Source organism: Pezoporus flaviventris, unplaced genomic scaffold (genome assembly GCF_033815535.1).
Source record: "Pezoporus flaviventris isolate CSIRO_AGI_PZ_B2104156 unplaced genomic scaffold, CSIRO_AGI_Pfla_v1 ptg000050l, whole genome shotgun sequence".
NCBI lineage: Eukaryota > Metazoa > Chordata > Aves > Psittaciformes > Psittacidae > Pezoporus > Pezoporus flaviventris.
In genome coordinates, this window is record NW_026892598.1 from 5,816,966 (window position 1) to 5,961,144 (window position 144,179).

Consider the following 144,179-nt stretch of genomic DNA (forward strand, 5'->3'; position numbering starts at 1 on the left):
TGGTTCCTCATATGTTTCCTTATAAGCAGCTGGAAATGCTGGTGCAAAGTGAGGATGAAGTGCTTTCAGCTCAGGACTTTGACAGACAGGGCCATGCTGAGTGTTGAGCAAGTGGGATATCAGGTCTCAAGGAGTTAATGAGAACACTGAGACAGTATTTAATGAAATGGAGAGGGGAAGGAAATATTGCTTTAGCAATGAACAGGTTTTGTACCCCTTGAAGTACCTGACAGTTTACAAACATAGCATCCTTATTTTCAGCTACCTTAAAACCTTGAGTACCTAATCTATTGTGTCTCCTGTATCATGTTAATGAGTAATTGGACTTGAGTTTCCAGTACTTGAGCTTGAGAAAGAACAGAAGCAACAAGTCTGAGAACAACTATCTGTAAGTAAAAGGAGGTAGCTTAAGACATTTGGTAAATCCATTTGTGTTCAGTGCCATATTATTAGTAGAAAAAAACAATACTGATTTTACAAATACAGTTTTTGTATAACCAGAGTTACAGGCATTAAAGCTAGTTTTGCAGACTGGAAAGCTGATTCATAAGTGAAGGAATGAAATCATGGATTTGACTGCCATGTAAGGTCTGGTTAGGAGGTATATTTAAGTGACAAGCTGTGAAAAATGTTTTCTAATCAACTTGCCAGGTGGCAGGAGAAGGTAAAACGAGTGTATTCTTTCTGTGTTAACTATTGTGTGGCATTTACTATAAGGTTAAATCACGTTATAGAGAGGTAGTTGACACGCAGCAATTAACTGACAATTCCTAATATGAATTAAGAACAGACTTGCGGTGCTGAGTGTGAGATAAAAACATTGTAGCTGGTAACTCCAAAATGTATTCTGGTGTGGCTTGAAATGTGAATTTGAGCATGTGGCATTTTTTTTTCAGTTGTTTTGTTTTGCTTTGCTGTTTTCTTCTTTTCTTTTTTTTTTTTGTTTGTTTTTTTTTTTTTGTTTTTTTTTTTAAAAAGCATTAATTAAAACTTGGGAATTTTAATATAAAGTAAGTTGCTCTAATTCACTTTTTATGTTTCTCAGTGTGATAAAGTTGTATCAAGCTAATGCTTTTCATTATATTACTGTTCTGGAGATGCTTAAGAAAGAGGGGTGATTGGGAAAGTCTATTTTGACAACTTCAGTGGCAATGTCACCCTGATAAAATATAGAAAGGCGTCCACAGAAATGCTCTTTATACCTTCATTAATTTTCTTCTACACACACACTGCATCTCATGCCTGTACACTGGAACAAAATGGGTTTGTGAGTTTTCCTCTGGAGTTGGAATTAAAAATGAGGTGCCTATATGAACAGAATCCAGAATTGCTGACTCTTGAGAACTTGCTTAAGTAGTGCTTTAGACTGGAATAACCATTCTGCATGTGTTTGGTTGTAATTTGTCTGCATGACAATCATAGAATCCTATGAATTATAGAATGGCTTAGTTTGGAATGGACCTTGAAGATCATCTAGTTCCAAACCCCTAGACCAAGCTGTTCAAGACCCATCCAAACTGGTGTTGAATACTTCCAGAAATGGATATCCAGTTTCCCAGGCCAGCTGTTTCAGTGACTCACCACCTTCATAGTGAAGATTTTTTTTTTCTAATATCTAATCTAAATCTCTCCTCTTTCAGTTAAAAGCTATTCCCCCTTGTTTTACCACTATATGCCCTTGTAAAACGTCCCTCTCCAGATTTCTTGTAGGCCTTCATAATTGAAAGATTGCTCTAAGGTTGCCCTAGAGCTTGAACAAGCCCAACTCTCTCAGCCTGTCTTCATAGGAGAGGTGCTCCAGATCATTCCTTGTTTTTTTAGAATAGTATCTTTCCAGCCTCACATTGTTGTGTAACTTCAGTGCTTTAAAATCCTATTCTATTGTGGGTTTTGTGGGGAACCTGCAATTTCAGTTCCTCTCCAATTCTGCAAAGGAAAGTAGTAGGCAAAGAATATATAACCATTTTGTTTCATTCCATCTGGTGTGAAGGTAAGCTAGAGTCAACTACAGGTGTTGACTTTGACAGTGTTAATTTCTTCAAGAAGAAAGAAATAAGAAACCTTGCTCATTCAAATAGCTACACAGTCTGTTGTCACAAAATTGTATTCTCCATTGTAAACATGTGGTCCTGGGATGGATGGAAGTGTAGCTTTATCAGTGTTGGGAAGGATAATAAACAAACAAACCAAAAGCAAACCTTACCATTATGTACTTCCTGTTGTCTCTTGAGTGCAGACTGAACATTGACAGTTCCTGGACAGTGTGAATAAGGAATAAATCCACCAGTTTCTGACATTTTGCATAGTGCAAGTGCTAGCAAACATACCTTTTCTTCTCAGTCAGTTTAGTATGGTCTTTAACAAGCTGTAGGTGAAGTTTTGATTTTGTTAAAGGATTGGTTTCTACTCTTCCTGGGACAGCATTTCTGTTCAGTGTAACCTTTCAGACTGAACACTTTTAAATGGCTGTGTCCTATGAAGTATTCAGTATGCTTCTTGGTTTTGGATTTTGGACTTTGTTCTGACAGATATTGTAGTTTACAGAAGTGAAACAATGTTCAGTGTCAAGACAGGAAAAAGTGTGCACCTTTATGGTTGAAGCTTTCAAGGGCTACATCTGGGAGTGTTTCTGTTTCATGCTGCTCCTTGACAGCAAAATTGTTTCTTGGTGTTGTTGGTTCTGCCTCCAATCTCTAATTTCGTTTTTCATATACAGGTCTATTACTGTAATTGTTCAGCTTTGAGTCGTTGATATCACCAAACACCAGGTCATTGCCTTTTGCGTCACTCATGACAAAACTGAAATACTTTTGTTTTGGAAGTAGAGACAGTTCCGAGAAAGCAGATGAGAAGTATTCATTCGGATAACTAAAAATGTGTCCTTGGATTCCTCCTGTTGTCTTTCTTCTTTCCATTTAACCAGTAACAGGACATAGTGATAGCAGATTCCTCCTTGTCACAATGTGTTATTGACAGTGCTACATTTATATGAAGAACACAGATGAAGAGGTGAGATACTTCTAGATGTTTTCCAGGAAGGTGACAGCACATTCTTGAATTAGAGGGGGGCAGTTGGTTAGCCTGAATTCAGTTCACTTCATCTAAATGCTTAAATATTTTTCAGATTCCCATTAGCCGGAGTATTGTAAAAGAGCCCTTTCAGTTTCATGACAGAAGAATTTTGGGCATCCTAGAAAACCACCCTCTATGCAGCTGGAGAGAGGAGTGAGAATATGTGAGAGAAAGAGCTCCACAGACACCAGGCTCAGTACAGAAGGAGGGCTGGAGGTGTTCCAGGTGCTGGAGCAGGGGTTCCCTGCAGCCCATGATGCAGCCCATGGTGGGACAGCTGTGCCCCTACAGCCCATGGAGGTCCGTGGGGGAGCAGATATCCACTTGTAGCTTGGTGAGGATCCCATGCTAAAGCAGGGGAATGTCTAAAGGAAGCTGTGACCCTGTGGGAAGCCTGCGCTGGAGCAGGTTTGCTGCAGGACTTGTGACCCCACAGTTCCCCAAACCAGAGCAGTCTGTTCCTAAACGATGCACCCCATGGAAGGAACCCATGCTGGAGAAGTTTGTGAAGAGCTGTATTCTGTGGGAAAGGCTCACACTGGAGTTCATGGAGGACTCTGTCCTGTTGGAGGGATCCCACACTGAAGAGGGGAAGGAGTGTGAGGAGTCCTGCTCTGAGGAGGAAGGAGCAGCAGAGACGAGCAGCAGAGACAAAGTGTGATAGACTGACCACAACCCTCATTCCTCATCCTCCTGCACTGCTGGGGGAGGAGGGAGAGATTTCAGGAAGAAAGGAGGGTGGGGGAAGATGTTTTAAGATTTAGTTTTATTTCTCATTACCCTACTTTGATTTACTTGGCAATAAATTAAATTAATTTCCCAAGTCAAACGTTTTGCCAATGGTGGTAATTGGTGACTGATCTCTCCCTGTCCTGATATCAACCATATGTCCCTATTATGTTTATATCCTGCCTTTTGTTACTTTTTCTCTGACCTGTTTAACTGAGTAAGGGTGTGATAGAGTGGTTTGGTGGGCAGCTGGCTTCCAGCCAAAGTCAACCCACCACACTTTCCCATACTGTCTCTGATGAGGGAAGATGAAATTTATCTTATCCATATATTAGCTTATTAAAAAAATAAGGGGTGGGGGAGGAATTAGGAACTGTCAAAGTTGTGCAGTGATTTGAAGTAACTGATTTCCTAGTTTCATAAATGAAACAGTAATTTTTCTTCTGCTATAAGACTGACATAACTGATATATTTGCGTGTATCGAACACTGCAACTGCAGTCTTTGCCAGTTCTGATGTGTCCTGGGTATTATCTAATGAAAAGAAAATCCATTTCTTTCTCCTGTCTTTCATGCTCTTTTCAAGGCATCACTCTAACCCTTTAATAAATATATAAATACAAACATCTGGATTCTCTTAGAGATGTAGCCAGAGTGATTAGTTTTGAAGTTGCACTCTTCTTCAAGTAGCAATGTGGGAACTTCCTCCAGAGATCTATCTAGCTCAGCTACTGAAGCACCATAATGCTATTTTTTGGCCCAGTGGTGATCAACAGATGCAGAAACCCAGGATGTATGCAGAGTGAACTTTCTTGGACCTTGACCCTTTCTCTGAGTTTGAGTTAAAGCTGCTGGAATGTCAGTAGAATCTGATGACTTAGAAGGGTTGCTTTCTGGTTCTTTTCATACATGAAGGTTGCAGCAGCACTTGATCACCACTCATGAATTTCTCCTGGCTGTTCACCCCACTGTTGTGCTCTAATAACACGGGGCTTGCTAGAATGAGCCCATGGGGAAGCAGTTTCAGTTTTTCCCTAATGGCAGGGAAGCAAAAACTTTGTACTTTATGCTTACCTCTTATCTTAACTACAACTGGGTGAGATCAACAGCAGCAGCAGCAAGGAAAAATACAATAAAAAAAAAAAGAGAAATCCTCATCTAATAGGGCTTAGCTCTGCTTTTGGAGAAGGCATCTCCGGATGGCAACTGAACATTGCTCCAGGGGAGCTGTTATCTGAATTTCATTGAGAGTAGGTCTAGAAGGGAGACGCACAAATGAATGATTGCTTCCATTTCAGGAGTTGACAGCAATCTTTTGAATGACTTCTGTGGAGCCTTAAATTCTCCTTAATCCTACAGAATATTAGACAGCAGAACATTCTTCAAATTTCACCTTTTTCCATAGCGGCCTTTTTATTTATATAACTCTTTCTATTGTACTGCCAGATTCCTCTTTGTACCCTCCATTTTAGATTCACTCATCCATTTTGTCGATTCTCAGGATCATATGAGTACTGATGTATTTAACAAACAAGCTAAAAAGGAACCCTTTTCAATGTGTGGTGTTGTTTTTCCAAAGCGAACTCTCTGTAAGGCATCTCCTTGTTGTTAATATTTCTTTTTTTTTTTCTCCTGCTGATTATTTTTATTGGATTTTCTAGAATACAACAGTGCTTACAATAAAGGTGATAAATACTGGTATGTGAAACTGACACGGATATGATGAAGCAGCATGAGCATCTGGATATTCAGCAAGTTATAGCTTTGTGCTATTAGATAGCTAACATCTGTCACAGAAATGGAAAACAGGAGGTATTTTCTGGGAGGGATAAAAAAAGGAAGGAAACTAAAGAACCACCTTCAAAAGCCTGTGCATATAGAAATATTTTCACAGGAATTTAGAGATAATCCTATGTTATCAATGTGGATACTTGTTAAGATTTTTTTTTTTTTTTAAAAGGAAGAGTATTAAAAATAAAGAAACTGAGGGCGAGTAGGACCAGAACTCAACACTTTAGCTTCTAATACGTAGTTGTGAAAATATTAAAGTCTAGAAACTGAATACTGAAACCAGTGAATGACTGCTATGCTATATTTCTTTCATTTTACGGCATCATGTCTGCAGGCATGAAGAGGGCACCTGCCAGTCGATAATAACGTGCAGAAACTGGACTTTGTAGGTCTGTGATATAAATTAGAGCCCAAACACCCAGCTAGCTTGTAACTCTTGGGATGAAGGAAACGTACCTGAAATCCACCTTTAATTTCAGTTCTTTCTCAGTCTGCAACTCCTGAATAAGCAGCCTTCTATGAGGACAGGTGATTCTGCGGTCTTTTGTGGAAAACTGCACTCTTTTTTTTTACAGACTAGCAGAAGACAGTAGTACTGATTTTCAACTGGTTCTGTAATAGCTTAGGAGTTGGCCCACTCGCTCACAGAGTGAAAAATGTGGGCTCAATGCCTCATCAGTTTAAGGGCCTATGAGGCTGTGTATATCATACACAAGGAGAATCCTTAACTACAAACATGCAGACTCATTTAGGGGGAGGCAATTTCCATTTATCTGTTGGGAGAATGTACCCCATGCAACAAAGAAATTCAACTTCACAATGACAGCAAAAGAGGAAGAAAAGAACCTTCACTGTCATCTACTTCTTAAGGTATATATCGAGCAAACAAGCACTTTTTATTCTGTTCCCACTTACTGAGATAAATCTGTATTTTTACTTCACATAAAATACCGTAAAAACTTCATTGTGGGTATAATGGTGTATTTCATCTGCGCTTTCAGCTTTAAACTGAATCAAGAATTTGGCCACATGATGAATAAATTATCATATACTTCTCTCATAATTTTCCTGTTTCACCAGAGGTGGAAAAATCAGACTGCTTCTATAGTTCTCTGAATTAACCTTTTATATATCACATCTCATTACATTGAGCAAAACATTTTTACCTGCTTTGGACTCATTTCTATAATAACAGCAAGTATAAACTGTTTTTCTTACTGCTTTGGTAACTCTTCAGTGTATATCTAGAAGGTTTGGACCTCATTAAATAAAACTCTTCATAATCAAAGGACAGGAGACAAACCTTTCAATAGACTATTTCTGTGCTAGCAAGTGCTAGATGCGCAGGGGTGATTAAAGAACATTACAACTTGATTTACAAATTGATGCACAATGAAATCTATAAAATATTGATTTCCAAACACAGACAACTCAGATAAAAGGTGTGACTAAGGAATGGGCCTATTAAGTACAAAAGCATTCCTATCTAGATTTACAGCATACTGGACAATGGATTTTGGCAGCATCATCTTTCTTTCGTAGGCTTTCAGAAATAGTTTGTCTTGGGAAAGGAGTGGTAAGACATAGCTAAATTGGTTTAGGAAAAGTTTGAGGCCAAATAACACACAGAATCTCACTGCTGTTTTACACCTATTTCTTAAAAAAAAACAAGAAAAAAACATTATGCATGGTATCAAATTATTTTACAGTAACTATTTTTATTATGAAAAATAGCTTTCACAGAATAATTTCAGATGATTAAATATGGTTTCTACATAATACACATAGATACATGTTTCCATCTTTGCAATATGTATGAAGAAATATGATCCACAATTTCTACAGGCATGATAAAAAATTTCCAACAATACCTATGGACCTTGGATAAACAAATATCTGTATTTATTTACTTCTGGTTTATTAATAAAATGTATATTTCTAGTTACAACTATGAAAACTTTTAAAAAATTTGTACATAATTTCTAATACATGTCACTGGGAAGGCTGCCAAAACCTTTTCTTCCTAAATAAAACACAAACAGCTATAGTCAAAAAGGATGCAAGGTGGTAAGCATACGAGGATAATGTTACTGTACTGTGAGGATAATGTTCATATCTTATGATTAAAATGAGATTAAATTGTTCCATAAATACCAGAGCTCATGAAGCCCAGTCTTCTACTGATCTTAATTCTTCCTGCACTAGATCCACTAAGTACACCTGTTCACCTCTTCTGCAACATTTCTGCTGCTGAATTAATCCTGTGCTTCCTTTCTGACCCCAAATTAGCACGACTTTTCTTATGAAGGCTCTAAGTAGTTTCTTATATCCCCCTAAATTTCTTCTTCCCTCTTTTTTTGTTGGCTGTCTAAGAAAGGGGATGAGTGGCATAGGGTAACCAAGCTGATTGGACAACAAATGTTAAGCAAAAATCATAGCAACTAAAATCATATTGCTTTTTCTTAAAGATACAAATTAGGGCATTCTCTAACACAGCTGAATATGTGGAAATTTCATACCTTAGTGCTTATAGGAGGAAAGCTGAAAATCTGCAATGTACTGTATGAAAACAGTCTGTGTAAGAAGAGAGTTTTCTTTATGTTTTATAGCTGTATTCCAGAATAATTGATGGACCTGTTGTTTTGTCTGTTTGTGTGATCTAGTCAAATTCTGAATTAATTAATCAGGATTTATCTGAGTTTGTTGACTGGGCTTTACATTTACCATAATTTTCTTGCAACTAAAAAAAGTCATAGTTTATTCTAGCTTCATGAAATTCCTGTGTGTCAATCACAAATGTGTTACTCAAATAGTGACTTTCTGACTATTAATTTTAGTAATGTTTGGCCATTACTTACTTTCTAGAAAGTTATTAGCATATATTCCTATTTAACTCTGGTGGCCTGAGTGCAAATCAGTATTCTTACTGATCTTATTTATGAATTTACAGTTCATAATTCAGCAAGATACAAGTAATGTGCCTCAAATATTAATCCAGCTGTAAGATTCCTAAAAAAATTTAATGTCTATTCTTTAACACAAAACCCAGTGCAGAACTCAGCAGGTATGAAACTACAGAAGACAAAACCAAGGCCTGAAATAGCTGCATTAAAATCTACCAATCAAACCCACAGAATGCATTGCTCTATAAAAAAGATCATGCAGTGTCAGATGTCCTTTCAGACTTGCAGGAATCTGATCACTCCCTAATTCTTTACCTTTGCAGGAATCCTTGTAATTGAGATAATGAGAAAATATCTAATCTTCTTGTGTCTAGAAGGCTTTTGTTAAAAAAAAATGACATTTTTTCAGCAATTTTTACTTTGTTGAGCATCTACTCAAATTACAGATAATTATAAAAATAGTAACTTAGAGTTGAATTTGTCTTGTTCAAGTTTACAATAGTTTACATAAATACTTAATATTTTGTTTGCCATTTACATTGTTTTCATCACACAGCTTTCATCCCACCACATAAAGAATAATAAATTGATCAGTTATTCCTTTAGGAATCATAAAAGGTTTTATAACTTTAACCTGGTTTTGTTGTCTGAAGTGAAAAGCAGAATATGAAAAAATGTTTTGTTTAATCAGCATGAAGAAACAGCGCGGGTGATGGGCACAAATTAGTGATAATTAGAAAATGTGGTTTTGTGGTTTCAAGTTCCTTTAGAAATCACAATGTGCACTGAAATACTTTAATTTGAAGTCTATATCACCTGTGAGACTAGAGTTCACGAATCTCCCAGTTTCTGCTATAAAGCAGATGACAGAATTCATTGTGTATCTAACTAAATGAACCAGGGTCCCTTCCAGGTTGTCTTTTCCTTTTTTTTTTTTTCCCCAATTTTTCTTTTTTCTTTTTTTTTTTCCCTTGGCCAGTCTCATTCTAAGTAATTGATCTGCATTTCAGAAAAGAAGTCAGTTCCTCTGAAACATTTCCATTCAGCAAGTTCAGTGATCAGTGAAGTGAAAGTAACTGGCCTCTATGCTGAATTGAATAAGATCACAATTTGGGAAAGAGTCCATGAGGGTTTATATGATGATGTTGTATTTCAACTGCATATTTTTGTCTGTATCTACCACCTAGTGAATCAAATCATTCAAGCTTGTGCAACTCATTAGCAGGCTTAGTAGGCTTTTGACTGCAGACTTATACTGGTGATAACTAGTACTGGCAATCTGAGTATTAACATGTCTGGTTTTCCATGACAAGACAAATCACTGTAAGGCACACTTAGGAGATAACCGATAAAACTGGTAAAGTGAATCCTGTTGAAGAATTTCTCTGGGTTGTTTAAGGCTGTATCTGGAATACATGCTGGTATATAATTAAACTTTCTTTCTGCAGCAATTCAGTGCCAACAAAACATGGCATGTGACAACTAAGAGAAAGCATCCTTTCTTCATTCCTACCAGTGACTGCACGTCAAGATAACAATGCATACATGTGTTTAGCAAACAGAATAAGCATTATTGGCAAGCAGTTACAAATGTGTAATGTTAGTGGTTCTGCTATGAAATCTTTAATGCATTACCTTTGCCATGCCATTTTTCTGGGTGTGCTTGAAAGATTTCAGCTCATGGTGCATTACAGATGCTGTGCAAAGGTGTATCTATCAAAATGCTAGTAACTACTGAAGGTGGAGGAAGTGCAAAGAAGGCTAGTTTAGTTTGTGACTGACACCAAGCCAAAAACTTTAGCCATTAAGAATTTTCATGAACTCTGTGGTCAGTCATATTGCTGTTCATGATCCTTATGCAATTCTCCAATTTCAGGGATTTAAATTTTCACTTAATCTTCATGTTACGTGAGGGACTGTACTGAGAGTGTCCTTGTGCCATACAAGTGTATGAGTCATAGTGGTGACTTCTGTAGCTCAGAAAATAAAAGAAAAAAGTGCCACTATGAAGTTAATTGATCTCAGAGTAGGACAGGATTTGGAAGATAAGATGCAGCTGTGTAGTAACACTTCATTGGACGTCAGGGGGCATAGGGTGGCACCGCTGGCATCACAGAGTTGCACTGCTCCACAGGAGCTCAACAGACCTCTCCCTGCCTGCGAGTTCTGCATGCAGTGCTTTGATACACCATATAGACCTGGCCCAAGTTGCTGCTCATCCTGACAAGCCACTCTGGCAACCAGAGTAGATTGGCTGCAGCCCAATTTTGGTAAAGCACTGGTCATTTCATAAGAGCACAATAATACTGATGTCTTGCAGCACAAAGTGATACTGCATACTTTTTCATTTAGCTGTTTTCCTCACAGGCACCTATGCTAGAGGGAAAAGGATGCATTTACGTAAGTTGAATAAGTGAGTCTTCTAATAAGAATAAAACGGTAAGAATTATCAGCACTCATTGTTCAAAGTATACACTAAATGCCAATGGGGATTAAATGAAAAATCCCTCAATTTTTATAACATACATGCAATGTCTATAAATTTGATTACTTAAGAGTATTACTTTTTAAGTATGGGACTTCAGAATTCTCAGCTTTATGGAGGGCAATGACTTTTAAATTGTTTTTATTTTCTCATTTTTTCTAGTGGCAAGAGGCTATTTCTGAAGGTTCATAATGGGTAGGGAATACTCCCCAGGGAGCACCTGTCTTGAATATCCATTTTTTTAAAATCCAGCTATGTCAAAGCAGTTCTCTGGAGGAATATAGCTCAGTGAAGAAGATTCTTGAAGAGTGCACTTCCCAGCAGTGTGAGAATCATTGATTCAGTACAATTTTGCAGGGTTTTGAAGAAATCTCGTCTCACAAGGGATCTGATATAGTGTTGTAGCTTGAGTAATTGTATTTTCTGTCTGAAATCACTGTTCCTCAGTAGCAATATGGTCTTTGCTTTCTTGATCTAACTCCATTCTCTCTTGCAGGAAACCATTAACTGTATCCATGTATCTCCAGCTGAGCTAGAACAATTGGAAACCAGGACAGATTTCATTTCACAAAGCGTTTATATTAATTCTGTGTTAAAAAGAAAAATTCTAAAAAATGACACATGGTAAATTACAAGATAGAGGTCCCACAAAAAACCTATATCCCGTCCTACAATGGTCAATAACCTGTTGATCAAAATGGTCTCTAATGTGACGCAGTGATCCAAATTCCTGTCATAGCCAGCACCAAACTGTTGTCTGTCTGAAGGCTGTTTTTCTCTCCTGTCTGCCTCTTTGATGTTACAAAGGTTTAAGAAGTTGTTCTTTCTGTATTTACTAGAAGGAATCCACTTGATTTTAAAAAAGAAGGAAACAAAATTTCTGGCTGATTACAGTACAGAATTTCTTGAAAAGCCAATTAAGTAATATGTTATTTTCTCACCAGGTCTTTATTTTTCAATCTTCCTCTTCCTCAGATACCTAAGGAGTCACACTTCAGTGAAAACATATTTGCAAATCAATGGTAAACTCCACCTTATAGCACGGATTTTTTCAAAGGCACACGTTGCCTCTGCAAGGCAAGTATTTATGCATCTCAGATTAAAGACGGATTTTGGTTTCAGTATTTGTTTTGCAGAACTCTAGAAGGCTAGACAGTTTGTCTACTGCTTCTAACGTACTGCAGAAAGTCTGTCTCATCTGCCTTTGGATAATCACATGTGGCAGGTGATCACCACTTGGTGGGTTTTGAGCAGCTAGCTGAAGCTTGTTCTTGAAGATCAGGGATTTAAACAACTTCAGTTCTGTTCCAAGTTGTGTTCCAAGAACATTTGGACATACAAATGGAAGGCAAATCCTAGGCCATACCACTTTTTATTTCCAGTTTTTGACAATTTGTTCTCCCTGTTCCCTTTGAACCAGAAAAGGTTAGTTACCTAGCTTACTGAAGTGTAATGACGAGGAAGAAAATAATTTACTTATTATTCATATGCAAACCTTGTAATAGGAGCAATTACTTTTGTCCATTAATGAATCCAGATCACAAGGGTAGCTGCTTTTATGTGAGGAAAGAGATATTTCCTATAAAATGTGAGGAGTTTTCCCATGTAGAGACAGAAGTGCAGCAAGGACTGGGGTTGTGGGGACACCTATTACTCCCAGCTGGAGACTAAGGCAAATGCATGTGCACCGTAAGATTAGGATGTCCTCTTTATAAGCTCCTTCTAGTATTCTGGTACATCTACTGTCTTTCTACTTTGGTTTCTACCACCCTTCATTACAGCTGAGTTCTTATAAGGCAAATGATATACATTGATATAAATCTATTTATTCCAGTAGAGCTGGATGAATTTGTAGTCTTTGGAGGGTTGGTCTTTTATACATGGATACATCACAGCTTGCACAATTTTATCATTGACATTTTGGCTCCTATAACAAATGAGCATCTTGGAGTTGACCTTTTTCATGAAGCAAACCTTGAAGTATCACCATCTGGATATCTCAGTGTCTTCCGGAAAGAAAATATAGTCCAATTAAACAAAAATGCAGGTGATTAAATGTTGGAGAAAAAAAAAATAAATAAAAGAGAAAAAGACATTTCTTATGACAAAATTCTGTTTATATTTAAACAAAAGTTTATAATAATTTTCTATGGGCATCGAGGTTTCTTCATTTAGAGCATCTACTCCTTTACTTTTGGTTCCTTGGAAAAGCATAGTGCATTTTCTATATTTCTGCACACTTGTACTATATGTTTACAAACTCTCCCGTTTTTCACTGTGCCTTATTTTTTTCCAGCAGTTTTCACTGTTTTCTTACCTTCTTCATACTCATATTTGTCACAAAATTAATTCCTCTGTGTGTTACGTATTGTTCATCCAAAGAAAGTATATTTGTAAAGATTTTCAGGTAAGATCCACATAGTTATCATAAATGGGATCAGGACATCATTGAAAGAGCCAAATGCACAGGTATCTCCTGATAAGCAGCATTTATGCTTCTAGTTCCCACTCCTATGTTAAGTGAATCTGGTCACAAAACTTATGTCAGTAAGATCATTTACTTCACTGAGTTGTTGGGAACAGAACAAAATGCATATGTCTTTTTGCAAGTCAGTAACAGTTGTCACTTGATTCAGCAATGAGATCTAGCTCTCAGCAACTCATTCCCAGTTATGACACTTTGAATACAGAACTGTGTTTTCAGCCATCATTCAAACATATGACTTTGCCATCTTCAATGCAGAACTACTAATTTGTTTTTTTACAAAGGAGAAGGTAAAACACCTTGAACAAGTCACTTGGTGCCTTTCTTACACACTCCTTCTGTCAAGGCATGAGCTTTGGCTTGTCAGTATCTCCTGTACTACAAAGGTATACTCATCGTCACTGCCTCTCTCTGACTGACTTCTAAAGGAGATATGACAAAAATGTAAATGATTAAAACAATCCATGTGATTTGCTGGGACATACAGCAGTTCTGTGAAAGATGACATAATCTGTGTCTGATCATGTACATAATAAAAATGTTGGTATATTTATGGGACAATATGAAATATCTGATTCCACTAATTTAAATGGCTTTATTGTATTAGTTAAGGTGGAAAATACATGTATTGTGTTGTCTTAAAATATGGAAGGTTAACATCCAAAATGTTGAGATAAGACATCTCTATGCATTAGTATCCAGTTAAAGCAGGCAATCCAAAAACAAGCCATGGATGATGGAATGGGATTATGAATCAATGAGACAGACTTCATTTAACGATTCTGTTGTTTATGAAAATGATAAAAACCTCCTGCACAGGAAAAGACACCTATTACCCACCCTCCTATCATCTATTTAACAACCTTTACTCTAAGACTTGAGTACTCCACAATATATTTGGAAGTTGTAATGTGGAAAAAATAAAATCCATAGCTCTTAAAGCTTTAACAACTTCTTGCAATTTGGAATAATCCATATATTTTTGCATTTAATTTTATAGATACATATTTTTAAGCCAAGCAATCACCTGCCAACATGTCTGTTCAAATAAATAAGAATGTAGCCCTTTTCTTCTGTTTATGGATAGCAGCTTTATAATGCATTGTGCTGCACAGAGCAAAGTTGATAAAATAACTGCTTCAGTTGGGCAGATGTGAAGTGACTGGCTGGGAACTGAGAGAAGCTTTCCCCATGTACCCAGGGCTGCCTGGTGCTACCACTAAGCCTGTGCAAAAAGGAAAGTTACTGGGCTTTTTGTCTAATTTGCACAGCTTGTATGTTTTGGGACAAAGATGACAAAGCAAAATCCGTACAAAATTTACTTCATATTTTGTCTGTGAGGGTATTTTTCATGCTGTTACAGTTTGATTGTGTGTTAAGTGAAAGGCATGAAAGTCAGTTCAATGAGCACTACACCAGCCCCAGATATAAATCAGTGATCATACTATCAGATCCAGGTATGAGCGAGGGACAAGTCATGAAAGATAGTAGAGACAGCTAACTTACACTTGGGTCAAGAAGGTTTCATGGCTGTTTATAATCTCTGTTTTGATGCCTTACTGGTTTTGCTGAGTATCACAGGGATGCTAATGACATAGAAGCAAAAGTAGTATAATCCTGTCTTTTCTTCATTTTGCCTCTGACAGCGCCTACTCCTTTGGAGGCAGACAAAAGAATGCAGAGGTGGGATAAGCTGCCCCCAGATAAGTTTTATGTTTCTGAAATCTGGTGGTTGCATTGGTGCAGAAAGCATTATATATGATAAGGTGACACTGCCTGTATTCTTCTAAGAGTTTTGTGATCATATTCCTTCTTTAGAATGAAACCTCATTTTTAATCCATCTTTATTACATGACCACCTCACTCATTTGCTGATGTTTAGTTCTCCTTCTCTATCATGTCTTTACTCAGAAATTAAAAACATGCCTGCTGATTGGCTTAATGGATATCCTTATCCAAAAAAGACATACTTAATTCTGATGAAATTTCATGGCTAACACTTCTTCTGCGGAGTCAATAGTATGCTCTGCTGAACTGAGCTTATTAATGCCTGATTCTATGTGAATGCCAGCTTAGCTCTGCCAGTTTCCTAAGCTGTTTAATCACTAGGAGAGCATCTCTACCTCCTCTGGTCACTCAGAGTTTTGTGCACTTTTCCTTAATATTTACAGGACATTTCGGTCTAAGAATTACAATGGCCATAAGTAGCAGAATCAGACTCTGGGGTTTATTTATATTCCTGTTTTGCAGAGGCTGTGATTAAATCAGTGGTAAGGGTTCTGTTGATAGTTGTGTTAGATCTTTTTCTAATAGCAAGATGTAATGCCTCATTTTCTGAGTTTACATATCCCTCTCTTGAAGATGCATTAATGCAAGCTTCTTCCTAAGCAAATAGACTGTAAAGTATTGTGGTTTCAGAACTGATTAAAAAAAAATCTAAACCTAATGAAAAATAGCTGTTGTAAGTGCAGGATTTTAGGTCCTTTCAGCATTACTGATTTCTAACTGCTGGGAAACTTTACGGTTTTCGGTAATTTTGCAGGTAGCAGTTATTAACTGGGGTCTTAACATCTGTTTTATTGAAGCAAAACATGCTTAATGCTTCCTTGTAAAAAGATTTTTTAAATTTCAATCTTCAAAAACTTGGAACACAGAAAAGGGTAGGGTTGGAACAAGATGATCTTAAGGTCCTTTCCAACCCAAACCATTCTATGATTCTATGTATAAGTAATCTGCTTTTTCCATACTCTTTTACTTACTATCAAAAAACATTGAACATGGGGATCTTCAACGCATATGAGTGACTGCTGCTGAGAAACCAGTATAGGGGCTGAATATAAAGGTGATGATAGCTTTAAGGAGGAGAAAAAAAGCATCATACTTCCTTTTGACAATATCCTGGTAATTATTCAGCTACAAATAGTATTAAGGTGGCAACTATGTTATTTAAAATAAAGGTCAAATGAAATGAAAACAAAAGCCAAAAGCCAAAAGCCAGTGACAGTAAGTAGTTTTGGTTGTTTTTTTTTTTGTGTAAGGGATTGGTGTTCTTTCTATATCTAAGATTCCTCTCTTCATTTCTGCAGATAACTCCAAAACAAAATGTAAAGCAAGAAATAAACAAACAAATAGATAAATGAAAGTTTAAAAAGAAAGTATGTTAATTGGGTTAACTGTTAGCAAATCAATAGAAGCAGTTCCATTTTGTTTTCCCATTTATTCATCAATTTCATTTAATTGTTCACACCAGGATAGAGTAGGTGAGGGAACCATGTCCAGTCTTACAGAAAAAAAAAAATGGAAGGGAAAGGAAAAGAAAGAGGATGGGAAAAAGGAAAGTAAAAAGGAAGGGTGAAGAGAAAGAAAAAGGAGAAAGTGAAGCTGAAGGCAAAGAGGAACAGAAAAAGATGTGACAAGAGGGAAAACAGACTGACTCAAATGCCAACTTCATGAAAATCTTGCCTCTCTTGTAACTCACATGAAGTTAGCTTTGTAACCTGACACAAAGAAACGCTTTCTTATTTCTCTTTCAAAATGAGAGACATTCAAAGAAAAAGATTCTCCTTGTGAAATGTTTGCTTCTAGCTCTTTTTTTTTCTCTTGTATCAAGGAATATCAAATTTAAATGCCACCACATTTGGCAGCTATGCAGTTGGAGGTCAAACTTCTGTCAGGTAAGAAGACATTTAGAGTGACATGGATCAGGTCACACCCAACAGGTTAATTTCCATCTGTCAGTGATAGACAGCTTTGCTCTGAATTAACTTTCTTGTCTGACTTCCTGCCTTTCCTGTTAGGTGGTACACTGGGATGCTGCAACCTGGGATTTGTTTCCTTGAGTGTCTGAGAACATCACAACTACTCCCACGGTGTGCTGTCTTTGAGTGAAGGTCTTGTGAAATTAATATCACTTTATTTATCCATTTTTCTGTGTCTCGCAATGTTTTTTCCAGTGGTGAGCTCAAGCAGTTTCTGTCTTGATACTTATAGAAGCAAAAAGAGAAGTGGCGTTGGGGTTTAGTGTTTGTTTTTTGGTTTTTTTTTTTTGTTTTGCTTTGTTTTCTTTGTGGTGAAATGTTCATTTTGCTAAGACTGCTGTTGCATAGTGGTTTTGGTGTCTTAAACTTTGTAATGCTATTGGACTTACCTTTTCAACTCTGGAGCCTACCTTTTTACTTTGTAATCTTTCATCTACACAGCAAAGGATTCCTGCCAGTGCTTTTAACCTAGTGTTCTAGCTGCTCCCTTACCCTTGGCATTGCTCCCCTGAACCTTTGCTGAGTCTTTTCTCTTGTGGATAGTGGTTGCCACTGATGTTTAAATCATCCTGCTCTTTCCCTGCTTTTATATTTTTTCTTTTTAGTTTCTAGTTTGTACCTGTACTCTAAAATACCTTTACCCTTTGCCTCATAGCTTTTGGTCTATAACTTCATGAGAAAAAATACAGACCCTACGAGATGGGAAGTGGGTAATGGTCATATCACTTTCCAGTAAAAATTATGTAATAATTACATACCTAACTGCTTACTAAAAAAGTTAGGTAATATTTAATAATATGAATAGCAGCAGTAATACTGTCAAAAGCAGAAACTACCAATTGGGGCATTATATTAGTCTCAATGAAAAATCATCATCTCTGTACTAGAGAGAAGGATGATTGTCACAGGATCCCACTGCTCACTATTGGTAGAAATCTTTCTCCACCCTCTTTTCTGCTCAGTGTTTGTTGAGTTTGTTTTTTTTTTACCCCTGAAGTAACTTTGAAGTTGATGTATGCACCCTTTGAATCTAGCAACAGCATCCTTTATTAGATTATGCATCCCTGTGCAACAGCTAGTAAGTCTATGTGTGGATAGTGGAAGTTTTTCCTCACAAGTTAATGCTTATTTAGTCAGAGTTCTCTATTCTTACAAAATCATCATATCAAGCTATAGAAAGAAGCATTTCTAATGTTTTCCACTTGAAAATTCATTAAAATGATGATTTGCTAATATTAAATTAACTCTTTTCACTCTCTTCTTGGCTGCAGAATGTCTGAGACAAACTTTTGTGAATTGTCTTTGGGCAGGTTTCTGCTGTGAGTTAAAAGCAAGAGAACAAAGCACCCTGCATTATTTTTGATTTCTTTCATCCTTCAAATGAAAAAGAACAACCCCCTTCATTCCCATTTTTAAGCTTGAAGTCTTTGCAAATCATTGGTTTTCTTTATTTGGCAAAGAAGACTGACAACAACCAGCTTTTTCTAAAACGTATTTTGCACATGAGCGATTTTGGACAGGTACACATCAAAAAAGCAGTGTTCAAAACAGCTGTAAAAGATGAGATACATTTAAGTTTGTTTTTCATTTTGCCCTTGAAAGAGGCTGAAGTGAGATTAGGTGAGGCCTGTAGCAGGAAGGTGATGTCAGTTTCGACAGTAGCATTTGAGCATGTGGTCACCCTCATCAGCCATGTGGGGAGAATGACGAATGTCATCCATAGCTGCTGGTGTTAGCCCACACTGCCAACAATTTTTGTCTGAATTAACAGAGGGGTGTTATGAACTGAGACGGGAAAAGGCAGAGCCCCATAGGGACTTGCCTTTGTAGGATGCTGCTGCAGCTGAAGCCATCAGGAATAACAAAGGTTGTGACAGACGGGCACTGGATTTAGAGCTCCATCAGTTCTGCAACCTGAATTTGCTCTTCCACTATTTCCCCTGTAAAGGTGATGTTAAAATTTCACCTAGTTTTTCAGTCACTAAGAAGAAAGTATCCTGGCAGATCTAAGGGAAGGTGTTATTTCATGTTTGCTGTGGGTGGCTGTTAGTTGGCTTCATGTTACATTAAATTTGGTTTTTGCTTTCCTATGAAGAATATGAAGGTATCTTATTGCCAATAAGAGATTGCATTTGTTGATGTAAGGAGAAGCCTATGCTGGATATAATTTTTATTTTTATTTTGTTTACCTTAAAATAGCTGTTTAGGTAAAATTGTCAACTATTAAAAGAATACAATAATACAAGAACAGAGAATGTTTCCTCTGTTACAGTAATAGCTATTACTGTTTCAAATTTATAGGTCTGGAATACAATACAGCCACAATAGATTGCTTAAATATGTCGCCTAAAGAACTGTTAATACATTAATATATGAATATTTTATGCATGTGATTAACCTTGATAATTTACCTTAGAATAACTTTGGAATGGCTTGATTTTGGTTAGTTTCTAATGGAGCTTGAGTCATCTAGATGTTAATCTTCCCTGTGGGGCTGGAAGGTTGTTGATGTACTATGAGACTGATAATTATTCTGCTGTCATCACCTTTGTGCACTTCAATGTAGAACTACCTTTATATATTTAGTAATGGAATCAAGGAATACTAGAGCTATAGGGGAACTCCAGAAGCATATCTGTTTGTTACAATAGCTTGAGACATGACCAAAAGAAGGACTAAATGTGCCTGTGCTGCTTTTTTTCACATGACAAGTCTGTGATGTTCCCATGCAGCATACCTTGGAGCTTGCATATCTTGAGTTGTGGGGAAGTTTTCCAAATATCTAACATTTCTGCTGTGGTATTAAATTGAATTATTTTTATGCTCTGCAAAGTGAATGAAGAAAACATTGTTCTCTTTTTTAATTTTCCCCTTTAGATTTTTTATTTGAATACTGCAATTAAACTATATTTTCTTTCCTTCCTGTCTTCTGCTCTTTAGTTTGAAATTGTTTCTCTCATAGGGCAGCCTTTCTCGCATAGGAGAGAAACAATTTCAAACTAAAGAGCAGAAGACAGGAAGGAAAGAAAATCCATAGAAGCTAGTCCAGTCCTACAACATGGTCTTTTATGTTTCGGGAGTTAAGGAAGAGAGGACAGAGACAATAGAATTAGCAGATACTGGCAGAAAGGAAAATACATTGGATGGGAAATTTGCAGTGCTGAATAGAAACTTACTGTCTCCTGGATATTGAGGATATGCTGTGGGTTGTTTGATTTCTATATTGTTTGTTTTGTTCTGTTTTGTTTTGTTTTCTATAGTAGGAATGTATAAGTTAAAAGAATAATTTATCAACTGCCATTTCCTAGCAAGCAGACTGTGGAAAATTCAGAGCTATGAAGGAAGTTTTAAACACAGGGGGACAGTTAGAGATTTTAGTAGCAAGGACAACCCTAGTTTAAGAGATGGAAAAAAGAAAGAGAAAGCTGGAGAAACCCAGGATGGAGACACTGCCAAAATGAGGGCTGATTGATGAGACAACACCAGTCAGCACAGACAATCTTGTGCCTGAGCCCAGCCAGTCTGTGGGGAATGTTTTGTGACACCTCTCTCTGACTGTGTTTCATTTTACAGGACTGAAACATCTGCAGTACCAAATTAGGTATGCGATACAAAAGAATGCTGTATATTTGTTTAGAAAGGGGAGTAATAAATATAGACTATCAGAAGGCATAGAAATAGAAAAGGATATGAAGCGCTTGGCTAGCAAGAGCCTCACATACCTCTTCATGAGATGGAAGATTATTAGAATAAGAACAATATCTTCAGAAAGAGGTAGGTATTTTGTTTTATTCTGGATGTTCCTAAATCCCTGACTGTTTATGCAGCATGTCATGTCATCTAGAAGAATAAGGATAAATCCATTTTTTCTACCAAGATTTCCTCTCACAGCAGAAAAAAGAGAGGTAAAATAGGTTTTTAAAGTCTGGTTTGTTTAAGATTGCACACATAGGCTGTTCTGGAACTGAAAATTTCAGTCCAGGGATTTTGGATCCCGAAACAATGACATAGTTAGACCTAACTTTTAGCCTTCAAGAACATTTTGTCTTTCAGTATTATCTCATTGTCAAAGGGTTAAGTAAAAGCTACATTTTATCAGAAAAGTTCCCCAAAAGCAAGCTGTGTAGGCTGCATTTCACAGTATTCATTTCTTTTAAATTGGTTCAGCTTAGGAAGCTATTCTTAGCGCATGTCTTGTATTTTCCTCCTACATGTTTGTTCAAGCCTCTCTTTCACCCCCAGCATTGTCCTTACAGGACTCCACGTTATGGATTCCCTTTCTTCCACCATTTTTACTCCACGTTCAGTGAAGAACAGTGTACCTAGCAGACACTAGGTGGTATTGGAGTTCTTTTATTCTTACGAGCGATTTGAAAGGTATTTCTATCAACACATTTAATTCATGGACACATTCCTGTGTAACATTATCTAGGTGTTCCTGTTCCGGCAGGGGGATTGGACTAGATGATCTTTCGAGGTCCCTTCCAATCTCTAGCATACTGTGATACTGTGACACTGTGATGTATATCCCTTTCAAGAATCACCATCTGACCTAGAATTATTTATCATCTTTCTTTGAAGAAGACAGTTTACTCAATCTAACATAGTTTGCAGACTCTTTCACCACTCAGCAGCCTTGAACTCTCAACAAACAGATTTATGACCCTGACAGTCATTTTAGCCATATGAGCATTGTTAGGAAAACAATGAAGACAGAGAAGGAAGGGATGGAAGATTACAGGGAAAGATTGCACCAATTGAAGATGGCTGTACTTTTAGGTTAATAAAGAGGGAGAGCTACTGAAACATAAAAGAATAGTTCAAAAATTGTTCCTGTTAGGCGTACTTTCTCTTTGTTGTCTACAGGTGGCTTCAGAATATTTCCCCTGGCTATTGTCCAAGACATAAAATGCCCAATCAGACAGGACAATCATAGGCTAAACATTCAGAGAGCTGCCTTCATTTGTTCTTGGTTTTGTTTTTTCAAATGCATGGTAAAATGACAATTTTTGCAAGTGTATTTGGCTCCAATAAAGAAGCAGGTGATCACATTAAGATTACATTCAGAATTGAACAATGTGGGCTAGTTCAGTAGGCTATCACGGCAAAATGTCAACATGACTGACATTCTCATTGTGCTTGAGAGTGGGAGGTGGGTGGCATCCTGAAACAATTGTTCTTTGTGCTGCTAAAATTCTGTTTTCTAATTGATATATCACTTCTTTCTCCTAGAAGCAATCTAACAAATAAATACATTAATAAAACCTTGTTCAGAAGTAACTGCTGTTTTACAAAACTTTCATTTCCTGCAGATAGTTGCATCAAAATAAGATATTCCATATTTAGAGCTCTTCATTATTCAAGCATTTAAAATCTTAAAAAAAAACAGAAGAAAAAAATAGTGTAAGAAGGGATTTTGAGTCACAGGTTCTGTTTCATGTTTATAAAAATGCAAGAGACAATGAAAAGAATAAAAAGATGTTTTATATTTCTGAACAGCTTTCATAAAGCTTGAGACATTCCCCATTACTATCTCAGTGATTAGGCTTTCTTTCTTTGAACTTGCTTTCACTTATTTGTAGCACAGAACATTAATTTACAGGGCAGACTATGATGATGAAAATAAGAAAGTAGGACTTTAGCTTTAGTATAAGAGAGCAGTGAAAGGATGTCTGAAATTTAGTTAATGTCCATAGATAGCTAAGTCACCCCGTTTGATTGTCACACTGTTTTTCCAGTGACGATATATGTTTCCTGGACATAAATTTTCATGCTTGTCATAGTCAGACAACTTTTATAGATATAAATCTATCATGCTTGGAAAGCTACTTAAAGAATATTTTCTTGTTTTTGTCTTTTTAACTTTTTCCAGTCTAAGATGAGGGACTATTTAAGTACATCTCTTTCCTCCTCTATCCCATCATGAATGAAAGAGACACTTTGTTTGCTAATGTTTTCTGCCAAAACTTAACAAAATGTCTTGGTCATCAAACATTTTGTAGAAAAATTATTATTGCTAAGAAAATTAGCAGGAAACCAAAGTGACCATGGACATATGAGTGTATGTGCACAGCTGAAGGAAAAACACATATTGTCTCCATAGCACCCCATAGATATTTATATATCTACTCCTCTCATAGTTTAGGGCTTTCTTTCTTCTTTTTTTTTCAATCCAGATTTACCCAGACCTGCCTGCTCTCCGGTATGCGTTCCCTTTCAGTTCCCTTCAGTTCGCTTTTACACTCTCTCTGTCTTTTTTTGTGCAGTCCCTGTTGTCACTTAGAAAACCTTTAGTTTCTCCCTGGGAAGACCTTTGTGTATAACTATTTCTTTCTGGTTCTGGTGACATTAATTATTTGGTGAGGAAAATCAAATTGGTCTACTTCTTGGCTTTTGACCTGAGAGTTTCTTGAAATAAGGATTTTCCTTTCTTGCGTGTCCAAAAAAATGTTTATGTCTTCCATCAGTAAAAGAAATATAAAACAATAATGATAAATTAGAATTCTGCTTTTGTGAAACTGCACTTGATTTATAGACTCAAACTTGCCTTTTTTACACTGAAAATGTTTGAGCTAGTCCTATTATAGCACTTGATGCCTTCATGTAGCCATTATTCAAAGCTGCTTTCAAAAACTCAGTTATTATGTCTCCAAAACATGAAATTGGTATCTGTATTTTGGGGAGACTGTGACTTGTACAGCAGCGGACTAAAGGTCTGAAGAAGTCTACAGCTTGTTCTGAACTTTAGGTCTGGATCCTTTCTAGGGAACTGTAAAAGCAAAGCACACTGCCAATTAATTTTGTGGAAACCCTAGACACTTTTTATAATGGGCCATAAAGAAGTGGTTTGAGAAAAGAGAAGGTTTTGAGGGGTAGAGGAGGTGTCAGAATTCAGGTACATCCTTATGTTTCCAAACAGCTATTTCTGCACTCTTTTTGTAAAAGGTAAACAAATTTAAATATAAGCAAAGAGTGAAAAGGCATTGGAAGCAAATGACCATAAATGAATCAGATTAAATAACAGATTTAATGAGTTTTGCAAGATATATGAGGGATTATATGAATTCTCCTCAAGCCTCTTCTAAATTAACCTTCCTTTAATGTGAAAGCCTTTTAAGATGACCAAAATATTTTCCAGCTATGTGACTTTATCTTCTGTTTCATTCAGTATTCTGTTGCTATAAAAGCTTTTTCTCAAAGAAATTGTCTAGTCCGTGACACTTGTTTTTATTTTCTGATTTTGTTCTTAGAATAGAATTTTTGAACAAAGAGAAAAGAGCCTAAAAAATACATATTTTGCACATTCTTCTCTGCAAAGATGAAAAAATCAATAATCCAGTTGGTAACATTCAGTGAAAATTAAAATATCTTCTCATCACAAATTCTGCTTTTTAATATATATAAAAAGTGGAAGCAAAGCATGAATGACTGCTCTTTTATTTGCAGCCTTATGTAAGGGTTTTGTTTTTTTTCCCCTTCAGATGAAAATCATAAAACATGCTTTAGTCCTAGCACAATAGTTATTCATAGTCCAAATTCATTGCAAAGTGTTTTCTTCATTCCAAGAGGGTGAAACAAGGAAATGGAAATACAGGTTGCAAGGAAAAGTAAAGAAAGCTTAAACTCAAACATGGCTGTAAGACATTTTATGGAGCAAATGTCTACAAATGCCTTTACTGAGATAAAGAGGGATTCTGGTATTGATTTGTGTGATTTCCATGGAACCTCACTACCCAGTTACTTTCCTGTCTTACATATTTATGATGTTAGAAGACCACTGTGATCAAGCAATTTAAAAATTATGACGTCTGCCCAGCAGTGACCTTTTAGATACATACCACTATGAAGTTTCCTTTATTATACGCTTTCACTTTTTAATTTGTTATGCATGAGGGGCTTTATTTTACATAACCAGCAAGATTTATTCTTTAATTCACTAAAATTAGTCTCTGATGCTGTGATCAAGCAAAGCATTTACAAAGGAAAAATCCTGGTATTTAGGCAAAACAGAAGTTTTCCTCCTGGCAGACCTCAGAATCTGAGCATACAGCTGCAAACACGCCTTCAGAAAAGCCCTGAGCACAAGTTATTTTTCAGCCTGAATGAGGAAGGCAGAATTTGGATCCCTACAGTTTGATACTTAAACAGTGGTGTTTCTTTATCTTCAATAATAGATGAATAATCACTTTGAATAGAGCTATCTTTCTATGTGTATTACTGGTTGCCTATATAACTTACTAAGAAAGGGTTTTTCTTTTTGTCTGTGGATCACATACTGTCTTTTCCCTTTCTAGTGGTCGTGTCATTCTATCACATACCAATACATATTTCTCTAGGTTACAATTTTCTCTTCCATAAGACATCTGTGCTATGTCTTATTGTACATTTATAATCCTGCTAAGTTTCAGTAGTACTTAGCAAAAAAATTATAATTCAAAATTTTCATGGATACTGCCAAGATTCTGGCTGTTACTACCAGAATATAAAATAGTACAGCATTTTCTCCTTAAATTATTTTGTTTCCAGAAAGAAGCAATGTCAGAAATGTAAATTTGGAATTTTAAATAAACATTAGAAGATAAAGTTTATTTCTGTGTTTTTTCTCTGGTGGTTAAGTTCTTATAAAGGTTGAGACATTTATTTCATGGAAACATCTTAAGCATTTAATTCCTATTCTGTATATGCTCTTTGTCTTTACTGCTGTGCTTTGAATGAATGAGAAATGTGTGTGCTTTGAATGTTGTTATTATAATCTAAAACTATATGACAGTAAGTTTTTTAAAGAACAATGCAGTTTTTTAACTTTTTTTTTTGTGTGTGTGGTTGCTGTTGTTCTCCCTGTTAGTTTGTAAATAGGAGTAAAATTTTGCAGCTTTAGACCTTTTTCACTTTTGTGTATTTTAACTTCAGACTCCATCAAATGCAGTACGAATATACCATTTTTCTCTCTGCGGCCTGCAAGCACATGTGTTCTGAAGAATGTGAAGCCAAACACAGGAAACACTGCTTGTGGGTAGCACTTTCCAATGAGCATTTTCCCGAGCTTGAAAAATCCATCATAGGATTTTGATTTGCCATTAACTCACTTTGCCAGAAATTTACAATTTATACGTACATGTAGGTATCTGTGGACACCATATCTTTCTGGGTCTAAAATAGTCTGAAAACTTTTGTGCATTTTCACTTTTAGTGATTCGGTTTTAGGTAAGATCTTCATTCACTGGAAATCATATATTTGCAGTAAGAAAAGCATGACATTGGCACCTGTAGATAATTTTATGCTATTTATTATAGTGCTTTGAAATGGGTTCTGGGAACCCCTCTGTTTGATTTCCTTTTCTACACAGAAACCAAAATGCTCTTTTCGTTTCTGGCTCAATCTACATGTTCAAAATGCAGAAGCATAGAGAATGATCAGAATCCTAATGGCTGGTTCTGTCTTTTACTAGTTGAAATATCCAGGATATGCCACTTCTGTTTAGTCCAGGTGTTATCAAAATTTACAGCCTGTCCTGGCTGCAGCTAGAAAACAGCTCAATCTTGCTGGAGAATTCAGAAGTTCAGTTCCAGACATTCCCCTGCTCCTCCCTCTCCCATTTACCTGTTGCCTGTCCAGGCTCAGTTTTAAACTACTTTAGGGACATTACAGCCCTTGCTTTTTCATTTAGACATGGGGCTTTGTAATGATATAATCACTTGATTAATAAACTACTGGTATCACTCAGATGTGAACATAGTGTGTTAAGACTGGATTGTTAAGTTTGGCCCAGATGGAAGAATGAAGTGGTATTTTGGCATCTATTTTTTTGGTTAATACTTGAGATATGAATCTTGTAGTCTGATTTATTATTTCTTAATTTATTAACTATTTGCTGTAATGTAGTACATGGTACTTCAGGTCTATAAGCTTAGTGGATGTACTGCATAAGCTCAACAGCTGTATGTGGAGTTTTTGTCTAGATAATGCTTTTGGTTGAGCTTTAATCTATCATTCTTCATTCCTTGGATTGTGTTGTACCTGACATATATAATGAGAAGAATGGAGTGAATATGATACCAGTTCAGCAGCATACCAAATCCCATCTGAGTGCAGCAGTTGCAGACAGCCATCTTCCAACTCATTCACAGCAACTGGATGAGGCTGTGTGGTAACCATACAGGAGCACACGTATGCAAGTGGGTGTATTCCCACATGTAGCTGCCCTTTCAGAACACTTTTTTTTTCAGATGTGTAGTGAGTTTATTTCTGGACAAAATTTGACTATTTTTACCCTTGGTCACTGGTAATCCTTCAGTGACGTCTTATGTACTTGTTCATGTGTTGTCTCTTGTACAAATCCCTTATTTGAATTGGCAACGTAGTGAGGAAGGCAACAGACAGACTGAAGGCTTTTTGATTAAAAGCTGATCTTATAGCCTGGTGTGTGCAGGTTGGTTGGGAAATCTCTGCGAGCATTGTGCCAACATCCTTTGTAAGTACAGGTAGTTTGATTCTCACAAATACATATACACACGTGCATACATGAAGTACATAGATAAGTATTTGAAGGACTGGAACTGGATACTCAGTTCTCTGTTACTCACTGGAGACAAAAGTGACTGAAGATTGTTATTTGCTCTCTTTGTTCCCCAAGCTGGACCATTTCCATTTGCAGGAGCTCCCACTACACTCAATGACAGTCTTTCCATTTCTCCTACTGTCAGTTTGCTTTCTTCTCTGTAGTAAACATACAGACTTTATACTTTAGTTTACATCAGTAGTTGTTATATTTATATGCAGATAATTTTCATCTCTTTCTTTTGCTTTAAAATATATATGGTAAAATATTACATAGGATAGTCCATTATGTAAGGTAAACTTTCAGAAGCACTAGAATACAACAGTTAAGCTTAGTTATCAGGCAGGCATGAGTATCCTTTGATACTTATCTTTGCTTTATTTTTGTAGTGTATTCATACAGTTGCATAATTAAGAAGGAATACTAAATTATCCTTTACCTTATTGAAAATAACTTACCTCTAAGCAATGCCATTAATTTATGTGCAGCTACACAAAGAGGATGTTGTATATATGCAGTGTGTATTCAGACATATACTTTAGAGTTAGTTGCATCTCATGCATTGATACATACAATGTACAGTCTTCAGCTGAAAAACCGGAGTCATGCTTAGCACAGAAGATGACTCAAGTCAACTGTCTGCCTGTCTTATTTTTATGCAAGAAATGGATTTTCTCATTTCCCAAGGCTGTGCTAATGCCGGTAATCTTACATGAAAACGTTAAATGATCTTGGAAAAAGAGCACGTAATTTCCAAGTAAAACCAAAAGTAATACTCAGAAAGGGTATATGGTTTTTTCCTGTGAACGAGTAAGAAAGAAAATGAAAATATCTGTCAGTCAAATCTCAACATGTACCTAACTGGAACATATTTGTAGAATGTATACATAGAATATTCTACATATAAAAGTTTATAAAAAGTTTGTGTTGAGTTTATAAAAATTCTGTGTTGTTACTTGAGTGGTAAATTAAATGCCTTGTTGCTAAAATGATGTTACAGCAATCAGAATTTATAAATACCCCATTAAGAGAACAGAAAACCCTGGAATAATTGACCATTTCTGACCATATTGTTTTAAAATCATACTAGACAACAAGTGTTAGGCATGAAAACAAGCAAGTAAGTTTAGCACATTTTAAAGTTTGCTTTTATAAAAAAAAAATCAAAGAAACTATTCCATTTTAAAATTTAAAAGGAAAATGCTGTTCAACTTGTCTACATAATGCAAGAATATAATCCTGAAAATGAACCCTTAAAAGGATTTATTTTAAAATGCATGGATATTCACACAGGGAAGAATAGCAATAATTACAGATCACAAAAAAAACAAGGCTGAAAGAACATAAGAAGGTTGTAATCCCACAGTCACCTCTAAATTCAGGGTCATTTATGTTTGCATTATTCCTCACAGAGCTCCAGAAAAGTCCTCTTAATAAATTCCCTATTCTATCCTTTTACATGAAGCCATTGGTAATTTTTTCTCTGATACATCTAGGCAGCCTTGCTCCCCCGTTAAAACAAATAAGTTTTGTTCTAATCTGTATTTGTCTGAAGCCACATTTTTTCCTGACTTGCCTCTGAAAATGTCATAAGAAATTGTGTCAAGGCCACACATCAGTCTTGCAGGGAGTGAGACAGCTCCCTTCTCATGCACAAAAAGGTTGAATGGTTTCTTCTAGACTCTGCTAATGATTCCTTCTACCTCATTACCTTTGAGGCAAGTATGAGTGATTTGCTTCCTTAACATTTCTGGACTTTCCAGCAATCAAATATAAGCAGCCTGACCTATCGCTGTTCATTTCCTTAACTTCCTTCCTCTCCCAGCATGAGCATCATTAGTTTTATCAGATCAACAGATGGGTCTTTTTTTAAGTACTTTCTAGTTAACTTTTCTGTTTTGGTTTGGTTTGGTTTCGTTTTTATGGTTCTATAGTCATTTGACCATGGCTATCAGTTTTAGTGGCCACCAATCATTCTGTAACTGTACCTTAAAAAAAAAAACTTGCTGAAGGAAAGCACTAACTTTTGCTTTTGACATTCTCTGTTAAAAGCTTTCTGTGTAGATCATTTACCATGTATTCTTCCTGTGACAAGGATCATATAGAACCATTTTTCACTCCTTTCAATGTGTTTCATTATTTCCATTAGCACTTAGTTATTTTCTAAACACTTCACATTGCTTTAATCAAGATTACTGTACAAAACCTTCATGCATTAGCATGTAGCCAGCTGAATGTTGACGGAAAGATGGAAAGAAGTAAGATCATCTCTGACAAGAATTACACAGTTATTCTGTTCATGATCTTTTAAGTGGATGATATTAGTGATCAAAAATGGGCATAGAGTGATACTGGTACTAGCTGAAGTTCTGATGTCCGTATATTATCTTTCAGTAATCATCACCCAAACACGGAAAAAAAAAAAAAATCTTAGCTTGCATATTTTCTTCTGGTTTAATCATGATATTTAGTTAAGCTTGCTTTTCAGGATATGGGCAACTCAGAGTTGCTGCTGATCATAGGTATCTTTATGGTATGATATGGTATCCATATGCATGTAGAGGTAATGTTTTCTGCATCAGTGTAGGTTGTATAATGTATAGGACATCTCTGCCATTGTACTCTGTTTTGTTTCTTTTTTTTCCATATCATCTGTATGTTCTGCGATTCTCTCTTAAAGCTCTGGGGGATTCAACTTAACTGCGAATGCTTTTAGACTCAGAGTGATTTATAGTGTTCTTGGAAGATATATAATCTACCTGACATTGTTAAGGTCTGAAGAGAAATGGATAGCAATATATTTCTTGCAAGAAATTTATTACTGTAGTGGTTGTATTGCACTAACTTTCTAAGCTATGCTCTTTTTGTATATCCTGTGAATTTTCTGGGGAAGTCTGGGAACTTTCACTGAGTGCCTATATTTAATAATATCATTTCAAGAATGTTTATGCAGATATGTTGTGTTTTCTTGCATGCTGAGAAAAGAAACCAAAATGGTTGACTGGATCATGGAACCAAGTGTTCTTAGGTCAGACTTGAGAAATACCTGGACTGAAAGTGCAGAATCAATTTGATATTGAGATGTATTTACTAATGGTGCAACAGCAAACCATGGGAACTGTGAGTGAGTCTTGTGCTCAGCCTTATATTGTATGGGAGTGGTTTCTACTCAAATGACAGCCTTAATGATGCATGATCAGAGAGAACATGAAAAGAGAAAAGATGCATCATGAACATCAGATAAGGAGTCTAGAGGAATAAGCAGATAAATGACAACACTATGGCAGCTGTATTGGATTAAGATTTTTAACATCAAAATATTGCCAAATATATTATAATGTGGAAAATTTGTTCAAGGGTTTTTTAAAAAAAACCTCTAAGAAAATATTCAGAGCATTATAAGAAGGGTCGTGAGGCTTTATTTTTTTTTTTTTTTGAATTACAGAAAATACTCTATCATATAACAAGTAATAAATTTAGTGGGTTTTTTTTGTCTTAGAAAAAACATACAGAAATATTTTCCCATAAGAGGATCACCTGTACCAGTTTAAGTAGTGAGTATCACTGCTTGTAAACTCTTCTGCAGCTTTTGTATATGCAGAGCATGTTAATATCCAACAACTAGAAAGCAAGAAAACTCCAAACCTGTAACTCTCTCATGGAAAAGCCATATATTTCCTACGATTGCCATCACAATTTCTAAACATATAATTTTTGCCACACTGAGATTAGTTGAGGTTTCCTGTGTAAATCCAAGAAATGAACTTTCAGTGAAGACTCGTGGTTTGACACTCTGGATCCTGCTGAGATACCCTTGGAGCATATGGTAGACATGAAAATAAATCAGCTACCTATATTTCAGCTGGAAGGAATAGCTTCAAGGGAGAGAAAGCATGCTGAAGTCTGAGTGGAATTTTCTATGGAAGTAATGGACCTAGACAGGTTTATGATGGTCAAAACTAATGTTTTGCAAAACAATTGAGTTCTGATTTGTGAAATGTTCACTGTAAAACCATATTTTTATAATCATTTAGGGATATAAATATATTTTTTTTTCCTGAACTCTCTTAGCCTTGGGCAGGGTTCCACTATAAAGGAACAGAGTACAGTTTTCAATGGATTTATTGAGGGAAAACTTAGCATGAATATTTATTCAACTGTACAAACTGTCCATGCCTGGTACAGCATGTCATGTTTAAGGGGGTGATTTCATGTAATAAACAGTGTAGATGAAGTTCTAATTCATAATTTAATGTAAGAAAGTATGTAAATCAATGAGATTTTGTAGTTCTAAGACAGTTCAAAGTTAAGCTGGTGTTATGAATTGCGGGCTAACTCCAAATTTGAGAAAAAAAAATACTGCCCTTAGCTTCTATAACTATCTTCCTCCTTCCCTGCCTCCCTCCCTCCCTCATTTCTTCCCTCCTTCCTTCCCTCCTTTCTTCCCTCCCTCCCTCCCTTCCTGCTTTCCTTCCTTACTCCCTTACTCCCTTCCTTCCATTTTCTTTTCTTTCACAAATAACAGAATTCAGTTTTCTGTGCTGCGCCAAGCTATGATGAAAGAAGTTGAATAAGAGGTAACATCTCTGGCCTGTCATAGTTATAGAACCTAGTAGGATAAAAACTGCTGTAGTCCCATATCATCTGCTCAAAACATCTGCATTTTTTAGTCTCATTGTGAGAAACACCAACATAATATAGCATGGAGATAGCGTAGCAAGAAAGAAAAAAAAACCAACAGCCTGAGAACCTTTCAAATTGCCAGGATGTTACCAGCAAAATAAATTTAAACACATCAACTTATTCAGGGACAATAATCCTGTTCCAAATATTGATTAGCATAGGTCTGTCTTCCTATACAATGATGATGAGTCCAGCGTCTAACCATCCATACGGAAGATACCCAATTTCCAATGTGGTATAAATAATTTTCCTGTCACAAGAAACAATGAGTAGTTATCAGTTTTCATCTCATTCTTTTAACTTGGAAAGAGTTGCTAATCTCAGATGTCAGAAAATTAGGCTGTTTTTGTCATGTTTAGATATCTTACAGTTATGAACTCTATGCCACACTTTAAAATGTCAAACATTTTTTTTTAAATTCATCTACTAAGTTAGTTGTTTAAGCCAAGGAGGGAGCAGGAGAAAGATTTCTAATCTAACAAGGTGTATTAGAAATTCTAGAGACTACACTGAAAGTCACCCGTGCATAGTCTAAACATATTTTTTGGGCACTCCCTGGGAATACTTCAGACTCTGCTTTGTGTGCAGAAGAGGTATTTATGAAGTAAAGTATTTCTGAAGTAGCTTAAAGGCCCCAATTTTCCCTTTGGTAAAGAATTCTCTGCTTCCTTTCTGAAATTAATTTTCATATTTATTTTCCTGCCAACACATTAGTGATGGATCTCACTTTTTTTCAGAATGTGTGTCCTCCTTCTCAGTTGACTAAAAAGTTTTTCATCTTTCAGTTTCCTTACAGAGTCACAGTGACAAGTCTCAATAGCATAATTTAGGGGACTGAAATTCTTAGCCAATTAGGCTTATTATTGGGCAGATGAATTGGACATCATGACTTATCTTCTGTTTCAGACACTAATTTAGTCTGTTAGCTGTCCCTCAATTGCATGTCATGTTCTCCTTTGTGAAACAGCAATCATATTTGCTCATCTTCAGGAGTCATGATGAGATCAGTGAATCATTTTTTTGTCCCCCAAATTAAATTCAAGCAGTTTGATTCCTTCTCATTTTTTTTCAAAGAAACCAACAAACAACAACAAAATAACCCTACCCAAACTGTAGTCCAGTAAACAGAATCTGTGGTGATTGTTGCCATCATAAAACCCTAGAATAACACTGAGCATTGTTGTTATTGCTCAGTACTAAAAGAAACGGAATATACTAAATCATACGTTGAAAATGGGAGAGGTCAAGATAGAACAATAATGGATACCAAAAAGCCATTTTGAGTTGAAGAATATTTTTATTAAGGGAAAACAAAGTGTAATACATAATCTTGCTATGAAACTGTTGTAAATTCTGGAGCAAACATTCCACTTTCATCCTTTTCATATAGGAACATTCATCTTGATTATCTGATATTATTCAACTGATGATACATAAAGAAGGCAGTATATTTGTTCTTAGAATAATATATAATATTTTCTTTTGGAGGAATAAGTAATGTTTATTAAATATATTTAATATAGCTTTAACAAACCCATTCAGCACAGAACAGTGGTTTAGAGGTTTTTATTTATGTTTCAGGAAAAATTTCAAGAAGGACACAGGCTTTGTAGTTTTCACTGTTTAGCTCGTAAGATTTACATGATTAGGAACTCAGTATCCATAACTGAAAAACTCAGTCTGTTCATGTGTTCAATACTTTGCTATCCTCATACAGCACAGAGGGCTGGGAAAATTACTACCTTGTTCCCATTAAGCTTTTTACAGCATATTGGCTTTTCTGCATAGACTCTAAACTACATTCTGTTGAGGGCAGTCTGCGTGTTGCATTATAGATGTTTTGGTTGCAAAAGACTATTCTGGGGGACAGCTCTCTGGGATTCATCTAGGCACTATCAGCCAGAGTAGAAGACAAGTGGGTGATAACCATGTGCTCCTGGCTAATTCCCTGCTCCTGGCAGGGTGCTGTAGAGGCTGGGGGCTCCTGGGGGCTAGGAGTGGGTCAGTCACTGTGCCACACAGGACATCAGGCACCTCTCCGGGACAGAGTCAGTAAGGTCTCTGGTGCTCTCAAATCTGTGAGAGTTGCCATTTGTATGCTACTTTGGTCTTTTCTTTTTCAAATTCACCCTGTTCAGTGAGTAAATACATCAGCATTAATAGGAAGAAGCAAGTTTGAAGATGTCAGTGACCAAAGATACTCAGTTACTGAATGATCTGTAGTTGCAGTTTCTGACACTGACATCTATCCAGCTGCTGAGAGTGGGAAACTTCTGCATAAACACACCTGAGGGCTGAGGGGCAAACTCTGTTGTGGTTAAACATTTGTTGTGGAACTCTGCTTTGTATCTCAGTTCGGTATGTTACTATTAATGAAGTTCTGGAGGCTTGTTCTTAATCTTCTAAAAAAACCCCAAAACAAACAAACAAAAAACCCACAAAAAAGCCCAAACAACTTTTGGATCTCTTCTAAGGTTTTTTTTGTTGCTTTTTGTTTATTTATTTATTTATTTGTTCTTTATTCTTACCTTATTCTTGATGTGTAAACTCCTTGGTACCCTCCTCCATATGTTCATCACAGTTGTGCAGTGTAATATGAAAAAGTTCTTGCAGGGCAAATTATTGCAAGAGAGTAGCTGCAATAGTTCTCAAATCTGGAAGATGTTCTATGCTTGCCTGCCCACACAGAACACTCATTTCATTTCACTGGGACATGATTTGTTTGATTTATTCTGGCTTCCTTTAGGCTCAAACTTGTGTTCTTTGAGACACTGCTCTTAAAAACTGAGAAGCTGTGACACATCTGACTCATTGCTTGTAGCAGCATGGAAATCCTCAAGGGTTAAAATTTCATGGTCATGGTTCTTAAGGAGCTGTCTAAAAGAAATCCAAGAGCTTTCTTTTAGAGGCATCTCTTAAGTTACATTGGAAAGACAGATCACTGGTCAGTTTTCTTTATCTGCCCCATGAAAAGTAAGTGCAAGTTAATACTTATCTAAAGTTTGTAAATAAAGCTAATTACCTTGTAAACCCACATCTCAATTTTCTCTGCAAAATAAAACTTGATTGTACTTGTGGGTGTTTTAAACAAATTTGTTACTATACTACTTCTCAAAAGTACTAAGTTAAGTACTTTTCATCAAGTGAAAAGCAATTAAAGAGATGTATAAATAGTCCGTAAAGAATCATTGAGAGGTTTGCTACATTGAATTAGTGTCTTGTTTAAATACTTCTTGATGCAGACAACTATAAAAGGCATTCCACTGTCTCTAAGCACTTACTCCTGGTAGAAACAAAAGTTATATTGATTTACTGCAATTCATTTTCTCCCTCGATTCTGGTCTTGACACTGTGAGAAGATTAATTGGAATTAATGACATTTGCACAGCTAATTAAAGTCACTCTTCCTCCAGTCAAATCAATTCCTTTAATCAGAGAAGTAACAAACTCTTTCTCAGTTCCTGCAGTCTGCATATAAATGTTCTTTGCTTGAATAAGCATTAGTGCAGTCAGTAGTTGAATACAGACGCTACTAATAGTACCTGGTAATTTCTTCGAGACTTGAAAAGCACACAAAGAGTATACATAGTCATTCTTATAGATAATGCAACAGAATAATTTTTTTTTAATTTGAAGTTAATTAAAGACAGGGTTAGTTCTTTCTCAGGATCCATACTTCAAGAAGGATTCTGGATATGGCAATGATGGTATCAGAGAGTGTGCTCTCAGTTTTTCATGTACTGCCCTAACACAAATAAATGGTACAGCTCAAGGAAAACAATTCTTCTGTGTAAGCTAATGGTGCAGTCTCTTTTCTTAAGCAACACGCAAAATACAGTATTAACAAATTAATATGTAAAAAGCTCTTTCATGAGAAACACAAATAGGACAGAAAGCAGAACAAATTCAACATGCTGCTAATCAGTGTTTCAGTTTAAAACATAAGAGGCATAACTTCTACTGAGGCAGGAGGCTTTAGAAAAGTATTGTTCTTAAACAAATACATTCTGCTAAATTAACGCTTGAGCTGCCATAGACTGTTGGTAAACATGCAGAACATCACTGACTATAGTGGCCTTTTGAATTGCTATTTCAGTCTGAATGCTCAACAAGCAAAGTTCAACAAGGTTTTCAGTCCATATGGCAGTGAATTTATATGGATTTTGATTTTTGATGGTAACGACGTGACATGAAACCAAGGACATATTAAAGATATTGTTTGGTTATGGATTTATTACAATAGATCCCTGTTTACTGAATGTGAACCATCTTTTAATGTACATGAAATATTAATTCATGTTATTGAAACAGAAAATCTTTGACAATCAAGTCAGATCATCATTTAACATATGACTGTGATTACAAGTTGTTTCCTAAGATACAGATCTAATTTTCAGACTAAGAATATATTTATCTTTGCTTTCGTACTAGATCTGTTCTGAAAAAGGTAATGAATAACATAACAAAAAAAAATTGCAAATTAATCTCTGTACAAAAGGTGTGAATGGTATTACTCATGCAGTCTCTTGTGAATGTTGAAGTAAAAGGGTTTTTTACATGAAAATCTACAAGCAGAGAAGAACTATATGATGACCTGCAGGAGTAATTGCAATAAGAATTATGATCTTGGAAGGTGTTAGCTCCTATGATTCAAGTAGGAAGACAAATTACAATTTGTATGATGTTGCATCCGTCATATGATGGATCAGCCAGCAAGTTCCAAGTAGGAAATAATGGAAAATTAGGAGTACAGGAAGAGGAAAAGCAATTCTAAAGTCGCTAAAAAATTTTTATTAAAACCAAATGAATAGTAAATAAATTAATTGAATTCATAGTTGCTTCTCAGCTACTAAAAGCAGTTTATTAAATTAATTGGAAAAGTTTCTTCACATCAAATAAGTTTTCCAGGATCACTTAAAACCAGTTTTTAGGATTAAGTTGTACCATGGTTTAAATCCAGTCAGTAACTCAGAACCACGTAGTTGCTTGCTTACTCTTGCCCTCCCTCCCCCCCTGCTCCTGGAAGGATGGGGAGGAGAATCAAAAGAATGTAACTCCCACGGCTGAGATAAGAACAGTCCAGTAACTAAGGTATAATACAAACCACTGCTGCTACCACCAATAATAATAATGATAAGGGAAATAACAAGGAAAGAGAATACAGCCTCTCACCACCCACTCACTGACACCCAGCCATACCCAAGCAGTGATCTAGCCCTTCTGGGTAAACTGCCCCCAGTTTATATAGTGGGCATGACGTGCTGTGACCTCTTTGGTCAGTTTGGGTCAGATGTCCTGTCTCTGCTTCCTCCCAGCTTCCCCTCCTCCCAGGCAGAGCATGAGACTCACAAAGTCCTTGGTCAGACTAAATATTGCCAAGCAGCAACTAAAAACATAGGTGTTATCAGTGCTGTTTCCAGGCTGAATGTCAAAAACGCAGCACTGCACCATCTATTAAGACGGAGAAAAATGGCTGCTACTGTTGAACCCAGGAGAAGTTGTGGTAGTCACATTTCTTGGATGTTAAACCAGTGAAGTAGAGCATACACTTCAGTCTTGAACAGATGTGCAGAAGAAAGATTAAGTTTTATAGCAGGAGCATAAGGGAATACATAATATCTGCAGAGACAGCTACAGGACCTATTCAACAGTTAACTCTATTTTAAGGGAATAATTTCTGTTTCAGATAACATTGGTCTCTGCATTGAGACTGTTGTGCATGAATGAAATCTTTATATCAAATCACAGGGACTGTGACAGGAATTGCTTCTCATTTTTAGAAACATAGAATCATAGAATCGTTAGGGTTGGAAAGGGCTGTTAGATCATCTAGTTCCAACGCCCCCTGCCATGGGCAGGGACACCTCACACTAAACCATCTCACCCAAGGCTTCGTCCAACCTGGTCTTGAACACAGCCAGGGACGGAGCATTCACAACCTCCCTTGGCAACCTATTCCAGTGCCTCACCACCTTAACAGGAAAGAATTTCCTCCTTATATGCAATCTAAACTTCCCCTGTTTAAGTTTTAACCCGTTACACCTTGTCTTGTCACTACTGTCCCTAATGAACAGTCCATCCCCAGCATCCCTATAGGCCCCCTTCAGATACTGGAAGGCTGCTATGAGGTCTCCACACAGCCTTCTCTTCTCCAGCCTGAACAGCACCAGCTTTCTCAGCCTCTCCTTCATAGGGGAGGTGCTCCAGTCCCGTGATTGTCTTCTTGGCCCTTCTCTGGACTTGTTCCAACAGTTCCATGTCCTTTTTATGTTGAGGACACCAGAACTGCACACAATTCTCCAGGTGAGGTCTCACAAGAGCAGAGTAGAGGGCAGGACCAGCTCCTTTGACCTGCTGGTCACACTCCTTTTGATACAGCCCAGGATACGCTTGGCTTTCTGGGCTGTGAGGCACACTGAAGCCGGCTCATGTTCATTTTCTTATTGATCAGCACCCCCAAGTCCTTCTCCACAGGCTTGCTCTGAATCTCTTCTCTGCCCAACCTGTAGCTGTGCCTGGGATTGCTCCAACCCAGGGGTAGGACCTTGCACTTCTCATGGTTGAACTTCATGAGGTTGGCATCCACCCACTTCTCAAGCCTGTCAAAGTCCCTCTGGATGGCATTCCTTCCCTCCAGCGTATCAACTGAACCACACAGCTTGGTTTCATTGGCAAACTTGCTGAGGGCACACTCAATCCCACTGTCCATGTCACCAGCAAAGATGTTGAACAAGACCAGTCCCAACACCAATCCCTGAGGGACGCCACTCGTTACTGGTCTCCAGCCGGACATTGAGACATTGACTGCAACTCAGTGTGTGTGGCCATACAGCCAGTTCTTTATCCACTGAGTGGTCCATCCATCAAGCTGATGTCTCTCCAATTTAGAGACAAGGATGTCGTGTGGGACAGTGTCAAACGCTTTACACAAATCCAGGTAGATGACATCAACTGCTCTACCCCTGTCCCTCAGTTCCGTAGCCCCATCATAGAAGGCCACCAAATTGGTCAGGCAGGATTTCCCCTTAGTGAAGCCATGCTGGCTGTCACCAAGCACCTTGTTGATTTTCATGCGCCTTAGCATGCCTTCCAGGAGAATCTGCTCCAAGATTTTGCCAGGCACAGAGGTGAGACTGGTGACTGGTCTGTAATTCCCCGGGTCATCCATTTTCCCCTTCTTGAAAATGGGGGTTATATTTCCATTTTTCCAATCATTGGGGACTTCACCTAACTTCCATGATTTTTCAACTATGATGGACAGTGGCTTAACAACTTCATTTGCCAGCTCCTTCAGGACCCATGGATGGATTTCCTCAGATCCCATGAACTTGTGCATGTTCAGATTTTTAAGATGATCTCAAACCAGTTTCTCTCCTACAGTGGTCCCAAGGTCTTCATTCTCACAGTCCCTGCGTCTGCCATCCAAGATTTGAGTGGTGTGGTCAGAGCCTTTGCCAGTGGAGACTGAGGCAAAGAAGTCATTCAGAACCTCAGTCTTCTCCAAATCCTGTGTAGCCAGGTCTCCTGAGAGCTTCCTGAGGGGGGCGACGTTGTCCCTAATCTGTTTTTTTACTTGGTATGTACCTGTAGAATCCCTTCCTGTTATCCTTGACATCGCTAGCTAAGTTTAATTCTAACTGGGCCTTAGCTTTCCTAACCTGGTCCCTAGCTTCCTGGACAACATCCCTGTACTCTTCCCAGGCCACCTGTCCTTGCTTCCACCTTTTATAAGCCTCTTTTTTTCAATTGAATTTTCCTCAGTAGATCCTTATCCATTCAAGGAGTTCTCCTGGCCCTCCTGCTGCACTTCCTTCTAGTTGGGATGCAACACTCTTGAGCTTGTAGCAGGTGATCCTTGAATACAAAGGCTGCTATGAGGTCCTTAGACTAAAATAATCCCAGATAAAGTAGTGTTATCTCTACTACAAAGTAATTTGTGGAGCTAATCTTCACACTTTGAGAATTTTGCTGATGTACTGTTCTTCCTGGATGATGGTGGGAATTAGGATATTCAAACAAAAGTTACAGGAAAGGCTAAACCCAAAATTTCTGTGCCTGGGAAAGGTCAGCCTTTATACTGTCAGGAACAAATTCATATAAAACAGTAGTCTTGAAAAGCTAGTGATCTGCTTCTGAGCTATATATACTACAGCAGAGGAGGACTGGTGAAGCTCTACTTCCAATATTTACCTATGCAGTGTCTGAGTCAGTTTACCCTCAAGTAGGATTATAAATACATTTTGATGTGTTGTTCCTTTCCAAAAATGCAAGTTGGCACTGTTTAGTGCAGTATTTAGTCTGTTCAGAAAATCACCATATTCGTAAGGGATCAAAAAAATTTATACATTTTTGTCCTGAATTAAGCAGTAACAGTCATTTTTCTCTTAGTAGCTGGTGCAGCTCTGTGGTTTTGACTTTTGACCTGGGAACAGAACTGATAACACTCATGTTTTCAGTTGCTGTTCAGTAATGTTTAGTCTGACCAAGGACTTTGTGAGTCTCATGCTCTGCCAGGGAGGAGGGGAAGCCGGGAGGAAGCAGAGACAGGACACCTGACCCAAAGTGACCAAAGAGGTATTCCATACTGCAGCACGTCATACCTACTATATAAGCTGGGGGCAGTTACCTGGAAGGGCTAGATCACTTCTTGGGTCGGGCTTGGTATTGGTTGGTGCATGGTGAGTGGTTATATTCTCTTCCCTTGTTATTTCCCTTATCATTATTATTATTGATGAATCTCGAGCGACCGTTGATGCAACAGCACAACATCAAGCGTCTAGGCGGGATACTGATTTAGAGGCTCTCAGTCATAAGCCCGCAGGTGGTAGCCTCACGCCAGTGGCTCCTCAGCCAAGCACACGCACCAGGGGTCTGAACCTGCGGTTTCTGTCATACTGAGCAGGATTACTATTGCAACAACACATCATTAGTAAGAGATGACAGTCTTGCTCAGAGTATGTGGGTTAAAGCCCTTCCTGAATATTCGTTAGCAAAGACAGGCCTTCTTCATAGGAGAAGGAAAACTCCTATTTTCACACCTGGGCAGATGGAGCTCATCTAGCCTTATAAAGTCTTCCATCTAAGAGAAGGACACTCTTACAAAACCTGTGACCTGTGGACTTTGCTGTCACTGTCCTAGCTAGCTAGGCTGTGGCAGTTAAACCTCAGGTGTAAAGGGTGGGGCCAGTTCTGTGCACGCTGTGCCTCACCTAAAAAATCCACCGTGCAGGCTGGAAGGGTTTACTGTCACTTGTCTGTATGGACAGGTGAGGGTCGAAACGGTAGGTGACAAGGGGCATGGGAAGTGGCAGATCCAACCTTGCGTGCGGGTGGACCAGCGCATGGGTCATTCAAGATTGCTCAGGAGATGACAGTCCTGGTTGGACACTTCCTGATTGCCTAAGCAGCCTTTTTTCCAGCCAGATTTGCATATCCTACATGCCCTTGGTCATCATGCTTGTAGTAAGCGTGGTTAAAGCCCTTCCTAAATCTTTGCTCGTGAAGCCAAGCCATCAATTATTCCTGGTGGTAGAAGTAGTGGTTTGTGTTATACCTTAGTTACTGGACTGTTCTTACTTCAACTCATGAGAGTTGCAGTCTTTCGATTTTCCTCCCCACCCCTCCAGGAGCAGGGGTAGGGAGGAGGACGGAGTGAGCAAGTGGCTGCGTGTCTCTGGGTTGCCAGCTGGACTTAAACCATGACAATATGGTTTAGACAATTTGATGCTTCCAAAATTATTGTAAAGCCTGGTTTCCAAGCCATATGAAAGACAGACTTCCAGTACAGAGGTAGTTTGGCAAGCTATTATACTCTAGGATGAATGACTTATTGAAAGCCTGACAACAATTTGGTAGTTGCAAGCTGAGAAGGTATTTCTCATCCTTCATTTCATCACTGAAAATTTTCTAAACTAATACAGCTGAAATAGCAAATATCTTTCAGATGCCATTGGCTCCATAGAATCATAGAATAGTTAGGGCTGGAAAGGACCTTAATATCATCTAGTTCCAACACCCTGCCATGGGTAGGGACACCTTACACTAAACCATGCCACCCAAGGCTTCATCCAACCTGGTCTTGAACACAGCCAGGGATGGAACATTCACAACCTCCCAGGGCAACCCATTCCAGTGTCTCACCACCTTAACAGTAAATAATATTACCCTTTTTCCAGTCATTGGGAACTTCACCTGACTGCCATGATTTCTCAAATATGATAGCCAGTGGCTTAGCAATTTCATTTGCCAGCTCCTTCATGACCCGCAGATGGATTTCATCAGATCCCATGGACTTGTGCGTGTTCAGGTTTTAAGATGGTCTCGAACCAGACCCTCTCCTAGAGATTTTTATTTTAACTCAGAAAATCCTCAGAGATTTTTATTCAGTCCTTTGAAAATGTCACCTTTGAGTTATTTGAATTTGTAGTGAAAAGAGAAGTTTGTCAACCAAAACACTATTTCAGCTGTATTTTGTCATGGTTTAACCCTGTTAGCCTCTAAACACCACACGGGCACTCACTCACTCGCCTTTCCACAGACTGGTGGAGAGACTTGGAAGAGAGTGAGAAAACAAGCATGTGGGTTGAGATAAAACCAGCTTATAATTGAAATAAAATAGAATACTAATATTAATAATAATTTACAATTAAAAGGAAAATAAACATAGATAATTATAATGCACAAAAGTGATGTAAATGAATAATTGCTCAACACCAACCAAGTGATGCCCAGCCAGACCCTGAGCAGTGAACTCTCTGCCAACTTCCACCCTTGTTTTATTGCAGAGCATGATGCCATATGGCGTGGGATATCCCCCAGATCAGTTGGGGTCAGCTGTTGCAGCTGTGTCTCCTCCCAGCTTCTTGTGACCCCCCCCTCATTTGCTAGTGTGGAGAGGGTGTGAAGCAGAAACAGCCTTGGCTCTGGGTAAGAAGGGATCAACAGTAATTGAACCATCCCTGAATTATCAACGCTGTTTCCAGCACAAATCTAAAACACAGCCCCTTACTAACTACTATGAAGAAAAATAACTCTTAACCAGCCATATCTAGCACAGGTGTTTTATTTGGAAATTTTGCTTTTGTCTAGATTAGTAGGAAGATCAGTATATTTAAGCAGCAGAATTTCCTGTTGATAGCATTTAAGACTATTTCAAATTAGCAGCAGATTCAGGTCTTCAAACATTTTGATAAACAACTGCAGGGTTTGCTGCACCAGTCTTCTTATTGTAGCACTTTTTAGGAAAATATCTTTTTTGCTGTTCAAAGCAAGAGTTTAGAAATGTTTTCCTTCGAGTTAAATATAATCAGGACTCTGCAAATACTATTCAGTTTGTAAAGAATTAAACCTTTTGACTTTACTTAGTCAGCTAGGGCCAAATTTTTATTGTTGTGTCTTCTTGTAGCAACATCAATTTCAGCACTTTATAGAAGGAAATCTGTACAGGTAATTTTTTATTAGAGGTACAGACCAAATATTTTTTTACTTGAATTAAGTAAATTCCCTCTTTCCAATCCATTTTACAACTCACATATGTTGTAGAGGGCTTTTTAATCCTGATTGAAAAACTTCAAAACTTCTAAGTAGCTTTTTCTCTTCTTAATTGCATAACAACTTCCTACATAAATACCTTCAAATTAAATTTAATACAAAATAATAAATACAATAAAAAAAACTAACATGACACAACATAATACAAGAGCATAGCAGAATAGAATATTAGAATATAAAAATTATATACAGTAAATACAATACAATATGATATTTACATTTTACTTTTGAATAATTAAAATGTAATATAATTTTGACAGACCATGTGATGAAAATAACCCAATATTGAGAAGTTAAGCTTCTCATGGGCTCCAGAGCTGTTGCTGACTACCTTTGTCATGCATTTTCTGTTTTACAGATGAATTCAAGTACTTTTATAGCAACGTGCATTGAAGTGCAGCTGTTCCTCTATGCGTTCTTTGCCTTAAAGCATTCTCTCTGCTTCTTGAAGAGCTCAGCTGCTTTGTATTGTTAACTCTCTCTGCTGAGCACCTGCCTCCCTGGAAGCTTGCTCTCTCTCACCCTGGAAAAGCTGACAGCTTGAATCTTCGTGAGGTTCATTGCTGAAGGCAGGCGGTGGAAAAAATAAGCCAGGTCTAACTAGCAAGCACATTGCTATCTGGGATGAGTATCTGAGAGAAACTTGGCAGGAGAGCTGGTTGGAAAGTACAGCTAAGGTTCAAGTCCAATACAGGTGACCCTAAAACTCAGGAGGCAACTGTAACTGGGTGAGCTGAAAGTTCGTCATTTTTCAAATGGAATCTGAGCACAATTTTCTAGACACAGAACTCCTGCCTAGCATTAAGTAACAAAATCACACAAGGTAGAGGCTAAATTGTAAGTTAGTACAGGAAAGAAGTTTCAGTCAGGGAAAATCAAAAAGGTGCAAAAATATGTTTGAGATGCAGTGGCATACACAGATAATGAGCGCTGGAGATCACTCAGAAGCAATGTTTGAGTTGTTAATAGTGGTAAAGTTGCATAATTTCTCTTTTCACAAAAGATCATGATTTTGACTGTTAAGAAAAGCCATGTTCTTCAACATAAATTAGGAATGTTAGTGGGTGCAAATAACTGAGTCAATCAGAAGAAACAGTCTTCATCTTGTTTTGAAGAGTTTTGCAGACAGGAAAATATTAAGCTGGCTAGAACTGTGGTGAAACTCAGGCATAGAACCAATCTTCATAGAAAAGAAAGGCTGCAAACCTGACTTGTGCGAGAAACCTATTGTGAGAGACTGATCTGAAATCAGTCTCCACTGTCCATTGTCTCAAAGATTGGTCTGAGAAACTGAGATGGAATTCCACCCGTTTTGTCTCAGAGATGGGCGGGAGGAGTTGAGATAAGTCTCCAATATCCATTGCCTGGGAGAAGGGTGTGAGGAGCTGAACTAGGACTCCACTATCCATTGCCTGAGGGATGAGTGAGAAAGAGCTGAAATAAGATTCTGTCCATGACCTTGAAGATTGGTGTGAGAAACTGGGGCTTTCTCCAGTCAGACCCTGACACCTATCTGGAAAGCTATGGCTGTTGTTAAATTCAGCAGTACTTCAGTAGCTTTCCTCCTGGCAAACACTGTTTTGACATTTGACCGCCTTTGTGATGGTCAACATGACATGCAACGCTACAGACTTGGGGAAGAGTGGATGGAGCTGCTTGAGGCAAAATGATCCGGTGGTGCTGATTGATGGAGCTGAACATGAGCCAGCTTGTGCCCAGGCAGCCAAGAAGGCCAGCAGCATCCTGGCCTGTATCAACAATAGTGTGGCTAGCAGGGCCAGGGCAGTGGTCATCCCCATGTACTCAGCACTGGTGAGGCTGCGCTTCTAATCCTGCTTTCAGTTTTGGGCCTCTCACTACAAAAGAGATATGGAGGTGCTGGAGTGGGTCCAGAGAAGGGCAACAAAGCTGGTGAAGGGTCTGGAGCACAAGTCTGATGAGGAACAGCTGAGGGAACTAAGGATGTTTAGTCTGGAGAAAATGAGGCTCAGGGGGTACCTTTTTACTCTCTACAACTACCAGAAAGGAAGACAGAGGGAGGTGAGGGCTGGTCTCCTCTCCCAGGTAACGAGCGATAGGACAAAGCCTCAAGTTGCACCAGGGGATGTTTAGTTTTGATATTAAGGACAGTTTCTTCCCAGAAAGGGTGATCAGGCATTGGAACAGGCTGCCATGGAAGTAGTGGAGTCACCATCCCTGGAGGTGTTTAAAAACTGTGTAGATGAGGCCATTAGTGATGTGGTGGTCTTGGAAGTCCTGGGGTCGTGGTTGTACTTGTTCATCTTAAAGGTCTTTTCCAATGTAGATTCTATGATATAAGTGGCCTGTTTATGGATAAGTAAGTTTCTTTGCCACAGAACTTGAGCAGAAATCAACAGCTATTGCCACTTCCATTCACTTCCCGGACAACCAACTGTTTGATGTAGATATTAAAGAAGACAATCAATTGAGCACAAAAACTGCTGAGTTTGGAAAACTTCTATATGAAACATGGAAGGAAAATATACATGGTAACCTGTGCTTCTGCAGGTGCATGGAGCACTTCAAATATCAGACGTGGAGGCTGCCAGTCAGGGGAGGAATTGTCAGTGCCTGGAGATGCATTGGGAAATTGCAGGATGAATACCTCCATGTTGGAAAATAAACACAGATAATAATTCAAAACCAGCAAAGACTATTTATTCCTTCATCAATTATCCTGGTTTTAGGACAAGAAAATATAAAAACTATAAAATATATAAAACTATAAAAATTCAGGTACATTCCAAATAATTGTAAAATTAAGAAAGTGAGTGACAGGAAAATACTTTCCAAAGTGAAAATTTTATTTCTTTAGAAGTTGAAAAACCTTACTGTACTCTGTAGACATCATAATTCTTTCTGTGGGGAAGGATCCAAAGCTGGTTTAAGTTTATAGAAATACTACTGAATCCAAAAGTCACCAAATAATATTCAGTGCATGCAGATACCATGGACAGTGGGAAGTTGATTCCTGCTGTCAGTGCTACCAAAGCAAGAATAATGGAAAAAGAAGAGAAAAGAAATTTTATGGATGTGGTTTAGGCCCAGTTGGCAACCCAGAAAAAAACCATGCAGGCTGCTTTCTCACCCTAACCCCCCTTTCCTCCCTCTGTTCCTGGAGGGAGGGGGAGGAGAATCAAAAGAATGTAACTCCCACGGGCTGAGATAAGAACAAGGTATAACACAAACCACTACTGCTAACACCAATAACAATAATGCTAAGGGAAATAACAAGGGAAGAGAATAAATACAACTGCTCACCACCATTTGACCAATACCCAGCCTGACCCAAGCAGTGATCTAGCCCTTTTGGGTAACTGCCCCCAGTTTATATAGTGGGCATGATGTGCTGTGGTATGGAATACTTCTTTGGTCAGTTTTGGTCAGGTGTCCTGTCTCTGCTTCCTCCCGGCCTCCCCTTCTCCCTGGCAGAGCATGAGCCTCACAAAGTCCTTGGTCAGACTAAACATTTGAGCAGCAACTAAAAGCATTGGTGTTATCAGTGCTGTTCCCAGGCTGAAAGTCAAAACCACAGAGCTGCACCATCTACTAAGAAAGAGAAAAACGACTGGTACTGCTGAATCCAGGACAATAGAGAAGCAGGAAATCAGAAAACTCTATGGCTGAACATATCATGAAAGCACAGTACTCCTTGTGAAATCTGGGAAAGATTGTTACTGACTTCAGTAAGGCTATCAATTCTTTCCTCCTTCTCAATTTTTCTTTATTTATTCCTAAACCTTGACAAAAAGTGAATTCAATATTATTTTGTTACAGTTTCTTCAGTTAGGTTTAGATTCAGTGTTCATTTTTAATGATTTTCCAGCAATATCTCATTTTATAAATGCCAACTTCTCCTTTTTTCTTTCTTTTCTTTTTAAGAAGAAAAGACAGAGTACAACACTCGCTGTTCAGGCCCAAAAGCCATTAGAATCACAATAATTTAAGGTCAAATATATCAAGAAAATAGGTGTAAGAACCAGAAGTATGTAGTTTCATTTTTTTAGACAACTGATAGATTTTCATATGTATTTGGTGACATTCACTTTACTCTTTACTGAGGATCATTAAAGAGAACCCTTGTTATTTACCTGTAATGTCAGGGATTATATCAGGCATAACATTTTAACAAGAGGCCTATATCCAAGCAACAGTAACTTCCAGATGCTGTTTTAAGGAAATAGTCAGTAGCTTTATTTAGCTTTTACACATGTATTGGAAAGATGAAAATTAATACAGATTAGTGTTGGATAGTCTGGTTTAGCAGATAGACATTTTAATTCACTAAAATTTTTATCTGTACTTAAAAAAAAAAATCATTATATATGACATAATTTTTTTTTAATTGCCTCAATTTGGATGAAGCCTGGAATTGGAGAGTTTTTAAAAGCAGGGTAGAAAATGGTATTATTCTCTTGAAGAGCTTTACACTGTGTTAAACTCAGAAACTACTGTTAGTCACACCACATTATTTTTTTTTTAATACTGTTTACGTTTATCTTCACAAAGGGACAAAATTTAATTAGCTTCCACAAAACAAGCCACTAAAAGGGGAGTATCAAAACAGTTGTAAGAATGACCTCCACAAAAGCACATTGTTATGAGGAAATTGGTCAGATGACTGGTGTGGTGCAGAGTCTGCTGGGTTTGTGTTGAGAACAGGGCTGATGTAAGTAATAAGTCTTCTAGAGATGTTTGATACAGAGGCAAATTTCATTTCAGACTGCACAGAAGTATGATTTCATACACCAACACTGACCAAACTTCTGTTTGGTCAAGCAAGTTTTAAAGCTTTCCTGTACTCATCCAGCATGTTTACTGAGGGACAGATTGATAGAATGTGTCTACTACTTAATGGCAAAGCCAAAATCACAGCACTGGACACAACATCTACACTGGAAGGGAATTCTGGAAGTCTCTACACCAATGCCCTGCCCAGAGCAGGCTTAGCTGTGGAGTCATACCAGGTTGCATAGGGCATTGTTTCATGGGGGCTGGAAACGTTCCAAGGAAGGGACAGCACCACACTGTTGAGCCCATCCCCACTGATGGATGCTCAGCCATCCTGTGGAACAAAAGCTTTCCCTTATCTCCAGCCTTTCTGGCCCTTCTTAGTTTACTGCCCACCAAGGCCCAAGACCTGCCCAGAACTGCTCATAACCCCCACTGGCATTGCTGCCAGGGCTCTGCCTCCCTAGACCAGAGTCATACAGCAATCTGCTCTATTTCCAGAGCTGTATCCGAATCTGGTAATTTGAATATTGTTGTTCTGGGCCACATGGATGGTGTGAATACACTCTCCTGGTTTCTCTTTCACTATACAAGACGCTATCAGCCTGTCTAAGAAGTCCTCTACAAGTTTTTGCAGTGCTGTGGTGGTTTTGGTAGGGCCAAAGTATGGGGAATGGTGGCATCTTCTGCATAACTGGAATAGGACTGTTGTCTTCAGAGCTCAGATGGCAGTGCTATTCTTCATTATCCTAATGGCTTTCAGGATCTCTTGGATTTCAAATGATTGATAAGGACAACATTTTATTTTCTAAATTAATATTATTTGGCATTGGTGCTCAGAACTGTATAAAACAACTTGATCACATTAAATTTTCTTATTCTTTTCTGATTAGAAAAAAGAGATATTTAATATATGACTACTTTCTGTCCATATATATATATTTTTCAAACAGGATTTCTTTTAATCTTTCTTCTATTCCAATGCTTATATTAAATTAAAACCAGGAATAAGATGCTTAAACCTACCCTTTAGTTTCTGAGAACTGATCCAATTTTTAAACTAAATGTGTTTATGCTGTATTTGCATTTACTTTCTTGGGATCTTATTCTACTTATTGTAAAAAAATTCAGCCTAAACTAAATCAGGAAATCGATGTAATTTCACAACTAATAATTACGAGTTAATTTGCTAATTGAAACACATACAGTGGAGAGAAAGAGCTGTATTATGTGGCCAGTTAAACCCATCCAGATCTTACTATTTAATATTCTGATCAAATAGTCCACAAAAGAGTGATAAGCAAAGAATTTTCTCCAAAATTATTTGATTAATAGTTTTGAATTACTGATATATTTAGAGATAACTGCAGTAAGAAAATGAAACCAACCTGACCAAGTGTATTACCCCTTACAATTTATTAACCTACCTCCAATTAAAAACAATAAAACCTGCTTCATGAATATTTCATCTCAACAAAAACTCTATCAGTTCAATTGTAGTTGTTTGGAAACATTTCTGTCAAGAAATCATGTGATCTAGTAGTTTTGATATTTTATTATTAAAAAGCATGTATATTTTAGAACATCCTAGGCTGTTCTTGACATCTGTGAGAGACTGATCTGAAATCATGCTCCACTGTCTACTGTCTTAAAGATTAGTATGATAAACTGAGATGGGATTAAACCAGTTCATTGTCTCAGAGTTTAGTCTGAGAAGCTGAGATGGAATTCCACTTATCTTTTGTCTCAGAAATAGGTGGGAGGAGTTGAGATAAGACTGTTCATTGATTGAGGGATGAGTGAGAAAGAGCTAAAACCTCCAGGATTGGCATGAGTAATTGCTACCAGTTACCCCAAGAATTGCTGCAGACACTTGCAGTTGAAGAGCTAGCTGCAAGACCAGGGAAACTGGTCCACCAGGAACATGTAATACCTGACATGAAGAGCAGAGTTATTCCCCCCAGCTCATTATGAAAGGAGGAAAAGGTAATCACAAAGAGGCACATTGTCAGGGAACCACTGCCATGGGGATAACTCCAGAAGGAAACTGCCATGAGAACACTCTCCACCCATGACTACTATGGACCCTGAGGGACATCTTCCGTGAGACATCGCCATGAGGGCAACTCACATCAGGACACCTCCAAGGGCACCTTCAAAGGGACAGCTCCAGAAGGACACCTCCAAAAGGACACCCACCTCCAGTGACTATTATGGACTCCTGGAGGACCCTGTGCTCTGATACCCACTATGAACCCAGAAAAACTCCCATCACTGACAGTGATGACAACAGATCCCCGGGGCACCATTGGATCCATGGTGGTGAGTAGCTCTCTGTCTCTCTGCACACTGAACCCTTGCTTCATTTTCTACCTTTTTTCCAATCTCCTTTATTACAATAATTCCCCTTTTTTTATAATAACTGTCTTTTTATGCTAAACTTACTAATTGATTACAGTACTTGACCTCATTTGCGTCTTAATTTCACTCTTGGGATCACGAACTGAAACTCTGGGATTTTCTCCAATCAGACCCTACATTAAATTGGCATCATGGACAGGATCCCTTACAGTGAAAAGTACATTAATGTCACATAAAGTGTGAGGTATGATATGTGTACCTCTTAGGGATGTAAGGGTTACATTAAACAGACCTGCTACTTCCCGGTGATGGCTACCCCAACCTTTTGCTGCATTTCACTTACTTTACCTATCAGGGATATAAAAGTGGATTTTGTTGAAGCAAAATGTGCTACCTTCCTGAGATGACTATCCCGACCTATTGCAGCTTTGTATTATGTGTGTGCATCTCAGGGACTTAAGGGATGGGTTTTTGTTGAAGCAAAATGCGCTGCTTCCCTGAGGCTATTGTCCCAGTCAGTAATAAATAGCAATGAAGCTGCATTTCAAGGCAGAGATGTGTTGTAGGGTTTTTTAGGCAACATAAATCTCACCTCTCTCTGCCAGGGGTAGAATGGGCCAAGAAAAATTGGCATAATATGCAAAACGTAACAGACCATGTAAGCGCGCTGCAAAAGGACGCAAAACTCTAGCCCGGAAAGGGTAAATTGATTGTGTTATACTGGGTGCAAGCTCGGCTGCTGCATTAGAGGCTAGAGAACAATAACAAACAGCTTAATCTCAGTTCATGCAAACTTTACATGGTTTGATGCCTGGAGGACCAGGTAGTCAATTTAAAAGAACAGATAGACAAAAAGAAAAATCAGGCTAAGTACTTGCGATTAGCCCTGAAAGAGCAACTCCTGGCAGAGAAAAGTGCCTCTGTATGGTCTGAAGAACAACTGAATATCCCCACATTGACCTGGAAGATGCAAGGCTAAGGTTAGAAAACTTGAATGTTCCTGCTGCTTCTCTCTGATCCTTGAGAAAAATTGAACATGCTCGCTAAGATGAAGACAAATTCCCACACATTCCCACCAAAGTGATTCCATATACTGCTACGGAATTAGCTACACTTAAAAAGGAATTTGGTTTTACTCCAGAAGAATCAGAAACAGAATATGTTTGGAGAGTACCTCTTTCTGGGGGAGATCAAATTTTACAAAGTGAGAAGGAAGCTGAAGGATATTGGGGGCCAGGAGTATTTTTAACCACCAGCAACCACTGAGCACCTTAGTCCTTAACTCAAAGAGCTACTTATTGGGTGGAAGACTTAAACCTTTGGAAAGAGGAAATACCCTCACCATCGCAGGGACAGTCGACTAGTTGGTAGAAAATATATAGAAAGTGGCATGTCTGCAAATGATGCATGATCAGGGACTTAGACTTAAACAGGAGTCCCCGATGATGATGCCTGTTGATCCTGAATGTATGATTCCCCTCATTCAGGGTCTTCTTGACTCTCTGAAAGCCTTAATGATCCACTTGCAGGGAAAGATACAAGCAACATCCCAAAGAAAAGGGACGTTACTGCCCTTGAAGGACTGCTATCACATGATGGAAAGAGAGAGAAGAAAGTATGGACATGGGAGGAATTAATCAATTATGGAAGAAAGTTCAGTCCTACCAATAGCTCTAATAAAATCGATACAAAGTGACTGAGGTGAACAGAGGCAAAAAACCCTCCTCCCTGACTAATGGGAAACACCAGACACCCCCTACTTGCCCAGGAAGTAGAAATATTCCTAATAAAAGGCAAGGGTTGTGGATGTTGTGGTGGTGAAAGGGTGTTCCTAAAGATTTAATGGATTGATTGCCCACTGATAAATTGAAAAATCTGGTGTTACAGTAGACTAAAATAAACCCCATGGGCCCTAAAGAAAAGGAAAAATGTGGAAAGCCCTGGTGCCCCCACCACTAATTAGCTCCACCCCCTAATTTTGAGCAGAGGGGTGGAGGATGGATATATATTTGACTGCTCACTGAAAATAATTAAGGTGAAATAATTGTTTTGTGGGACCTGATCTGGTGACACATTTTTCACTTGCTTTGTATGTTTTGTACGACCTCATAGAGCACTCAACTCATAATCGGTTGCCAAGCATCCCACAGGATTTCACAATTTTGTTAGATAGTTTCTCCCTTGGTTAGGAGTGAGTGAATTAGAAAAGACCATCTAGTCTTGACAACAAATTGTTGAAATGCAGTAATTTCTTTAACAATGGTGGTATTGCAAGGGGATATGAAACAACATAGGTATAGATGTTTTTATTCCTAGTATGAGAGCTAGCAGAGTACAGATTTTATAACAAGCCCAGGAACACTGTAGGAACGCTGTATTAAGGTTATCTTTGTAAGTGCATTTTAGATAATGCCAAACTCTAATCAAACCTTATGTATCATTACAGTTAGAAAGTTGCTGAGCTAAGGAATTATTGTTTATATTCTTGGCATTCTCGGCATTCTCAAGGAAGATAAACAGCTCTATGTTGGGCTTTCCTGCTTCCAGCACATTTCTAATATTTTGCAGTGCTTCTTGTATTGCTGACTAAACAGAAGTCAGTCTCTTCCATGAAACTTAATGTTTCTATGTACTTTCCTATTCCAGAATTTAAAAAAAAAAAAAGAAAATTGCTTGTAAAAAACCTGTTGATCTGTTGTTTATAGATGAACGTATCACACATTGTAACAAGGGTTAATTTAGCATAGCTTGCCAGACTAAATGATATTCACTTGATTTTGACTATGCTTTTCATCAATGAAATCAAACATTGGGCATAATAAGGATGCTTATAAACAAGATCAGGGAGAAAGCTGTTAAACTTTTATTAGAAGTACTAATGGGAAGGTTGTCTTACATCTACATCAACATTGACATATTTCATATAGCTTCGTCTTTCTTTCTTTATGAAATGGACAAAAAAAAAAAAAAAAAGGATTGCAAGCTCATTGCATTATGTTATTTGTTACATGTGTTACTGCTCTGTAGACAAGACACCAAAATAGGAAGTTCTTGAATTTTGTGGTGCTGAATACACGTTGCTATTTACTTTCAATCTGAATTTACATAATTGTATTGAAAGCATAAACTGTGGAGTTTTTTCAGCCACCAAATACTTGGCATTGATATAAATGGTATTCTGCATGTTCTGAGTGATGAATAGATTGAGAGCAGCCCTGTGGAAATGGAGCTGAGTATACAGATGGGTGAAAATTGGACATGACCCAGCAATATGCACTTGCAACCAAGAAAGCCAGTCACATCCTGGGCTGCATCAAAAGTAGTGTGACCAGCAGGTCAGGAGATGTGATTCTGCCCCTCTACTCTGCTCTTGTGAGACCCCATTTACAGTGCCACATTTAGTTCTGGGGTCTCCAGTACAAGAAAGAGGCTAGAGGAGGGCATGAAAATAGTAGGAAACTTATTCCTGTAAAAAAAAGGCTAAGGGAGTTGCGGTTCTTCACCCTTGGAAAAGAGAAGGCTTGGGATCTTATTGTAGCCTTTGAGTAAGCAGAAAGACAAGAGATTTTTTTTACCAAGGCCAGTAGTAACAGGACAAGGGCAACTGTAAAAGGATAGCTTTAAATTGGACATGAGGGAGAATTTTTTTACAATGAAAGTGGTAAGACACTGGAACAGGTTGCCCTGGATGCCTCAGTGTTGGAAGTGTTCAAGGTCAGGTGCAATGAGGCTTTGAGCAACCTGATCTAGTGAAAGATTTTCCTGCCTGTGGCAGGGGGGTTGAGCTAGTTGATTTTTGAAGGTCTCTTCCAACCCAAAGCATTTTACGATTTTCTAATTCTATGATCCTCTTGCCAAAACAATCTCTCAGTGCTCATTAAAATTTATACTTATTGTTGGAATACGTATTCTTTTTTTAATTTTTTTTTTTTTTACTTCTATTTGGTTTAAAAGTTGAGCATATGAATATACAAAAAAAACCTTAAAATTTTCCTGGTTTTTGTTTCCGGTTTTGCATGTGCTCTGTAGTTTGTCTAACATCAGTAATTCTGTTCATATTCATGTCTATAACAAACATAAACAACAAAACATTCTTTTTAAAAGAATTTCTGGAAAATGTGCCCAAGGGATATTATTATGTATGTATGATCTATGTATGTGACTATTTTATATTCTATATATAAACCAAGTGCTGACTCTCCAAATTATTTTTGGCAGTATCTAATCCTTAATTGTTTACGTTGTTGAACTTCATCTTTAACCTAAAAAAAGAGGGTGCATTTTCAGTATTTGGTACCCCTGAAAACAGCACCATGTGCAGTTTTTCAAGACAAAAAGAATACTTTCCAGGCTGTGGCAGCATAAAAAATCTGCAAACTCTAGATTTGCTGCCATAGTTTGTGTTAAGTGGGAACTATTGAGCCTAATACTGAGCCCAGTCCATGTATTAGCCCTAATTTCATCATCATCCGCAAATGCTGAGTTAATTTGTGAATTTATTTAATATTAATAAATATTGGTTTATCAATTTAAGATGGGGATCTTCTATAGTTCCTAAAGAGTTTGATTTCCCAAAGGTGCCATGTTTTTGAGAACTCCATTAACTAATGTAAAAAAACATTTTTACTGCGTAAAACTTAATCTGTACCTTCACACAGTTTTAGATGAATTTTTGAATACAGATAAAATGTTCTGAAATACTGAAGAAATCACTGAGAGGTTGAAATAGTTCCCTGTGTTTTTCCTGTACAATTTCTGAGTGGTAATTTAGAGGGGAAATTTTCTTGCCTTTTGATCCTTCAGTGTAGCAAAGGTAGATCTCAAAGACGTGGAGGTGCAGGGGAAAACACCCCTGACACAAAATGAAGCCTCACAGTCTTGTCCAATTCCAAGAAAATGAATGAAATTATCCATGGATAGTCTGGATCTGAGCCTCCATGATGAGATGAGAAACTGTAATATTGGTGAAGTTGAAGAAAAACTAAAACCCAATGATAAGTCACTTGGGAAGATATGATTTCTGGTTCTGATGTGGTGATACAAAGTGCTAAAGAAGAACAGGCCAAAACTATGCAACAGACTCACAGGAAAAGGCTCTGTGCACAATGTATGTACTTCAGAGTGTCCTGAATGCCATGTGCTGTCCCAGAAGTGTCTCATTAGTAGCCACTCAAGAGAAAAATCTTGCTTGCTGCAGGAAAGGTGTTTAATGGCACTGAAATTGTTCACTTAATTAAAAACTCACCAAGAAGGCAGATGTTCTTCTTAATGTTCCTTGTAACACAGAAAATTATTGACTTGTTCACATTTAAAAATGAAGATCTCCTTTGCAGCTGGAAAAGTGTAAATGACATCTTAATAGGAATCCTTTGTACAATGGTCTATGCTCTTATCCAAGTTTAAGGTAAATCTGCACTAGTTTCATCACATTAACGGTTGTTTTTTTTTTCTATAGTTACACAAAAGTAATTGATGTAACCTTGTCAGGGAAAAGGACAGAGGCCAATTGTACTGATACTCACATAGTTGCTCTGGCTACAACAAAATTATATAGTTGATGGTTTCCAAGAAAGGTGATTAAGATTTGCCCTCTGGCAAGAGAGGAAGTAAATTTATCCATATCCTATTTTCCAGTTCTGATGTAAATATAATGATGTTTTGTTAAATGTTCTCCAGTTTGAAATAAATAAGCACAAAATTTCCATAAATAAATAAGAACAAGATTTCTATACTGAAAGTTAATGTGTTCTTCTACCTTCCTTCAAACCCCACCCATTCATCTCCTTCCCTTTTCTTATCCAGAACTCTGCACTGTTATGCCACCTTGCTGCTTGCTCCTATAGGAAGTACTTTTGCCAGCAGTATACACAGGTCTGTCTACCAGGCCTGGTGATGCAAGACATTTTCAGGAGTGTTGAAAAGTTTTGAATTGGACAAAGGATTGGAGCAAAGCTAAAATTTTAGAGTTACATACTCCCTAGGTCATTTTTAAAATGGGCCACCATCAATTTAGGGTAGCCCTTCAGCGCTGGGGAAGAGACTGATTCTTGTTCTGAATTCTGTAGATTTGATGTAACACATGGCTGAATAGCATTTTGTCAGTAAAGGGAAAATCCTCAAAGTTCCCAACTGTTTTGCTTATCTATAAGCTTGGAACTGGTTTTCTGCACTTTGTTGGTCTTAGATTGATGAGATTTTCAGATGTCCTATAAAGAGCTTGCTGAAACTGACAATCAAAACTTTGGGAAAACTTGGCTTCTCTTGACAATGCGTGATAAAACTGCTTACTGATCTTCAGATTGCTAAAGACATGCCTCAATACAAAGAAAAAGCAGAAAAATATTAAAACTCAAGTAATGATTCTATTTGTCATTCCAGGAAGAGTGTTGTAAACGTTTTAAAAATAAAGAATACCTGTCATGTTCCATACTGGCTGACATGCTTAAAGGCTAGAACTTGTTATGATCTATTCCTTTTTTTGATTTAATATTAAGGTCATATTTTCATATTCTGCTAGTTGTTTTGAGGCTTTCTTGGTGTAAAATTATGCCTGGGTTTACCTATTGTCTATTTTTATTTTTCACATAGATAAGGATTTAAATTTTGAATATGCAGAGAAATTATTTGTATTTTATTATCAAATGGAGAAAGCTGACATCTTTTATGGAATTCTGAATCCAAAGATAATGAAAGGACTTCACTAAAAGAAAATTCTATCTCCTTTTCCATTCTTTCAAATAGTCTAGCATATATATCCTACATACAAGCCAGTCTGTGCACGAAGGAAAACTGTAAAAAAAAGAGATGTGGGCATGCTTTCATAGTGACTTTTTTGTTTTGTTTAAGTTGGCAAAATTGCTGGAATACCCATGGTTAAATAAACCATGTTTTTTCCATATATAATATTTCTTATGACACAGAACAAAAATGATTCATATAAGGCAAATAAAACATCTTCTTCATCATCATTATTATTGTGTCATCTCTATATGGTACTTTCTGCTTCTGGCTACGAAATAATTTTCTGTTAGAAGGTTAGATAGAATCATAGAATCATAGAATCGTTAGGGTTGGAAAGGACCTTAAGATCATCTAGTTCCAACCCCTCTGCCATTGGCAGGGACACCTTATGCTAAATTATATCAGCCAAGGCCTCGTCCAACCTGGTCTTGAACACTGCCAGGGATGGAGCATTCACAACCTCCCTTGGCAACCTATTCCAGTGCCTCACCACCCTAACAGGAAAGAATTTCCTTCTTATATCCAGCCTAAACTTCCCCTGTTTAAGTTTGACCCCATTACCCCTTGTCCTGGCACTACAGTCCCTAATGAAGAGTCCCTCTCCAGCATCCTTATAGGCCCCCTTCAGATACTGGAAGGCTGCTATGAGGTCTCCACACAGCCTTCTCTTCTCCAGGCTGAACAGCCCCAACTTTCTCAGCCTACCTTCATACGGGAGGTGCTCCAGTCCCCTGATCATCCTCATGGCCCTCCTCTGGACTTGTTCCAACAGCTCCATGTCCTTTTTATGTTGAGGACACCAGAACTGCACGCAATACTCCAGGTGAGGTCTCACAAGAGCAGAGTAGAGGGACAGGATCACGTCCTTTGACCTGCTGGTCACACTCCTTTTGATGCAGCCCAGGATACGCTTGGCTTTCTGGGCTGTGAGGCACAGTGAAGCCAGCTCATGTTCATTTTCTCATCGACCAACACCCCCAAGTCCTTCTCTGCAGGCCTGCTCTGAATCTCTTCTCTGCCCAACCTGTAGCTGTGCCTGGGATTGCTCCAACCCAGGGGTAGGACCTTGCCCTTGGCGTGGTTAAACTTCATGAGGTTGGCATCAGCCCACCTCACAAGTGTGTCGAGGTCCCTCTGGATGGCATTCCTTCCCTCCAGTGTATCAACCGAATGACACAGCTTGGTGTCATTAGCAAAGTTGCTGAGGGCGCACTCAATCCCACTGTCCATGTCAGCGACAAAGATGTTGAACAAGACTGGTCCCAACACCAATCCCTGAGGGACACCACTCGTTACTGGTCTCCAGCTGGACATTGAGCCATTGACCACAACTCTCTGTGTGCAGCCATCCAGCCAGTTCTTTATCCACCAAGTGGTCCATCCATCAAACTGATGTCTCTCCAATTTAGAGACAAGGATGTCGTGTGGGACAGTGTCAAACGCTTTACACAAGTCCAGGTAGATGACATCAACTGCTCTACCCCTGTCCAATTTGTCTACACAATCAAGGAACCTCCTGGGTTGCTTGTGCCGGGCCGTACTGTCCTTCCAACAGATGTCAGAGTGGTTGAAGTCACCCATGAGAACAAGGGCCTGTGAGCGTGAGGCTTTTGCTATCTGTCTATGGAGTGCTTCATCCGCAGGTTCTCCTTGATCAGGCGGTCTGTAACAGATCCCCACAGTAATGTCTCCCATAGCTATGTTCCCTCTAACCCTGACCCACAAACTCTCTGTGGATTGCTCACCTGTCCCCAGACAGAGTTCCATACTCTCCAGCCTATCCCTAACATAAAGAGCAACTCCCCCTCCCCGCCTGCCAGGCCTGTCTTTTCTAAAGAGCCTGTAACCTTCCACTCCAACACTCCAGTCATAGGAGCCATCTCACCATGTTTCTGTGATGCCTATTATATCATACCCCCCTAGACCTGCACACATCTCTAATTCCTCTTGTTTGTTCCCCATGCTACGGGCATTTGTATAGAGGCATCTGAGCTGGAATATTAAAGCAAAAGTTTTCATAATAACATATAGAACCTGTCATGCTTGCCCTAAGGAGGGTAAATTTTATGTTTTTCAGGCCCACTCTGTGTAATGATATCAAGCCTGTTTATCACCTTTTGCAAATCTCTCAGAAAAGTGTTTCATACATGAAAAATCATGCATGTAAATGGTGGCTTTTTTCCCGATACTCAGAAAGTCACCCAATTTTAACTGGAGTAAATCAGTTTATTTACAGTGAGGGCAGTATTCAATACTTTCATGATATCTTCAAATGAGATATACATTAACATTATAATTTACACCAATATGTGATCACATTTAATTTCTATGGTTTAAATAACAACACAGCAAAACAAAAGGTATTGTGGTATAGTAAGGAACTAACCATCTTTCCCCTCCCAAGCAGATTTAAATCAAACTTTTGAAATATGTATTTTTTCTAATATGCATAATTAGTGTAATTAATATTGCAATTGATTTAAGTTCTCTGTTATGCTTTGTGCTTAATGACATGATTATAATAGATAATGTTCATCTAACTAGTAAGGTCTGAGCAAAACGTTGTCTTTATCTTGCTTTTCCTCTGACATCAGTGTGCAATGCTCTTTGACTTACTCCTCTTTTTCTTTTTTTTCCTCTGAGGGTATTACAGAATAAAATTAAGTTTTGTGTTCTGATGCATGAAATATGTTCTTGTACTTTTTTTGGCTGAGCTGCTTGCTCACTCCTTGTCATTGGAATGGGGGGTTGAATCAGAAGGATAGAAGTACAAGAACTCCTGGGTTGAGATAAAGTCAGTTTGATAGGTAAAGCAAAGCAAAATGAGAAATTCATTCACTACTTCCCATAGGTAAGCAGGTGTTCATAGCACCATGCAAGCTACTATTGAAGAATTTTAACTCTACCCTAATGAAAACAAGCATGGCTCCTTCTGATACTGTTTTGACAGGGGCCACCTCTGGCTCTGGTTGGCCCCGTCCTACCCCTGGCACCAGGAGTCCTGTGTCACCCAATCCTGCTCCAGTGATGCCCCCACCCCAGGTTCAAGTGTCCCAGCCCTGGTGTGTCTGAGGCCTGGACCTCATGTGCCTGGGGGCACCTGCTGCTGGGGAGGGGGAGAAACCCCTTGGTCCTTCCTTCTCCTTTGGGGCTGATGGTTTCTGCCCCAAAATGTCCAAGTCCTCTCGCTCATTGTCTTCTTCAGCTACAAAGTTATCCCCAGAGCCATCTGTGCTCCTACTGCTCCATTGCTGCAAGGTGGAACTGCTTCACACCAGATTTCTGGGGTCTGGAAAGCAAAGGCAGGCAGAACATTGCTTAGAAAGACCTGTGTCCATCCATACCATGGCTTGTTTTTGAAAAGAAAGTAAAAAACTCTGTGAGAACTGGCAAGGAAACATTAGTAACACACCGTCATGAAAGTGTCCACCATGTGTGCAAAAGAAATACCCAGATGTTTCCAGCCTGGTTTTGCAAGACCATATCCACAAAGGATATAATTTATTTCTGCAGCCTTTTTTTTCAGAACAATAGTTCATGCTAATAAAGGTACTTCTACCTCTTCCAGAGATGCTTTGCTTCATTTCTTAGACAGTCCTGACAGACACTACACCACTAACTTGTGCTAGGAATGTCTCAAAGCCTTCACACTTGCAGAATGCTAATTTGGATCTCAGTTCTGCTCCTGGACTACAGGGTATTATGAGCCAATCACTTTGTACATCTGGCAAAGTACAATGCTAAAGCTTCATTTTCCTAGTTTTCTCAGTGATTGATAGATTTTTGAAGAGTGGACATTTTTGAAGAGTGAGGAGGGGGCTGCTCTTCTAACAAATAATATTTCAATAATGACTGTAATGTTATCGGGAGAGACTTGGGAAAAAACTATAAAAGCAGAAGCACAAGAATGAATGCAAGGAAGATTTTTTTTTCTCTTTTGTAATAAAGGATGCTTTTATGTTGCAGTTGATACTTAGAGTATCTTGTCCTAGTTCCAGCTGGAAGAGAGTTATTTTTTTTTCCTAGTAGCTGGTGCAGTGCTGTGCTTCAGCTTTAGCATGAGAACAGTGCTGATAACACACTGATGCTTTAGTTGTTGTTAAGTAATGCTTATCACAATCAAGGACATCTCAGTTTCCCATGCTCTGCTAGTGAGGATGGGCACAAGAACCTGGGAGGGAGCAGGGACAGGACACCTCACAAACTAGGAGCAAGTAAGGTCAGGACCTCCTCAGTCCAAGTATGTACTTGAGAATATACAGAAAATATATAGAAATTATTCTAACTCTTTCTTGGTTTTCTTATGAATTAAAACTTGCTACAGTCTCTCTGTGGGCTTCACAGGGACCTTTTGTTTATGCTTTTGTTTATGCCTACATTTGTCACAGTGCAGCTATCTGAGATATCAGCGGCATCAAAAGCAGTTTGTTTAAGTTTAAAACACACTGTAGTAGAGAGACAAATAAATATTTAGGCAGCTGTGTTGTGCTGAGACCCTGTTGTGGTTTAAACCCTGTTGGCAAGTCAGCCACGCAGTCTACACCTCCCCCTCCCCCCCACCTCCTTTCTTCCCTCCACACCCCCGCTCCTGGAGGGAAGGGGGAGGAGAATCGAAAAGAATGTAACTCCCACGGATTGAGATAAGAATGGTCCAGTAACTAAGGTATAACACAAACCACTACTGCTACCACCAATAACAATAATGATAAGGGAAATAACAAGGGAAGAGAATACAATATCACCCACCGACCGAACTTGAATGAGCAGTGAGTGCCCTTCCGGGTGACCCCCAGTTACACCCCGGCCATGACGTGCTGTGGTATGGAATACCTCTTTGGCTAGCATGGGTCAGGCGCCCTGTCTCTGCTTCCTCACGGCTTCCCCTCCTCCCTGGCAGAGCATGAGACTCACAAAGTCCTTGGTCAGACTTAACATCAGTGTTATCAGCTCTGTTTCCAGGCCAAAAGTCAAAACCACAGCACTGCACCAGCTACTAAAAAGGAGAGAAAATGACCTCTACTGCTAAACCCAGGACAGTATCTACCCCTTATTCCATACCATTAACGTCATACTCACATCCCATGTTTTCAATATACCATCGCTCTTACATATATACATCCACGTATATACACAGACCAAGAGAAAGAGATCATTCCTTAGTGCATGGACCAATCCCTATAAAGCTGCTGAGTCCATTTGGTCCATGATGTCAGGTTCCATCTCTTGTAACAGTCTTTTGTGGCAGGAGAGGCTTTGTGCAGTGTTGGATTGTTGCCTGCTGATGCTGATCTTTCCTTTACTGCGGAACTCATCCGGTTCTATCAAAGTTCATTCTCTGTTGGGATGATGGTTGGAGGGAAGTCAGGGCCAGTCGCCGGTCACCTGAGGACATCTAGTTGGTGGACTATAAAAGTATTACACAGCAGGCAACAGCATACAATTAAGTTCATTGGCTCTTTTCCTCTAAAATCAAATCCCCTTGAGGTATACATCGGACTTCCCCATCTTCCCGCATTACCCACCAAGTATATCCAGGTCCCTGAGCAAAAGCAATCCCACGAGAGGGTTTGCCTTTACCTGAAGCAGACGGTCTTCCCCAGCAAATTCTTCATGTGCACCACGGGAACTTTGTCCCCCTCTACAATATGTAAAAGTTCTGACTGGGCTGGGCCAGCCCTGTTGGCAGATCCTCTGGTGTTGACCAACCAGGTGGCCTTTGGTAAGTGTGTATCCCAGTGCTTGAAAGCTCCCCCACCCATTGCTCTCAATGTAGCTTTTAACAGCCCATTGCACCATTCGATTTTCTCAGAGGCTGGTGCATGGTAGGGGATGTGATATACCCACTCAATCCCATGTTGTTTCGCCCAAATGTCTATAAGGTTATTCCAGAAATGAGTCCCATTGTCTGACTCAATTCTCTCTGGGGTGCCGTGTCGCCACAAAATCTGTTTCTCAAGGCCCAGGACAGTGTTCCGGGCAGTGGCATGGGGCACAGCGTATGTTTCCAGCCACCCGGTGGTTGCTTCCACCATGGTAAACACATGGTGCTTGCCTTGGCGGGTTGTCAGCAGTGTGATATAGTCGACCTGCCAGGCCTCCCCATATTTATACTTCAGCCATCGTCCTCCATACCAAAGAGGCTTTAACCATTTAGCTTGCTAAATTGCCGCGCGTATTTCACACTCATAAATAACCTGGGCAATAGTGTCCATTTAAGTCCACCCCTTGATCACGGGCCCATCTATATGTTGCATCTCTGCCCTGATGGCCTGAAGTGTCATGGGCCTACCAGGCCAAAAATAATTCACCTTTATGTTGCCAATCTAAGTCCATCTGAGCCACTTCAATCTTAGCCGCTTTATCCACTTGCTGGTTGTTCTCGTGTTCCTCAGTGGCCTGACTCTTGGGTACATGGGCATCTACATGACGTACCTTCACCACCAGGTTCTGCACCCGGGCAGCAATATCTTTCCACAGTGCAGCAGCCCAGATGGGTTTACCTCTGCATTGCCAGTTGCTCTGCTTCCATTGCTTCAACCACCCCCACAGGGCATTTGCCACCATCCATGAGTCAGTATAGAGGTAAAGTACTGGCCACTTTTCTCGTTCAGCAATGTCCAGGGCCAGCTGGATGGTTTTCACCTCAGCAAACTGACTCGATTCACCCTTTTCTTCAGCAGTTTCTGCAACTTGTCGTCCAGGACTCCATACAGCTGCCTTCCATCTCCAATGCTTTCCCACAATAAGACAGGACCCATCAGTGAACAAGGCATACTGTTTTTCACTTTCTGACAGTTTATTATATGGTGGGGCCTCTTCAGCAAACATCACCTCCTCCTCTGGTGACATTCCAAAATCTTTGCCCTCTGGCCAGTCTATGATGACTTCCAGAATGCCTGGACGACTGAGATTTCCTATTTGAGCTAGTTGTGTAATTAGTACAGCCCATTTACTCCATGTAGCATCAATTGCATGATGTGTAGAGTAGACCCTGCCTTTGAACATTAGAGTTTACAGGTCATGGAAGGAGGGGCTGGCCACTTGGGAGGAATATAAGGCCGCTGCTAGAGGATGTAGGAAGGCAGCTAGGAGGACTAAGGCCTCCTTAGAATTAAACCTGGCAAGAAGGGTCAAGGACAGCAAAAAGAGTTTTTTCAAATACATGGCAGACAAAACTAACACCAGAGGCAATGTAGGCCCACTGATGAACGGGATGGGTGCCCTGGTGACAGAAGATAAAGAGATGGCAGAGTTACTGAATGCCTTCTTTGTCTCTGTCTACTCTGCTGCGGGCAGTCCTGAAGAGCCCTGTAGCCCTGAGACCTTAGATGAAGTCAGGTCAACGGAGCGGTTTGCCTTAGTCGATGAGGAATGGGTTAGAGACCAGTTGAGCAATCTGAACATCCATAAATCCATGGGTCCAGATGGGATGCACCCACGGGTGCTGAGGGAACTGGCGGAAGTCATTGCTAGACCACTCTCCATCATCTTTACCAAGTCTTGGGAAACGGGAGAGGTGCCTGAGGACTGGAGGAAAGCAAATGTCACTCCAGTCTTCAAAAAGGGCAAGAAGGAGGACCCGGGTAACTATAGACTGGTCAGCCTCACCTCCATCCCTGGGAAAGTGATGGAACACCTTATCCTTGGTACCATCTTAAGGCATATCAAGGATAAGAAGGTTATGAGGGGCAGTCAACATGGCTTCACCAGGGGGAAATCATGTTTGACCAATCTCTTAGCCTTTTATGAGGAAATAACATGGTGGATGGATGATGGCAGAGCAGTGGATGTTGTCTACCTTGACCTCAGCAAAGCATTTGACACAGTCTCCCACAGCATCCTCACAGCTAAAATGAGGAAGTGTGGACTGGATGATCAGGTAGTGAGGTGGACTGCGAACTGGCTGAAGGAGAGAAGCCAGAGAGTTGTAGTCTATGGGGCGGAGTCTAGTTGGAGGCCTGTAACTAGTGGAGTGCCTCAAGGGTCAGTACTGGGACCGGTATTATTTAATATATTCATCAATGATTTAGATGAGGGAATTGAGTGTACTATCAGCAAGTTTGCTGATGACACTAAGCTGGGAGGAGTGGCTGACACGCCAGAAGGCTGTGCTGCCATCCAGCGAGACCTGGACAGGCTGGAGAGTTGGGCAGGGAGTAACTTGATGAAATATAACAAGGGAAAGTGTAGAGTCCTGCATATGGGCAGGAACAACCCTAGGTTCCAGTATAGGTTGGGGAACGACCTGTTAGAGAGCAGTGTAGGGGAGAGGGACCTGGGGGTCCTAGTGGAGGACAGGATGACCATGAGCCAACACTGTGCCCTTGTGGCTAAGAAGGCCAATGGCATCCTGGGGTGTATTAGAAGGGCGGTGGTTAGTAGGTCGAGAGAGGTCCTCCTTCCCCTCTACTCTGCCCTGGTGAGACCGCATCTGGAATATTGTGTCCAGTTCTGGGCCCCTCAGTTCAAGAAGGACAGGGAGCTGCTGGAGAGAGTCCAGCGCAGGGCAACGAAGATGATTAGGGGAGTGGAACATCTCCCTTATGAGGAAAGACTGAGGGAGCTGGGTCTCTATAGTTTGGAGAAGAGGAGACTGAGGGGTGACCTTATCAGTGTCTATAAATATATAAAGGGGGAGTGTCACGAGGATGGAGCCAGGCTCTACTCAGTGGCAAACAATGAAATGACAAGGGGTAATGGTTACAAACTGGAACACAAGAGGTTCCACTTAAACTTGAGAAGAAACTTCTTCTCAGTGAGGGTGACGGAACACTGGAACAGGCTGCCCAGGGAGGTTGTGGAGTCTCCTTCCCTGGAGACATTCAAAACTCGCCTGGACACATTCCTGTGTAACATTATCTAGGTGTTCCTGCTCCGGCAGGGGGATTGGACTAGATGATCTTTTGAGGTCCCTTCCAATCTCTAACATACTGTGATACTGTGTGATACTGTGATCCAGCCCAGCATGGGCAACTGGGGTGCCAGGAGTGCACTGTGCTTCAGTGCCAATCACTTCCGAAGCAGCTAGAACCCCTTCATAGGCTGCCAATATCTCTTTCTCAGTTGGGGTATAGCTGGCCTCAGATCCTTTGTATCCCCGATTCCAAAAGCCAAGGGGTCAACCTCGAGTCTCCCCCTGGAGCTTTCTGCTGGAGGCTCCAGGTAGGACCATTCTCCCCAGCTTCAGTATACAGTACAATTTTTACATTTGGCCCGATCCGGACTGGTCCGAGGGCTACTGCGTGAACTATCTCGGGTTTAATTTGCTCAAAGGCTTGTTGCTGCTCAGGGCCCCATTTAAAATCATTCTTCTTCCGGGTCACATGATACAGAGGGCTTACAATTGAACTGTAATTTGGGATGTGCATTCTCCAGAATCCCACTGCACCCAAGAAAGCTTGCGTTTCTTTCTTATTAGTTGGTGGAGACATTGCTGTTATTTTGTTGATCACATCTGTGGAGATCTGTCTATGTCCATCTTGCCCTTTTATTCCCCCAAATTGAATCTCCTGTGCAGGTCCCTTGACCTTACTCCGTTTTATGGCAAAACCAGCTTTCAGCAGGATTTGGATTATTTTCCTCCCTTTCTCAAAGACTTCTTCTGCTGTATTGCCCCACACTTGATAAACACTAACACAGCAAATACTGGCTATAAGGAAGGTACAATATGCTGAAACTGTGAGATCAAGAGAAACAGCCTTGAGAGCCAATAAATCAACATTGTGATGAGTGACTATTAATCCAAAACAATGAATGCTTATCACAAATATGATTAGACACACTCTGGTCAGATCTGTCATTATCTCAACCCCTTGAGCCCCACTTTGGGAGCCAAAAAGAACTGTCCAGTAACTAAGGTATAGCAAAAATCACTACTGCTACCACCAATAATAATAATGATAAGGGAAGTAACAAGGGAAGAGAATACGATACCACCCGCCAACCAAACCTGCCTGAGCAGTGAGTGCCTTCCCGGGTAACTCCCAGTTATATCCTGGGCATGACATGCTGCGGTATGGAATACCTCTTTGGCCAGTTTGGGTCAGGTGTCCTGTCTCTGCTTCCTCACGGCTTCCCCTCCTCCCTGGCAGAGCATGAGACTCACAAAGTCCTTGGACAGACTAAACATTTGGGCAGTAACTAAAAACACCAGTCTTATCAGTGCTGTTCCCAGGCTGAAAGTCAAAAACATAGCACAGCACTAGCTACTAAGAAGGAGGAAAATGACTGCTACTGCTGAACCCAGGACAGACCCCATGGCTGCAGTCAGACCCTGAGCTAGTAGTGCAAAATGTGGATCATTCTCTTGGTGCTAACTCTGAAAACTACCAACACAATCCCATTAAAATATTACCCTTCAACTGAGGATTGCAAACATTTATATTAGACTGTATTACCAACTGCTTTTAGAAAGAGTAAAACTTAGCTAAAGAAAATTAAAACCTATACAATGCTAAGCCATCTGTTATATAATAGTTACATTGTATTTGCTTAGAAATCAGAAACGAAGGAACAGCAGTCTAAAACTGTGATGCACATCTGAGATTTAATCCCCCCCCCCCCCCCCCCCCTTTTCTGATAGATGGTGTGGTAAGTCTTAGGTTTTCGCTTCATGGCACAGTTTATTCTGTCTTGACATATATATATGTTTATGGCACATATGCTTATGGACAACACATAAAGCAGGCTGCTAAAATGAAAAATGAACTGCATACCTTATGGAAGCCTAAAGCCATCCAGGAGTTAGTGTGTAGTGAAAGTGGAATTCTGATTTTCATTGTGTCTTGGATTTTATACAAGATTTCTCTCAGATTTATCTCACTGATTTGTGCTACATGTCACAGCTTTATTGATAACCTCCACTTGTCAGCTTCCAGGTATGAGTATTGCACATGCATTTTCTAAGTGAAGTGCCTTTTGTGAAGCATTATTGTGAGTGTTTTCATAGATCTCAGTAGTCTATCCAATTTTCTTCTCTTTCATGATATGACAGAATCACTGTTATCTTTTATTTTAAAGCCTAGATCTCTAAAATACTTCATCCTGATAGAGGAAGCATTTTAAGTACATTCTTATGGGATCATCATTACTTGCTTCTCCCTTCTTAAAAATCTGTGATATCATCTGCATTGTACAAGTTATTTATCGTGGAAATTGTGACATTTCCTTCTCTTTCTCCTTTACATGAACATCCTTTGTCTTTTTTATCTTCCAAGAATATGTCCCAGCCTGATGGTTGTGTTGTGCTTTTAATGGAACAACTACTTTTTACTGATCTAAACTTCTGTTAAGGTTTAATGGTCTCTTCTGTGTTGATCTTTCCTTTAATTCTCATTATCGATGCCAACATGGGTATTTGGGGATATGCCGTATCCTAGCCTTTTTATATTTCTATTTTAATTATTAGCAACATCTGAAAGCTCTCCTATTACACCAGCAACAGAAGGGGTCTGTCTTAGATGATCAAAAACCCACCTGGGTGGGAACATTCATTTACAAGTTCTGCCAGAGTATGTGTAGCACAGTAATCACTCTAGCATCAAGGCTGAGAATTGAGAGAAACAATGAAATAAAGGAACAGAAGCAAATTTTAGTATGAAACTCTAAAGAGGCATCTTTCTTCATCATCTTTAGATGGCTCTTTAAGCTATGTCTGTGCACAGCTTATGCCTTCTGTAAGACTTTGTTATACTTCTGTATATGTCTCTTCTAAATCTTTGAAGATGTGCATTGAAGTGTATAGAAGTTTGAGTGGATTGTGGAGGTAAAGAATTTGATTTGTTCTTCTTAGAAGAAATTTTAAATGCTAAGTTATTGTTTGCAAAATGCTTAATTGAATGTGTGGGTATTATTCTGGCTTAGAGCTGGTGTAAAGAGGTTCACACATATTTTGTATTGATTTTTTCTCGGTCTCATGTACCAGATAGAACCATAAATTCTAGGTCCTTGAATTCTTCCCATGAATTTCCCGTGAGCAAAGCCATGGATACACTAGTATCCAGTTCCAGTTCCAAAGGGCAAAAGATAAGACTTAATACTAGTTCTTCAGGTTTACCTTATTTCTGGAAATGGCTTTCACACACAGTACACAGTACACAGTATGCTAGATATTGGAAGGGACCTCAAAAGATCATCTAGTCCAATCCCCCTGCTGGAGCAAGAACACCTAGACAATGTTACACAGGAATGTGTCCAGGCGAGTTTTGGATGTCTCCAGGGAAGGAGACTCCACAACCTCCCTGGGCAGCCTGTTCCAGTGTTCTGTCACCCTCACTGAGAAGAAGTTTCTTCCCAAGTTTAAGTGGAACCTCTTGTGTTCCAGTTTGTAACCATTACCCCTTGTCTTAGCGTTGTTTGCTACTGAGTAGAGCCTGGCTCCATCCTCGTGACACTCCCCCTTTATATATTTATATACACTAATAAGGTCACCCCTCAGTCTCCTCCTCTCTAAATGAGCTCCCTCAGTCTTTCCTCATAAGGGAGATGCTCCCAGGGTTGCAATTCTACTTGCTATTCCACTGGTCCTACCACACAAGATCCTGAATTCCACCATCTCGTGGTCGCTGCAACCAAGGCAGCCCTCAACCCTTACTGCTTCGACCAGACCCTCCTTGTTAGTGAGGATGAGATCCAGCAGCGCTCCTCTCCTGGTTGGCTCATCCACCATTTGCAGGAGGAAGTTATCATCCATACACTGGAGGAACCTCCTGGACTGCGGCTGGGTTGCTGAGTGGTCCTTCCAGCAAACATCAGGGAAGTTAAAATCCCCCACGACGACCACGGCCTGTGACTGTGAGACCGCTCTCAGCTGCCTGTAGAAGGCCTCGTCAACTTCCTCACCCTGATCTGGTGGTCTGTAACATACACCCACAACAGCATCGCCCTTGCCAGCCTGCCCCTTAATTCTCACCCACAGACTCTCAACTCGCTCGTCATCTGTCCCTGGACAGAACTCAGTGCACTGTAGTTGCTCCTGCACATAAAGAGCAACCCCACCACCCCTCCTGGCTGGCCTGTCTTTCCTGAAAAGGACATAGCCCTCCATGACTATATTCCAGTCATGTGAGCTGTCCCACCACGTCTCTGTAATTGCCACCAGATCATAGTCTCCTGACTTAACACAGGTTTCCAACTCCTCCTGCTTATTTCCCATGCTGCGCGCATTGGTGTACAGACATTGCAGGGAGCGAGTTGAGCACACTGATTTCACCCTAGGATTATAGAAGGCCTCCCAGTCTTCATCATTTCTGGAGTGCTGCTCCAGAATTCTGGGGCAAGCCCAGCTACAACCCCATCCCCCTTCGAATCTAGTTTAAAGCTCTCCAAATGAGCCCTGCTAATTCGTGCCCCAGCATCCTTTTGCCTCTGTGAGATAAACCTTTCCCACTTGTCATTGTCCAGACTGGTGCCCTATAAAACCAGCTGGTATGAAAGAATCCAAAGCCCTGCCTGTAGCACCAGTCTCAAAGCCAATCGTTTATGGACTGAATCTTCCGATTCCATCCCACATCATCAGTGGAAGATGGAAGGAGTGAGGAGAAGATCACTTGAGCCTCAGCTCTTTCACCATTGTCGTGGTTTAAACCCAGTCAGGTAACTTGTTCACTCACTCCCAGTGAGTGGTGCTGAGCTGACAACAATCGAGGTCCGTGTCCCCCCCCCACCGGGGCTCTCCGCTTCCCCGCTCCCGGAGGAATGGGGAGGAGAATCGAAAGAGCGCAACTCCCACGGGTTGAGACAAAAACAGTCCAGCAACCAATGTACACAAATCACCACCGCTACTATCAACTACAACAATGATAAGGGAAAATAACAAGGGAAGAGAATACGATACCACTGGCCAAGAAAACGAGTTCCACCCGGAAGCCCGTGTCCTTCTGGGTAAACTCCCAGTTATCCCCCACCCCGGGCATGACGTGCTGTGGTATGGAATACCTCCCTGGCTAGCCTGGGTCAGGCGCCCCATCTCTGCTTCCTCATAGCTTCCCCTCCTCCCTGGCAGAGCATGAGCCTCACAAAGTCCTTGGTCAGGGTAAACATCACTTAGCAACAACCGAAAACATCGGCTTCACCAACACTGTTCTCAGGCTGGAAGTCAAAACACAGCACTGCACCAGCTACCACAAAGGAAAAACATGACTGCTACTGCTGAATCCAGGACAACCATCCGCCCCAAGGCCCTGTAGTCTTTCTTCATCCCCCTCAGACTGTGGGAAGCAGCTTCCCCCTTGCCTGTCTGGAAGACCAGCAGCAGGTAGTAGTCTGTCGGGTGCACCAGGTTGGGGAACGCCCTCGTGATATCCCTGATCCGGGCTCCAGGCAGACTACATACTTCCCTATGATGAGGGTCAACTCTGCATATCGGGCCCTCCGTTCCTCTCAGAAGGGAATCGCCTACTACAATGATCCTTCTTTCTTTCTTATCAGAGGCAGTCTTGAGGTGCAAAGTCGACCGCCTTTTCCTATGTGGCCTTGTGGGCTGGTCTTGCCCCACATCCTCACCTACCTCTCCTTCAAGATCCAGGGCCTCAAACCTATTATGGAGGGACACCTGGGGAAGCAGGGCAGGAAGGGGGGAGGGTTTCCCACGACGCCGAACTGGAACTCGCTTCCAACCCTCGTCGTCTTTTTGGTCCCCTACCTCTGCGCAACAGCTACAGGGCAGGGGCTGTCTCGGGCCATCCCCCTCTGTCTGAGAGGGCAGGGGGTCCTTCCCCTTTTGGGGGGTATCTCCCTGGAACCATTCCGAATGGCCCGCCAGGGAGTTACTCCACCAGTCGATCTCCCTTTCACACTCCCTCATGGTCCTCAGCGTCTCAACCTCCTCCTTAAGTCTTGCTACCAGGCTAAGCAGATCTTCTACCTGCTCACACCTCACGCAGGTGGAATGCTGTCCTCCCTCCCCCGGCAGCAGCAGGCTCTGACACTCCCTGCATCCAGAGACCTGAACAGCCACGGTCTGGGACGGGGTCTCTGTCTGAGTTGCTGCAGTCTTCTTACTGCAAGCTTTCTTTCTGGAGGAGACCATATTGGTCAGCAGTCGGACACCAGCAACAGGGTCAGCAACACGACCTGCTTGCTCCTCCCTGCGCCTCTGGTGGGCACCTCTGGTTTTACAAGGGGGACCTTAGCTTGTTTTATGTTTGAATTAGACTTGCAAATAATAGTTTTTTAAAAAGAAAAGTGTATTTACATCAATGATTTTGAATTTTGTCTTTATCTAATAAAACTTTCCTTATCCAAATGGGGAGGGAGGTGGAATAATATAATCTAAATAATAATATAATCTAAAAGTAAAATAAAATTTAAAAAAACACTCCACTTTTAACAATAACAAAAACCCCTGGAAATACTGGGGATAGAATGAAATGAAACTGTGTTTGCTAGTGATTTTCCAACCCAAGATCTCTGCTTTTTCTTTTGCGTTTGTATATAATAGCAAACCCCCTTTTTTTTCCTTAAGGAGTAGCTAGTCTAATGCAACATTTTCACAGGTTATGGGAAGGTTTTTGTCAAATCCAGGGGTCAAGGGTGAAGAGGAAACAAACACGTAATCACCTCCTTTTTGCCACTTGTGTGATATTTTTATTTCTCATGTAGCTTTTTTGTTTCTTTGTTTGTTTTTTTTAATTCTCTTAATCTATTGGTACCATTAGCAGAACTAACCACACTGCGGGTAGTGTAACTCCAAATACATCAAATTGCTCTTATCTTCATAGAGACCTGTACTCTCTTTTCCACTGGTAAGGAGTACAAGTTTTCATTTATATCTGATGCCAGTCGCAAAACTGTTTCTTAATTCCTTCTCAGAATTATTTTGTCTGGCTTCTTTATGGAACATTGGTCACTGAAGCACTGCTAGTCTGATCTGATGAGTCTATTACAGTGCTCATTGCATGTCTCAAATTTCAAGTAGATTGCTTTCTATTCACCAGAAAGCATGACTTTTAATCATGTACAATTGAGAACAGCCATATTTGAAAATGTTATATTTTATATTCTATTCATGACTGGAAAAAGGGTAATATAACCGCCATTTTCAAGAAGGGGAAAATGGATGACCTGGGGAATTACAGACCAGTCAGCCTCACCTCTGTGCCTGGCAAAATCTTGGAGCAGATTCTCCTGGAAGGCGTGCTAAGGCACATGAAAAACAACAAAGTGCTTGGTGACAGCCAGCATGGCTTCACTAAGGGGGAATCCTGCCTGACCAATTTGATGGCCTTCTATGATGGGGCTACAGAACCGATGGAAAGGGGTAGAGCAGTTGATGTCACCTACCTGGACTTGTGCAAAATATTTGACACTGTCCCACACAACATCCTTGTCTCTAAATTGGAGATACATCGATTTGATGGATGGACCACTCGGTGGATAAAGAGCTGTCTGGATGGTCGCACACAATGAGTTGTGGTCAATGGCTCAATGTCTGGTCGGAGACCAGCAGCAAGTGATGTCCCTCAGGGACTGGTGTTGGGACTGGTCTTGTTCATTTGACAGTGGCCTGGTCAGTGGGATTGAGTGCGCCCTCAGCAAGTTTGCCAATGACACTAAGCTGTGTGGTTCGGTTGATATGCTGGAGGGAAGGAATGCCATCCAGAGGGCCCTTGACACACTTGTGAGGTGGGCTGATGCCAACCTTATGAAGTTTAGGCATGACAATTTCAAGGTCCTACACCTGGGTCAGAGCAATCCCAGGCACAGCTACAGGTTGGGCAGAGAAGAGATTCAGAGCAACCCTGTAGAAAAGGACTTGGGGGTGTTGGTCGATGAGAAAATGAGCGTGAGCCAGCTTCAGTGTGTGCTCACAGCCCAGAAAGCCAACCATATCCTGGGTTGCATCAAAAGGACCATGACCAGCAGGTCAAAGGAGATGATCTTGCCCCTCTACTCTGCTCTCGTGAGACCTCACCTGGAGTACCATGTACAGTTCTGGTGTCCTCAACATAAAAAGGACATGGAACTGTTGGAACAAGTCCAGAGGAGGACCATGAAGAGGATCAGGGGGCTGGAGCACCTCCTGTATGAGGATAGGCTGATAAAGTCGGGGCTGTTCAGCCTGGAGAAGAGAAGGCTGCGTGGAGACCCCATGACAGCCTTCCACTGTCCAAAGGGGGGCGTATAGGGATGCTGGAAAGGGACTCTTCATTAGGGACTGTAGTAACAGGACAGGGGATAATGGGCTCAAGCTTAAACAGGGGAAGTTTAGATTGGAAATAAGAAGGAAGTTCTTTTCTCTAAGGGTGGTGAGGCACTGGAATGGGTTGCCCAGGGAAGGTGTGAATGCTCCATCCCTGGTGGTGTTCAAGGCCAGGCCGGACAGAGCCTTGGGTGACATGGTTTACTGTGAGGTGTCCCTGCTCATGGCAGAGGAGCTGGAACTTGATGATCTTAATGTCCTTTCCAACCCTAACTGTTCTATGATTCTATGATTCAATATGATTCTATGAAAGGAGGTTGGAGGGGACAACCATGATAAGGAGTATAAGTAAGTATTTTACCAAAGTACTACTCAAAATGGCAATACTATTTAAAATGACAAGTTCAAATGACCAAAACAAAAATGAAGATTTCTTTTACAAATATTACATTTTGTGAATCTTTCCTATATTATAAGTCAGACGTTTTGAATCCACCAGAACTGTGTTTATTACTTTAAAAAGTGCATTTGCAATATGTTCCTTGTTAAGTGAGCACTTCGGTCTTCATTTAACAAACGGTACATTCAAAATTACTTTAGAAAACATTGCTTGCTTCTATTAAAAAATATATTTAAGCAATTAATCCCAGCAAATTACAAAGTAGAAAAACTAATGTGTGTAGACAGAGAAAGCTTTTGTTAGATATTTTTATGAGTTAAGTTTCTTCCTAATGTTTCTGTAGTCAAGCTATAGAGCCAAATCATCTCTATTATAATCTGTGCAAAGTTAATGGAGAAGTTTTATGGCTAAATTTTGGTGAATGAAGTGTGCCCATTCACAGCTACTATGTAAAATAGAATATTTTACATAGCTACTATGTAAAATAGAATTAAAAATAGAATTAAAAATAGAATTAATTAATTAATTAATTTTACACAGCTACTATGTAAAATAGAATTAAAATTTATGATCTGCTTTGTATATCTCCAGTTTTTTATGCTGCACCTATTTCCTTCACATTCAATATCTTTATTTTGTCCTGGTCCACATTTTGTGGAGTATGGCAGAGTTTATGTCTTGAAGTAAGAGATAAACTGGTGGAAAATGAAGAATTACTGCATAAAATATGTGAATTTGAGAATAAAGTTATTTGTTGATTGGCTAGATAAAACATGAAAAGACTTAACACCACGAAGGGATGCTGTGAATACTGTCTTCTTCTCTAAAAGTAGGTCAGTGTCTTTCATGGTAGAGTTTTATACAGAAGGTTATATAACGCAGTGATGTAATCCTCCCTCTCCTTGTTCCTCTCTCCCCCTAGCTCTGTCTTCCTCTCTCCCTCCCCTACTTCCGTCTTGATTATCTTGGTCTTATTTCTCCATTTCTTGTGTTAGCATGGAAATGACAAAATTGTAATTCAGGGTGTCCTGGGTTCAGCAGTAGCAGTTATTTTTTCTCCTTCTCAGTAGCTGGTGCAGTGCTGTGTTTTTGACCTTTGGCCTGGGAACAGAGCTGATAACACTGATGTTTTAGTCTGACCAAAGACTGTGAGTCTCATGCTCTGCCAGGGAGGAGAGGAAGCCAGGAGGAAGCAGAGACAGGACACCTGATCCAAACTGGCAAAGGAAGTATTCCATACCGCAGCACGTCATGCCCAGGATGTAACTGGGAGTTACCTGGAAGGGCTTGGTTCACTGCTCAGTTGGCCTGGGTATCAACAGGTGGTATTGTATTCTCTTCCCTTGTTATTTCCCTTATTATTATTATTGGTGGTAGCAGTAGTGGTTTGTGTTATACCTTACTTACTGGACTGTTCTTATCTCAACCCATGAGAGTTGCATTCTTTTGACTCTCTTCCCCGTCCCTCCAGGAGCAGGGGCTGGGGGTGGGGAAGAAAGAGGAGGAGTGAGCGAGAGGGCTGCGTGGCTGACTTATGGCCTGGGCTTAAACCACGACACTAACTAGTATTTGGTGTCTGTTAACTTCTCCAGAAAGATATATGTTCTAGTTAAGACTACTAGAGACTGTATGTTGAGTCAGAAATTGCATCACTGCATGCTCCTTTTCTATCTTTGTTGTATTGCAGCAAAATGTGTGTTGCTGCCCTCCTTCTTTAGCGTCTTAGCTGCATATGGCTATGCCTCAGGACTGCCATAACTGTTATCATAATAAAACCAGTTTCCAGTTTGCTTCTGACTTTTCCAGACACCAGTATGGTGGTCAGCTTCCAAAACTGGAAGACCTTTTTCCATCTGTCTCATTCCCTCAGTTGCCATGACTTAAGTAATGGTATGATGGGACAGTCTTGTCACAAGGTGTTAAGGATAAGAGAATTGCATCCCTAGGATGAAACCATCTCAGATGAGTTCTGATAAAATGGGAGATAATTCAGTATACCTCTGTGTAAAATGTGATTACTTAGGGGTTGGGAAAGGCTTTAAAAATCTAAGGTCTTCACCTTCTTTATTGCACTGACAGTTGTATGTGGTAAATGAATGTATTCTCATTTATTTGCTTTTCACTCTTATTAGATCTATTTAACAAGTTCTTTAGAGCGCATAAGACAATGCAGTCATAGGTTAAACGAAAACTTACATTAACTTGTTTTCTTAATGCCTTACAATAATTGCACCACCTTTTAGTGTTTTGAAACAAGTCTTGGGACATTATGGTAAACTGAGAAACTTTTCCATAAGCTTACTTTTATTCAACATTAATGTTTGTATTGTTTAGGTGTAGACACTATGTTGTTGTTTTTTTTACGTATACGAAAACCTATCAGGGAATGCAAACAGACTCCTGTTCACTGCAGGCTTCAGGCAGGTATAAATTGAGGAAAGAGGATCAGGGTGAAAAAACTCCACAAAACAAACAAAACCTCCCAAGATTCCTATATTACTTTTTCAGGAGGAAGTTAATGCTTGTCAAAGATTTGGATGCTGGAATAAACTTTGCAAGAGACAACTTAGACACCAGATGACTGGCAAGAAGATTAAAAAGATATATTCCGTTAATAAATCATATCTCTGAGCTCCTAAGCATAACACCTCCACATGTGTGTAATTTGTATGTATATTAAATGAATGTACCTATAAAGCAGACACACACCCCATCCCACTGTATATTCAGTCTATCAACATTTCCAAAACACTTGGCACAGTTCTGGCTAAGCTTTGTATGGAATTAAAACACCACCATAAACATTTCAAATTAGTAATTATTTGTCCTGCTTATCTCAGGTAAAATGATAAGCTGCTGCTTCTGGAGAAAAATTGTGGTTGCGTTCCTGCTCTCATTTTAGTGAAAGACTGTTGTTTTATAATCCTATTTTATTACTTTCACTCTGGTGCTTCCGGAAAGTTTGAGTGATGGATCAGGTCTTGCAAAATAATGTAAAGGTTGTAAGGTGATGGCATTTCTTAGATTTAATTTTGGAAGATATTTTAGAGTCTTGGACTTACACTTAGCTGTTAAGTGTAGTACTCTTGTTATCAGAGCAGTAACAGCCACACCCGAAAGCCTTGACTCTATGCAGAACAATGCACTGCATCAACTAGAGACCTTCAGTCTGGGTGAAATAAAGCAAAATCCACATTTATGGAAAACCCTACATAAGTCCCCTGAATGGTTCCTTTCCCATTGTGCAAGTAGCTTACTTATGAAAGCTTGTTTCTTTCACAGCTTTTAAGAAATCATCACTATCATCCAAAGATATGTGAAATTCTTCTCAACACATTTTCTTAAATTATCAGAACTATTCATCTGAAGAAGTATTATTTTTCTTTCCAATCCCAAACATAAATACAGTCCATCCTGTTTTATTTCTTCATTCATTCTTGGTTTGGATGGGATTTTGCTACAGTCTGCAACCAAATTCTTCACTTGGTTTTCTTTACTGTGGAGGCTTCAGCAGCAGACTCTTCTATACATAGAGAAATGCCTGTTTTCCTCCTCTACCTCAGTATTTTCAGTTTCACACCCTCTTAATGAACTAGATATATTTACCTAATCAAGTAATTCTTCAGAGAAATATCAGTGGTGCTAAATTAAGGTGGATGGGGCAGAATGATACCATGGAATAATAAGTCTAAGCTGCTGGCTTCCATTATAAGTGCAACTCAGTTTGCCAGGTTCTTACCAAATATCTCTTGCTTTTTGGACTCTGCAGTTTATCACATTGTGAAACCTCTACATCCTGGTTCTAGACTGTGTTTTGGTCCATGGGCTCTTATTGGCCATCATGAGGTCATTCAGATTACAGAAAAACATGCCCATATGCTCCATACCCTCAAAGGACCAACTGGTATATACTTTCTAATACACACAGGTAGTTAATGTCAACAAACGGGAGAGCGTGAAACACTCTTTTCCTATTACACATTTGGAAACATGGCAGCATTGAAAGTCATTTGAAGATCAGGTGCACTGCAGTAAAAAGGGAGGCTTACAAGAGCTAACTGACTCTCAGTTCCTGAGAACTGCTTTATCTATTGCTTATTTCTCAAGGACAAAACCAGATATATTCCTCTTTTGTTGATACTCTCCACAAATTATAAAAGCTTTTTCATGCAGATGTAGGCATATGGATGCACACACATACTTAAAAGCTATCTGCTTTCTGCTAACTCCCAACAGCTCTAGCAGATTCTAATTAGTAATTGCTCATTCCAAATTACATTCTCAAAGGGAACAAGGAAAACACAAACTCTTTTTTTTTTTTTTAAGAAGTCCATGAGAAGACATTCTGTTCTGAGGAAGTAATACAAGAGTGGAATTTGGAAGAGGAACTTATAAATAAATGTGTCAATCAAAAGCAGCTTCAGCAGTTTTGGTTTGTAAAGCAGGAACCCTGAATCCAAACTGCTCCATTAGAGATATAAAACAGCAGGGAAGGCTGAAAAATCTTTTGCCACTCTTAAGGAACTCACTAAAGAAAGGAGTACTTCCATTTCATAGCTCTGGGTAACTCTGGGTTTGGTCACCTCCCAGTCATAGAACCGCATGTGTGTGCATCAACTCTACCACTTGCACACTCCAGATGGTGTTAAGAAAACGACATCCAGTTCCTAAGCTTGGGTAAAGAAGAGCACACTCCTGAAATGTTCAGTTTGTGTTTACCTGTTCCCTATTAATTATAGGCTATGCATGACAAAAATTTTGTTGAATTAACTTGTGGGAATAATTATTGTCCATTTCATTTGCACTTGTGATTTCTACAGCCTTATCTTGCTAATTGATATCAATAAACCAAAAAATAGAACAGATGCAAAAAACAAGCATCTTGTTTGCCCATAGTACTCCTGAAGCTCTGAAAGCTGCCAATCTTGCCAGCACTTCACAGATACTTCCAGAAGCTAATAAACTTTTTTCTTTTTTTGCTCATACTGACAAGATGCTGCAGCTAATGTCAGGGAGATGATAAGCATAAGAAGCCCAGGTACAATTAAAAATTACTTGCAGCCTTACTGGACAATGTTTGGAAACCTCCATTGCAGCTTGTTTGGTTGGCTAAAGTTTAATTTCTAATGTTTATCTGTTCTTTGACTCTTCGCAGTAGCTCAGCCCACATAGCACTTGCAGAAGGAATCCATTTGAACTCCTCAAGAGCCATGACTGATGAATGTCTTTACACAGAAGACCCAAGTGCAAGGCAACCATGATATCTGTTTGGGTATTTTTTCCCCATAAACCAGGGGTTTTGCTTAAAGAGTGAAAAACCCGGTACAAAACATCAAAGAAGCACTGTAATATTTTTGCCTCGTAACAGTCCCAGTGAACTGAGGCAAAATGTTGGCTTTTGTAGTAATTTTAGATTGCTTTGCTACTGTGGAAGAATAATGGACTCAAAATCATCAGGGATTTCTCTTTACATATTATTATTACTTTGTCAAGTCTGTTCTTTTACTAACTTTTTAATGCTATCTTCCTCAGGCAATAAATATTAATGATGTTTTAAACCATGATAAGAAAATCAATCTATGAGGTTTTTTTTTTCTAGTGTTGTCTCCCAGGACCTATTCAGGAAGTTAAAAGCTTTTGCTAGGACTTTTCTTTCTGGTATGATAGGCTAGAAAAGTTAACGATTAAACAGATCATTCAAGGCAAAACTCTGCAATTGATGTCTTATTTATATGTGTCCAGAAATATTTGATACATTTGACGACAAGCATGTTAAATTACAGAATCATGAAAGATTTACTTCCAAACGTTTACAATTAAATAATATCACTTGTTACTTACAGTTGTTTTCTTTCCTGAAAGGCTTACTTAATTTTACAGTGGGGAGAATGATCTTTCAGAAGAAAATAAAGTCTGTAATAATCCTAAAATATATAAAGAATTTAGAGGTAAAATATTTTATTGTGACATTTACATGAAGAATTGCAATAAAGGAGCTAGTAGGTAGGTGCTAATTCCCCTTTGTAGGGAACATGCTCCTTATGGAAATGTTGATATAACCAGGTTGTTGTAGATGAGCAAATTCGCTGTACTCTGTTACACAGTTCTGTCTTCTTCTTGTTGAAGTATACTTCAGAGAGCAGAATATAACACAACATGAAAATGTAATTTCTTCTCTATCATTCTGAGATAAAAAAAATTAATGTATTTGAAATGCAGGAATTTGTGTTCTTTATCTGAGTATCACAGTGCTGGTGGGTTGGAACTAGCCTGGGTGGTATGACTCTTTATTAATCAACCATGTGATTCCTGTCTTGTTTAATCAAGAACTTCATGTACAATTTTTGAGCTCTACTACCTTTCCACATCTTGAATCAATCAAATGCTGACTGGCTCTTATGTTGAACAAATTAAATTCCAGATTCTCATAGCTTTTGCTAGATTATTTTGCTGTGGAAAAAAAAAAAAATCATTTACTGAACTTGATTGGAAAAAAATAGTAATGTAACTTTCCTAGATAAACCTCACGTGGTGCATAAATCCAGTTAATGTTCTATAAATTAAAATGGCACATCTTATACAGCATCTTATAGAGATCTTTCAACAGTTTAGAGGTTAGTTTTTTTTACTATTATTCAAAAGTAGAATCTAAAATCTGCTCTGCACATTTTAGCTACTGTTACATGGCAGTTGATATGGACAAGTGAGGGATTTGGCCTTTATTTTTACCACTTAATTTAACTGTGCTTATTCTTTCTTCTTTTTGGCCTGCAGACAAAAAAAATCTGTAGCGTTATGACCTGAATTTATTTAGGATTTTTTTCAGTATATGTCATGAGATCCTTTCAAATATATTTTCACTCTTATCTACAATTCAAACTGTGATTGTTTGCATGCAGGTTTTTTAGCACCACTGCTACTGTTGTGGTAGCTATAGTAAGAACCATGAGACAGTGTTTTTAGAAACAAAATGTACTTTACAGCTCTTGGTAGCTTGGGAAATATTTTTCTGAGAAAAAAAAATCTTGAAATGTGAAAATGTGGACTCAACTACCCTTTTTTTTTGGGCACAAGAAGTATTAGACTAAGAACAGCTAAGAAAGAGGTATAGAAATAAAAGTGGAGTTGGGTATTATTTTTGTGATTGCAAATGGCTCTGAAAATCTTACCAGGATGAGTAATAGGAAAAAACATGCACATATGGTTTAAGTCTTCACTCCATATACTCTTCACTGAGGATTAGTGGAAAGATGTTATTAATGCACCCATAATTTTTCTATTCTACCAAATGGCTCCCATACTTAAGAAACTCCTGAATAAAACTGTCCTTTAAGGTTGATTTGTACCCACAATAGTGTGTCTTGAGCCTTTGTGAAGCCAAAGGGATTACTATATACATAAGGACATTATTATCTTGCTGATTTAATTTAAATATATTATTTATGTAGCATAAATTTAATTAAGTTACTGGCTTTGAATCAACATATGTTTCAACTGCTGACTCGCTCCCTAGAGACCTGTGAAAAGAGAGAATTTGGATTTACAATGACAGATAAAAAGGGGACCAGGGAGAGGGGTGGTTCACTGGGTATTTTTGTTGCTGTTGTTTTTTCTGTGCTCCTAAATCTAGAAGGAAGTTGAATTAGATTGTGTAAGTATTTAATGTTTAAGAGAGGTAAGCAAGATAAACAAACTTCTTCATTCTTCTGTTCCATTTTAATGGTCTTTCTTAGCTCTCTGAAGTGGAATAACTGATATATGAAGGGGTTTTATTTTTTTCTTTTGCACATGGATCAACAGAATATACTGAAAAATATCCATTAGTAAGCCAACTCTAATTTCCTACATTAGCTATGTCCTGTTCTAACTCTAGCTTTTGTTTTTATAGAGAGCATTTTAAAAATCACTTTCTTGGTCATTATTCATTTGGAAAGCCTTCTACTGCTTTTCTCAGAACTTAGTGGTGGTTTTTAGTAGAGGTCTGTTAACAACAGAGTTTGAAACAGAATGTCTAACCCTGGAGGATATATAAGGATTTCTTCTGGAATAGCTTGATAATCTAAGTTCTCTATCTAGGTTTGTTATCTTACTTCAAACAAAGCTTCACCTGTTTGTAGGATTAGTGAAATAATGACTACCAAAACATGTTTTGTCCTTTCCCTTTTGATTTCCTTTTCCTTGTCCCTTTTCCATTCCCCATCTGCTTTCTCTTATTTTCCCTTTTTTTTTAACTTTTCCCTTTTCTTTTCCCTTTCCCTTTGCTTTTCCATTTCTTTTTCCCTTTCCCTTATATGCTTATACAGTGTTTTTCCCTTTCCTTTTCCTTTTTCATCTTTGCTTTTGCCTTTCCCTTTCCCTTTATTTTCCCTTTCTCTTTCTCTTTCTCCTTCTCTTTCTCTCTCTTTCTTTCTTTCTCTTTCTTTCTTTCTCTTTCTCTTCTTTTTCTCTTTCCCTTTCTCTTTTACAGAAACACAGAATCCCAAGGGTTGGAAGGGACCTCAAAAGGTCATATAGTCCAACCCCCCTGCAAGAGCAGAGTAACCTAGAGTACATCACACACAAACTTGTCCAGGTGGGCCTTGAATACCTCCAGTGTAGGAGACTCCACAATCCCCCTGGGCAACCTGTTCCAGTGATCTGTCACTCTCGCAGTAAAGAATTTTTTCCTGATGTTCACATGGAACCTCCTATGCTCCAGTTTACACCCATTGCCCCTTGTCCTATCACTGGACATCACTGAAAAAAACCTAGCTCCATCATCCTGACACTCACCCTTTACATAATTGTAAACATTGATGAGGTCACCCCTCAGTCTTTTCTTCTCCAAGCTAAAGAGACCCAGCTCCCTCAGCCTCTCCTCATAAGGGAGATGTTCCACACCCTTAATCATCTTTGGGGCTCTGCGCTGGACTCTTTCAAGCAATTCCCTGTCCTTCTTGACCTGTGGGGCCCAGAACTGGATACAATAATCCAGATGCGGCCTCACCAAGGCAGAGTAGAGGGGGAGGAGAACCTCTCTTGAACCAGACTGTTTCTAATACACCCTAGGATGCCATTGGCCTTCTTGGCCACAAGGGCACATTGTTGGCTCATGGTCATCCTCCTATCCACCAGGACCCCCAGGTCCCTTTCCCCTTCACTACTGTCCAGCAGGTCAGCCCCCAACCTGTACTGGTACATGGGGTTGTTCTTTCCCAGATGCAAGAATCTACACTTGCCCTTGTTGAATTTCATCAAGTTATTCCCCGCCCAACTCTCCAGCCTGTCCAGGTCTCACTGAATGGCAACACAGCCCTCTGGTGTGTCAGCCACTCCTCCCAGTTTAGTATCATCAGCAAACTTGCTGAGGGTACATTCAGTTCCCTCATCCAGGTTGTTGACGAAAATATTAAACATCACTGGTCTCAGCACCAACCCCTAAGGGACTGCACTAGTCACAGACCTCCAGCTAGATTCTGCCCCATTAATCACAACTCTCTGCCTTCTTCCTTCCAACCAGTTCTTGATCCACCTCACTACCTGATCATCAAGCCCACACTTCCTTAGCTTATCTATGAGGATGCTGTGGGAGACAGTATCAAATGCCTTACTGAAATCAAGAAAAAAGTCATCTACTGCTCTACCATCATCCATCCATGTAGTTACTTGATCATAGAAGGCTATAAGGTTGGTCAAACATGACTTCCCCTTGGTAAAGCCATGTTGGCTGCTCTTAATGACCCTCCCATCCTTGATATGTCTAGAGATGGTGTCAAGAATAAGTTGTTCCATCACCTTTCCAGGGATGGAGGTAAGGCTGACAGGTCTATAATTACCCGGGTCTTCCTTCCCTTTTTATAGACTGGCGTGACATTTGCTATTCTCCAATCCTCAAGCACCCCTCCTGTTTCCCACAACTTACTAAAGATGATGGAGAGTGGCCCGCCAATGACCTCCACCAGCTCTCTCAGCACCCACGGGTGTATTCCATCCAGACCCATTGATTTATAGATGTCCAGATTGCTTAACTGATCCCTAACCCAATCCTCATCTACCAGAGCAAACTCTTTTATCCTAACTCCTTCTGGGGCTATAGGAATCTGGGTCTCTGCCCTGGGTTCAGCAGTAGCAGTCATGTTTCTCCTTCGTGGTAGCTGGTTCAGTGCTGTGTTTTGCCTTCCAGCCTGGGAACAGCGTTGGTGAAGCCGATGTTTTCGGTTGCTGCTAAGTGATGTTTACCCTGACCAAGGACTTTGTGAGGCTCATGCTCTGCCAGGGAGGAGGGGAAGCCAGGAGGAAGCAGAGACGGGGCGCCTGATCCAGGCTAGCCAAGGAGGTATTCCATACCACAGCACATCATGCCCGGGGTGTGGGGTAACTGGGAGTTACCTGGAAGGACACGGGCTTCCAGGTGGGGCTCTTTTCTTGGCCGGTGGTATTGTATTCTCTTCCCTTGTTATTTGCTCTTATCATTGTTGTTGGTGGTGGTAGTGATTTGTGTTGTACGTTGGTTGCTGGACTGTTCTTGTCTCAACCCGTGGGAGTTGCACTCTTTCGATCCTCCTCCCCGTTCCTAAGGGAGCGGGAAAGGGGAGAGCCCTGGGGGGAAGGGGGGGGGGGGGCCCTCGATTGTTGTCGGCCTGGCAGCACTCACTGAGAGTGAGTGAACAAGTATCCTCTTGATCAAACTGCCTCGACCTGCTCTGTTCGCAGAGTTCCTGGTTGCTCGTGCTCCCTGGGCAGGTTTTTAACCACTCACAGCTGGTGCTGCTCCTCCTGGCTCCACCCCTTCTTTCCCTTTTTTTTTTCCTTTCTTTTTCCCTTTTTTCCTTTTCCTTTTCCTTTTCCTTTCCTTTTCCTTTTCCATTTCCTTTCCTTTTCCTTTTCCATTTCCATTTCCTTCTTTTTCTCTCCATCAGATAGACTGAAGTGGTGGTAATGGAATTCCTTTTCTATCTGCATCATCTTCATGGATATTCAACACCCTTACAAATTGGCTTTGAATTTTTTTTGTAACATTGGTGATTTACCAAGACATACAACATAGAGCAGTTCAGCATGATATAGATTTTGCCAACCATGATATTTTAAGTTCAGAATCTAATCTGAACCTTTGTCTTGAGACTTTACTTTAAAACCTTCTCTTTGTGTCCCTTGTAGGGCTTTGTTGCTATTCTCTTTCAAGTCCTGAGCAGGCATGTCTTTATTGACTTCAGAAAAGTTATTGCAGAGCTTGAAGACAGGTATTTTCTTGCAATTGTGCACTGAGATACAAAGAGATACATTTAAGATGTATGTCCCAAACTTAACACAAAATCATTTCTAATATAGTTGAAAAAAAAATCAATAACTTAAAAAAAATATATTGACAAGTCACACGCTGTATCTTTTACTATCCCTCGCGCCCACCTGGTTTTCCATGGTTTGTACAGTGACCCTTATTGGAAAAATCCTGTGCCCAGTGATAAGGAGAATGGCACTGGTAGGGTGCCATTTCCATGGTGGAAATCTATATCATCTATATGCACAAAAACTGCAGCAGTGTAATGCTTTAGACCTGTGTCTTGTAGACTTCATTTGATTTTATCTAATGTCCTTTTTTTAAGCATCTTCTCAGTCAGCTATATTGTATGTGACATTATACAACGTGATTTGTTCCCCTCAGATATGCACATTAAGATACTTAAGAGATACAGAAAATGGCTAGATTTAAATGCGGTTAAGCGTATGTTTAATATTTGTGACTGTAAAAGTGGCCTATAGTCTGACATTGCTTACAATTATATAAATCCACACTTGTTCAAATTCCAATTTGAAATAACAGTTTTGACCGCAGAATTCAGTGGAACAGTAAATATGCAAATATGGCTCATCAGTATTGACTGCACTATGAAGTACAACAAATAAGAAACAAAGGACTGTTGTCTTCAAATAAGAATAACAAATAAAACTGCTTTTGTCAGGTGTTCTTTCAGCTTCATTTTCATGGTACTTTTTTTTTTTTAATATATCATAAAATATATTGGATTGATTGTAATTCTTCTGTGGAATCCTAAGGAAATTATCAGATTTTAATGAGCAATAATATGTAGTTTTGTTATACTCAGTTATTTACTTATTTTCAACAGTCCTGCTAAACCTTTCAGCTTCCTTGACAGATAAATAGTGACATATTAATGAGATGGACATTTAAAAGTTCATAAGATCAACTTTGCTTTTGAATACTTGGAACTGTACAGAAGTCACATGCTATACCTGTTTGATTTCACCTTCTAGATTTTGGTGATGGAGGCTGCAATATGCAATATGATGTTAAAACAGTTGCTTTATTTTCTTATACTCTTCTCTCTTCCTGACAGCCACAGATCATCAATGTACTTAAATTTTACCTTGAATTTAAATACTGGTTTAAATACCTTACTGGATCAGAGATTAATTGGAGGTGTTAACTCTTGATTCTAGACTAGAATGACATTTTTAAAGTGATCGTTCTCATGAGCATACACTGCGTTGTCAAAACGTTTCTATATTATTTTAGCACTTTAAATGTGTCCTTGCATTTCATCAGGTTGGCTGTTCTCATTTATAATTGTGGACATTCTTTAATTTTTCTCTGACTTGAGCTATTAGTGCTAAATTTACTTTTGGGTACTGGCATGTCTGATTTGCTATAGTGTGATAAATTTTTAACACTTGTATTCCTGAATGAATTAAAAGACGTAAAAATGATTCATTTTAAGTTATAATCTTTTATTTGCAATTCATCCAATATTTTATATTTACTTTAGAACTTCTTTCTCACATGGAAATAAACCCAAACTGTTCAGAAAAAAATATTCACATAAAAAACATTCCTCTCAGAGCAATAATTGAATTATTATTTCTTTTCTCTGCAAGAAATACCGGGAAAATATAGAAAATAAAATATAATATATAAAGAATCTAGCAAAGTCAATCTAAAACCAAAAATGTTCTTCAAGATTTTTATTTCACACTGCATGCATCTCACTCTTGAAAACCTTTTCTTTACTTTATATATTAATTTAGAGGAGAAAAAAAGAAAAGAAGAAAGTAATCTTCACACATTTACCCTATTGATGTAGTAATTTTTTTTTCTTTTTAAATGCCCTTGCCTGGTCTCCTGAATTACCACACATGAAAGTTTTAAGTTCAGAATTAAAAAAAGAGAGAAAAACATCACTCCAAATATTGTGTTACATATTCTTGGGTTCTTTCATGCTGTTTGACAATAGAATATTGAAGTTGTATGTAAATAAAACTGTACGTTTTATGTATTAAAAAATTAAATAACAATGCCAATCCATGCAATTTCCTTTGAGCAAGTTGTACCACTTCCTAAATATCTAGTTTGACATGTATTTGGAAAGAAAAGGAAAAGTGAAAGGATGATTTGTTCCTCTTTAAAGAAATACGAATACTACCAGAAAGAAACATGTGCATTCTGTTTCAAAATTAGTTGACTATTTTCTCATTAGGTGAAGAAACATGAGTGATTGGCCAATGGTTATTTAATGAATATGCCAAAACAATCAGCCTGATTTGGTGAGCACTTTTGAACTCTGAATTTCTAAAAGAGCAGTCATTTGAAAATGGTATTTTATTATTATTATTTTTCCCAAAGAAGTTTTATTACAACTTTAGGTGAAATGTGAAAATTTTAAATCATTTTAATGAGCTCTGTTAAAACCCAAGAAGCATATTTAATATTAGTATGCAAGGGAATTTTCTTTTGAGAGTAGCTTAGGGTCAGCAGCACTTTATTACTGCTGTGAGGACTATCCTTGCCTTGTCTAAAGGCAACCTTACCATTTATATTTGATCAAATCCAAGAAACAACATTCAAAACAAATCTTTGCTTCTGGTATCATCTCATTTTCAGGCTTTCAATCTTCTTTGGTTTAGCAGAATAAAATTACTGACAGATGTCTAAGCTAATGCCTTACAAAAAAAAAATCCCCAAATAACCTAAGTGGTAGTGTGCATTTGGCTAAGGATCCCCCAGTGCACTTGGTATGAGCACCACTGTTTGAATGACAGTTCATTTACGTACTTCCATATTAGCAGTACCATTAAGGCTCCAATTATACCTCACACACTCCTAAAATTTTCTATGGGTAAGCTACTCAACTTTACAAGTATCACTCTATTCTCATCCCAGTATAAAAATATTTCAACCCAACTGATTGTGCAATGTAGGGTTCTGTTATTACCTAATTAACAAAAAAGTGTTCTTTTGTGTCAAAGTCACTGTCACAGACTTTTCTTGTTTTCCTGATGTTACCTGGGAATGTGGTCACCGGTGAGCCAACTGTGTTGTTTTGGGGACCAAATTCCCATATATTTGTGGTGTTTCATTTGCCAGAATCATTGAAAGGATCAAAGATCCCCCAAGCTCTCCTAATAGGAATATAAAGCATTCTGAGCACATTTTCATACTGCCTTAAATGGTTTGTTGTCAATAACATCTATGTAAATGAGCATAAAATATTCCCAGAGTGGAAACAGAGTTTCACATACATTTTTCATAGATTTAAGAAGCTATCCAGTGGGCAAGACTGGCTGCTAAAGGCTAGCTTATGTTTGCTTTCAAGGCTGTGCTTAGCTCCACTGTTTCTGTAAAACATGCTTTTTGCTCTCCTTAATGCTGATGTGGAAGTGTTTGCATTACTAATGTATGACCTGCCACTTTGAAGATTCAAAGAATTAGTGAGATCAGTCTGCTTGTTCATGTGAGGCACAACCTCACCCTGACACTAACAGGGGAATTCTCTTTGCTTGTTCCCATCATTTGACACAACAGATCAGACTGACCCCTACTAGCACAAAATGTCTGACTGATGATGTTGAGCCTTTAAGTCAGTGCAAAGCCATTAACCCTACCCCCGCTTGGAGGAAGGCATTCTGGACAGCTGGAGTTTGCAGCACAATAAACGCATACTTTGGTGTCGAATTCACAGAGCCTACAGCTCTGGATTAGATCAGATATACATCATCTGCAGGGCTGTAGCTGTTCCTATCAGAAAGTGTACTCTTCAAGATTTGTTTCTGAACGCCTTTCCTCATTTCCCCCCTCGGAGCCTTTAATGGGATTTTTCTTCTTCAAGAAATGCCAACCACATTGTGTGAGCAGTCATTCACTTCCAACCACCAATATATGCAGACAAAGTTTTTGTTTTGCTGTGCTCGGTTTATCAGTCTGACCCAGGTGAGTCAGATCACTCTGAATTTAAAAGGCTGGGAAAAGATCCCATGAGTCGCAGAAGCATGGAGCTCTTTGGGTGGTTTGCTCCACAGTTACGAGCAATAACTTCTTTAAACTAGCACAGTTGTAACTGAAGGGGAAAGTACACCTGTATTTTAACAAAAATGTCACTTTAGACAAGCATAGCTTCTTCCAGGGGAGATGTACCTGAAGGCATTCGAACCTGTCTGAGTGAGAGTATGAACACTGTTGCTTTAATAAAGTAAACATCTACGACTTACGCTTTGTTTTAATAAAACACACAGTAACATGCTTAGTCTGAAGCACTTGAGTAATCCCACTGAAATTAATAGAGCTATTCACATTCCAAAGAATTTATTTAAGCTTCCATTTAATGGAATGTTTTCAAAGAATAAAATATACAAAAAGTACGATCATAGATGTAAGACATGTTTCAGTTTGTGTAATCCTAAATCTCATTGTGTTATGCCCAAAAGATTTAATTAGATCCTACAGCAAGAACATTATTTAGAAAAAAATAAACAACCAACAAGTACATATTTGTCCTAATATACTGCAGAAGATGATTTATATAACTGAAAGTTTCTGAATTATGGAAGAGAAGGGGAAAAAAATCTCTATTAATAAACTTTAGCTATGAGAACTGAAATTTGATTATTAATTTATTTTAGGTCCAATATATCTCCACTTTCCCAAATTTCCAAATCTCCACTTTCCCAACATTTTACTTTCCCAAAGACTTCTGTAAACAGTGTTGCCTCTCCTCCTGTCACTGAGTACTTCTGAGGGAAGTGAGGCATTAAAAATATCTTTTGGAAACTAAACACTTAGCATTATTCTTTGTTTTTAACCTTTCTCAAATTGCAGCTGTGGACTGTTCAAAATGATGTTGAAATTTGTGGGTTGTTTGGGTTTTTTTTTTAAGCTATTGCTAGTTGAAAAACAAGTAGCCTTTTTTTCCCCGTAGGTGGCTTGAAGTTCTAATTCACGGTAACAGTGTGTGAAGTATTTCAGCTAGATTATAAGTTATTTTTCCTAATATTGATATACACATATGTGTAGAAGCTTAAATACCTCATCTTTGTTTATGTAAGCCACAATATATAAAAATGCTACTCATTTTTGAATCATTTCTGGAGGACAAGTCAGTGTCATCTTATTGTGTTATAATATTATGAGAAACAAAATCTTTCTGTGAGATGCAGAGACCTGTGACAAAATGGAAGGCTTGTAAAAGTATGGAAATTGTTAAACTGCAGCAAGTGTGGTATAAGCCACTTCACAGGAAAATGCCAGAACTTTATGGGCAGCATTTAAGTCTTATTTATCAAGATTTCTGTGACTACACCTAGCTAGGCTTTAGTTAAGATGAAATGCCAAACCAGCTTCACATATCGTTTAATCAGGTAACTATGTCCTGACCTTAGAAAAGAAGTTCCAGCAATCTACAGTCTAATGGGCCCTTCTGTTATCTCACCTTTTTGCTTCTGTACATCCCCTGCTCAAAAGACTGATGACATATGCCTGAACACTCTAACCAGAAGTAAAAAATAATGACCTTACCTTTCTTCATTATTCTAGTGCTATTAAAGAGTAGTTCAGGACCCAAGACTTCATCAGTGATTTTGGCACTGCGAAGCTCATTAGTTAAATGCAGATTTGTGAAACCAAGCACATAACTAGAGATTCTGTGAACTGTTGTTCTAATTATGAGATGAAAAGGTTCTGGATTTAAATAAAGACTATGAGTTTTGCCTTAACCTGGCTGTAAGAAGTAAAAAACAAAATAAAAAAAAAAAACCTCTATTAATGAAGGACACTAACAGTAATAGTTTGGTAATGTATATGCATTGTCCAGGGGTCTCTATCTCTGTAACACTCTTATGAATCTCTTGTTTTGAAAATACTGATATTTGCTGGAGTAATTCATCCCAAGACTGTGTTTGAATAAAGAGCTGATATCTGTCCCTCATTGTGGCACACATTTAAAATGAAATTTATGGGTCCTGAGATGCAATTCACTGCAGATGAAAGGTGACGTCTATAACAATGGCAAATAGTTTTCTTTGTTAAATATGTCTTTCTTAAAGAAAGCAAGCTTTACCTGGAGACCTAAAATGTCATCTTTGCTGTTAAGCTACATAAAGGTGGACATTTCACTCTTCCAAGTCTCCTGTGATGTATTTGAAAAGAATAATGTCCATATTCCAATTTTGAAAACAGTGTTTTAAAATATTTTTCCCTTTGTCACCCTCCTTCTTTTTTTTTTCCCCAGAGAAAGGGTACTAGTTTCAGATGTCTTTCTGAAACAACTGCAAGACTTAGCTCATTTCAAAGTGGTAAATTATTTTACCAGGCTCAGTGGAAAGACACAGCATAGTCTGACTGTAATTTAAAACCTGTAGCATACAAACCAGCTGATTTCATGGAAAGATGACAACTTTCCCATGCAACAATGCATGTCAGTATGTTCACTGCAAATTTGAGGTGGTTTTTTTTCAGAGTTAATGAACACTGTGTTGCCAAGGCTTCTTCATTTCTGCTTACTACCAATCCAATCTCATGTTAAATGCAAGTGCCAGTCGGAGGATTGGTGATAGATTTTACCCTCATGTGCTGTCACTGACAATTATTTCTCACATTCCATTTACTAGTAAAGGTATGCAGTGCTGCTCTCTTCCTGATACTTATTCTTGCTGTACTGTGTATTGAAGATAGGTATAACAGAAAAATAATCTTCTACCTTATCTTATTTTTTATGACTCGATAGTCTCCTAGCAAGCTCTTCCAGCTGAGGGATCATACGTGATTAGTCAAGAAAGCATCCTTCAGTTTTTGTGTCAACGCTATTGCTGAAAGACAGATGAGGCATTTTAAACACTTGGATTTTCAGCTGTCCACAGTCAGAAATGAGATTACCAGAAATTTTAAAGAACAAAAATGGAAATGTTAGGAGAAACCACTGAAGTAGTCTGAAGTTCTGTCCACAGTTAAGGTAGGTACCACAAAGACCTTCATGGCTCACCAGCAACCAGCTTGCATGTACATACTTTTATATGTATTACAATCCTGAAAAGGAGTTTTTAGCAATGACTCAGTACCTGTTTATGACTTAAATTATGGGAAAATGACTATATGTATAAATATTGTAAGGTTGTCAGGGTATGTGTTAGAAAAAAAACCCAACCAACTATGAAGATTAAGCAGACTTTGCATATGCATTGACTTCACCAGCGTTAGCAATAATATTTCTTTTCTTAGGTTTTCAGTATTCCTGGACATTATTAAATAACTTCATCTATGATCCTAGATACATGAAAAGAAAAATGTTTAAAGTATTTTTTCCCTCTAAAAATGTGGCTTAGACTAGAAAATAAAAAAAAAGCAAAATGAAAACATTTTAGAAACTTCTCGTTCCTTAAAAGTAAATATTTTTAAAACAGAACAGGCCACATGTAGTCTTTTGATACTTCACCTTTTCAAGCTGTCAAGAAAATTCAATCAAAGAATCTTATTAAAATGTATTTTTTGTTGATGTAAAAAATGAAAACGCCATCTGGCTTTGTCCATAGTATTCTGCCTTTGCTCATGGGTAAATCAGTCAGATTAAGATTTTGCACTGTAATTCAGGGCAAGATAGGGAGCTACTGCCCACACCTATTTCTGTGAAGCAACATGACAAGAACCAATCTACCTCACCCTGACACTAAACATCTTCCCTCAAACCAATTTACATGTTTTCTTTCCAGTCATTCTAATCCCTAAGTAACAAAGATTCGCATGAAAGGAGGCAGAAGTATTACTGAAGTCCTGACACCGCATAAGGAGACAAGCTAGGAGGTGAGGATAGTAAAGAAGTTTTACGGGTAGAAAAGTGGAATGAACAGTAATAGAAGTCATGAATAGTTTTTCTGCAGAATCAAAAAGGTCAATCTACATCTTGATCTGTTCTGTGTATGCACATCAGTGTTTGTGTTCAAGTGTACCTTGCTTGTTTAACAGAATTGGTTAAATTAGTACAATGTCTGATATTCTTGTTTTTCTTGAACAGAAGTCACCAAACATGAAGCTCCTCCTAAATTAAATAGCTATATTATTTTTCCATTTTCAAGCCCTCTCTAGTGGATTATCAGAATTAACTCATAGAATGCATTCTGATTACCAAAGACTACCTTCGCAGATGTCTGCCAGATCACACTTGGCCAACTCAAAAACTATGCTGCTTAGTTCTCCTAGTTTAAACATGGAATGATTATACCCATACTCTCAAAGAATGTCCTCGGAGTTGTTATCATCGGTGTTTATTTCACAGCTGCAAAAGAACGAAGCTTGTAAGAGAATAAAATAACAATGGATTTGGAAACAGAACCCAGACATGGTCTCAAAGAGGCTATGTATCTTTCCCTAGGCACAAGTTTGGACCTGCATTCATGAATATAAATCATAAATCTGTTGTACGACTGTGTTGGGGAGGCTTCCAAGCAACACAGATACATGCAAAATAAGCCATCACCTGCAAGGTTTTCTTCAATTTATGCTGTGTTCTTTCTGCTGGCATTTGGATTGTGCTGCCTAGTAGGAGTAAGGCTGGGAGGATTGATGTTGTCTATATCATGGCATTCTTCAGTCATGGTCAGCTGTGAATCCTGAACAACGTGTGCTGCATTCAGTGGTGAACAAAGTGCTTTTGTAATAACTGACAGTCATTTGTTTCAAATGCAAAGACATAGCCTGCACAAGGCACAATCTGCACATCCCACTTAATACTTTAAAACTACATAGCAAATAACACAATTATAGTATCTATGGAGCATTTGTACATTAAGAAAACTGGAGAAAAATTATAGTTTTTTCAAACACAAAACGTTACATTTTTGAAAAAAAATATTTAATGGCATTAAAAGTGCCTAAAACAATCTTCTTGGGGTGGGAAGAAAGACTATGAACCAAATACTAAATGCAGTATAAAAGGAAAGCATTTCAAATTCTTTGAGAATCTATACTAAATATATCTGATACTCTAGATGACAGACTAAAGTTTTATATGCATTTGAGTATATTGACTAAATATTAAAAATAATTAGATGTCTTTAGGTCCCTTTTTTCCTGGTCATTCTTCCTAAAAAACATAAAGAACACATGCTTTTTTTATGATTATTACATTTCTAGGATTTTTTTTTTTTTTTTTTTGTGATGATATTACCTGAAAGTCAATCCAAGATCTTGCAGGAAGGTGTCAGCTGTCATTTTCCTTATGGAAAACTTTTCCTTTTCTAAGTTGTCAACCATATGTGATCTTTTAAGGTAAAAATTCTTCTTAAAGAATTTATGGGAATTGGCAAGAGAGACAATCACTTGGCCACATAGGCATAACTGACATTACCAATTAATTCACTTGTACACCACAATGTTTCCACAAACCCTTAAGTTTTGGATTGATTATTCCTGGGAATACTTCCCATTATACTTTTTAATCTGGCTCACACATTTCTCAGCCTATGTGCTCCCATGAAATTTGAGTTATATTCCAGGCAGAAATGAAAAACAAAAATCTACATTTGTTTTACTTTCAAGAAACACTCTGAAACTAATGTTTCAGATTAAATTAAAAAAATTATCATAATGCAGATGGGCAACACAGAAGGAAGGATAAACTGGGCATTTTGTTGTTTGTGACCTGGAAAATGGCTTGCATAAATATTGAATTTTAAATCCTAACAAAATTAAATCTAGTAAGATAAATTTTCTAAGAACATTTGCAGATCATCACTTCTTTTTTTTTTTTTTTTTTTGGTGCTGAAGTGTTTAAAGAGTTTATCATATGACAAAGCAGAGGATTTCACCAGAGTGAGTTCCTTTAAGGTATTGACTGGTTTTGTAGCTGCTAGCATTTCTGGATGTAAAGCTACAACATCAAAGGAAAGAGACTTTAGGTGTCCATTCACATTGTCCAGAAGTTAGCAAATGTTAGGGAATTACATAGAGAAGAACTGCAGTTTGATATATTAGTGATGTGGTTAACTAATTTCTTGCTGTAAAAAAGATATACCAATAAATAAATTAACCTCATTTTTTCTGACTCTCTGTTCAATGATGAACTCTTTCCTAAGGTCACTCCTTAAATTGTGAACCAAATTCCCAGCTGGTTTAAATTATTGCAGCTTATCTGAATCTGACACAGTATGGTCATTTCTACCAGGTGAGGGTCTGTTGCATATAGAAGAATAAGGAGTAAAGATTTTTTCCAGAATCATTCTAATCTCAGTTAAAAAAGGTTTTTTGCTAAGAGATAAAAAACCTAAACCAAACAAGCAATCTAATGTTACTGCTCATGACAGCCCTCAGAGAAAGATCATTTGCAGGTGCTAATGAAAAGGAATGATATTTGTTTATAGGAGAAGGTGTGTATATATAGTTTCTGAAGTTATAAGTGTTGTAATAAAATTTCCAGAATGATATCTGATGGGAGAAAGGTCAGGACTCTCATTCATGACTGCAGCAGTTTTTTACTGTAAATCTGCACACACAGTGCTGTAAAAGTATTCCCATGACATGCTGTGCTGGTATCTTCCTCTGAGATTCATCAGGAAGACAAGCTCATAGTGAACTAGATCTCTGAATGCTCAGTGGTATGAGTCAAAGGGTTTGGCTAGACGGTAAAGGGATCATCTTCCACTAATGAGTCTTGCCTTACACCTACTGGCAGGAGAGGTTCCTGAGTCAGCTTGCTTTCTTTGGATCACAATGAGAATCTGCATGGGAGCTGGGGATTGCATTTAGGGGTTCTGCGAGTCACAGCTGTTGCTCTCAGGTCCTCCCTCTTCTCCCATGCTGGAGTGCTCACCTTCATCTTTCCTTCTTTTTAAATTAAATGAGGAAGCTGCAGAGGTGTTCAATCATCCCCTCCTTCCCTGAGACTGGGAGGTTTGGCACACCACCCACTTCCCAGTCTCCTGCTGGGCAGCTTGCAAGTCCAGATATACAATTCTTCCCAAGCATGATCAATTTTTATGTTTGACTTCTTTAGGGATTTGCATTACACTGATTTCCAGCTTCAGCAGAAACCTTCTTTAATATTTCTGCCTCCTTGCAGATATTTGTTAGCACCTTAGAAGTGCTATAACACTAACACTTACCAAGCTTATAGAATGATCTTTGAACCCGTTGCATCATGAACCCATTGCATCTGCTATGACTTGGAATAACCATTTTACCAAAGGTGAAGTGGCTTCTGGAAAATGTCTAAACAGAATAATGAAACACTGATGTATCTGAGCCCCTTTCTGGATCCCCAGTACACAAGGGAAACTGCTTGATGCCTACAGCTCTTTAACAATAGGCAGCTCTGTTCACCAGAAAGCACTGTAAATACACTATAAACTCCAGTATTATGAATGCTTATTTAGTAGACGCTGTGATTTAGCAGCTGTGCCTGAGCTCAGGACAGTTTGTATGTTGAGAACAAACCTGACCAGAGCAGTATTTATAACAAGTCAGGCTCATCAATATTTCCAAATAATAAAATATATCATAATAAAATATATGAAAGTGAGCAGAAATAGCATTAGAAATTGCAGGAGTTAGTACACAGATGTCACCTATTCCCTGAAATTCACTGTTAAGGTCACCTCCATTCTCTATCACGTGTGTCAAGTTACCTGATGTGCTGGAGTTTTTTTCCTAAATATTGGATTTTTCTGAAACCAGCAAATAAAAGTACTGCTTCTTTGAAAAAATATATTAATGAAATGCTAGAAGAATTACCATTATGTGCTTTAAGAGTGTAACATGAAGGACCATCCCTGAAATCTGCTATTTGTCCATTTCAAACATTTAAAATTCAGTTGCAAATAATGCTGTGTTGGAATAATGTTGGAAAAGACCAATTCTTTAATACTGAAGAGTATTAATATTTAAACCAGAAAAAAAGAAAAAGGAAATGAAAAGCTGATACCTGTTGTAGTTAGACCTATCTTCTGCTTACAGATAATGAACTGAATTGGCTAGCTGACTGATTAAGCCCTTGATGTCTTCATGCAAAGTTTTTCATTGCTGACTTATATTTTCCCACTGACGCTTCAGTGCAGCAGAATCCCATACTACTTTAAGTGTTAACCCATTTACATGTCTCTCTGACTGCAGAATTTCCAAAAGCATCAGGAGAACACATAAAGGCAGAGACATTAAATGTAAGGGAAAACCATCAATATTTGTTGGTTGTCAAATCACAGAGAAAAAAAAAAAAAGAAAAAAAATGTTTTGTTACTGTCGTGGTTTAAACCCAGTCAGGTAACTTGTTCACTCACTCCCAGTGAGTGGTGCCGAGCTGACAACAATCGAGGTCCGTGTCCCCCCCCCACCGGGGTTCTCCCCCACTCCCAGAGGAACGGGGAGGAGGATCGAAAGAGTGCAACTCCCATGGGTTGAGACAAGAACAGTCCAGCAACCAATGTACAACACAAATCACCACCGCTACCACCAACGACAACAATAAGGGAAAATAACAAGGGAAGAGAATACGATACCACCGGCCAAGAAGACGAGTTCCACCCGGAAGCCCCGTGTCCTTCCGGGTAACTCCCAGTCACCCCCCACCCCGGGCATGACGTGCTGTGGTATGGAATACCTCCCTGGCTAGCCCGAGTCAGGCGCCCCATCTCTGCTTCCTCCCGGCTTCCCCTCCTCCCTGGCAGAGCATGAGCCTCACAAAGTCCTTGGTCAGGGTAAACATCACTTAGCAACAACTGAAAACATTGACTTCACCAACACTGTTCTCAGGCTGGAAGTCAAAACACAGCACTGCACCAGCTAGCACAAAGGAAAAAAAAAAACAAACATGACTGCTACTGCTGAACCGAGGACATTATCCACCCCTTATTCCATACCATTCACGTCGTGCTTAGATCCCACATTTTCAGTACACCATCGCTCTCCCACATATATACATCCATATACATACAGACCAAGAGGAAAAGATCATTTTCTTAGTGCATGGACCAATCCCTATAATGCTGCTGAGTCCATTCGGACCATGATGTTCAAAGTTCATTCTCTGTTGGGATGATGGCTGGAGGGAAGTCAGGGCCAGTCGCTGGTGACCTGGAGACATCTAGTTGATGGGCTATAAAAGCATTACACAGCAGGCAACGGCATACGATTGAGTTCACTGGCTGTTTTCCCCTAAAATCAAATCCCCTTGAGGTATACATCAGACTTCCCGATCTTCCTGCATTACCCACCAAGTATATCCGGGTCCCTGAGCAAAAGCAATCCCACGAGTGGGTTTGCCTTTACCTGAAGCAGGAATTACCCAGACTGTCTTCCCCAGCAAATTCTTCATATGCACCACGGGAACTTTGTCCCCCTCTACAATATGTAAAAGTTCTGACTGGGCTGGGCCGGCCCTGTTGGCAGATCCTCTGGTGTTGACCAACCAGGTGGCCTTTGGTAAGTGTGTATCCGAGTGCTTGAAAGTTCCCCCACCCATTGCTCTCAGTGTAGTTTTTAACAGCCCATTGTACCGTTCGATTTTCCCAGAGGCTGGTGCATGGTAGGGGATGTGATATACCCACTCAATGCCATGCTCTTTGGCCCAAATATCTATAAGGTTATTTCGGAAATGAGTCCCATTGTCTGACTCAATTCTCTCTGGGGTGCCGTGTCGCCACAAAATCTGTTTCTCACTGCCCAGGGCAGTGTTCCGGGCAGTGGCATGGGGCACAGCGTATGTTTCCAGCCACCCGGTAGTTGCTTCCACCATGGTAAGCACATGGCGCTTGCCTTGGCGGGTTGGTGGCAGTGTGATATAGTCAATCTGCCAGGCCTCCCCATATTTATACTTCAACCATCGTCCTCCATACCAAAGAGGCTTTAACCGCTTGGCCTGTTTAATTGCAGCACATGTTTCACACTCATGAATAACCTGGGCAATAGTGTCCATTGTTAAGTCCACCCCGCGATCACGGGCCCACCTGTATGTTGCATCTCTGCCCTGATGGCCTGAAGTGTCATGGGCCCACCGGGCCAAAAATAATTCACCTTTATGTTGCCAATCTAAGTCCATCTGAGCCACTTCAATCTTAGCCGCTTTATCCACTTGTTGGTTGTCCTGGTGTTCCTCAGTGGCCCGTCTCTTGGGTACATGGGCATCTACATGACGTACCTTCACCACCAGGTTCTGCACCCTGGCAGCAATATCTTTCCACAGTGCAGCAGCCCAGATGGGTTTACCTCTGCGTTGCCAGTTGCTCTGCTTCCATTGCTTCAACCACCCCCACAGGGCATTTGCCACCATCCATGAGTCAGTATAGAGATAAAGTACTGGCCACTTTTCTCGTTCAGCAATGTCCAGGGCCAGCTGGATGGCTTTCACCTCGGCAAACTGACTCGATTCACCCTCTCCTTCAGCAGTTTCTGCAACTTGTCGTCCAGGACTCCATACAGCTGCCTTCCATCTCCGATGCTTTCCCACAATACGGCAAGAGCCATCAGTAAACAAGACATACTGCTTTTCACTTTCTGACAGTTTATTATATGGTGGGGGCTCTTCAGCGCACATCACCTCCTCCTCTGGTGACATTCCGAAATCTTTGCCCTCTGGCCAGTCCATGATGACTTCTAGAATGCCTGGACGACTGAGATTTCCTATTCGAGTTCGTTGTGTAATTAGTGCAGCCCATTTACTCCAGGTAGCATCAGCTGCATGATGTGTAGAGGAGACCCTGCCTTTGAACATCCAGCCCAACACGGGCAGCCGGGGTGCCAGGAGGAGCTGTGCTTCAGTGCCAATCACTTCCGAAGCAGCTCGAACCCCTTCATAGGCTGCCAGTATCTCTTTCTCAGTTGGGGTATAGCTGGCCTAGATCCTTTGTATCCCCTACTCCAAAAGCTGAGGGGTCGACCTCGAGTCTCCCCTGGAGCTTTCTGCCAGAGGCTCCAGGTAGGACCGTTCTCCCCAGCTGCAGTGTACAGCACATTTTTTACATCTGGTCCGGTCCGGACTGGTCCAAGGGCTACTGCGTGAACTATCTCGCGTTTAATTTGCTCAAAGGCTTGTTGCTGCTCAGGGCCCCATTTAAAATCATTCTTCTTCCGGGTCACATGATAGAGAGGGCTTACAATCAAACTGTAATTCGGGATGTGCATTCTCCAGAACCCCACTGCACCCAAGAAAGCTTGCGTTTCTTTCTTATTAGTTGGTGGAGACATTGCTGTTATCTTGTTGATCACATCTGTGGGGATCTGTCTATGTCCATCTTGCCATTTTATTCCCAAAAATTGAATCTCCTGTGCAGGTCCCTTGACCTTACTCCGTTTTATGGCAAAACCAGCTTTCAGCAGAATTTGGATTATTTTCCTCCCTTTCTCAAAGACTTCTTCCGCTGTATAGCCCCACACAATAATGTCATCAATGTATTGCAGGTGTTCTGGAGCTTGCCCCTGTTCCAGTGCAGTCTGGATCAGTCCATGGCAAATGATAGGGCTGTGTTTCCACCCCTGGGGCAGTCGGTTCCAAGTGAACTGGACACCTCTCCAAGTAAAAGCAAACTGTGGCCTGCACTCTGCTGCCAAAGGAATGGAGAAAAATGCATTGGCAATATCAATCGTGTCATACCACTTGGCTGCCTTTGACTCTAGTTCATACTGAAGTTCTAGCATGTCCAATACGGCAGCACTCAATGGTGGTGTGACTTCATTCAGGCCACGATAGTCTACTGTTAGCCTCCATTCTCCATTAGACTTTCGCACTGGCCATATGGGGCTATTAAAGGGTGAGCAGGTCCTGCTGATCACCCCCTGACTCTCCAGTCTATGGATCAGCTGATGGATGGGAATCAGGGAGTCTCGGTTGGTGCGATATTGCCGCCGGTGCACTGTTGTGGTTGCAATTGGCACTTGTTCTTCAACTTTCAGCAACCCCACAGCAGAGGGATCTTCTGAGAGACCAGGCAAGGTGGACAGCTGCTCAATTTCCTCAGTCTCCAAAGCAGCAATACCAAAAGCCCACCGGTACCCTTTTGAGTCTTTGAAGTACCCTCTCTTGAGGTAGTCTATGCCAAGGATGCATGGAGCCTCTGGACCAGTCACAATAGGGTGCTTTTGCCACTCTCTCCCAGTCAGGCTGATTTCAGCCTCCAGCACAGTCAACTCTTGGGATCCTCCTGTTACTCCAGAAATATAGATGGGTTCCACCCCTTGACAGCTTGATGACATCAGGGTACACTGTGCACCGGTATCTACTAGAGCCTTATACTTCTGTGGGACTGATGTGCCAGGCCATCTGATCCACACAGTCCAGTAAATCCGATTGTCCCCTCCCTCCACCTGGCTGGAGGCAGGGCCCCTCTAATGGTCATCACAGCTTTGGACACTTAAGTCGTGGTGAAAGGGATTATTCTTCGTTATCACAGGAGCTGGAGTAAAATCAGCTCTTCCATTCCATCTGGGAAACTGCTCACCAGAGACTGAAGCCGTAGCTCTCATGGGACGATCAGTCTTGGCCCTTGCTCCCCTCTTCAGTTCACTCACCCGTTCCTCCAAAGCTGAAGTAGGTTTTCCATCCCACTTTGTCATGTCTTCTCCGTGATCCAGCAGGTAAAACCATAGGGTAGCCTGTGGCGTATACCTCCTGTATCTCCTCTCTTGAACAATAGGACGCCTTTTGTTAATAGCTGAGACGTGTGTTGGTCCACGTGAGGAGCTGGATAAATCAGATAGATCGTCCGTCAATTGTTTGAGGTCCTGAGACAGTTTTTCCACAGCTGAGATGATGGAAGGGGTGAGGTTGTCTTCGAACTCTTAGAGTTTATGAACCATTTCATCTACTCTTAGTGGTACTATGTCATTCCAGGTTACTGTTGCCAATGAACGGGTATGTGATGACGGTGCAGTCCATGTAAGTTTTCGCCACATCGGTCGTGTACATTCAACTTCATCTGGATCTATGGGTGTATCCCCGTTATTCGGCTTGATGTGATAGAGCATCTCTACGATGGCCGATTCCCTCAGAGACTGGATGCCTTTGTCTATAGTAGTCCACTTGGCCGAACGACTCGTAACATCGTCCTTGTACGGAAACCTTTCTTTCACAGCTGCCAAAAGCCTCCTCCAAAGGCTGAGGGACGTTTTCTCTCTTGCGATTGCTTTGTCAATTCCCCCTTCTCTAGCAAGTGATCCCAGCTGCTTGGCTTCTGTACCTTCTAGTTCGTGACCATTGGCCCCATTGTCCCAGCACCGGAGTAACCAGGTGATGATGTGCTCCCCTGGTTGACGGGTAAAATCTTTTCACATATTCCGCAGCTCGGTTGAGGTCCGAGGTCGAGAAGTTACCTCTTCTTCTTCTTCTTCGTCATGTGATGATGACTCCTGATCATATTCTGGACCGGGTGGTGAATTCATTGGCTCTTCATCTCGCTTCACCCTTCTTGCCTCCTTTTTGCTTGTTCTGTTGTGTACAGGGGCAACCGATATTGGTACGAATTGGTCCTCTGGTTTGGCTGCAGTGATTATCACAGTGGTTTGAGTAGCAACTGTAATTGTTGCTGGGGGTGGTGTAGCTGCTGTACTTGGAGCTGGGGTAACCGCGCTGTCTGTTGCAGTTGAAGTTTGAGCAGCTGCTGTACTTGCCACTGGGGTAGCTGTGCTGTTCATTGCAGCCAAAGTTTGAGTAGCGACTGTCACTTTGCCCTCAGATCCGCTGACATTCTTTTCCTTTTGAAGGTGCTGGATAGTGTTGAACAAGGCCCTGTAAGCATAGGCCAAGCCCCAGCACGTTGTCCTGATTTGTCCATCTCTGGTATGGTCAGAATGACCACACACCTCATTTAAGTGTTTTACTAATTCTTCTGGATTTTGCAGTTGTTCGGTAGTGAAATTCCAAAGTACTGGAGGGGCCCACTGACCTAGATACTTGCCCATACTATCCCACACACCCTGCCACTCATGGCTGTCCAGCCTCAGGGAAAATCTCTCGGTCCTCCTACATTGTCGTTTGACCCCAGACAAGACCCAAACCTGACTCTGCTTAACTCTTGAAATCACTAGTGGGCAAACCACACTCTGTAGGCGTGTTAGCATGGTGATTCCCATCACCATCAGCAAACAAGTCTCAACAGCATTAAAATGCCATTCAAAAAATTCAAAACTCTCAAATGTAAATGGTCTGGGGGGATGACTGGGAGGGTAAAAGAATGTCTCCTTCCCAGGTTGAGCACCTGAGAAGGAGAAAAAAGATGTGTAATTGCTAAGCACCTCCATCATAGACCTCCCAAAGTATAAAGGTGGTGACCACACTGGGAACATAAGCCAGATCAGTTTCATGATCAATGATTCTATTGTATTACAAGTCATTATCATAAAGTACAATGGGACAAAAACCTTAGCCCAAGCCCCACACTTGAAAAACACTAATACAGCAAATACCGGATGGACGTAATATACGATATACTGAAACTGTGAGATCAAGAGGAACAACCTTGAGAGCCAATAAATCAGCATTGTGATGAGTGACTACCAATCCAGTCAGATCTGTTGTTATCTCAACCCCTTGTGCCCCACGTTGGGCGCCAAAAAGAACTGTCGTGGTTTAAACCCAGTCAGGTAACTTGTTCACTCACTCCCAGTGAGTGGTGCCGAGCTGACAACAATCGAGGTCCGTGTCCCCCCCCCACCGGGGTTCTCCCCCACTCCCAGAGGAACGGGGAGGAGGATCGAAAGAGTGCAACTCCCACGGGTTGAGACAAGAACAGTCCAGCAACCAATGTACACAAATCACCACCGCAACTATCAACTACAACAATGATAAGGGAAAATAACAAGGGAAGAGAATACGATACCACCGGCCAAGAAGACGAGTTCCACCCGGAAGCCCCGTGTCCTTCCGGGTAACTCCCAGTCACCCCTCACCCCGGGCATGACGTGCTGTGGTATGGAATACCTCCCTGGCTAGCCCGAGTCAGGCGCCCCATCTCTGCTTCCTCCCGGCTTCCCCTCCTCCCTGGCAGAGCATGAGCCTCACAAAGTCCTTGGTCAGGGTAAACATCACTTAGCAACAACTGAAAACATTGACTTCACCAACACTGTTCTCAGGCTGGAAGTCAAAACACAGCACTGCACCAGCTAGCACAAAGGAAAAAAAAAACAAACATGACTGCTACTGCTGAACCCAGGACAGTTACCCTGTGTACCTTCAAATACTTTGTTTTTTTTTCCTGGGAACTGTGATTCGAACATCTTCAGTTTTAGGCAAGAGCTAGAAGGCTGTAAAAAAGCTAAAAAGCTCTGACAGCAACAAAAGCAACAAATGTAGTATTTATTAGAATGAATTTCAACTCCAGATATAGCAAGGCTATATATTTATTAGAATGAATTTCAACTCCAGATATACTCAGGGCTGAGTAATACTTATTGTTAGCCTCAAGGGCTCTGTGAACAGTGATGTCTCTGCAGAAATTTCCACTCCTATTTACAGAAATGGCTGAAAAGAGAATGATCATTTGCAATTGTGCAAAAAAGTGAAAAGGGTTTTATCAGGTTTATGGTAAACTAAGATGGACAGAACAGAGCCGGACAATGCAAAGCATAAAAATTTAAGTAGTGAAGCCTAAGAAAACTCTGCAGTCTATGTCCTGATAATTATTTTTCTAGAATAGACTCACGCTTCATCTAAAAAAAGCCATCTTTTACGTGATTTGTCATGGAGCTGGTAGAACCAGCTGTGTACACCTGACAGTACTAGTCAGAAAATTCTTAAGGGAAAGAAATAACTATATGATTTATGAAACTAATGCCATGTTCAAAGAATGTTGTATTTCATATCAAAACCTTTGAGAAGTACCAGGAGAGATGGAAGCAAACACAGCTTCACCTTACACTGCTCAGCAAAGACAGAAAGTATGTTAAGGAGGATGTAGTTGAGATACTGAATGCTCTTAAAATAATGACTTTTAACTGAAAGAGGCAAGAAGATGTAGCAGTTTTTTCATACAAAAAAGAGCCTGAAAGGCTGCTAGAGCAGTATAACTGCACTCACTTAGAGTGGTGGTGCACCACCTATAATGGTTCCCAGCATTCACTGGAGAAACTACCTTGGCACATCAGGGAAATCAACCTGGATGGGCCTCTCAAGGGAGAATGCCGGTCTCCATGTGTGGGGCTGAAGGCAGTGAAGCAGTGTGGTGTGCTTGTTTGCAGGGGATGTCTGCTTGTGCAGGATCTCTATAGCCAAGCAAAGCCAGTGTAGGACTCAGCACGCTGCACAGCACCAGATGCAATGAGAAGGAGCTCAAGTGGGTCGTTTCAAAAACATTCAGTTGTTCCAAAGGAGAGGCAGGCAGGCTCTGTAATAGTTAGGCAGAGAAATGAAAAGTCCTTCAATGGGGAAAGCTGAGGGGTGGAAACCTCTTGTACTAGGCACCAATGGCACTGGGAAAGCCCAGCTCTACCAGAGAGACTGGTAGCCCCCAGTCAGTGTGCTCTGGGCAATGTGGTGACACAGTTCTGGTCATCACTAATGTCTGTGATTGCTGGGAGCAAGAAGAATGAGATCTGGGAGGAATGTAGGGACAGGTGTTTTTCCTGTCAGGTCTCTTTATGTCTTGGGAACTCCTGGACAGCAATTAGTGGCAGTGCCTTCCTGGGACAGGAAAATGATGTTCCCCACTGCCCAGTTCCTCTACCAGTGGTTGATAGCGGGCAGCCAAACAGAAGAAATGAGGAGTGAGGCTTGAGTGTTTATAAGGAGGTGGCAGAGCAAGTTTATCCTTTTTAGACTGCTATTGCCCATTTGACCTGGGCAGGCATCTGTCCCCATTTCCTACCCACATTGTAGGTCAGGATGTGCATATCAGTTTACTTTATTTTATGATTTGTTTTGTTTGAAAGCATCTTTCTTAAACAGAGAAAGAAATAGTCATACCAGAGGCCTGACAATGCAGATGACTTCTCAGAGAGTTGAAGTGTGTTTTGAAGAACTAGGGAGGAAGAATAAGGAGCTAGGACTGGGAACCTAGTAAACAGATCTGTTGCTTAAAGAATAATGAGTAACTAATGACTCTAATGTGAAAAGAAAAGAAATATTCTTCTCTAAGGTTTTATGAATAATTTGGTTTCGTAGCTGAATTTCAATGCTCATCACAGAAACAGAAAATCAGAATGCATGACATTCTTTGACATGGAGTATTTCATTTCCCACTGAAATTTAATCTCAAACTTTAGAGATATGCAAAAGAAAATCAAACAAATGAAGTTTAATATCACAAAGGATACTAGACAATAAAGCAGTCAAATCTTTGAGATTTTTTTTTAGATGAGTGAATTCAGAGAAGTCACTCTAAACATGAGACTTTAGGGGTCAAATTTATTTTTCACCACACAATCTCTATAATTAGGCTTAAATAAGATTAATTTTGTATTTACTGAAAATTTGCTTTGCAAGTAACATTTATACTTTACATCTAAATCAGCATAAATCCAGGGAGTGTCAAAGTCTTTTTGTGAATAATTTCCACCTCTGAAAAAGTTGTGTTTGACTACCTTGGCAAAATACACAACCAAACGAAACTGTGGGACGTGTGATTGCATCTTGCAGCATTCTTCTTAATCTTACAGGACAAAGCACATTTACTTAGCTCTGCAAAGGAAACACTGAGAGATTAAACAGAGGCTCTGCTTTTTCAGTTTGTTTCTATTCCTTTCCTCCTAGGTCCTCACATATGTACTACCTCTTTAGATACATTCCTCAAATGGTTTTCATTCAGCAGAAATTCTGACTTTTAAAGAAAAAAAAAAGTTTTGACAATTTAAGGTTCTGTATTTTTCTGAATGAACAAGCTTTTGGAACAGTATTTTCACTTTAGGAACTTGGTCTGCAGTTTGAAAGAGTAGGCTTTGTGATTTAGTAGAGTTTTTGTGTGTGTATACATATAAAAGTACATAAATGGATATAGATAAAAGCATCCATCTTTCTCCTTTCTTCCAATTCTGTAAACTAAAAAGAAATAAATAAAAAAGAATGTGAGGCAAGAAGGTTAAAAATCCTACAGTAACAGCCATAAAAATATTAATCTAAAATAATAACGCTCAAACAATAGAAGGTCATTAATCATTTCTAAAGCAATCTTAAGTAAAATCAGTGCAACTAGTCACGTATAACAATGATTTGACACCTTAAACAGCAAAAGACATAACTAAGATGTCATGATTAATGACTATCAGAAATAGGAACTGATGTAAGTTGCCTGAGCCTTAATCTATTAGCACCTGAGTAAATGCCATGACAATTTCTCAATATGAAGGAAGTCTTTACTGGCTTCTAATGATATATGTGTGGCTGGAACAGGAAAAGAGCTTGGGTAAGAAGTATTTCTCTTCCTCTGCCCGATGGCAGACAGTAACAGTGAGTGGAAAAGGAAGTGAAATAAAGCAATGAAGAAAACTAGCATTTCTCTTGTATCTGTCTCACACTTTCAAAATAGCTGTGTGCCTTCTCAAGATTTCATGTCCAGAGAGTAAACTCTGTCTATGTCTGTGCTACTAGAATAGAAACAATAGTGAATTACAGAATTCCTTTGGCCCAGACAGTTATAGGTTTAGAGGTACTGTCAGTTGTTGTCTATGTGTATAGATAAAAAGGTAGAAAAAAAGTGTAGGTGTAAGCGGTTAGTTCATCCAATGAATGGGATTTGTTAGAGATGCTAAAAGTGAAATGTACCTCATGATTTGTATTTTACACTGCCACCTGGTGATAAGGCAATAGGAAAAAATAGTAGAACAGCAAATTAATATTATATACAAAATAGTGAAATGTTTTTTTCTCCATTATCTGAACAGACAGTTCCAGAGGAAATAGAGGAAGCAAGATCTTAACAGTGGCCACCAAACAGTCCTGTGCCCATGCTAAACATTTTTGTGTTCACATTCAATGACAGTGCTATTGATGAATGTGTGGTTCTTAACTCCATTTTACAGATTATTTTGGTTTTTGTACTGGGGTGGTGCTATGCCTTGCTTTAATTAATTGCTGTATTTTCTTTACTTTACTCTTTGTACAGTAAAGACAAAACTCTTTGTTATGGAGACTGAAAAACTCATGTCCCATTGCATGCATACTTGCAACTTTTGAACTGTGCCAATCAAATACATGCCAGTACAATTATAAAAAGTTGCACATTCATAGGAGTAAATAATGATTTCAGATAATATTTATATATGCTACATGAAGTTAATTTAACAAAACAGTCTCAGAGAAGATAACTGCAAACAGCATGCCAACAATCTTGCAATGTTACTTCAACATCAGTCTCTATTTTCTAGGCAATAATTTGATTTCTTAGTTTAATACTGAGGAAGAGTTTAAAGTCTTCTCTGTTTTGCACAACCTTCTATGTAATATATACCTTTCTCTCTTTCTTCCTTTCCCACCATACACGCACACACATTCATGATAAAATTGCCTTTATATGAATGAAATCTGCATATAATCTGAGAAAAATTGTCCTCTTATGTCTCTTATGACAGTATCCTAAGTAGCTTTAGAATCATAGAATCATAGAATAGTTAGGGTTGGAAAGGACCTTAAGATCATCTAGTTCCAATCCCCCTGCCATGGGCAGGGACACCTCACACTAAACCATGTCACCCAAGGCTCTGTCCAACCTGGCCTTCAACACCTCCAGGGATGGAGCATTCGCAGCTTCCCTGGGCAACCAATTCCAGTGCCTCACCACCCTAACAGTAAAGAACTTCTTCCTTATATCCAATTTAAACTTCTCCTGTTTAAGTTTAAACCAGTTACCTGCTGTCCTATCTCTACAGTCCCTAGTGGAGAGTCCCTCCCCAGCAATCTTTTAGGCCCCCTTCAGATACTGAAAGGCTGCTATGAGGTCTCCATGCAGCCTTCTCTTCTCCAGGCTGAACAGCCCCAGCTTTCTCAGCCTATATTCATATGGGAGGTGCCCCAGTCCCCTGATCATCCTCATGGATTCTTTAATACCCAGAATTTCTGAAATTTGAAACAAAGCTTTTCTGAAAACCAAAAAGTGATTCTTCTGTTAGACCTTCAGCTGATTAATGTGACATGCTTTCACAGTGGTCAGGATGGAAAAGTCAAGATGGTGACTACTGCAACTTTCCTACTAGGGTCTCTTAGCTTAATTTGGGACCTGCTGACATAAGCAATGTGCCATCAAGAGGCAAGGACAGTGTATTGTGAAAATAATCAAAGAAGGAGGGGAAAATATGCATAATGCAGATACATGAGGCAGACCTCAATGAACTATCAAAAATAGAAAATGCCTTTGCCTGGGTTATGTGCACAGCTTCTCAGTCTGCTTATTTCTCAATGAATTCACATATAGGAGGAACATGATGGTAGTGGAGCTGGAGGACCTCTTGTATTTAAACTGGAGGAACTCTTTAAGCTCATGATGAACTGGCCTTAAGATCTCTACACAGAACTGTGTTGTACAGTGTGTACTTTTCCATTCTCAGTCTGTGGCCATGTTAAAAATCAAATTCCTTCACCTACAGAGGGTTTGATAATAAAGAGACTTTAACCTACTGTTTTCTTTTCACAAGTGTCCATTGGATGAAGATTTTAGTTGTGTATGTACAGAAGTAGTCCTGAAATTAAGAACTGTAGAAAAGTACAAATTAAGTATTTCTCTTGAAAAGAGAAGAAATTCTCTTTAGTTGGTCTTTTCAGAACTGGAAGCAGCAGTAGTTGGAGTGTTACATAAAGAAAAAAATGGTGGTTTTCCATCTGAAGTAATTCATTTTTTGGGGGGAAGGAGAAAAGTTTTGATAGAGAAGGTTTGTTGGTGTTTTTTCATGTTGTTTTTCTTGTTTGGGTTTTTTCTTATTATTTTCTTTCAGAAAAATGTACAGACTATCTCATGCTTTTCACATGAACTTGTCTGTTAAGGCAATATAGTTGCATGCGACACAACAAAACAGTAGGTACGTTATAATTGCAGGTTTTCTCATGAAGTAATGCTCTGATTCAGAGTTTATTTGGGCTAACATAAATGGATTTTTTTTAAGGCATGGTTTTCAAGAAGACATTATATTTCTTCTGTGAGAGTGATTCTTTCTGTGAATGAAATTTAGAGCATGCCAGGAGAGTCTTAGAAGTGCTTATACCACAGAAGATGTGTTGTCAATTTCTGGCAGCCTCAGAGACAGAGTGTAGCCAATGAAACATTTCTTCTTATATTTCCATCCTAGCTTGCCTTGTGCCTCCTAGAGATCACTTTCTATTTTCATCATTCTTCTTCACAAGCATGGTTAAAATCTCTGTGTAAAAAGTTTTTTTTAAGTTGTAGCAAGGGCTATCTTAACAATTGATAGTCAAACTACTCATTTCATTTTATAAAAGCTAAGTATTATAAAAAGAGTAAATCTAGGAAATCCTTACTTGCTTCTAGATTTTCTCTCAATAGGGGAAATTAATCACTGACTTCCAAAATTAACAAAAGCATTAATATATTTTATTGTTTGATTTTTTTTTGTTATTCTCTTTTAGGTTTTGTTGGTTTGTCGTTTGATGGTTTTGTTGTTGTTTTGTTTTTTTTTTTTTAATCAAAATCTCATTGTGTTATTATCCTGCAGAGCCCAAAAGTTTCTGAATTATTACTGGCCTTGATACTTTTGAAGCATTATGATCACATGAATAAAGTGTTAGGCAAGAATCTGGGAGATTGTGATGTCACTGTTGTTTTTCTGCATGGGTTCAGAAGCTGACAATCCAGCAGAGGGTGAACCCAGCAGCTGCACCAGGAAGAAGTGGCGAGTGTGTGCAGAGACTCTAAGCCTTAGGGGTGGGTGCTCCATCCTCTGATCTGACCTGGAGTGGAGTGGGACACCCTTGATGGGCATTGGACACTGTGGAAAAACTTCTAGTACTTGTCCAGCCCTTGGACTATTATCATCCACATTCTCCCTCATGGTCAAAAGTGATGCTGCCAAGGAGATATGGAGTGCTCCAGCAGCAACTGCATGGATCAGGAGTGACAGCTGAGGGCAAAGGGGCCCAGAGGATGTCTCCTCAGCCCTACCCTTCTCACATGGAAGGGCCTGAAGAGGAATAGATGTGTCTTGAAGGTCAAGAAGTGGCTGTACATCTGGGGTTCAGGAAAAGGTTTGGTTTTTGTTACTATTGGATATTTTTTTGAGAACAGAGGACTGCCAGGAGGACCCTGCGTTCATTTGAGCAAGTTGGGCAAAATTGTCTTTGCCACCAGGCTGGACAACTTGGTGAGGAAAACTTTAAACTAGAAAGTTAAACTGCCTACAGAACAGTATTATCGAGGAAACTTTCACACCTTTTCTGGGAAATTGACAAATCGGATCTATACTCTGACACATGCAGTATGGGGAGAAAACAGGACAAATTAATGATTTACATGAGGCTGCAGAGCCACAGTTCATTGGGTTCATGGAGATATAGTGGGATAGACCATGCAGCTGGAGTGCTGCTGAGGGTAAGGTACAGTCTTTTCAGTAAGGACAGGACAAGATCTTGAGGAGGAGGAGTTCTTCCAGCTGATGTGAGAACAGCCAGTATGTATGCAGCTCTGCCTAAGGTGGATAATGAGACAGCCGAGAGCTTATGAATCAGGACTGGCAGCAAGACAAACATGGGTGACACATGAGGGACTGCCTCATCATTAATGAAAAGCAGATGATGCCTTCTTCAGGAAGCTGGAGGAAACTTCACATTCACAGGTACATGGACCTTTAACTACCCTGATGTCTGCTAGAGAAACAAGAAAGCAAGGCACAAGCAAACTAGGAGATTTCTGGGCTGAATGGATGAAAATTTCCTAACCTCTTGCAGGAGATGCCCATGCTGATAGCAGAAGTCCCGTCTGTGGAGATGGAGGGTCTGGGACATCTGTGTGGAAGCTCTCCTGCCTTCTGGTAATGCAGGTGTCCTGTTGGCCCAGCTGCCTCTGGGCCTCTTTACTGCACTTGTGATTGAAATCAATGAGCAGTGCAGGGAGATTGTTGTGTGGTCTTGAAGGCTGATCTGAGCTGCTGGACTATGGTCTGTCCTTCCACTGTAAAGAAGAACAGAATGGTTTAATTCTGGTTTGGTAGGGTTTCTTTTGTTTGGGTTGTTTGTTTTTTGTTTTGTTGTTTTTTTTGTTTTGTTTTGGTTTTTTTTTGCAAGAATTCTTTTTTATTCTCTATAATCTTTGCTGAGAGGAAAAATCTCTCTTAATTTTCTCTAAAAATCAGTAAGACTTTCAGGCAAGCAGGTTTACATGTTTACTGAGTCAGTGCTAAAAACTCTGAAGGACACAATGTGTTCAGTGTTTGTCCACATACTCAATTTTTTGTAATGTCATCAATGCTTAAGTTGTTTTTTTATGTGAAAGGTAAACAGAAGACATTTTAGCCAGTGTTTTTTACCGGTTCTTATATAGGCACATCCTTGAGCTAGTCTGTGAAACCACGCATGTTTATCATAACACTGAGATGAGTACTTTTTTAATACTCTCTATGAACAGTACAAGTAATTACAAACTTACACCATTCTTACAGGTTTGATGAATGAGAGATAAAAACAGTTTGCTTTAAGTTCTATTGAGTGATGAAATTGTATTCTACAAAAGGAGCCTCATACTAGTAGCAGTTATTCCAAAAGTTAGAATTATAAGCATTTATTGACTTTTCCTCACATTTTATAATAATCTTTATAATATCAAATTATTTGTCTGTATTACATGGCTGCCTAGTAAATTTGAATCATCAGTTTATACACAAGAAAGTCCTTGCTGGTAAAAAGAACAACAGTTTTAGGCAAACGTTATGTTGTAGTAGAAATGAAAATCTTTATCCAAATATCAGCAGAAGATCCAACATAAATCTGAAAAAGAAACCCAGTATTCTTGCCTCCCCAAAAAAGACAAAAACCACAAGCCAGTGATTTTTCTCATTTCTAATTATAAGCTTTGTGACTGCTCCATGTTCAGGACTGAATCTCAAGACTTGCACATCTTTCTTAAATGAAACTGGTGGAACTGTGATGTCTAATTTTCTGTGCAATTGTTTGGTTTTTTTTTCCTCTTTCAGAGTTTTAGACACTCTTCTGTAAGGGGTTTTGACTTATATGCTTGCAAACAGATAGGTCCAGGCACCTATGAGAGTGCTCACTGTGCATGTGTCTGAGTAAGGCCCTATGAAACACGATCCTAATTTCTCACTGACATGAACCACTGAACTCTGAAGCGAGCTCCTGACTTCTGTGGTAAACAGGACCAAGAATACATAAGGTGGATGTGCTGTGCTCTCACACAGCATCAGAATTATCCAGTGTGGGTGTCATCTGTGGACAACAGTGGTAAAGCCATGTGTACCCTGGGGCAGCAGAGGTTGTGGCCTGGTGATTGCTGTCATTAATGCCCTTGGGTTTTATTACCAGAACTTTTGTCTATTTAAGTGGATACTCCTTTGCTTAAGTTTTCTGGTTGCTATCTTATCTATTCTCTATCTCGTGAGGACCTATTTTGTGCACATTCTCATTCATCACAATACAGAAGTCTGAGCTATGCTTATGTCTCTGGGCTGTCTCAAACCTAAGCTTCAGGTTGCAGCTAGGCACACTCCAAGGAAGATGGGAAGAGAAGGTTAAAAAACAGGACATTAAATAAAGTGAACAGTACGTTTGAGTTAATAAATTGGTCCTTTAGAAAGGTAGAAGCTGCCGACTGTGATCTGCTTGTTTGATACATTCTTCATATCTGGAAAAAAAACATGAGAACAGAGAAAGACTGAAAATTGAAACTAGAATTTTTAAGAAGATAGCTGATCCCTGATAACATTGTCTATATTGAAAACTCACCCTTCCCTGCTAAGATAGAGGATTTCCCAGGGTGCTCGGCTGAAATCACTGTTTTATATCAGCAAAATCGAGTAGATGAAACCCTACTTTAGAAAAAGGAAGAAGTAAATCAGAGAGTCAATTGAAAGTAAAATGTTTCCCTAAGGTAAGTTTAACAATTGTTTTTATCTTATCCGAGATAAATATGCATCATATCCCATTGTCAAATATAACTTTTGGTTGCTCTAATTGTTTCTAATATCGATGGGGTTAACATTGAATAATTTTTAAATTATAACACTACAAAGAGCACATTATGTAGCCATTCCTTGCATCATCAGCAAAACCACAAGCATGGAGGAATAGATTAGAACCTAATAGTGTTTCTCCTAAGCAATGGCTGTAGCAGTAGAAAATAGTAAATTGCTTGCACTTCTGAAAGAATGCAAGATACAAAAGTATAGGAAGGAAAAGACAGACTTATACAGATTTCAGTCTCGCAATACCATGCCTGGATGATTCCTTTCTCTTTCAGGATTACTTCTGGTATAAGTTTGCCGTGTCAGCTGGCTGACAGATAATAGAAAAGGGAAGAAATTGGACTCTTACGCTATTGCCTGCCCTAGTCAGCCCATTGCTGGAGACAAAAAAAAAACCACCAAAAAAAACCAAGAGATAAACCGTTCAACTGTTACAGAAGTTTTCTGCTGTGTGGCACCAAATAAAAACTGTAAACCCTTAGAGTTTAGAGCTCCAGGAGTAATTTTAAGCTTTGATAAAATGAGAGTGAAAGTGGAGCCAGAAATGCCCAGGTAACCCTGAGAGCTGAGCTGTTACACTTGGGAGAATCTGCTTCAGAAACTTTAGGGACTTCACTCTTGGATTTCTATAAATCATAATAAAGACTGCAACATACCATTACACTCACTCAGCCTAGGTAGTGATTCTTAGCTGAAATAGGCATACAATTACATCAGATGTGTAAAAAATGCATAAGTGAAATGAAATGGTAATTACCTTTCTTCTTATAAAACCTCTTTTTTTCAGACAAAAACACAGAAAGAAAAATCCATGTATTTTCAAAATGCTAATGAAATGAGCTTTTCATTTTCTAGTTTCTTTTGAAAAAAAAAAACGAAAATATAGGAAGCTAAGCGAGTGTCCTACGAAAACATCCTTTCAAGATGTCACTTTATTGCATTAAAGAAACTTAGAGTTCAAAAAATTCGTAACCTGTCCTTTATATAAAAGTATTTTTGCCTGATGTAAAACAGTTCACTTAAAGTTGAAATCTCATTTTCTGCTGCAATTTTTCCCCTGCGTGTCTGAATTTGTCAAAAATTATGAAAAAAGTGTCCAGTTTTAGACATGATTTTTTTGGTTAAAACATTTTTAATGTACTCATTTTTAGGTCTTTTCTTTCTCTGTCATGATCTCAGCCTACAGATATATTAGTTAAATAGTTTCTTCTTCCATTTTTTTTCGCAGCACAGAATCTGTTGAGGGTGGAAAAATCAGTAATGAAACCACACTCGAACTATATCATGGATTAGCACACAAGTGCTGTGCATTTTTCAAAAAACTACATCAAATGTTCATAAATTTAATTGCTAGATAAGTTGACGATAGATCTAGATCTATGTTTGTAGAGCTGTAATGTTTTTCCTTTTCACTGATTTCCCTTTTGGCATTGAGCAGATTCCCTTCATACTACTGGTACTTTACCTCTGACATGGCTACTGAAGATGAGGTCTGTAATATCCCTGACCTGCAACAAAAATTTGAAACTTTGAGGAAAGGGTACATGAAGCAAAAAAAAGGTATGTTCATTCAAGTGCCCTTGATGGCAATGTAATTGTAGAGGACTAAAGTTCAAATGCAAGGAATTATAAATGCATTAAGCAGATATTTGCACTGATGTTGCCAAATAGTGTAGCTTTCTCAAGCAGGGGAGAAAAAGTCTTTTTAAGCTCATCTTGTGTAGCTATTTCCAAGAACATACATATCCAAGAGTTTGATACATATGACGCCTTCCATAAGAACAGAGTTCTGCCAGCCTGTGAAGCTCCTCATCTTAACCAACTAGGAGCACATATTGAGACCATTCTGAGACCTAATTGAACTCATTTTAGAATTTAAAACATAATATTTTTGTTGGAATGGAAGCATTTGTCTTTTTTAAAAGAAAAGTTTGTCATGCAATCACAGTTTTGAGCAACTATCTTCAAAAAGTATTTCTTCATTTTTTTTCCAGGTTGGACTGGACTTCGAGCAACATTGTCTAGTGAAAGGTGTCCCTAGCCATGGTGGGGGGTGTGGCTGAATTAGATGATCTTTAAGGTTGCACTTCCTGTGTCACAACCCATTTCCATGTTTTATGCTGTTTTCAAGACTTGATTTCTGTGATTCCATTGTATGACTTTTAAAAATTTAGAAAATGTTTACATGTAGTTAGTATTCATATTTTGGGATAACAACCCCAATTCTGGAGCAATAGGGAATCTATTCCTATACTTAGAATCTGTCATTTAGCTTTATTATCTTTTTGCTGTTCTCTAAACATCCTCTTTGTTGATATTACTCTATTATGCTCAAGTTAGTAGCATCTGCAGTGTAAAATATTGAGCTTTATCAGTTTTTTTTAATCAGTAGCTTTTTTTTATCAGCAGGTTTTTTTATCAGTAGTTTTAACAGTAGTTTTTTTATTGAACAACTTTATTATTTCGACTGATGTGAAACCGTTCACTTAAAGTTAAATCTCAGTTGTGTTACTTGTATAACACAACTGCTGTAACAATATAGTTATTTATTTTGAAGCTTAAGAATTTGAAAGGGGTCAGCAGGTAAATTTACTGTCCATGAAGGAATTTCTTAAAGGAGGAAAAGCATGTGTGACTTTTACTTCAAGCTGAATACGACAGTCTGATCAGCACAGAAAACTGATGAATCTGAGAGGAGGTGTGACTTATTTGAAATGTGAATGAATAATAAAACAAGTTAATGAGATTGACATAAAGAATATCTTGTCAGAAAGACTGTAATATAGAACTCTGTAAAAAGGAGTGAAGAGAACTAGCACAGAGCATGGGGAGACTGAGTTCTCAAAAACTGGTGATGAGTTAAGACTAAGGCACAGTAGGTTTTGTGAATGTCCTGGGTTCAGCAGTAGCAGTCATGTTTTTCCTTTGTGGTAGCTGGTGCAGTGCTGTGTTTTGACTTCCAGCCTGAGAACAGTGTTGGTGAAGCTGACGTTTTCGGTTGTTGCTAAGTGATGTTTACCCTGACCAAGGACTTTGTGAGGCTCATGCTCTGCCAGGGAGGAGGGGAAGCTGTGAGGAAGCAGAGATGGGGCGCCTGACCCAGGCTAGCCAGGGAGGTATTCCATACCACAGCACGTCATGCCCGGGGTGGGGGATAACTGGGAGTCACCTGGAAGGACACGGGCTTCCGGGTGGGACTCGTTTCTTGGCCGGTGGTATCGTATTCTCTTCCCTTGTTATTTTCCCTTATCATTGCTGTTGGTGGTGGTAGCGGTGGTGATTTGTGTTGTACATTGGTTGCTGGACTGTTCTTGTCTCAACCCATGGGAGTTGCACCCTTTCAATCCTCCTCCCCGTTCCTCTGGGAGCGGGGAAGCGGAGAGCCCCGGTGGGGAGGGGGAGGGGGGGGACACACCTCAATTGTTGTCAGCCCAGCACCACTCACTGGGAGTGAGTGAACAAGTTGCCTGACTGGGTTTAAACCACGACAGTTCTTTTTGGCTCCCAACGTGGGGCACAAGGGGTCGAGATAACGACAGATCTGACTGGATTAATAGTCACTCGTCACAATGTTGATTTATTGGCTCTCAAGGTTGTTCCTCTTGATCTCGCAGTTTCAGTATATTGTATTGTACTTCCATCCGGTATTTGCTGTATTAGTGTTTTTCAAGTGTGGGGCTTGGGCTAAGGTTTTTGTCCCATTGTACTTTATGGTAATGACTTGTAATACAATAGAATCATTGATCATGAAACTGATCTGGCTTATGTTCCCAGTGTGGTCACCACCTTTATACTTTGGGAGTTATATGATGGAGGTGTTTAGCAATTACACATCTTTTTTCTCCTTCTCAGGTGCTCAACCTGTGAAGGAGACATTCTTTTACCCTCCCAGTCGTCCCCCCAGACCATTTACATTTGAGAGTTTTGAATTTTTTGAATGGCCTTTTAATGCTGTTGAGACTTGTTTGCTGATGGTGATGGGAATCACCATGCTAACACGCCTACAGAGTGTGGTTTGCCCACTAGTGATTTCAAGAGTTAAGCAGAGTCAGGTTTGGGTCTTGTCTGGGGTCAAACGACAATGTAGGAGGACCGAGAGATTTTCCCTGAGGCTGGACAGCCATGAGTGGCAGGGTGTGTGGGATAGTATGGGCAAGTATCTAGGTCAGTGGGCCCCTCCAGTACTTTGGAATTTCACTACCGAACAACTGCAAAATCCAGAAGAATTAGTAAAACACTTAAATGAGGTGTGTGGTCATTCTGACCACACCAGAGATGGACAAATCAGGGCAACGTGCTGGGGCTTGGCCTATGCTTACAGGGCCTTGTTCAACACTATCCAGCACCTTCAAAAGGAAAAGAATGTCAGCGGATCTGAGGGCAAAGCAACAGTCGCTACTCAAACTTTGGCTGCAATGAATAGCACAGCTACCCCAGCGGCAAGTACAGCAGCTGCTCAAACTTCAACTGCAACAGACAGCGCGGTTACCCCAGCTCCAAGCACAGCAGCTGCACCACCCCCAGCAACAAGTACAGTTGCTACTCAAACCACAGTGATAATCACTGCAGCCAAACCAGAGGACCAATTCGTACCAATATCGATTGCCCCTGTACGCAACAGAACAAGCAAAAAGGAGGCAAGAAGGGTGAAGCGAGATGAAGAACCAATGAATTCACCACCCGGTCCAGAATCTGACCAGGAGTCATCATCACATGACGAAGAAGAAGAAGAGGTAACTTCTCGACCTCGGACCTCAACCGAGCTGCGGAATATGCGAAAAGATTTTACCCGTCAACCAGGGGAGCACATCATCACCTGGTTACTCCGATGCTGGGACAATGGGGCTGATGGTCATGAACTAGAAGGTACAGAAGCCAAGCAGTTGGGATCACTTGCTAGAGAAGGGGGAATTGACAAAGCAATTGCAAGAGAGAAAAAGTCCCTCAGCCTTTGGAGGAGGCTCTTGGCAGCTGTGAAAGAAAGGTTTCCGTACAAGGACGATGTTACGAGTCGTTCGGCCAAGTGGACTACTATAGACAAAGGCATCCAGTCTCTGAGGGAATCAGCCATCGTAGAGATGCTCTATCACATCAAGCCGAATAACGGGGATACACACATAGATCCAGATGAAGTTGAATGTACACGACCGATGTGGCGAAAACTTACATGGACTGCACCGTCATCACATACCTGTTCATTGGCAACAGTAACCTGGAATGACATAGTACCACTAAGAGTAGATGAAATGGTTCATAAACTCTAAGAGTTCGAAGACAACCTCACCCCTTCCATCATCTCAGCTGTGGAAAAACTGTCTCAGGACCTCAAACAATTGACGGACGATCTATCTGATTTATCCAGCTCCTCACGTGGACCAACACACGTCTCAGCTATTAACAAAAGGCGTCCTATTGCTCAAGAGAGGAGATACAGGAGGTATACGCCACGGGGTACCCTATGGTTTTACCTGCTGGATCACGGAGAAGACATGACAAAGTGGGATGGAAAACCTACTTCAGATTTGGAGGAACGGGTGAGTGAACTGAAGAGGCGAGCAAGGGCCAAGATCGTCCCATAAGATCTATGGCTTCAGTCTCTGGTGAGCAGTTTCCCAGATGGAATGGAAGAGCTGATTTTACTCCAGCTCCTGTGATAACGAAGAATAATCCCTTTTACGCCGACTTAAGTGTCCAACGCCGTGATGACCATTAGAGGGGCCCTGCCTCCAGCCAGGTGGAGGTAGGGGACAATCAGATTTACTGGACTGTGTGGATCAGATGGCCTGGCACATCAGTCCCACAGAAGTATAAGGCTCTAGTAGATACCGGTGCACAGTGTACCCTGATGTCATCAAGCTGTCAAGGGGTGGAACCCATCTATATTTCTGGAGTAACAGGAGGATCCCAAGAGTTGACTGTGCTGGAGGCTGAAATCAGCCTGCCTGGGAGGGAATGGCAAAAGCACCCTATTGTGACTGGTCCAGAGGCTCCATGCATCCTTGGCATAGACTACCTCAAGAGAGGGTACTTCAAAGACTCAAAAGGGTACCGGTGGGCTTTTGGTATTGCTGCTTTGGAGACTGAGGAAATTGAGCAGCTGTCCACCTTGCCTGGTCTCTCAGAAGATCCCTCTGCTGTGGGGTTGCTGAAAGTTGAAGAACAAGTGCCAATTGCAACCACAACAGTGCACCGGCGGCAATATCGCACCAACCGAGACTCCCTGATTCCCATCCATCAGCTGATCCATAGACTGGAGAGTCAGGGGGTGATCAGCAGGACCCGCTGGCCTTTTAATAGCCCCATATGGCCAGTGCGAAAGTCTAATGGAGAATGGAGACTAACGGTAGACTATTGTGGCCTGAATGAAGTCACACCACCATTGAGTGCTGCCGTATTGGACATGCTAGAACTTCAGTATGAACTAGAGTCAAAGGCAGCCAAGTGGTATGCCACGATTGATATTGCCAATGCATTTTTCTCAATTCCTTTGGCAGCAGAGTGCAGGCCACAGTTTGCTTTTACTTGGAGAGGTGTCCAGTTCACTTGGAACCGACTGCCCCAGGGGTGGAAACACAGCCCTACCATTTGCCACGGACTGATCCAGACTGCACTGGAACAGGGGCAAGCTCCAGAATACCTGCAATACATTGATGACATTATTGTGTGGGGCGATACAGCGGAAGAAGTCTTTGAGAAAGGGAGGAAAATAATCCAAATTCTGCTGAAAGCCGGTTTTGCCATAAAACGGAGTAAGGTCAAGGGACCTGCACAGGAGATTCAATTTTTTGGGAATAAAATGGCAAGATGGACGTAGACAGATCCCCACAGATGTGATCAACAAAATAACAGCAATGTCTCCACCAACTAATAAGAAAGAAACGCAAGCTTTCTTGGGTGCAGTGGGGTTCTGGAGAATGCACATCCCAAATTACAGTTTGATTGTAAGCCCTCTCTATCATGTGACCCGGAAGAAGAATGATTTTAAATGGGGCCCTGAGCAGCAACAAGCCTTTGAGAAATTAAACGTGAGATAGTTCATGCAGTAGCCCTTGGGCCAGTTCGGACCGGACCAGATGTAAAAAATGTGCTGTACACTGCAGCTGGGGAGAACGGTCCTACCTGGAGCCTCTGGCAGAAAGCTCCAGGGGAGACTCGAGGTCGACCCCTCAGCTTTTGGAATCGGGGATATAAAGGATCTGAGGCCAGCTATACCCCAACTGAGAAAGAGATACTGGCAGCCTATGAAGGGGTTCGAGCTGCTTCGGAAGTGATTGGCACCGAAGCACAGATCCTCCTGGCACCCCAGTTGCCCATGCTGGGCTGGATGTTCAAAGGCAGGGTCTACTCTACACATCATGCAACTGATGCTACCTGGAGTAAATGGGCTGCACCAATTACACAACTAGCTCAAATAGGAAATCTCATTTGTCCAGGCATTCTAGAAGTCATCATGGACTGGCCAGAGGGCAAAGATTTTGGAATGGCACCAAAGGAGGAGGAGGTGCGCGCTGAAGAGGCCCCACCATATAATAAACTGTCAGAAAGTGAAAAGCAGTATGTCTTGTTTACTGATGGCTCTTGCCGTATTGTGGGAAAGCATCGGAGATGGAAGGCAGCTGTATGGAGTCCTGGACGACAAGTTGCAGAAACTGCTGAAGGAGAGGGTGAATCGAGTCAGTTTGCCGAGGTGAAAGCCATCCAGCTGGCCCTGGACATTGCTGAACGAGAAAAGTGGCCAGTACTTTATCTCTATACTGACTCATGGATGGTGGCAAATGCCCTGTGGGGGTGGTTGAAGCAATGGAAGCAGAGCAACTGGCAACGCAGAGGTAAACCCATCTGGGCTGCTGCACTGTGGAAAGGTATTGCTGCCCGCGTGCAGAACCTGGTGGTGAAGGTACGTCATGTAGATGCCCATGTACCCAAGAGACGGGCCACTGAGGAACACCAGAACAACCAACAAGTGGATAAAGCGGCTAAGATTGAAGTGGCTCAGATGGACTTAGATTGGCAACATAAAGGTGAATTATTTTTGGCCCGGTGGGCCCATGACACTTCAGGCCATCAGGGCAGAGATGCAACATATAGATGGGCCCGTGACCGAGGGGTGGACTTAACTATGGACACTATTGCCCAGGTTATTCATGAGTGTGAAACATGTGCTGCAATTAAACAGGCCAAGCGGTTAAAGCCTCTTTGGTATGGAGGACGATGGTTGAAGTATAAATATGGGGAGGCCTGGCAGATTGACTATATCACACTGCCACCAACCTGCCAAGGCAAGCGCCATGTGTTTACCATGGTGGAAGCAACCACCGGGTGGCTGGAAACATACGCTGTGCCCCATGCCACTGCCCGGAACACTATCGTGGGCCTTGAGAAACAGATTTTGTGGTGACACAGCACCCCAGAGAGAATTGAGTCAGACAATGGGACTCATTTCCGAAATAACCTTATAGATATTTGGGCCAAAGAGCATGGCATTGAGTGGGTATATCACATCCCCTACCATGCACCAGCCTCTGGGAAAATCGAACGGTACAATGGGCTGTTAAAAACTACACTGAGAGCAATGGGTGGGGGAACTTTCAAGCACTGGGATACACACTTACCAAAGGCCACCTGGTTGGTCAACACCAGAGGATCTGCCAACAGGGCCGGCCCAGCCCAGTCAGAACTTTTACATATTGTAGAAGGGGACAAAGTTCCCGTGGTGCATATGAAGAATTTGCTGGAGAAGACAGTCTGGGTTATTCCTGCTTCAGGTAAAGGCAAACCCACTCATGGGATTGCTTTTGCTCAGGGACCTGGATATACTTGGTGGGTAATGCAGGAAGATGGGGAAATCCGATGTATACCTCAAGGGGATTTGATTTTAGGGGAAAACAGCCAGTGAACTCAATTGTATGCTGTTGCCTGCTGTGTAATGCTTTTATAGCCCATCAACTAGATGTCTCCAGGTCACCAGCGACTGGCCCTGACTTCCCTCCAGCCATCATCCCAACAGGGAATGAACTTTGAACATTATGGACCGAATGGACTCGGCAGCATTATAGGGATTTGTCCATGCACTAAGAAAATGATCTTTTCCTCTTGGTCTGTATGTATATGGATGTATATATGTGGGAGAGCGATGGTGTATTGAAAATGTGGGATCTGAGCACGACATGAATGGTATGGAATAAGGGGTGGATAATGTCCTCGGTTCATCAGTAGCAGTCATGTTTTTTCCTTTGTGCTAGCTGGTGCAGTGCTGTGTTTTGACTTCCAACCTGAGAACAGTGTTGGTGAAGCTGACGTTTTCGGTTGTTGCTAATTGATGTTTACCCTGACCAAGGACTTTGTGAGGCTCATGCTCTGCCAGGGAGGAGGGGAAGCCAGGAGGAAGCAGAGATGGGGCGCCTGACCCAGGCTAGCCAGGGAGGTATTCCATACCACAGCACGTCATGCCCGGGGTGGGGGGTAACTGGGAGTCACCCGGAAGGACACGGGCTTCCGGGTGGGACTCGTTTCTTGGCCGGTGGTATCGTATTCTCTTCCCTTGTTATTTTCCCTTATCATTGTTGTAGTTGATAGTAGCGGTGGTGATTTGTGTTGTACATTGGTTGCTGGATTGTTCTTGTCTCAACCCAGAGGAGTTGCACTCTTTCAATCCTCCTCCCCGTTCCTCTGGGAGCGGGGAAGGGGAGAGCCCCGGGGCGGGGGGCGGCCCTCGATTTTTGTCAGCTCGGCACCACTCACTGGAAGTGAGTGAACAAGTTGCCTGACTGGGTTTAAACCACGACAGTGAAACATTGTGAAATGACAGAAATCATGGGTGTCATTTAGGAGAAGAATGTGCAAAGGATCTTTTCACTGAAATCTTCCTAAATAGGTTATTTGTTGCATTATTGTATGTTATTGTTTGAACAATGTACTAAGATTTAAAAAAAAAAAACAAAGAAGAAATTGTGTGAAAGTTTTCTTTGTTTTTATTTACCTTTTTCAAAACATAGTAAGTACAACTGGTTCAAGTCTTTCAGAACTCAGGTGCTATATAAATACCATAATAAATATTCACATTCTTTACTCCTCTCCTTAGGACTATTCAACACTGAAAGCCAACCCCATTCTAAGTGCTAATAAAAAAAAATGTTTCTGACCTTCACTGAAACATACTCTGAAATATTCACTGTTTGAAAGACTCTTACACAGATTGTAGAACAAGTAAGATTCTTGGTCTTAATGTAGTAACATTCTCTTTTCAGGCTGGCCAGGAATATATCAGCAAATCCCCAAATCATAGAATCATAGAATCATAGAATAGTTAGGGCCGGAAAGGACCTTAAGATCATCTAGTTCCAACCCCCCTGCCATGGGCAGGGACACCTCACACTAAATCATGTCACTCAAGGCTTCGTCCAACCTGGTCTTGAACACCGACCGGGATGGAGCATTCACAACTTCCCTGGGCAACCCATTCCAGTGCATCACCACCCTAACAGAAAATAATTTCCTCCTTATATCCGATCTAAACTTCCCCTGTTTAAGTTTGAGCCCATTATCCCTTGTCTTGTTACTACAGTCCCTAATGAAGAATCCATCCCCAGGACCTCTATAGGCCCCCTTCAGATACTGGAAGGCTGTTATGAGGTCTCCACACAACCTTCTCTTCTCCAGGCTGATCAGCCCCGACTTTCTCAGCCTATCTTCATACAGGAGGTGCTCCAGTCCCCTGATCATCCTCATGGCCCTCCTCTGGACTTGTTCCAACAGCTCCATGTCCTTTTTATGCTGAGGACATCAGAACTGCGCACAGTACTCCAGGTGAGGTCTCACAAGAGCAGAGTAGAGGAACAGGATCACCTCCTTCGACCTGCTGGTCATGCTCCTTTTGATGCAGCCCAGGATACGGTTGGCTTTCTGGGCTGCAAGCGCACACTGAAGCCGGCTCATGTTCATTTTCTCATCAACCAACACCCCCAAGTCCTTCTCCACAGGCCTGCTCTGAATCTCTTCTCCGCCCAACCTGTAGCTGCGCCTGGGATTGCTCTGACCCAGGTGTAGGACCTTGAACTTGGCATGGCTAATCTTCATGAGGTTGGCATCAGCCCATGAGCCACACTCACAAGTGTGTCGAGGTCCCTCTGGATGGCATTCCTTCCCTCCAGCTTATCAACCGAACCACACAGCTTGGTGTCATTGGCAAACTTGCTGAGGGCGCACTCAATCCCACTGTCCATGTCACTGACAAAGATGTTGAACAAGACCGATCCCAACACCGATCCCTGAGGGGCACCACTCGTTACTGGTCTTCAGCCAGACATTGAGCCATTGACCACAACTCTTTGTGTGCGGCCATTCAGCCAGTTCTTTATCCACCGAGTGGACCACCTATCAAGTTGATGTCTCTCCAATTTAGAGACAAGGATGTTGTGAGGGACAGTGTCAAGCGCTTTGCACAAGTCCAGGTGAATGACATCAACTGCTCTACCCCTGTCCATGAGTTCCATAGCCCCATCATAAAAGGCCATCAAACTGGTCAGGCAGGATTTCCCCTTAGTGAAGCCATGCTGGCTGTCACCAAGCACCCTGTTGATTTTTCATGTGTCCAGGAGAATCTGCTCCAAGATTTTGCCAGTCACAGAGGTGAGACTGATTGGTCTGTAATTCCCTGGGTCATCCATTCTCCCCTTCTTGAAAACGGGGGTTATATTTCTGTTTTTTTCAGTTGTTGGGGACTTCACCTAACTTCCATGATTTTTCAACTATGATGACCAGTGACTTAGGAACTTAATTTGCCAGCTCCTTCAGGACCCATGGATGGATTTCATCAGGTCCCATTAACTTGTGTACATTCAGGTTCCTAAGGTGTTCTTGAACCAGATCCTCTCCTACACTGGGCTCAAGGTCTTCATTCTCGCAGTCCGTGCATCTGCCTTCCAAGACTTGGGTAGTGTGGTCAGAGCCTTTGCCAGCGAATACCAAGGCAAAGAAGTCATTCAGAACTTCAGCCTTCTCCGAATCCTGAGTAGCCAGTTTTCCTGATAGCTTCCAGAGGGGTCCTACGTTGTATCTAGTCAGTCTTTTATTTGCTATGTACCTATAGAATCCCTTTCTGTTATCCTTAACATCCCTAGCCAAGTCTAATTCTAACTGGGCTTTAGCTTTCCTAACCTGATCCCTAGCTTCCCGGACAACATCCTAGTATTCTTCCCATGCTGCCTGTCCTTGCTTCCACCTTTTAGAAGCCTCTTTTTTCCTCTGAATTTTCCTCAGCAACTCCTTATCCATCCACGGAGGTCTGCTGGCCCTCCTGCTGCACTTCTTTCTAGTTGGGATGCAACACTCCTGAACTTGCAATAGGTGATGTGACACGTTAGGGAAGGAATACAGAAATGGGGCAGGGAATAAGGGTAACATTTAGGCTCTGCAACTCCGTCTCAGAGAATAAACTTGGATAAGGTTATTAATGAGAACGTGCTCAGAACTCCTAAATGAGTACACTTCCCTGTCTGGGTAAACACAGATCAATAAACCTGTTTTAACAGATCAGAAAAGACAATCCTTGACGTGTAGATTTAAGGTTAAAACCTATCACATAGATGGCTTTGAAAAGGCTCCCCTGTGCACCCACCACAAATAAACAAATGTAAGTCTAGTCAGGAAATGCTGCAAATTCTGACATGCACCAGCTAGATCTGAGATAGTTTATGGTAACTTCTTTTTCTCATTACTGAGAGAGTGTGGAGAAATGTATGTTATGCTGTAAGTTCTTTCTGCTGCATCAGCCATTTCTCTGAGTTTTAATATAAAAGCCAATAAACAAACCCTAACAGAAAGTTTTGTGCTACCATCACATAAAGCAACTCTCGCTGATATTGCTGCTCATCCTGATTTATTTATTTATTCAAAAATATAGTTTAGTTATTTTAATCTGTTCATGTAAGAAAAAAATGTGAAGTAAAAAAAAATCCTCCTACAAGCAATATATGTAAATGTCTGTGTATTTTCTAAGACATGTTTAGATTTGTAGTTCAGATTTGCTTAAAATTTTTATTTTTATGCTGAAATTATGAAAACCATTTGTGTAGAGCTCTGTGTTTTGCCTATCTTATCATTGCCCTGGTGCTGTGAGAGTAACTAATGTCTGCTTTTGCTGTCCAATGTAATGAGATGTTTTTTGCCTGTTTTTAATTTCTTATACTATTCTTTAGATTTTTATCTTTAAATATAGAGATTATAACAAATGTTTTGTCATCTGTCTCTATTGTTTGAAACTAATTTCTTAACATTAGTAACAAAAAGGTCTTAAAGCAGATCAACATTTGCTTTTGATAGTAAAATATAGATAGAGAGGAGACCATCAGAGGAAGCAATACAGGATTGTGAGCATGTTCATGAAAACTAACAAGCATAAATAATCAGACTTTGAAGAGACAGATAGTGAAATTGCTGTAAAAAAAAGTATAGTAAGCTTCAGAAGTGGAAAGCTGGCAAGATATATGTACATTGGATATTTCTTTACATTCCTTCAGGTCTCAGGTAGTGCTATGCCATCTATGTTATTTTGATTAAGATGCTAAGTAAGGAGCTGTTCAATGTTTTTTGTACAGTGTTTTGCAATAAATTGTTAGGCTGAACTAAATCAGGCATGATCCATGATGGAAGTTCACACCTTTCATGTTGCTGCAAGGAAGATAGGGAAAGAGTCTGGTCAGGCAGTATCACTTGGAGGTGAAGTTTTTTCAATTTAACTAAAAGTTGAATTTGTAGAAAATGAAATGGTTTCTCCTATGTGGTAATAAGAGTACAGAAAATTAGCATTTATTTTGTGCCTCTGGTGTCAGGTTGTAGCAGGTCTTGGAGAAGTCAGTCAACTGATATAAACTAAGGCAGTCTTTACAGATATGCCTAAGCCTCACTGACATGAAAGGGAATTTCAAACACATGATCCTGCCATGTATGCTCCCACAGTGGAGCATTAGCTCTTGAACTGCCAGTTTCTGTCCATGAGAGTGTGGCAGGAGTTTTTCACCCTTGGAGAGGGGTCTGCTCTTTTGGCTGCCTTGCTGTGCTCAGCTACAACCAGAACACCCTCTCAAAGGAGGAAAATACACCTTCTTCGCAAGAGAGAAAGGGTGGAAGAGTGGTACAGTGACATTACCTGCAGAAGTAGGAGTTACAGGACAGAGTTCATACCTACAAATCCATCCAGGTCTCCTAGAGATTTTCTGCGTGCCTGTTTGGTGTTTCTTTCGATCTGTATTGTCTGTCTGTATTTGCCATTAGTTTGTTCATCATTGCTCTGACTTTGGTATCTATTGTTTTAATTTTAGGCTACTTAAGTAGCTGTCATCTCCCAATATCTTTTTTTTTTCCCCAAAAAGAAAAATGCATTAACAATATGACAGCAGTGCTGTTCTCCCTAATGGCGAAGCTGCTTATCATCTGTAAAATGTTTCTCCTTCTGGAGCATTACTGTCTCCAGAGACTGATGTAACTCAGTCCCCTGAGGCAAAAAACAAAATGCTGGATGTGCTCTCACTGCTGTACCAAAGCAAACATTTCATTTTCACTATATGATTGTAAAACATCCATCAGATTTCCTTCAAGATGGAAGAATTTCTTCACTAATGATATTGTTTCACAAACAATTGTCTTATATTCTTTAAATTCATAACATCACCTAAAGGTATTTTATATTTTAGCCATTAGTATATATTTAGCTCTATTAAATGCCTCTACTAAAATATTATTTATGTTCAATGGCACCAAAGCTCTTGATGTTATGATCTGCTTCAAGGCACTATTTGCCTAGATAATATGTCGTTTACCTTGACAAATCTGTGATAGATAGGATGCAATTCTCTGACAAGTTAAATGCTTTAAAGATTTAATTTATAGAAGTTGCTTCTTACTATTTTTAGGTTTGAACACAAAGTCAACAGTTAATATTAAATGCCTATCAAATACTGTTGATATTGCATATTAAACTTATTTACAGTACATAACAATCTCTTCAGGGAAGAATTTAAATTTGAGACATCATTCTGAATTAGATTTTTTTTTTTTCCTGTGGTATTTGTTTTTCAGATGTTCCCATTTTGCCCTTTCTGATTCTTCCGAGGGAAAAAGAGAAGATCTAGAAAAAAATAAAAGGAAAAGACAAACATTAACTGTAGGAAAAAAAATGAGCATGCTGCAGTAGGTTTTTCCCCAGCTCTGTACCATATGATGGAGATTTTATCAACTTTCTTTGCAAGGAACTTCCCAAAGGTTCCATGGATATGTGCTATTGCTTCCACTCTAGCTGTCATGCAGGATATCATTGCTATATTTTTTTTTTAATTTCCCTTCCATCAACACAAGGGAAGAAAACAGATTTTTAATCTGAGCTTTGGAGTAGGAATCATAAAAGATTTTAAATGTAATTGAATCTTGGGTTTTAAATTTCTGCATGAAATTCCACTAAGATTGTTCTATGCAGCATATCATTGTTTTCCTGAAACGACTACATTTCTATCAGAGTTCTAGAAGCAGGATCCTTTTGCATTAGGTAAAATAGCACATACTTAATAGTGGTCAGCATGTAGAGCTCTGCCTAAACCCTGGAAATGTGTTTTAACTGGAACTGTAGTGAGGGAGAACACAACAAAAATGTTGGGATGAAATTAACCCCTGGATATGAAAGTTTATTATAGATTTCTAATCTATAAATTTTTTACTTTAAATGACACCTTTTTTATTTTTTTTATGCCAGCTTGTTGATCGATAGCTATGGATATTGGTCTTGAAATGCATACTAAAAACATAACAAAACACAATAAAAGTAATATGAGTTGTGCATGTCTTACCATCCTCCATCACAGCAAAGGGAGAAAATGACTAATAGTAACTAGCTGTCCACAAACAAAACTGTAAAACTAACCCCTCAGTGTCATATCACTGAGCATCCAGACTATAAACAAAAGAAATTGTCATAGTGACATTTATTATTTGTTTGTAATGGGCTTTGTTTATTCTGAGTCTGTTACCTGTAAGATGAGCAGAGAGAGTAGACAACTCATGTTAAACCAAGAGTTATATTTGCCAGTGCTTGGAAGAGGGATGGGAATGACTTGAATTCTTTGTGGCAGACTACAGAATCTGTGCATTTTATTTGATGGCATGGGGTGGACATCAATCAGATTGGGGATGGTTTGTTTTTTGTTGGGTTTTTTTTCCCTAGGTTTGAGTAATAAAATTGGCAAAACATGCATAAACAAATATGGCAATTACCTAAGCATAGAATACTATGCTATGCCATGTAAGTAAACACCTTTAATAAGATTTTGAAGCTATATCTCTTCTCCCCATTTTTTTTTTTAAGTCATTATTGTGACTCTTATCAGTAGATTTAAAATAATCTTTTAAAAAAATCTAAAACTTCTATGATATTTCTGTACTTCTTGTACTTCACATTACAAATAAATTGTTGATTCTAGAGAGCAGTTATGTAAAAGTTTACAGCTGAGAAGGACATCATGTACACTTGAAATGCTAGGTGAAATCTAAGGGAACATATCAAAAGACACTGGGTTTTTTAGAGGCATTTGAGGAGCTAAGGCTCTTTTTGTCTCATTCATAATTATTTATCTTATGACTCACTGGAATTAATATTGAATAACCATAGATATGCAAACAGCATCTCATATGCCTCCATGTTAGGAAAGGGCTTTTTTTACTTTCATTTGAACTGGAAAAACCTATTTCATGGTGGCAGAAAAAAACTAACAGAGGCATGGGAGAAGGTGGAATGGGTCCTCCAGGTATCATCTGTTTTGGGTTGTTAACACCTGAAGTATGTGTGTAAAACCAATGCAGCTTAACAGTGTCTGAAAACACTGGTGAATACCTGCTTCTAGGTAAATTGTAAGGCATGTATTGCAGAGAGCTTCTTTTCTTTTATGAAAAGCACACATAGATGCAAACTATGCATGCATTACATATATATACACTATACATAAATATAAATGTAAGTGTAAATATAAATATATAAAGATATAAATAAATGTATATGTCCATATACATTAAATTTTGTTTATAGATGCTATATACTACTTAGAGACACATCTATTTAAATGTAATCATTTAAGTTTGGTAGCGTATGCTCTTTGACAACATTAAACAGAAGGAGACTAAGGCCATGTGTTTGTCAGGGGATCCATATACACCTAATAGGCTGAAACTGGAAATAATAGTCAAACATATGTGATTTATTAAAGGGAAAGAAGTGATTCTGTTATCACAGAATAATAGAATGGTTAGGATTGGAAAAGAGCTTGAGATCATTTAGTTCTAACTCCCTGCCACGGGCAAGGAAACCACACACTAGATCATGTTGCCCAAGGTTCTGTCCAAACTGGCCTTGAACACTGCCAGAGATGGGGCATTCACAAATTCCTTGGGAGCCTTTTCCAGGGCTGTGCATGGGATTACCCTGACCTAGGTGTAGGACATTGCACTTCACATTGTTAGGCTTCATGAGATTGACATTAACCCAACTCTCAAGCCTGTCATGGTCTCTCTGGATCCCATCCCTTCCCTCCAGGGTATCAACCGAATCACACAACTTAGTGACATCGGCAGACTCAATCCCACTGTCCATGTCACTGACAAAGATGTTGAACAAGGCCGGTCCCAATATCAATCCCTGGCACAGCTACAGGTTGGGCAGAGAAGAGATTCAGAACAGCCCTGTGGAGAAGGACTTGGGGGTGCTGGTCAATGAGAAAACATTTGGAGTTGTCACATTCCACTGTAAAGCTATTGAGTATAGTATTAGCCATTTATCTTGAACTGACTGAAACACCATTATTCCTAGTGAGAAACACCTCAATTTGTTAAAAGTGGCAATGGGAAAATTATTACATTTCTATGCCTTGCTGAGTATTGCAAAAGTTCACTATAACTTCTTAAAACATAGAAAAGTGGTATTGTATTAGAAATCATGTTAGTAAAGGCATTGTCCAAATGCCTCTTAAGCACTGACAAGCTTGAGGCACTGATCACCTCTCTAGGAAGCCTGATCCAGTGTTTGACCACACTCTTAGTAAAGAAATGCTTCCTAATGTCAAGCCTAAACCTTCCCTGTCACACTTTTAAGACATTCCCACATGTCCTATCCCTGGAACCCAGGGAGAAGAGCTCAACACCTCCCTCTCCACTTCCGCTTCTCAGGAAGTTGTGGAGAGCAACGATGTCATCCCTCAGGTGACTCTTCAGTACCCATGGGTATTGAGGTTATACTAACAAGTCTTCCGTCATGCCCTTTTTGTAGACTGAAATAACATTGTCCAGCTTCCCATCAGCAGGGACTTCCCCAGACACCCAAGACCTAAAGTTGATAGAAGATTGAGAGATATCCTGCTGTAACATCTCTTAGTTCCTCCAGTGCTCTGGAATGAACCCCATCAGGCGCCATGAACTTATGAACATTCACCTGATACAACTGGTCCCTTACAGTTTCTTTGTACATAAATTGAAAGTCACTGTTCCTGCACTCACTGTGCTCACTAACCCAGAGGACCAGGAACCCCAAAGTTTGTCACTATTATTAAAGACTGAGGCAAAAAAAAGAATGCCTCTATTTTGTCTTTGTTGGTGGGAAGGAAGGGGAAGAGTGATTAATTTCTTTCTTCTTTAAGCAATTCACTCTTGGGCTTATAAACCTAAATTCTTACTAAATTGTCAGCCGGTATAAACTGCATTGCTCTTGTGAATTGATGTATATATTATTTGAGTGTATCTGAGTCATGGATGAGAGCTGGCTTGATAAATTCAGTCTTGTATAGACTGAGTTGTTGGGAGTCATATTAGAAAATCAGGTGGCACAAATAATGAAAAATGTCACTTCTTGCTCAAGAACACAATTCAGTGATTGTGTGAAGTAAGCGTATAAAGAGATTTCTGCACTGAGTAAGAATACTTCTTTCTGTTTACTTCTAACCTGGAGATTTTAAAGAGCGGTTAACAAGACTTGTCTGAAGAATACCTAAAGTTAGCAACAGCAAGGTCAGAAGGACTAATGAAAGGACGTTTCATTTGTTGTGGCAGTTTTTCCCTCAAAACAGCTAAAGCAGTTTGTGTTTTTAAAAACACATTGCTTCCCCACCATACCCCAGTATTCTCAAGGAATGTAGAAGTTATCTGGTAAAATAGAGAAGCAATATTATTTTACAGAAGCCTCCCAGTTTCTTGCATGTTTTGGTTTTGCTCAAGGATTTCAGTAGTTTATGGTGAAAAAAGTGGAACTGGTTTTCATTTACATTTCATTAACGTAACTCGAATAGTTTAGTTTAAATGGCTGTGATTACAGTACAAAGTTTATCATCTTTTTAAGGATCATTAGGAGAGTGAGACTGCAGATACACTCAGCTGCTGAATAACTTCTAATGTGTACAGTCTTTAAGCAGTGGGTGATTATTCCGCACTGAAGTCATTACCTTTTTCCAAGGTGAGTATAAAATAATCTAATGCAGGGAATTAAAACATCACATTTTGTGAAGGAGCAGTGTCTCTTGCACATCCTTTTGGGAGGATGTCATGTAATTAACTTGGTAGATTCACTGTAGCTAAAAAGATTAACACAGTTAGCAGATTCAGTCTCAAAAAATACTTGTGTCTGCACAGATTGAGGTCTGGTGATATTTCTACAGAGTATTATTAACGCTAGTGTATTTCTCTTAAGGAAAGATTATAATATATTTTCTATCATATTATTTCTGATTATACAGTGAAATGTATCTCAGGGACCCTCAGATTTCTGGTAGACTTATTTCACTCACAGCTAGAGAGCAAAATTTGTTAAGAACTCAGGAAAACAAACCACTGTGTATTACAGAAATGTATGGACACTTGTAAGAAATAGAAAACAGAATCAGAAGAAAAGGTTTGGAGTCACTCTACAGCTTTAGCTAACTATGGAAAGCTGTTGTAATCTAAGGTTACCTCTATCTGTGAACATCCCACAGAGGCTACATGACATTGACACAAGACTGCAAACAGTATGAAATCAGTTTTGACATTTAAACTTGCTGTGCGGTGCTATCTTTGCATCCTAAAGACTCCAAAGGAGTAACAGAAATGAGTGAACAAGTGGCTTTGATTTTTGAGTGAAGACTGATTATTTTTGGAATAGCTGAATAGCATGTTACAGCTCTTGGGTGTTGCACTATAGAATATATTGAACCCATATTTTTTAATCCTCTGGAAAACATATATTCGCATTTGCCTAAGCACAAAAGAAAAAAAGAAAGTCTTAAAGATGCTTGGTAAAGCTGGAAATAAATTAGATATTTTTAACCACTACTAGTTTTCACCTGTACTGAAAACCTAAATCTCACGTTGGCATTCTTGCAGCCTATTGTTTCATGCAGTAAAAAAATTAATTTCTATCTGGTATATCAATTTATTTTCTTTAAATGAACTTCAATAAATTTTAACAGAAATGGGTTACATCTTTCACTGGCACAGGTAAGAATATTGCTGCCAGTGGTAGTGTAACAGGGTTGGTTAGTATTTGATGGGTAGCTTGCCTGTAGCTATCTTCTGTGCCACACAGCCATGGTCCAACTGAATCATAGATCTGCTGACTTTATCTAAAGACCACCAAGGAAACAGCAGTAACACAGACTTCTCCACTAATGCAAAGATTGTCCTTGGAGCAGGAGTTTAGTTCATTTCTCATTCATCTTCAGAGTGCCTCTGCCAGATCTACAGCTGGTGTTAATCAGCATAGCTGCACTGACTTAAAAAAAATGAGGTTAATTTATGCCAGCTAAAGAGGCACACCTCCTGATATTGCTTTCTGTGCATCAGATATTTGTGTAGGAGCTGGCTTAACACCAACAATTCAGTTTTTATTCTCGTGATAAACTTCCAGTGATACTGACCTGGCCTTCAACTGAATTTGAGAGGTTAAAAATGTAAATAACAAAATAGGTTTTGCCATGTTTCTTGAGTTTTAATATGATTTTCTTGATAAACAGTCTTTTCCAGCAAGTGAAAATAAATCATCTTTCATAGAGTTTTGGCTTCAAAAAAACCCCACAATATAATCCACCCTAGGAAAAAAAAAATGGACTCACAGTCTAGGTAGCCTCCAAAGTGGCTGGCATGCCTCCTCTGTGTCTGCACTGCCAAAATAATTATGACATCCAGTCAGCACCTTAATGTCCAAAGGACAGGGTTTGGATGTCACTCTTCTGTTTCACTTGGATAGTTTTATTCTTTCTGGAATGCCAGCTTGCTTCTTTAGAAATCCAGATGTGTTTATTTAAGGATTTAGATGTTTTTAACCATACAATTAGTAGCAATATTCATCAGCAAAAACAATCTCTCAAATTCTTTGCTTTCAAGGACCAGTCTTGCTTCTGCTTTCAATTGTCAAGTAAAGTAAACTTCATGTTTCACACATTGTTTGGAGACAATATCAAACTTCTGCGATGAGAGCAGTATACACAGACAGTACAATTCCTTGAAAGGCTGTCCTTCCCACATAAATCATCTGGGAGTAAAGGCATCTCTGGAAAAAAGAGCAAAGGTAGGTAATGAGAAGTCAAATCACACATTTCCATATGTTAGTATATATTTCCAATACCTGGGTACTTGGAACAGTGTATTTAAGAACTTAGATGTTATGCATCCAGCTATAACAAAATATTTTTTTTAACTTAGTGCAAGATATGACTTATGCAAAGATGGAAGAAAATGTATGCAAATAGCTTTGCACTATGCTGTTTTTTTTCTCATCTTTCCTCTCCCAAATTTTCTTTTCTATTTACTCTCTGCATATAAATATAATTGAGTAAATAATCATATGATATTTTGAATTTGGCAGCTTTGGACTCTTGAATACATATATATCATCAGACAGAGCTTCTTTATACCACATTCTGTGGCTTGCTATAGCTTGCCCAGTAATTCTTAGTGCCATCTACTATTCACCTCAGACAGCATTATGCAGCCACTCAGGAATGATTATCTATCTGGGAAATCAATAAACTGAAGCTCTATTAATAACACACATTATAAGAGATATGCCAAAATGACTGTCATGTTCTCTTGTGCGAGAGCTGTGGTAACACAGGGAAGCTGTCAGAAACCCATTAGAAATAAATCATTCTGACACCACCATTCTGCTTTTTAAATAGCGGGGTGTCAGCACCTCAGTATTTCCCTGTGTTAACTGGGGGGTGGGGGGGTTGGGGGGCGGGGGGTGAGGGAAATAATGTTCACAGTCACCAGAAGGAGACTTTCAAAGCTTGAGTTTTGATGTGGCATAAAATGAAAACAATAGACCAACTTATCTCTTGCCCCAGGGTCACTGTTGCAGGCTAGTGATTCAGATACATCGATTTGAGAGACATTTGGAAGCCTGCCTGCTTAGTTGCAGCGAGGGACTCTTGAAAAGATTCATATCAGAATAAAATTGAAAATTATGGACAGAAATCACAGAAATTTAAATTCATTCCTATCCCTGGGTGTTGTATGTTTCCCCACAAAATATGATGGCACAGGATCACATTGCATTTTGGAGAAGAGAAGCAGTCTCCATCTGATCTTAATGGCTATATATCCTGATTTGAAAGAAACAGCTCTCAATCTATACCTGGTCTGCTCTAAATATTACATGATTGTCCTGGGTTCAGCAGTAATTCTTTCTCCTTCTTGCTAGCTGGTGCAGCGCTGTGTTTTACCTTTCAGCCTGAGAACAGCGCTGGTGATACCGATGTTTTCGGTTGTTGCTAAGTGATGTTTACCCTGACCGAGGACTTTGGGAGGCTCATGATCTGCCAGGGGGGAGGGGAAGCCGGGAGGAAGCAGAGACAGGGCGCCTGACCCAGGTTAGCCAAGGAGGTATTCAATGCCACAGCATGTCATGCCAGGGGTGGGGGGTAACTGGGAATTACCTGGAAGGACACGGGCTTCTGGGTTGGACTTGTTTTTCTGCAGGTGGTATTGTATTCTCTTCCCTTGTTATTTTCTCTTATCATTGTTGTAGTTGATGGTAGCAGTGGTGATTTGTGTTGTACATTGGTTGCTGGACTGTTCTTGTTTCAACCCGTGGTAGTTGCACTCTTTTGATTCTTCTCCCCATCCCTCTGGGAGCGGGGAAGGGGAGAGCCCCAGGGGCGGGGGGAGGAGGTGGGTGGACGTGGACCTTGACTGCTTCCAGCCTGGCACCACTCACTGGGAGTGAGTGAACGAGCTGTCTGGCTGGGTTTAAACCACAACAATGATTCTCACAGTATCCAACTGCAGTCAAGGGTGTGGGATTTTTGAACACAGCACTTCACAAGCAATCCAGGTTGCCTTCTAAAATAAATTGTATTGGGAAAGAGGAATGAAAAAAAGTAATTGCAAAATTCCCAAGCATTCATGGGGCTATATTTCACAGCAGATGGCTGTAGCTTCTCTGATTTGCACCACTCTCTTTCCACTTTTTGCACTGGTTTTCAAGTCTGAGTGATGTTCTGTAGTCCATATAGAATAAATCCTGTCACTCAGCAGGATCAGTTTATTTAGCTTATTCTCAGACAGCATGCACAGGAAAAAGATCATTAGCATTCAGGTTCTTAGGTAACAGAAGCTCGTGCATTATTGTATAAAGCTGAATGCATGTTCTCCATTCCTGTGAAAGATAGCTCCTTAGACCCTTCTGAGAGAGAAAGAGGGGAATACAGCATATCATGTATAGCAGCAACACTACCTATCACCCACGCAGAGAGATCTGTTTAGTTAGGTAGATTCGTCAGCAGATCTCTGTCCCCAGGACTTCACAGTGTGAAGAGAGATGACAAAGCTGATTCTAGTTTGTGTGTAGAAGTCTCAAATCCCTGTGCATCCCATAACTTGAACCACAGCTGTCCTGTTCTTACATTTGTTAAAATAACACATGGAGGTTTCAATGACTCGGAGCAGTTTAAAAGGAGTTTATTTGAAGATCTGAGTGAGCCTGAGGTTCAGACACTGTTGGGGATTTGAGGGCTCCAACAGGTTTTCAATGAAATGCAGGAAGTAACTTGTTTCTACTGGTAGAATTTGGTTCAGAATTAACTTCTTTCAAAGTTCTACGAGTAGACAAATTTCTGTTTCAGCTATGAAATGCAAGAGATGCTGAAACTCCAGGCTCACTGAGACACAAGACAGCTGAAACAAAGAAGAAAATTATATCAGTGTCTATGTGTTGAAAAACTGAAGTTTGCATAGTAATTAGCAACCTTTTACATGGGTGAAATAACAGCTACTACAGTGAAAATGTAACTCAAATACCGAAAGAGAGGTTTGATAAAGCATTCAGTGAAATGTGGACTTTCAGGGAGTTTGGCCCTCAAAGTTCTTGCCCTGTTGCCAACCAGCTGTTACCGTCTGTCTCTGTTGTGGTATGGATGAACAACTCTTTCCCACTGGGGGCCTGTGTCTTCTCTCCAGTTTCTGAAGTTGACATGGTCTGTTGGCTTGGAAGTTAGGCATGCTATTTTCTCAGACCCTGAAGTAGAGAAAACTCTGTAATACTGCATAAAAGCAGGAAAAATTTGCCTCATGCTGAAATGAAAAGTAGGAGTGGGAATGAGTAAGCCAATCATATGCAAGCTTATTTTTGAATTCATATCTATCCTCCTCTGACTTACACATTTATATACTTCCTTCAGTATAATAAATAATGCATTCTACAATACTCCGAAAAGAACAGAAGTTCGCATTTGTTGGTTACTAGTTCATAGTTTATAAATCCTTGTTAAGGATTAAGGTTAAGAAAAACCGAGCAGAAGTATGTATTTGGCATGAATTCTGGGACCACAGGACTTCTTACAGAAGCTAATATTTGGTTAATATTTGTGATTTTATAGAAAACTTTGTCTCTTTAACACCTCCGGGGATTTTTGCTATCTCTGCTTGATAGAATGTTTTCAGGTATGTTTTCAACAGCTCCAAATATTTGAAGAACACTATTATTCCTTACTGGCAATAGAAAGTTCACAAATACCATGTTGTCGTTCCCACAGCCCTCAAAGATCTATGAGAGATGAGAATAAAAGTCTTTCTAACTCGTTCTCTCTCTTGCCTTTTTCTTTCTGTCATGGCTTATACCCTAGCCAGACAGCTTGTTCACTCACTCCCACAACAATTGAGCCCCCCCCCCCCCTCCCCCAGGGCTCTCCCCTTCCCTGCTCCCGTGAGGGATGGGGAGAAGAATCAAAAGAGTGCAACTCCCACGGGTTGAGACAAGAACAGTCCAGCAACCAATGTACAACACAAATCACCACCGCTACCACCAACGACAACGATGATAAGAGAAAATAACAAGGGAAGAGAATACGATACCACCGGCCAAGAAACAAGTCCAACCCAGAAGCCCGTGTCCTTCCAGGTAACTCCCAGTTACCCCCCACCCCTGGCATGATGTGCTGTGGTATGGAATACCTCCTTGGCTAACCTGGGTCAGGCGCCCTGTCCCTGCTTCCTCCCGGCTTCCCCTCCCCCCTGGCAGAGCATGAGCCTCCCAAAGTCCTTGGTCAGGGTAAACATCACTTAGCAACAACTGAAAACATCCGTTTCACCAGCGCTGTTCCCAGGGTGAAAGTCAAAACACAGCACTGCACCAGCTACCACGAAGGAGAAAAATGACTGCTACTGCTGAACCCAGGACACTTTCTTAAAACAAGAAAAAGAATAAAAAGAATTGCTGTACCTCGTTGGTATTGCTGGCACAAAAAGACTTACTGGCCTTACTGACATGTCAAATTAAAACCTATGGACTATGTTTTTCTCTTTACTTGTTAGCACTGAATAACTAAAAATTGTAGAAGATTGACTAGCTCAGAATCTGCTTACTTTTCATATTTTTTTTTTTTAATTTCTTTGTAGAAAGCAGAAAGTGTAGAGGCAGGAAAGTAATTTTGTTCCTGGCACTGAGGATTTCCCCCCATCAAAGCTAAAAATCCCAGGCATATCTAGGAATGGTAGAGCAAGATCTGATCTCACACATTCTAGGTGCAAGAAAGATGTAGCCTGAGATTTGCAAACTTAAAAAATATGTGAGGAATCATGTCAGGGGTTATATAACAGTATTTTCCATGAGGAAATAGATTGTTCTTGTGTTTAGAGGCATATCCTGCTTTGTACAGAAGTTTTTTTAGGTAGGACTGCTCAAATTAAAATACTGCTTAGTTGAGGTATGACAACACATTTTGTTATATGCAACTTGGAACTTTGAGAAAATCTGGGTTTGTTTGTTCCCTTGTTAATTATTTTACTTAAAAAATGAAGAATCATCATAGGAATTTTCTCTTTAAAGCTTTACTACAGAGAATAAAGCAGGGATCTACACATTGCTTAGGAAAGCTGATCTGTTCCCAGGACAGAGGTGCTGCTGGTGACATTTAGGCTGCAGTCTCTAAAGGAAATGTTGGTTAGTGCAGAGGTAAAAGCAAAGATGCTTGAAAATGGAGCTAATAAAAAAAAAACAAACAAACAATTTTAGTATCCTCACAGAAGAATACCGTAGAAAACCAAAAATGGACATGAAGGCAGATGCAGGGACTCTGAGAATGAAGGCCCTAGGTCCACTGTAGGAGAGGATCTGGTTTGAGACCATCTTAAGCACCTGAATATACACAAGTCCATGGGACCTGATGAAATCCATCCTCAGGTCCTGAAGGAGCTGGCGAATGAAGTTGCTAAGCAACTGTCCATCATAGTTGAAAAATCATGGCAGTCAGGTGAAGTTCCCAATGAGTGGAAAAATGGAAATATAACCCCCATTTTCAAGAAGGGGAAAATGGATGACCCAGGGAATTACAGACCAGTCAGCCTCACCTCTGTGCCTAGCAAAATCTTGGAGCAGATTCTCCTGGAAGGCATACTAAGGCACATGAAAAACAACAAGGTCCTTGGTGACAGCCAGCATGGCTTCACTAAGGGGAAATCCTGCCTGACCGATTTGGTGGCCTTCTATGATGGGGCTACAGAACTGATGGACAGGAGTAGAGCAGTTGATGTCATCTACCTGGACTTGTGCAAAGCTGTCAACACTGTCCCACATGACATCCTTGTCTCTAAACTGGAGAGACATCAATTTGATAGGTGGACCACTCGGTGGATAAAGAACTGTCTGGATGGCCGCACACAAAGAGTTGTGGATAATGGCTCAATGTCCAGCTGGAGACCAGCAATGAGCATTGTCCCTCAGGGATTGGGGTTGGGATCGGTCTTGTTCAACATCTTTGTCAGTGACATGGACAGTGGGATTGAGTGAGCCCTCAGCAAGTTTGCCAATGACACCAAGCTGTGTGGTTCGGTTGATAAGCTGGAGGGAAGGAATGCCATCCAGAGGGACCTCGACACACTTGTGAGTGTGGCTCATGGGCTGATGCCAACCTCATGAAGATTAGCCATGTCAAGTTCAAGGTCCTATACCTGGGTCGGAGCAATCCCAGGCACAGCTACAGGTTGGGCAAAGAAGAGATTCAGAGCAGGCCTGTGGAGAAGGACTTGGGGGTGTTGGTTGATGAGAAAATGAACATGAGCCCGCTTCAGTGTGCGCTCGCAGCCCAGAAAGCCAACTGTATCCTGGGCTGCATCAAAAGGAGTGTGACCAGCAGGTCGAAGGAGGTGATCCTTACCCTCTACTCTGCTCTTGTAAGACCTCACCTGGAGTATTGTGTGTTCTGGTGTCCTCAACATAAAAAGGACATGGAACTGTTGGAACAAATCCAGAGGAGGGCCACGAGGATGATCAGGGGACTGGAGCACCTCCCGTCTGAGGATAGGCTGAGAAAGTCGGGGTTGTTCAGCCTGGAGAAGTCTGTGAGGAGACCTCACAGCAGCTTTCCAGTATCTGAAGGGGGGTATAGGGTTGCTGGGGAGGGACTATAGTGATAGAACAAGGGATAATGGGCTCAAACTTAAACAGGGGAAGTTTATATCGGATATAAGGAAGAAATTTTTTACTGTGAGGGTGGTGAGGCACTGGAATGGGCTGCTCAGGGAAGTTGTGAATGCTCCATTCCTGGCTGCGTTCAAGACCAGGTTGGACAAAGCCTTGGGCAAGATGGTTTAGTGGGAGGTGTCTCTGCCTGTGGCAGGGGGATTGGAACTAGATGATCTTAAGGTCCTTTCAACCCTAACTATTCTATGATTCTATGAATGGCAGGGAAGTTGAGGCTACACAGTAATGGGAAGGATGCCAGTTAAGCTAGAAAGATGTGAGCATGAGTGTATGTATGCATATGGATATGTCAGTGAAGACATTAATTGTTTGTTTAAAGCCTTAATTAATGTAAATGAATTAAAAATAATTTATTAATTAAAGAATATAATCATTTAAATTATTAATTAAAATAATTTGTATCATTAATTAATAAAATCAAATCTTTTAAAATACTAACTTATATTAATTAAATTTAAATTAATTGAAGCCTCCAGAATTTTGGAGAAA